We start from the raw sequence: 136,705 nt of genomic DNA on the forward strand, positions 1-136,705 counted from the left end.
CAGGGAGATAACCACCCTCCCTGGCCTGGGCTCTGAAATTCCAGCCTCTGGCCACGAATTAAAAGCAAAGAGCCCCTTTGGCAGGGTTTTACAGAGCCTCACGTGCTGCTGAGTCTGCTGAGGCTGCCCTGACACAGACACAGGCCTGAGGAAAACCCTCCCTGGGGAAGGATCCCCTGGAAACCCACCCTGGAGAAGAATCCCTGTGAAAATCCCCTCTGGAGAAGGATCCCCCTGAAAATCCTTCCTGGAGAAGGATCCCCCTGAAAATCCTCCCTTGAGAAAGATCCCCAATGAAAACCCTCCCTGGAGAAGGATCCCTGTGGAAAATCCCCCCTGGAGAAGGATCCCCTGAAAACCTACCCTGGAGAAGAATCCCTCTGAAAATCCCCTCTGGAGAAGGATCCCCCCTTGGAAAATCCCCCCTGGAAAAGGATCCCTCAAAAACCCTCCCTGGAGAAGGATCCTTGTGAAATCCTCCCTGGAGAAGGATCCTTTGGAAAACCCTCCCTTGAGAAGGATCCCCTGGAAAACCCTCCCTGGAGAAGAATCCTCTTGGAAAATCATCCCTGGAGAAGTATCCTGCTGAAAATCCTCCATGGAGAAGGATCCCTCTGAAAATCCCCTCTGGAGAAGGATCCCCCCTTGGAAAACCCTCCCTGGAGAAGGATCCTTTGGAAAATCCTCCCTGGAGAAGTATCCTGCTGAAAATCCCCTCTGGAGAAGGATCCCCCTAAAAATCCTCCCTTGAGAAAGATCCCCAGTGAAAACCCTCCCTGGAGAAGGATCCCTGTGGAAAATCCCCCCTGGAAAAGGATCCCCTGAAAACCCTCCCTGGAGAAGGATCCCCCCTTTAAAACCCTCCCTGAAGAAGGATGCCCTGAAAACCCTTCCTGGAGAAGAATCCCTCTGAAAATCCCCTCGGGAGAAGGATCCCCCCTTGGAAAATCCTCCCTGGAGAAGTGTCCTGCTGAAAATCCTCCCTGGAGAAGGATCCCTCTGAAAATCCCCTCTGGAGAAGGATCCCCCTAAAAACCCTCCCTGGAGAAGGATCCACCTGGAAAACCCTCCCTGGAGAAGGATCCCTGTGGAAAATCCTCCCTGGAGAAGGATGCCCTGAAAACCCCCTCTGGAGATGGATCCTCCTGAAAATCCCACCTGGAGAGGGATCTCCTGAAATCCCCCCTGCCCTTGGAGCATCCCCTGCCCTTTGCAGGGCTGGGGGCAGCAGGAGGGGGCCGTGGGTCCCTGGGCAGCTCCCACGGTGGTTCCTGAGCCTCTGGAGCCTCCATCCTCTGCAGCAGCAGGAGCAGAGCTGGGCCCGGGCCCGTTTCCATGGCAATGCTGAGCTCTGCCTTCTTCTGGAAGTTTTCCTGGCAGGGGAGATGGATGGAGCAGGAGAGGGAGGGCAGGGGGATGAGATCCACGCTCCTGAGGGGCAGATGGGATCTGGGGAATGAGGAATTGTTCCTTGGCAGGGGCTGGGCTGGAATCCCAGAGCATTCCCAGCTGTGGCTGCCCCTGGATCCCTGGCCAGGTTGGGCACTGGGGGTTGGATCCCCCTGGGATCATGGGAGGTGTCCCTGCCCCTCTGGATGGGGTTTAATGTCCCTTGCCACACAAACCACGCTGGAATTCCCTGCTCCAGTGTCCCTGAGCTCGCTGTGCCCATCCCAGCAGGAATCACTGCTGTCACCCTGTGCCACCCAGCCCCTGGGGATCCATGGCTGCTCCCAGAGCTTGGCACGCTGCTCCTTCCCCTCTGCACCTGAGCCCTGGCACGGGGAGCTCTGGGCTGGCCCCTCAGGGCTCTGGGGCTGCCTTTGCTGTGGCTTTGATGGGGGTGGCACAAAGGGGACGTGGGAAGGGAATGCCAGCCTCGGGTGCAGCACCCAAACAGCAGCTGCAGGGCCCTGGGTGCTGCAGGGCCCTCTGGGTGCCCTCCCCTGCCCCGGCCCTTCATGCATGAGGGGAATCAGCAGCATTCCCCTCTAGAATACCTTTAAAAATCAAATCAAATCCCTTTAAAATCAAATAAAATTTCTTTAAAATAAAATAAAATTCCTTTAGAATAAAATAAAATCCCTTTAAAATCCCATGGGCTGCTTTGTCCCCTCTGCAGAGCAGACCTTGGCAGAGCAGAGACTCCGAGGGATGGACATGCTGAGCAGCTGGGAGGTGCTGGGGCTTGAGTCTTTCCCTCAGCTTCCAGGGCCAAAATCCACTCTGGAGTTCCAGAAACACCCTCTGGAATATTGAGGAGCAGCAGCTTGGAGCCCACAGGGCTTATCCTGTCCATGGGAGAAGCCTTGGAAGGGCCCAGTGTCCAACAGGGAATTCCCAGCCCTGCCCAGCAGCACAGGGGGCTCTGGTGCCCCACAGAGGGCACTGAGAACACTGAGGGCACTGAGGGCATTAAGCACCCAGCACTGGGAATTCCCAGCCCTGCCCAGGGGCACTGAGGGCACTGAGCACCCAGCACACACCCAGGCTCTGAACCTGCAGGGGTGGAAACGCTGCGAAGGCTCCAAAGGCACAGAAACAGGGATTGGTTTCTTCACAGCCAAGACTTGCATCATCCCCCAGCACAGGAAATGGAGAGGGCTCCAAGAGGAATGAGCAGGAAAATCCCCTGGGGAGGGCTGGGTGTAGGGCATGGGGTGCTGCAGAGGTGCACACCCACAGCCTGGGGCACACACCTGGCGTTTGCACCTTTCCCCAGCTGCCTGAGGGCTCTGGGCACGCAGCCCTGGCTTGGTGGCCATGAGCCAACCCTCAGCCCATCCCTTTGGAAAAATGAATTCCAGCCTCACATCAGCGCTGCCCATCTCTGCCCTTGCCCCTCCCTGGGGCTCCTGTTCCACAGGGAAGCTCAGTCCCATTCCCAGAGCTCCCCCAGCCCCTCTCTGACTGTGGCAGGGCAGGAGGAAGAGGATGGTTCTCCTCCCTTTAGCAGGGCAGGAGGAAGAGGATGGTTCTCCCCCTTTCCATGGCAGCTTCTCCCTCAAACAGGGCTGGGAGTGCCAGAGCACCAACCCCTGCCAGTGATGGGGCAGGGCACACCAGGGATGAGAACCAGGGGGGAAAGCAGCCAGAGCCAGGAGCCGAGCCTGGTTTCCGTGCTCTAATCCTGGCTGGGAGCTGGGATGGGATCAGGGATGGGATCAGGGATGGGAGCTGGGATGGGAGCAGAGATGGGAGCAGGGATGGGAGCTGGGATGGGAGCTGGGATGGGAGCTGGGATGGGAGCTGGGATGGGAGCAGGGATGGGAGCTGGGATGGAGCTGGGATGGGAGCAGGGATGGGAGCTGGGATGGGAGCAGAGATGGGAGCAGAGATGGGAGCAGAGATGGGAAGGAGCTGCTGGGGAGGAGAGTGCCTGGAATGGGGAACTGGGACTGGGAGGGAAGGAGGGTGCTGGGCCATTGCACTGGGCTGGTGGCAGCACAAAGGTGACCCAGCAGGGCCAGCAGGAGCAGCGAGGAGCTGGCCAGGCAGGAACTGGGGGTGGCAGGAGTCCAGGGTGAGGATCTGGGGGTGAGCAGGAGCCCAGGGTGAGGATCTGGGGAGGGACAGGAGCCCAGGATGAGGAGCTGGAGATGGGCAGGAGCCCAGGGCAGGAGCTGGAGGTGGCAGGAGCCCTGGGCAGGAGCCCAGGCAGGAGCCCTGGGCAGGAACTGAGGGTGGGCAGGAGCCCAGGGTGAGGATCTGCAGCACGGCAGGAGCCCAGGCAGGAGCCCAGGGAGGAGCCCAGGCAGGAGCCCAGCACGGACGGGCAGTTCCAGCCAGGACAGATCAGGTGTCCGGACCGGGGGAGCCCTCGGTGCATTCAGGGGGGGCTGGAGCCGCCCGAGCCCCTCAGGTGCATGCGGGGCACAGCCAGCCCTGCTTTGGGGCGTTCTGCTGCCCCGAGGCTGCTCCCGGCTCATGGAGGGAGCCCAAATCCCTCTGCCCAGCTGGGCCTGGGCTGGGCACTGCTCCATGGACACCGGGGAGCCTCCAGACACAAACAGCCCTTGGAACAGCTCCTGCAGCATCTCCGGGGCCGGGGAATGACCCCAAAGAGAGCCCCAAAAGCGGGGCAGCACCAACCGGCGAGGGCAGCAGGACACGGCTCGGATCACGGATTTCCTTCTGCTCCTGGTGACGACAGAATTCCCCCCAGGACGGCAATCCCGCCTCCTCGGCAGCCAGGAGCCCCTTCTGGCCCGGGAGATGCGGTGCCAGCGCCTGAGCCAGCCTTGGCACAGCCACGGTCACGCTGCCATTACCTCATGTGTGCTGTCACCTGCACTCGGCTCCGTCCTGGGTCACTCCAAAGGGCTGCCACCTGCAGAGCACACAGCTCCATCCCAGAGGGTCACTCCAAAGTGCTGCCACCTGCACAGCACACAGCTCTGTCCTGGTCACTCCAAAGGGCTGCCACCTGCACACGGCTCCATCCCAGAGGGTCACTCCAAAGTGCTGCCACCTGCACAGCACACAGCTCCATCCCAGAGGGTCACTCCAAAGTGCTGTCACCTGTTACAGGGCTTGCAAGGGTCTTCAGGGTGAGAGAGAGACGAGAATGTTGGTTCCATGTTCAGAAGGCTTGATTTATTATTTTATGATATATATAACATTATAACTATACTAAAAAGAATAGAAGGGAAAGTTCTCAGAAGCTAGCTAAGCTAAGAATAGAAAAAGAATGAATAACAAAGGTCTGTGTCCAGGCAGAAAGCAAGAACAGCTCTGCCGTGAGTGGTCAGTAAATCCAAACATCCACCTGAGACCAATCACAGATCCACCTGTTGCATTTCACAGCAGCAGATAACCATTGTTTACATTTTGTTGCTGAGGCCACAGCTTCAGAAGGGAGAAAAATCCTAAAGAAAGGATTTTAATGAAAAGATGTCTGTGACAGTCACCTGCACAGCACACAGCTCCATCCTGGGTCGCTCCACACTGCCTCGGTTTGTCACATAAAAACAGAACAGAAAGAGCTTTAAAATAGCAATCTCTATTTCTATCGGGGTTAAAGGATGAAGGCATTCATCCAGGGGAGGTGGGACATTTGGCAGGACCCTGCAGCCACTCCTGCACGGGTTTATAACCCACACAAGGTTGATTTTCTCCCCTGGGAGCTGAACCATTGCCACTATTCCAGGTTTGTGAGACCGTGGCTGTGGCAGGGAGGCTCCCGTGGTGCTGTCCCAAAGCAGGGACAGTGTTTGCCATGGGAGGGAAGGGAAGCTGCTGTGCTGGCAGCAGAGCTGTCCCAGGGTGTGCATGGCAGGGACCCAGCCTGGAGATCCTGCACATCCTCTGGTGACAGCCCTGACAGCAAAACGGGCACAGCCAAATAGCCCAGAGTGACCAAAGCCTGGTGGCCCCAGTGAGGCAGCCAGGGAGAGGTGGAGAGGAGATGCAGGAGCCCCAGGTCCATCCCTGGCTGGATCCAGCACATCCCTCACAGCAGGCTGGGCTTGTCTTCAGTGCCACAGGGGAATATTTCCAACCTGGTCACCACCCTTGTCCCCACAATGTCCTGAAGCTCCAGATTCCAGGGTCACTGAGCACTGCAGGGTGAAGTTTGCCTTTGATTTACTGAACTCCATTGCCCTGGGCTCTCCTCGTCTCCTGTGAGGGGACAAATGGGGAATAATGGGAGAAAAATGGGGATTAATGGGATACAAACACTGAACATTTCCACACTCTGGGCACTGCCTGCACCTCTCCATATCATCTTTTATTTGCAGCCCAACCTCAGGGCTCATTCCCTGAGTGCCCAGGGGGTTGTTGCCCCCTTGCCCCCGGGCTCTGGATGTGCAGAGGCAGCAGCTGCCCCCAGTGAGGGGAGGTGCTGCCAGACACCAATCCTGGGGATCTGCCCAAGGTGAGGCTGTGACTCATCCTGGAGCCAGGAATAGCTCGGGATCGGGGCTTTCACCTGCTGCTGCCAGCTGGGCACAGCCTGGCACGGCCCTGGGCACGGGCACGGCACATTTGGGACACAGCCCCAGCACATCTGAGGCACATCTGGCCTGCCAGCAGGGCTGTAAGCGCTTGCAGGCAGGGAAACAGGAATTTAGGGAGTGGCCCCTCCTCTATTCCAGCCCCTTGCATGCCCAGCCTCCCTCCTGCACACCCAGCTCACCTGGGCTGCCGTGTGCTCTGTGAACAGGGGTTTGTGTGCTCTGTGAACAGGGGTTACACCCCTCTGTGTGCTCTGTGAACAGGGGTTTGTGTGCTCTACGAACAGGGGTTACACCCCTCTGTGTGCTCTACAAACAGGGGTTTGTACCCCTGCTGAGTTGCTGGATGAACAGGGGGTTACATCCCCCTGTGTGCTCTGTGAACTGGGGTTCATCCTCTATGGACAGGGATTTACACCCCAAATATTTTTCTGAACATCTTTCACGGCAGGTGTGGGCCCAGCAGCCACAATGCCCCGAGCAAATCCTCCCTCCCCACCCCCGAGCGTGCTGGAAGCTGCTGACAATGCCCTGCCCAGAGCATCCCTGACCATCCAGGATCAGCTGGAGATTCCTGCCTCTTCATGGTCAGCTGGAGATCCCTGACCATCCAGGATGGAGATCCCTGCCTGTTCAGGATCAGCTGGAGATCCCTGCCTGTTCAGGGTCGGCTGGAGATCCCTGCCTGTTCATGGTCAGCTGAAGATGATCCCTGCCTGTTCAGGATCAGCTGGAGATGATCACTGCCTGTCCAGGGTCAGCTGGCGATCCCTGCCTGTTCAGGGTCAGCTCCAGATCAGTGCTGGAGCTCTGGGAGCAGCCGAGCAGCACGGGTGGGCAGCACGGCCCAGGCTGGCAGAGCCTTCACCCTGCGCGGCTGAGGATGCTCGGGGTGGGGGCGCTGCCAGGATCCCTCCGATCCCGCTGAGCCCGATCTGAAAGCTTCCCCTGGACACGGTGGGGTTTGCAGGAGGATGGATCTGCCTTCCCCAGCGCAGCTCTGAGCCAGGGGCTGCCATGGCTGAGCTTCGGCAGGCTGTGCCTGCTCCTCCTGTCCCTGCTCCTCTGCCCCTGCTCCTCCTGTCCCTGCTCCTCTGTTCCTCCTGTCCCTGCTCCTTTGTCCCTTCTCCTCTGTCCCTGCTCCTCGGGGCCGCTCGGATGCCGCAGGAGCAGCTGGCATCACCTCCCGTTCCCATCCAAGAGCCGCCGCATCCAAAATCCGGCTGGGAAGGAGAGGAGGGCAGGGCAGGGGGGGAGGAAGAGCAAACCCGACACCTTTGGCGCTTCTAGAAGGAGCAAGAGCAACAAAAGGCATTCACGGGGAAAAAATAGCGCGGGGAGAAGGAGAGCCTGGGGAGATGCAAATCCGGGAGCGCAGCAGCCAGCCCACGGTGGGACGGGAGCCAAGGCTGCGGAGCAGGGCCCGGAGCCGCGGGGATGCCCCAAAGGCCGGGGGAGCGAAGGCTGCGAGCCCGGGCTCGCTCTGCACACCCGGGGCTTGCACACGCGTGTGCACGCCCGCGGCCGCGGGAGGGGATGCTGGGCACACGCGCGCACCGAGCGGCAGAGATCTGTTAAAAATATCGCGATTATTAGTTAAAAAGAGAGAAGGAAGGGGGGGGAAAAAATGAAAAACAGAGCGAGAGAAAAGGGGGAGGGGAGGGGGGAGGGAAGGGCATCGCGTCACGGGAGAGATTTCCTTATTGGGACTCCCTAGCCTACATCCTGAGTCCATATATGGGCATTTACGTCACGGCAGCCTCACTGGGGACTCCAGAAATGGCTGCGGCGGAAGGTCGGAGCAGCCCCGCTCCCGCTATAAAGGGGGCGGCGGGGAGGGAGCTCCGGGTGTCCGCTCGGGCTGCGCCGCCGCCGCCGCCGGGCCCTGCCTGCGCCCCCCGCCCGGGCCCTGCCCCCGCAGCGCCCCCGCAGCGCCCGGGCCCCCCGCCCCTGCACCCCCCGCACCCCCCAGCGTCACCCGCACGGTCCCCGGCACCTGACCCGGGCATCCCCCGCACCGGCCCGGGCTCCCCGAGCGTGGCCCGGCTCATCCCCGAGCATCCCTGGCATCGGTGCGGGCGCTCCGAGCGCTCCCAGCTCAACCCAGGCTCGCCCCGAGCATCCCCGGGCTCGCCCGCAGCACCTCCCGCCTCGCCCCCGAGCACCCAGCGGCTCATCCCGGGCACTCCCCGGCTCATCCCGGGCTCCTCCCGGCCCTCCCCGAGCATCCCCGGCTCGTCCCAGCCCGGCCCCCCCGCTCCGGCCGCGTCTCCAGGGAAGATGCTCAACGTTATGGATTTCTCCTGCCCGGATCCGCTCTACTCCAAGTACGAGGAGAGCTGCGAGATGAAAACCGGAGACCTGCAGGGCTTGGGGCAGCCTGAGCAGCAACTTCTGGCAGAGGCCGATTTCCTTGGAGGTAAGGGCGGGCAGGGATGAGGGACCCCGCGGGGAATGCTCGCTGGATGATCCAGGAGCCGGGAACCTGCCCCTCCTCCGCCCTCAGCCCTGCCCGGGGGTGCAGCGAGCTCGGGGCGGGGGTCCTGGGGGTCCCGCTGGGGGAGGGGGCGAGCCCAGGGCTCCCTGTGGGTTCGGGGACGGAGACCTCGCCGTGACGCAACAGCTCCCGCTGCTCCCGCATCCCGCCCCCGGCCCCGCAGCCCCGCAGCCCGCTCACCGCCGTCCCCTCTGTTCCCAGGTGAGCTGCTGGGCGTCCCCGGCAGCGGCGGGGCCGTGGATTACTCGCTGCTGGGCAGCCAGCCCTCGCCTTCCCTCAGCTACACCGGCAGCTTCTTCATCAAGGCGGTCCCGGAGCACCCGCAGGACCAGGAATCCCTCTTCAACCTGATGTCGGGCATCCTGGGCATCTCCCCCTTCGCCTCCTCCGAGGGCCACCAGCGGCACCTGGACGCTCTTTACCCCTGTCCCGAGGTGGCTCCGAGCCAGCTGGACCTGTACCCGTCGTGCCAGCCCGAGATGAGCGGGTCCAGCCCGGCCCCGTTCACCGAGCCGGGCTACGGCGCCTTCCCCGCGGCCGAGGGCGCGCAGCCCCTGCCGGGAAACACCTCGCAGTGCTTCTTCCAGCCCAAGCTGCTGGACAGCAAGCAGGACATCAAGCTGTCCTCCGGCTCCCCGCCCCTGGACAAGTTCAAAGGCGCCTGTGCCCAGTGGGAGCCGCTCTCGCAGCAGCACCAGGCCTACCTGCCCGCCGCCTTCCCCTCCGCCGAGGGCTTCCCGGCCCCCGAGAGCAGCCAGGGGCTGTTCCCCGCGCTGGGCTCCAAGATGGAGAGCGTCTTGTCCGTCAGCTGCCAGCCGGAGCTCGGCAGCCTGGCCGAGGACGCCGCCTGCTTCGGAGCCCATCTGGGCTTCGGCTGCGAGCCAGAGAACTTCCCGGCCCGCGGGGACTTCGCCGACAGCAAGATCCACGCCCTGCCCGCGCCGTTAATGCCGGACTTCGAGGCCTCCTTGGCCCAGCCCGAGGTGCTGCCGGGCCTGCTGGGCTCCGCCGAGCTGCTCCATCCCCACCCGTCTCCGTCCGTGCCTCCCCCGGAGTTCCTGGGCCCGGCCCCGCCGCTGCCCTCGCTGCTGCCCGCCGGCCCCGCCGCGCTGGCCGAGCCCAAGAAGAAGGCTCGGCGCAGCAAGTGCTCCTCCAAGTGCTTCTGCCCCAAGCCCCACGAGAAGGCGTTCGCCTGCCCGGTGGAGAACTGCGTCCGCAGCTTCGCCCGCTCCGACGAGCTCAACCGGCACCTGCGCATCCACACGGGCCACAAGCCCTTCCAGTGCCGCATCTGCCTGCGCAACTTCAGCCGCAGCGACCACCTCACCACGCACATCCGCACCCACACCGGCGAGAAGCCCTTCTCGTGCGACACCTGCGGCCGCCGCTTCGCCCGCTCGGACGAGAAGAAGCGGCACAGCAAGGTGCACCTCAAGCAGAAGGCGCGGAGCGAGGAGAAGCTCAAGGGCTTGGGTTTCTTCTCGGTGGGGCTGTCCTTCGGCCCGCTCTGAGCCCCAGCGCGGCCAGCGGCGTTCCCGAGGTTCCCGAGCTCTCGCCGAGAGCCGGAATGGGCTGGGCTGGGCTGGGGGTCCCTCCCGGGCGGCCCCGAGAGGCGGCAGAGCCGGGCCGGGCCCAGGGCGGATGCGGGAGGCGAGCGGAGCTCCCGGCGGGGATGGCGTCGGAGCCAGCCCGGAGCGCGGCACTGAGCCATCCCACAGCTCCCGCTCCGAGCAGGGGAGCGGAGAGCCCTGTACAGACAGACAGACAGACAGACGGACACACATCACCACCGACGGGTGGACGCAGCAGCGCTCGGAGCGCCCCGCTGTGATTGCCCAAGGCAGCGCTTCCCAAGATGCTCCTGCCTGGAGATTGTCCGGCCGACAGACGGACAGACGGACAGACATCACCACCGACGGGGTGCGCTGGACACTCAGCGCTGGGAGCGCCCCGCTGTGATTTCCCGAGGCGGCACTTCCCAGGATCCTGGCATGGATTCCAGCGCTTCCCAGGATGCTCCTGCCTGGAGATTTCCCGTCCGACAGACAGACGGACGGACAGACATCACCACCGACGGGGTGGACACTCAGCGCTGGGAGCGCCCCGCTGTGATTTCCCAAGGCAGCGCTTCCCAGGATCCTGGCATGGATTCCAGCGCTTCCCGACAGGGGTAAAGAGCTCCAGGTCCTGCCTGGAGATTTTCCAGCCGGCACGGTCGGGGCTGCGGCTGCTCCCGTCCCTTCTCCCCAGGGAGAGAGACCCCGCCGGGCTCTGGCAAGCGGTGCTAACAAGCCCTTGGGAAAGGTGATTTAAGTACTATTATTATTATTATTATTATTATTATTATTATTATTATTATTATTATTATTATTATTATTATTATTATGTTTGTAAAAAGAAAAGGCCTCTATCAGGAATATTTCAAATTTGTGTCTATTTTTCTAATTAAAGATCTGAGCTGATCCAAGCCCTCGCTGAGGTTGCTCTCTGCCTTTCCATCCTGTCTTTCCGTTGGGGTTTTGACCTCTGCTGCTGCATTTTGGGAAAGAAAAAAAAAAAAAAAAAAGGAAAAAAGGTGCTTCCATAATTAGCCGGGAGAAAAAGATTCATCAGTGCAGAGAGCTCCTGAGCGCCCCAGAGCCCAGGTGGGGTCATCCCCAGGTGGGGAGGAGGGCTCCATCCCGGGAGGAGCAGGAATCCTTGCTCCCTGTGCTGAGTCTCCCTCCAGACACAGGACGTGGCTCTGGGATGCTCTGTTGAGGCTGGTCCTGCAGGAATCTGCCCCTCTCCCCTGGGGCCCCCAAAGCCCAGCCCAGAGCCCCCATTCCGGGATCCTGGCTCCCAGTGGGATGTGGATGTCCCACACTTCACCCCCAGGAAATAGGATGAGGTTCCCATTCCCCATTTCCAGCCTGGCTCAGCCCCAGGGTTGGAGAGATCCAGGCAGGCAGGATGGGGAGCCCTGCACAAGGAGAGGCTGTTTGTCCCTCCCTTTGGGGGTTTTAGATGGTAGAGGGATGCTGGTTCCCCTCTCCGGGAATGGCACAGGAGACGCCGCTGCAGCCGGGAATGTCCCTCCCATGAAGAACCTCCCTCCTGTGGTGGTAAAAAATCAGTGACAATCCCGAAATCCCACAGTCCCGCCCTTCAGGGGAGGTGCTCGACGGGGCACGCCGAGCTTTGGTTAATCTCGTTAATCAGGAGAAGGTGCCGTGGGATGGAGGCAGCAGGGCCAGGCCATTGTCATGGATGCTCAGGTGATTTAGGGGTGATGCTCCTTTGCTGGCAGAGGGAGGGGCACAGCTCGGTCTGCTCTTTCCTTTCCTGATGGATTTTGTCCCCTCCTGCAGCCCTGGAGAGCAGGATCTACCCCCTAGCCATATCATGAAGGAGACAGGGGTAACCCTGTTTTATTCCTTCATGCCCCTCATCCCTTTGTCAACATGTGGGCTGCAGCATTCTGGGGCTAAACACCTGTAATCCTAGAAAATCCAGGAACCCTAGGCGTTCCAGAAAATGCAGTGTCCCAGGCCTCCCAGAAAATGCAGTGTCCCAGGTGTCCCAGAAGTTCCAGTGTCCCAGGTGTCCCAGAAAATCCAGGGTCCCAGGTGTCCCAGAAAATCCAGTGTCCCAGGCATCCCAGAAAATCGAGGGTCCCAGGTGTCCCAGCAGAATCCGAGCTCCCATGGGCTGTGGAGGCCCTGTGGAGCTGGGGTGGGAAGCTGGGCAGGCCATGGGGTGTTGGTAGCAGAGATGGGATGTGGGAAGGGGCCAAGAGGAAAGCTGGATAAGAGGGAAATCTCGAATTTCCCCTCAGATGTGTCCCTGAATTCTCAATCCCCCATGGCACCCAAGGGTGCTGGTGACCCTCGGGTGAGCCCTCCCAGGGTGTGGGAGCCCAATCCTGAGCCAGGACCACTCCAAGGGGTGCAGGTGTCCCCAGAAGCCCGGGAAAACCTTTTCTGGGGGTACAGCCCAGCTTTATGGTCAATAAGGAGCCCAGGTTTCCTTTGGGAAGGGCTGGGCCGGCCCCTCCCTGGGGATGCAGAATCCTGCTGGACAGCAGAGCCGAGCTCTCCCTGCACCTCTGGCCATCAATGATGCACGAGGCCTTGATTAATACCCCTCAGGAGACCATCCATAATTGATGGGAGCCTGGAGCTCTGCAGAGGCACCGCTCCAGCCTTGGCCCTCTGCTCCTCTGGCAGCGCTGCCAGGAGGTGAGAGGGATGGGGCACACCCCAGAGCCATTCCACAGCCACCTCACACACCCCACACACCCCAGAGCCATTCCACAGCCACCTCACACACCCCACACACCCCAGAGCCATTCCACAGCCACCTCACACACCCCAGAGCCACTCCAGAGTCTCCCCACAGCCAACCCACAGCTTCCATAGCCACCCCACAGCCACCCCAGAATCACCCCACAGCCACCCCACACCGCCCACAGCTACCCCACAACTACCCCACACACCCCACAGCCTACCCAGAGCCACCCCACAGCCTCTGGGGCAGGTGCTCCAGGCTGGGCTGGCACTGGGCACACATGCAGGGGGGACAGAGGCGGCACCCCATGTCCCAGGGGAATGGGGACACCCTCCTGCCCCCGTGTCAGCACCACCCTGGGCCTGGCACTGCCATCCCCTGCACCCACAACCCGTGCCCACCCCAGAGAGGGAACATGGCAGTGCCAGATCCCTTTGGCACGGGCACCAGGCTGAGGGGCTCAGGAGCTGGATCAGGATCAAGGCAGGCTTAAACCAGAGTGCTCAGGGACCAGCTGGGGATGGAGCCAAAAGGGGATGCTCAGGACTGAGCCAGGACCAGGGCAGGGATTAAGCAGGGCAGCCTCGGAGCCAACAGGAGCAAGCTGGGAACCAGCCCAGGGTACTCGGGGACTGCACCAGGACCAAGGGAGGGATTAAGCCAGGATGGTCAGGGACACAATCAGGACCAAGGCAGGGACAAAAGCAGGGTGCTCAGGGACACAATCAGGACCAAGGCAGGGATTAATCCAGGATGATCAGGAACCAGCTCAGGACCCAGCCAGGGACCAAGCCAGGATGTCAAGGACTGGAGCAGGACTGAGGCAGGGACCAAGCCAGGGAGCTCAGGGACAAAATCAGGGCCAAGGCAGATTACTCGGGGACTCAATGGGGATGAAGCCAGGGATAAAGACAGGATGATCAGGGACTGTCCTGGGACCCAGCCGTGTCTTGGCACCTGTGCTCAGCCCGGGATGGGGCAGGAGCAGCTCAGGTGCCCAGGCTGGCCCCACACCTGCCACTGCAATCCCGGAAGGATGCTCAGGGGGATCCCGGCCGGGGGCTGCCAGGGCCAGTGGGCACAGGGGGTCTGAGCCAGGGGCGACGGGCACAGGGGTTCTGGGGGCTGCCAGGGGCGATGGGCACAGGGGGTCCGGGCCGGGGGCTGCCATGGCAGCCGGGCCCGCCGTGTTCGTGGGGAGACAGGCAGAGGGAGCTGTGCGGGAGGAACCGGCAGCGAGCAGCCCCGGCTCCGGCTGCAGGGGCGGAGGCGCTGCCGGCGCTCGCCCTCCGCCTCCCTCCATCCCTGCATCCTCCCCTGCTCGCCGTGCTGAGCCCCCAGCGCCCCGGGGAGCCGCCATCCCCAGGGTGCCCAGAATCCTCCCAGCACCCCGCCGGGGCCTTCAGCCTCGGCTTCGTGCCTTCCTCCTCCTCCTCCTCCTCCGCCTCCTCCTCCTCCCCCCACCCCGCAGCCACCACCCTCTCTCCCTCCCTCGCTCCCTCCCTCCCTCCTTCCCCGGGGCCTGCCTGGCATGGAGCTGCTGGCCGCGGGGAGCATCCCCGGTGCCCCGCACCCCGGTGCCCGCACCCCCCGTGCCCCGCATCCCCCGGCGCAGCCCTGAGCCGCCTCCTTTGTGCGGCGGAGCGGCTGTGCGGGCTCCGGCCCCCACCCCGCACCCCCGGCTCGGGGGCGGCCCGCGGGCGAACGGGAGGGATGCTGCCCTGGCCGGAGGAGCCCAGCGCCGGAGCTCGGCGGCCAGAAGCAGGTACGGGGCGATAAGGGATGGGATGGAGCGGCGATGGTGCCCTGGGAGGCGGCGGCTCGTCCCCAGGATGCTCCTCACCCAGGGCCCCCGGGAGCAGTGGGACGCGGCGGGGACAAAGCCGCTGCCAGGCTGTGAGGACGGACCGGCCGCTCCCTGCTCCGGGGGCTGGGGGGGCAAAGAAACCATCCGGATTTTCATGCCCACCTTCCCCGGGCCCTCTGTGTGCCGTCCTCGGCCACCACAGTGCTCCCACCCCGCTGGAGCGCGGGGAAGGATGGGGACTGGCGGGGCGGGCAGCATCCTCCATCCAGCCCGGCATCTCCATCCATCCATCCCGGTATCCCCCTCCAGCTCGGCATCACCCTCCATCCACCCCGGCATCCCCCCCATCCATCCCGGCATCGCTCTCCATCCACCCCGGCATCACCCACCCTCCATCCATCCCGGGCATCGCCCCCACCCGCAGTATCCCCACACCTCTCCTGTCCATCCCTCCCTCTCCAGCCGGGCAGGGAGCTGCCTGCGGTGATATTTCGGGGCTGGGTGGGCAGAGGAGCGTTGAACAATGCCCAGGAAGGCAGGCAGGCTCCCTGATGGAGGGCAGGTAGCGGGGATGCTGCAATCCCGGCGGCGTTTCCCGGCTCCGGATGCCCGTGAGGTTTCTTAGCGTGGTAACGACTGCAAGAACATCCCCTCAAATCCCGGCTGTTGCCGTGGAGATGGGAGCCAGGCGAGGTTTGCGGCCGGGGTAGGACCTGCCCAGCACCAGGAGCGCTTCCCGATCCACCTGGGCCGATCCTGCCGTGGATTTGGGCCGGGAAATCCGGGCTGGGGCTGCTCGGGTGGCCCGGGAGAGGCGGGCAGGGACCCAGGCCCGAGGCAGCGCGGCCCGATTCCCCATCCCTGCGCTGGAAAAGCGCTTTCTCATCCCCCGGCAGCGGCTGGAGAGTCCGGCCGTGCTTTGTGCTGGCCGCGGTTCGGGTTCCGGCCGGGCCGGGCCGGTGCTGCCCGGCTGGGGCTGGTGCGGGAGGGTGTGTTTGGTCACGGCCCCAAAGCGCAGCCAAGCGGGTCACACACCCTCCCGCCTCAGCCCGGGTTTATTTCTGGTGTGGATTTCTCGCCTTTGCTGATTTTTCCCTTGAAAAATGGTTTCCTAGCCTCGTGGCCTGGTTGTCCCTCCGAGGGGATGCTGAGCCACCAGGGATGCTGCCCTGGGACCAGCAGGGATGGATGGAGGTGCTGTGCCAGCTCAGGGCTCACCAGCTGGTGGCTGTGGGATGCAGGGGGGCTCTGAGGGCTTTTAGGGATGGGATGCTGGGATAAATCCCCCTGTATGGGATATTGCAGAGGGATGAGCAGGGGATACTCCCACCCACAGGTGCCCTGGGTGTTCTGGGGTGAAAGCATCACAGTTTTCATGTTTGAATGACAAATGAATGAAAATTGTTGTGCCCTGAGGGGTGTTTGTGCCCTCCAGCCTGGAGGGGACCTCAGCAACCTCCTGGGGTGGATTTTCATGGTTTATCCCATTTCTCAGGGGTGGGATTCTCCCCACTGATGTCATGGAGGATTTTGTGAGTGGGGGGGTGAACCAGGTCCCACAGAGACCCTCACCCACCAGGCAGGAGAGGCCACCATGTCCCCTGGGCAGCCCAGGGATGGATGAGAGCTCTTGGGATGGATCCCATTTCAGCCTTCATGGGCTGATCCAGCAGGAGAGGGTGGATTGGCCTTCTCTTGGAGAAGGGGGATCCCAGCAGCTGCTCCTGGTGTTGGACACAGGGATGGTCCTGGCTCTTGGGGACCCCTGATGCTGCAGGTGCTCGTTGGGCAGTTGTTGGGCAAGAGGGCAAAAGGGTCACCCCTGTCACCTCCTGTGACAAGCTGGGGGTGGATGGAGCGAGATTCCCATGCTCTGTGCCCCTTCCTGGTGGCTGTGCTCCCCTAGATGGTTGTGAACCTTCCCAAGGGCTGGGAGGCCTTCCCAGTCATTACAGATCTTCCCAAGGCTTTGTAGAACCACAGGGTCATTCAGGTTGGAAAACACTCTAAGATCGTTCAGTCCAGGAGCTGTGGAACTTCCCAAGGACTGTGGAGCTTCTCAAAAGCTGTGGAGCTTCCCAAAAGGGCTGTGGAGTTCCTCAAAAGCTGTGGAGATTCCCAAAAGCTGTGGAGTTTCCCAAAAGGTGTGGGTCTTCACAAGGGTTGTGGAGCTTCCCAATGGCTCTGAATATTCCCAGGGTTCTGCACATTCCCAAGGGCTCTGCACATTCCCAAGGGCTCTGCACATTCCCAGGACTCTCCACATTCCCAGGGCTCTGCACCCTCTTTAGCACCATGCGCCCTCCCAAGGGCTGTACGTGGGTGGGAGGAACATGGGAAGCTGGGATGGAGGCACAGGGGGCACCCAGAACAAGGGCCAAGGTGGGATTTTTGGCATCTTCTTTAGCACCATGTGCTCTCTCAAGGGATGCACACGGCTGGGAGGAACACGGGAGGCTGGGATGGAGGCACAGAGGGCACCCAGAAGAAGGGCCAAGGAGGGATTTTCAGGGACACCCACCCCAGTATGACTGACCCCCATCTCTTCCAGCGCCCGGCACCGCTCGATGCTGACTCCCCCTTCGGACTGCCACATCCCCCTGTCTCCACGCCATGTCCCAGCGGAGCCGCCGTCCCTGTCCCTCTGGCAGCCCCACGTGTCCCCGCAGCCCCAGGCCATGAGCGGGCCCCGGCGGCGGGGAGCAGAGCTGCGGGATGGCCTCGCTGGACCTGCCCTACCGCTGCCCGCGCTGCGGCGAGCACAAGCGCTTCCGCAGCCTGTCCTCGCTGCGCGCCCACCTGGAGTACAACCACACCTACGAGACCCTCTACGTGCTCTCCAAGACCAACAGCATCTGCGACGCCGCCGTCTTCCCGCTGGCCGCCGACGCGGCCCTGCTGGCCCCGGCCGCCCGCAGGGACTACTTTGAGAGCACGTCCTTCCAGGGCAAGGACCAGCGCTTCTCCTGCGACCTGGTCCCCGCCGACGAGCTGGAGCCGGCGCCGCCGTCGTCGCCGCGCTATGTGCACGAGATCGAGATCCCGCTGAGCGAGATCTTCAGCCGCGGCAAGGCCGTGGCGCCCGCGCCCGGCCCGCCCGCCGCCGCCGACGCGGCCTACGAGGAGGGCCTGGCCCGCCTCAAGATCCGCGCCTTCGAGAAGCTGGAGGTGGACAAGAGGCTGGAGAAGCTGACGGAGGAGGTGGAGCAGAAAATCGCCTCGCAGGTGGGCCGGCTGCAGGTGGAGCTGGACCGCAAGAGCTCGGAGCTGGAGAAGGCCAAGCAGGAGAGCCTGCGGCTGAGCCGGGAGAAGCAGGAGCTGGAGGACCGCGCCTCAGAGCTGTCCCGCCAGGTGGACGTCAGCGTGGAGATGCTGGCCTCCCTCAAGCAGGACCTGGTGCAGAAGGAGCAGGAGCTCACCCGGAAGCAGCAGTGAGTCCTTTGTCCCTGTCGCCAACATGGGGCGGGAGGAAAGGGGTGTCTGGCAGAGAGTCCCACAGAACTTGAGGCTGTCCCATCCCTGGAGGGGTTCAAGGCCAGGTTGGACAGGGTTTGGAGCAGTGGGGAATAGTGGAAGTTGTCCTTGCCCATGGTAGGGCTGGAATGAGATGAGCTTTGGGGTCCCTTCCAATCCAAACAATTCCCTAAGTCCAGAGGAGCCCAGTACCACCACCCCAGGGCCAGGGCTCAGGGACAGCCCTTTGGTGATGCCCATCAGCATCCTCCCTTATCGGGTTCTGCATCTTCTCCCACCACTCAGTGCCCACACAGACCTGGGCCCCTCCATGGCTGGGTCATGGTGAGCCACACGCTGTCCCAGTGCCACCAGTGCTCCCAGGACATGGCCAGGCTGGGAATCAGTGAGCCACACACTGGTTTGGGTTGAGGGAACCTTAAATCCCCACCCCCTGCCATGGCCATGCCAAATTCCAGGTTTTTCTCCCAGAGGGAGGGTGGGGCAGCCCAAGCAGTGCCATGTCCATTTGCTGCTCAGCCTGTGGCACTGCCATCCTCATTTTCACCCTGTATTCCCCTCCCAACACCCCCTGCCCACCCCAAGGCTGCTCCTGAGCTTCCCTCCAGTCCAGCACTGGGTCATTCTGCCCCTTGGTGCTGTCCAAACCAACCAGACCTCGCAAATCAGGAGCTGGAGCAAATCTGGAGGGGCCCAAATCAGTGAGGAGTTTGTGGGGGACAGGCACGGCTGCGCTGGGCTGGGAGCACTGCTGGGATTCCTGAAGGAATTGCTTTGAATCCCATCATCCTCTGCACATTTGTGAATGACTTTGACTCCAAAATAATGACCTGGCTCAGGCACAGGGCTCCCAGGGTGGGGGGATGGCCTGGGTGAGGAGCGGGGTGACCCTGGGGCTGGATAAGGACACCTCCAGGTTTGGGGGCACGGCTGTGGGACAGGTACTGAGGGGTTTGGGGGCTGCCTTGTTCAGGAGCGGGGTGACCCTGGGGTTGGATGAGGACACCTCCAGGTTTGGGGGCATGGTTAGTGGACAGGCACTGAGGGGTTTGGGGACATGGCTGTGGGACAGGCACTGAGGGCTTTGGGGGCTGCCTCGTGGGTCTGGGGGCACTTTGGGGATGTGTGGTGAGGGAATTAAGGACACCAGCATGGATGAGTCTGGGGCAGGGCCTGGAGACAGCTAGACAGGGTAAATAGAGGGTCAAATGTCTCTTGGTGGAACCTGACAATGTTACCCCTTATAACCCTGGGTTTATGCCCCAAAACTACCTCCTGGATCTCTCATTCCTCAGAGAAACCCTCCTGCCCCTCACCTGTCCCCAAAGTCCTCTACCCCAAGGGACAAAATCCCTTGAGAGGCTGCAGGAGAGCATGGGAAGCGCTGGTGGTGGGAGGAGGTTTTCTCCTGGACGCGAGGAAGTCATCAGAAATCATTTTAATCAGCAAAGCCTTCCCTGGAAACACTGTGGGGACATTTCCCAGCTCCCAGACACCATGAAGCCGATGTCCTCCTGGGAGACCTTTGGCTCTGGGCTCCGTTTCCTCTGCCAGGAGTGTTTTTCCACCCAGTCCATGGGAATGAGAGAGAGGCAGGTGATAACCATCAGCATCACCTTACAGCTGCTGCCCAGCTCCACATTTGCCTTCCAAATCCCCTGGGGCCCCTTCCAGGATCCTTCCCAGAGCACCCCCAGAGCTCCCAGGCTCTGCCTGCAAGCAGCAGGTTGAGGAGAAATTATTCGATAATTAATTGGTGATTAATTGGTAATTGAGAGCCAGCAGTGGGAATTGTGTCACTAAAGAGCTGCCCCCTCCTTTCCCTTCGTGCTTCTGGGCAGATCATTGTGTCCAGGTGTCCAAGGTCAGCTGTGTGTGATCAGGTTTGGTGTCCAGGTGTGCACAGGCAGGGCTCTGGGGTCACCTGTGTGTGATCAGGTGTCCGAGGCCAGCTGAGTGCTTGGGTTTCTGTGCCCAGGTATGAGCTAGGTGTGCCTGGTCAGGTGTGTGTGCTTGAGTTTCTGTGCTCAGGTTGGTGTGCCCAGGTGTGCCTGTCCAAGGCCAGGTGTGTGCTTGGGTTTCTGTGCCCATGTTGGTGTGCCTGGTCAGGTGTGTGCTTGGGTTTCTGTGCTCAAGTGTGAGCTAGGTGTGCCTGGTCAGGTGTCTGAGGTCAGGTGTGTGCTTGGGTTTCTGTGCTCAGGTTGATGTGTCTAAGTGGGCTTGTCCAAGGCCAGGTGTGCCCCAGACAGGTGTGCAAAGCTGGGTTTGTGCCTCTTCGGGGCTTCCTGGATGCTGTGGGTGTGTGTGTGCATCACCAGCTGTGCAGGTGTGAGCAGCTGTGCCTGGGGTGTGTTCATGTGGGTGCTCGTGGGATGGTTGGGTGGGAAGGGACCTCAGAGCCCACCCAGTGCCACCCCTGCCGTGGCAGGGACACCTCCCACTGTCCCAGGTGCTCCCAGCCCCAGTGTCCAGCCTGGCCTGGGCACTGCCAGGGATCCAGGAGCAGCCACAGCAAATCTGGGCACCCCATGCCAGGGCCTGCCCACCCTCCCCATGCTGCCTGGCTCTGTGTGTGTGTGTCTGTGTGTGCCATGCTGAGTGCTGGATCTGTGCTCTCCTGGGGCTGTGTGGGGCACTCAGGTGTGCAGGACAGGGCTCTGTGTGTGTGTGCCTATCCATGTGTCCCTGTCTGTGTGTGTGCCTGTCCCTGTGTGTTGTGTGTGTGTGTGTTGTGTGTACCTGGTGCACATCTGGCTGTTCCTGGAGCACATCCATGTGCAGGACTGTGGTGGCCACGTGTGTTTGGGCTGTGTGGCCTCACTGGTGTGTCTGTGCCCATGCTCCTGTGTGCTTCCCTGGTGTTTGGGGAGCAGATGAGGACAGAGGGTGTTTGTGCCTCACTGGTGTGTCTGTGCCCATGCCCTCGTGTGCCCCCCTGGTGTTTGGGGAGCAGATGAGGACAGAGGGTGTCTGTGTCTCACTGGTGTGTCTGTGCCCTCGTGTGCCCCCATGTGCTTCTCTGGTTTTTGGGGAGCAGATGAGGACAGAGGGTGTTTGTGCCTCACTGGTGTGTCTGTGTCCATGCCCTCGTGTGCCTCCCTGGTTTTTGGGGAGCAGATGGGGACAGTGGGTGTTTGTGCAGGGTGGGGTCAGCTGGGGTCACAGAGCTGCTGTCACACATTTTGGGGCAAACAGCACTGCTGCAGGCTCAGAGCTCCCGAGTACCTGCTAATTAATGTGTTAATGAGGGAGCCGGGCCCTGCAACCACCGGGCTGAGCAGGGTTTAAGGGTGTCACTGCCATCCTCCTCCCTCACCCTGTCACACCATCATCATCCTCTTCCCTCTGCTCCATCGTGCTCAGGAGCCTGATTCCAGTCCTGGGGGTGATGGATGAGGATGGGGATATCACCTCGCCCCTAAAACAACAACATCCCCCTGCATGATGGGAGCATCCCTTCATCCCTGTCCTGCCCCAGCCCATCCCAGGGCTGGCACAGACCCGGACCAGGCTGGGGATGGAGCAGCCCAGGTGTGCCCAGGTGTGTCCCAGCTGCACACAGGGCTGGAGGGACTGAGCGGGGTGGGGATGGAACAGCCCAGGTGTGCCCAGGTGTGCTCAGGTGTGTCCCAGCTGCACACAGGGCTGGAGGCGCTGAGCAGGGTGGGGATGGAGCTGCGGGGACCCGTGGGCAGCCCCGGTGTCACCGATGGTCCCCGTGCCAGGGAGGTGCTGCAGATCGATCAGTTCCTGAAGGAGACGGCGGCGCGGGAGGCCAACGCCAAGGTGCGGCTGCAGCACTTCATCGAGGAGCTGCTGGACCGCGCCGACCGCGCCGAGAAGCAGCTGCAGATCATCAGCAGCAGCTGCGGCACCACCCCCAATGGCAGCCTGGGCCGCTGCGGCACCCCGGCCAGCAAGGCCATCGCCCGAGCGGGACCTCTGCGGGCACAGGCACGGCACGGCCACGGGAGCGCGCCCGGGGGATTCGGGAATGTGCTCGGGGGATTCGGGAATGTGCTCGGGGGATTCGGGAATGTGCTCGGGGTATTCGGGGATGCGCCCGGGAGATTCGGGAATGCGCCCGGGGGATTCGGGAATGTGCTCGGGGTATTCGGGAATGCGCCCGGGGGATTCGGGAGTGCGCCCGGGGGATTCGGGAATGTGCTCGGGGTATTCGGGAGTGCGCCCGGGGGATTCGGGAATGTGCCTGAGGGATTCGGGAGTGCACCCGGGGGATTCGGGAATGAGCCCGGGGGATTCGGGAGTGAGCCGGGGGCTTCGTGAGCGCGCCCAGAGCATCGGGAAAGCGCCCGGGGCATCGGGAATGCGCCCAGGATTCGGGGATGTGCCCGGGGAATTCGGGAATTCACCGTCTGCATTGGAAATTCACCCTCTGCTACGGGAATGCGCCCGGGGACTTGGGGAATTCACGTGAGGGCTTCGGAAATGCACCCGGGACCTTCGGGAATTCACCCTCTGCTTCGGGAATGTGCCCTGGGCTTCCATAAGCAACCTTGGCCTCAGGAGTGCACCCCTGGGTCTCCCGTGCCAGGGGCCAAGCAGGGCTCTGCAGGGACCCCATCCCCTTCCCGTGGGGAATGGATAATCCTGGGGGCCCCAAAGAGAAGCTGTTCCTTCATGGGTCGGTCGGTGTTCCCGTGGCGCTGGGCAGTGCTGGAGGGGCCGCTGGGTGAGGAGGGGCCCCCAAAGGCAGCTGGCACCGGTGGGTGAGCGGGGTACCCTCCCTCACTGGGATGTGCCACGTTGTCCCCTCTTGTCCCCTGTCCCCGCAGAGAGAGCGGCACCCGGGCTCGGCGGTGGCCGTGCACGGTCCCTACGGCGGCGTGGCCAACCAGCGCTCCTCCTCCAGCACCGGGTGAGTGCCAGCTCTGCCCTCCGGGATTTTAAGGGGATTTTAGCGGGATTTTAACAGGATGGTGGGAAGGGGGTGCACGCCCGGCGAGCACTGTGCTGGGACATCCCCTACTGCAATAATTGCCAATATAGCCGGGCAGGATGTGCCTGAGCTTGTCTGGCCATTGCTGCTTGACCAAATAGCAGCACTGCAGTGCTTTTACCCCAGAGACACTTTTGGCCAGCTGGATGTGTGGTGTTTCACCCCAGAGACACTTTTGGCCAGCTGGGTGTTAGAGACAAGTCCAGGCTTGCAGGAGCTCAGGTTTCCCTCTGTGGAGAAGCTTTAAGGTGATGGTGAAGGAAAGGAGTCGGTTCTGATGGAGGGTTTGGATCCAGAGCTTTATTTTGGCCCACAGGCCTCTGAATCCAGCAACAGCTCCAACAGAACTCCCTGAGCCCGTGGTTGCTGTTCCTTTTAGCCCCGGGGAGAGGGGCAGGGAAGGGGTAGGGAGCCACCAAGCAGGTACAAGAGGGGAGGGACAAAGGGACAAAGGACACCTGGATTGTCCAATGCCCCCCAGGGGTAGGGGATATCTTTTGAATTCTGCCAGTCGCTTTGGAATGCCAGGATTGACAAACAGTGCTGGGCAGGGGTCAGGGAGGGGAAAGGAGGGATGATTGATGCACCTGGGGAAGGAATCTTCAGGGAGAAACCCGGGGTGTCTGAGGCAAACCCCGACATCACCGCACAACAATCCCGTCCGCAGGGCCTCGAGCCGGGCCAAGGCGGTGTCACAGAGCTCGGGCTGCTACGACAGTGACAGTGCAGAGCCGTGTCCCACGGATGACACGGCCGAGGGCCCCCCGTACCCGGCCCGGGAGGCGCGGGGCTCGGGGCTGCGGCGCCAGGCCATCCAGAACTGGCACCGCCGGCCCTACCGCAACAGCACCGAGGGCGAGGAGGGCGACGTGTCCGACGTGGGCTCCCGCACCACCGAGTCCGAGGCTGAGGCCTGGGAGCCCGAGGGACCGGGATCCGCCGCGGCCCGACCGCCCGGAGGCTGCCGCCTGACCGGTGAGAGAGCAGCGGGCCCTGGGGCCGGGAGGTGAAGGGGGTGAGGGCACTGAGGGTCTTTGGGGCTGGGAGGGGAAGGGAGTGAGAGCACTGAGGGTTCTTGGGGCCGGGAGGTGAAGGGGGTGAGAGCACTGAGGGTCTTTGGGGCTGGGAGGTGAAGGGTGAGAGCACTGAGGGTTCTTGGGGCCGGGAGGTGAAGGCCGGGGTAGCTGGAAGCCGTGGGACGGGGATGGAGCTTCCCTCACCCGGGGATGGAGCTTCCCTCACCCGGGGATGGAGCTTCCCTCACCCGGGGATGGAGCTTCCTTCACCCGGGGATGGAGCTTCCCTCACCCAGGGATGGAGTTTCCCTCACTTGGGGATGGAGCTTCCCTCACCCGAGGATGGAACTTCCCTCACCTGCTGCTCTCCCCAGTGGCCACGGATGCCGTGTGTCCCACGGGCAGGCCCGAGGGCGCCGGGGGCAAGGTGTGCCGGCTGGAGCGGGGCAGCCCGGGCCACTGCAGCGAGGTGATCAGCCCCGAGATCCTCAAGATGAGGGCAGCTCTCTTCTGCATCTTCACCTACCTGGACACCAAGACGCTGCTGCGCGCGGCCGAGGTGTGCAAGGACTGGAAGTTCGTGGCCCGGCACCCGGCCGTGTGGACACGGGTGCTGCTGGAGAACGCCAGGGTCTCCTCCAAGGTACTGGGGAGGGGGTGACACCCCCTGGGTCACGGCCTTTCTTCCAGAAGGGTAGAGCTGGGTGAGCATCTCCCTGGTGGCCGGGATGGTTGTGCCATTGTGGTCATGGGGGACACAGGTGGGTGCTTACTCCAATGGTGGAGGTGTTGCAGGTGAATGCTGGAGGACAGGAGCTCACACCAGCACAGGTTTGCATGTGCTTTTGTGGTCATGCCCATGAGTTTGTGGTCACGCCCATGAGTTTGTGGTCATGCCCATGAATTTGTGATCACACCCATGAGTTTGTGGTCACACCCATGAATTCGTGGCACATGTTCTGCCATGGCCTCGTGTGTACACCTCCACCTGTTTCTGCCACATGTGTGCACAGCCAGGGTGGGTGGTGTGGGATGTGCTGGGGTGTCCCTGGCAGTGACTGCCACCCTGTGCCCCAGTTCCTGGCCATGCTGTCCCAGTGGTGCACCCAGATGCATTCCCTCACCCTCCAAAACCTGAAGCCGCGACAGCGGGGCAAGAAGGAGAGCAAGGAGGATTACATGAAGAGCACACGGTGAGTCCCTGTGTCCCCCTGTCCCCGTGTTCCCTGTCCCCGTGTCCCCCTCCCACAGCCAGAGCTGCCGCTCCTTAGGGCTGCTCCCTGAGCCCAAACATTTCCACGACAAATCCGCTGCGGGATTGGGTGTCCTGGAGCCAGGGGTGCCCGTGGGCCGTGTCCCCCTCCTGGGCCGGTCACAGGAGGGTGGGCAGGGCTCCTGATGCTGGCTCTGTGCTGGCAGGGGCTGCCTGGAAGCGGGGCTGGAGTCACTGCTCAAGGCCACGGGCAGCAACCTGCTGATCCTGCGCATCTCGCACTGCCCCAACGTGCTGACCGACCGCTCGCTCTGGCTGGCCAGCTGCTACTGCCGCGCCCTGCAGGCCGTCACCTACCGGTGAGCATAGCCCCAGGGCCACCACAGCGTGGGACAGGGCTGGGGACACCATGGGGATGGGGCTGGGGGCACCAGGGGACAGCGCTGCTACTGCCGCGCCCTGCAGGTCATCACTCACCGGTGAGCGTGGCCTCAGTGCCACCACAGTGTGGGACAGGGCTGGGGACAAGGCTGGGACAGGGCTGGGGGTACCAGGGGACAGGGCTGGGGACACCGCAGGGACAGGGCTGGGATCACCCCATTCCCTGCAGACCATGAGGACAGGGCTGGGGACACCAATGGAGTGTGCTGAGATCACCCCCATTCCCTGGCAGAACATGGGGACAGGGCTGGGGACACCAATGGAGTGTGCTGAGATCACCCCTATTCCCTGGCAGAGCATGGGGACAGGGCTGGGGACATCCCACGGGGTGTGCTGAGATCACCCCCCTTCCCTGGCAGAGCATGGCCCACCTGCCCAGGGACAAAGGACCTGCCTGTCCATGGCAGCCCCAGTGTTCCCAGTGTCCCCAGTGGCAGCTGTCCCTGCAGCTCCCATCCCTTCCAGGCTGCTCCCATGCAGGTGTTTCACTTCCAGCTCCATTCCCACCCTCTCCTTACTGATCTCTTCCTGGCTGGAGGCATGACTAGGGTCTTGGCAAGGAGGCAGCATGTTGTGGCAGAGAAGGGTGAGGAGGAGGTGCCCAGTGAGATTCCAGCTGGCTGTCACCCCTGATGAAGGATCCTAGTGGAGAGAAGAGGCTCAGGGTCCCTCTCTCCTGGGAGGCAGGAGCAGCTCTGCCAAGGGAGAGCTGAGATTCAGCTTGGACACCTGCCTGAGGTCAAGGACACAAGACATGGTGACCCTGGAGGAGGTCACAGGTCCTGGAGGGCATCACTGGCCACTCTTTGGTTTTGGCCACCTGTGGAGACAGGATTGGCCTTCCCTCCACCCTCCAGAGGCCGATCCTGGCTCTGCTGCACCTGCAGACAACCACCTCAGCCTCGGTGTCTGTTCCTCAGGCAGCCAGGACGGAGAATCCCCCAGTGGGAAAGCACATCCAGGCACTCCCCTGGCGTGACCCCCAGCAGCCCAGAGCCGGCTCTGACCCACACCACGAGACAGGAGAGAGCCCAGAGCTGCCAGGCTGGGCTCCAGTGCTGCTCCTTTGGCTGTTCCAAGGGCAGCAGAGCGAGCCTGAGCTCTCCTGGCACATCCTGAGCTGTGCCTGTGACTCACGCTCTGATTAACCTGCTGCTCTTGGCACCTGCTCCAGCACAGAGGTGTGAGGCACCCAAGATAACACCCAGCCTTATTTTTAGTTCTGAAGTGGGACATTGAGACTTGGGAAGCACAGCCTCGGTCCCTGGGAGGCTCCTGGTGTGGTGGCACAGCCTGGGGACTGTTTGGGCTGGTGGCATCAGGGTGGTGCTCTCTGGCACGTCTCCCCAGAGCTGGGCTCCCCCCCAGCTCATGACAAACCCACACCTCCCCTGTCCTGCTCAGCACCCAGGGGGCTTCTCCTGGTACCTCCAAAGACACCAAGGAGGAGCCACAGCAAAGCCCTGCAGAGATATTTGGCCAAGAGCCATCTACAGCCACGGTGTCACAGCCACAGAGCAGGGACAGAGGCCACAGAGCAGCCTATGTCCCTGGTTGGGGTGTCCTTCCACCCTGGCACTGTCCCCATCCTGGCCAGGAGGTGGCAAGGGACACCAAAGCAGTGTGACTGCAGGGACAGGGACAGGCTCTGTCCCCTGCAGGGACACACGGCCTGGCAGCCTCAGCCAGTCACTTGTCACCTTGGCATGTGGGAGGTGCATCTGCTGAACCTTCCATGTTCAACCTCTCCTTCATCTCTCATCCCCCTCTTCACCTCCCGCACCTCCCATGTTCAACCTCCCCTTCATCCTTCATCCCCCTCTTCACCTCCAGAACCTCCCATGTTCAACCTCCCCTTCATCCTTCATCCCCCTCTTCACTTCCAGAACCTTCCATGTTCAACCTCTCCTTCATCCTTCATCCCCCTCTTCACTTCCAGAACCTCCCATGTTCAACCTCCCCTTCATCTCTCATCCCCCTCTTCACTTCCAGAACCTTCCATGTTCAACCTCCCCTTCATCCTTCATCCCCCTCTTCACCTCCAGAACCTTCCATGTTCAACCTCCCCTTCATCCTTCATCCCCCTCTTCACCTCCAGAGCCTTCCATGTTCAACTTCCCTTTCCTCCTCTCCCCCCCAGCCCTCTCCTGCCCTGCACCATTCCAGGTGGGAATGCTCCAGCCCTCCTGCTCAGGGTCCTGCTGGGCTGGCTGCTCCAGGGGCAGCTCCTGGGCTGTAAATACTGACCAGCATGGTACCTGTGTGTGCTCCAGGGCTGTAAATGATGCCCAGACTGGTACCCCTGGCTGCTCCTGGGGGATGCAGCCCCAGCCCAGGGTGGCACTGTTGCTCCTGAGGCCATCATGTGTCCCCTGTGTTGTTTTAGGAGCTCCACGGACCCTGTGGGCCATGAGGTGATCTGGGCCCTGGGAGCAGGCTGCAGGGACATCATCTCCCTGCAGGTCGCGCCTCTGCATCCCTGGTAAGGCCTGGGAATGGGCTGGGTGGGGAGGGACACACCCTGGGCCACCCCTGCCATGGCAGGGACACCTCCCACTGTTCCAGGCTGCTCCCAGCCCTGTCCAACCTGGCCTGGGACACTGCCAGGGCTGGAATTGGGTTGGGGGAGGCCATGCTGAGTGTGAGGGGCACCACTGAGCTGGAAAGGATTTGGGTGCCAGAACCTGATTTGCCAAGGGGGGATCTCCAGGGGATAAGCAGCAGTCCTGGAGCCCAGCCCGTGGTTCAGGAGCTCAGCCCACCCCTCTCTGTGCAAACTGGGAGTGCTGGGTGTCTGCACCTGCCTGCTGAGCTGGAATGTTCCAGGGAGGCTGCTGACATCCAGATGAGAGGGATGTGTGCTGGGTTTGGGAGGTGGCACTGAGCATCAAAGGCTGGCTGAGCTCTCCCTGCTCAGCAGCAGCAGCAAGGTGGAATCACAGAACCCTGGAATGGTTTGGGTTGGACGAAACCTTAAACACTGTCCAGTGCCACCCCTGCCATGGCAGGGACACCTCCCCCTGTCCCAGGGTGCCCCAAGCCACTCCAGCCTGGCCTGGGCACTGCCAGGGCTCCAGGGGCAGCCACAGCTGCTCTGGGCAATGTTTGGGTGCTGGGCACGTGGAGCTGCCTTGTCCCCGTGGCAGTGCCCATGTGGGGACACCCAGGGTGACCCCCGAGTGCTGGGGTGGGTGAGCTCCGGGTGCAGCCCCTCTGGGCAGTGCCTGGGGGTGTGGGTGGGTGGCCGTGCCACCTCAGATGTTGTCCGTGTGTCCCCAGCCAGCAGCCCACCCGCTTCAGCAACCGCTGCCTGCAGATGATCGGGCGCTGCTGGCCCCACCTGCGCGCGCTCGGCGTCGGCGGCGCCGGCTGCGGCCTGCAGGGACTGGCATCCCTAGGTAGGAGTGGTGGGACTGTGGGTCACTGGGCTGGGGAGGGGCACTGGGGGCATGGGTCAGTAGGCACTGCTGCCATCATGGGTCACTGGGCTGGGGAGGGGCACTGGGGGCATGGGTCAGTAGGCACTGCTGCCATCATGGGTCACTGGGCTGGGGTGGGGCTCTGGGGTCATCAACACACCCTGTGCCCCATGCCCAGCCTGTCCCCACACCAGCACTTGGGATCATGTGTCACACAGTGCGTCACTGGGCTTGGGGAGGATCCAAGGGCCACCAACCCACCCTGTGCCCAGTGTCCACCTTGCCCCAGCCCAGCACTCAGGATCGTGGGTCACACAATGGGTCACTGGGCTTGAGAAGGGTCTCTGGAATCACCAACCCGCCCCATGCCCAATACCCACCCTGTCACCAGCCTAGGGCACCTCCAGGCATTCCCTGGGCACCTCCAAGAGTGGGGACTCCAACCCTCCCCGGGCACCACCCCCTCCTGCTCTGAAGGGACAGGGCAGGGAGCTGCTCCTGGGGTCCCTGTGCAGAAGCCCACCCATCCCAAGCTCCATGGGTGCTTCTGGTGCCCCTGTCCCTGGGCTGTCCTGCTCCCTCCCCGTGGTGCTGATGATGGCTGTGTGTGTCCCCAGCCCGGAACTGCATGAGGCTGCAGGTGCTGGAGCTGGACCACGTGGCCGAGATCAACCAGGAGGTGGCAGCTGAGGTGTGCCGGGAGGGGCTCAAGGGGCTGGAGATGCTGGTGCTCACCTCCACGCCGGTGACCCCCAAGGCCCTGCTGCACTTCAACAGTGAGTAGCACTGCCAGGGCGTGGCCTGGCACCAGATCCACCCACGGCAGCTGCTGGCACTGGGGCCTGCTGGGAGCTCTCTGGGCATCCAGCATCCCCCACCAGGGATGGGCCAGGAAGAGCTGATCTTGCCTTGGGCCACGGGGAGGATGGAGATGCTCCCTCCATGGCCCCAGGGTAACCAGTCCTCGATGTTTGTGACACACCTGAAGGCATTGGCCAGGCCAGGAGGTGCAGAGCCCCAGGAGGGCCTGTCCTGGTGGTCACAGCTTGGGTGGCCATGGCTGGGATCCCTGTGGGTGGCAGAGACAGGGATGCCCAGGGGAGAGGGAGGACACCAGTTTGGGATGGTGTGGTGTTGGGAGATCCTCAGGATGAGGTGAGAGATGAGAATTTGACTCCATGTCCTCAGAAGGCTGATTTATTATGATATGATATTATATGATATATATAATGTTATATCTTACATATATTATTATATATTATTATAGTATATTATACTATAATATACTATAATATACTATAATATACTATATTATAATATTGTATATTATATTTACGAAAACTATACTAAAGAAATAGAAAGGATACATCAGAAGGCTAGAAAAGAATGAATAATAAAACTGACTGGACTGATCAGAGAGTCCAACACAGCTGGACTGGTATTGGTCATTAATTAAAAACAAGTTACATGGAACCAATCAAAGATGCACCTGTTGGTGAGCAACCTCCAGAGCACATTCCAAGCAATCACATAGTTTTTGTTTACATTTATTTTCTGAGACCTCTCAGCTTCTCAGGAGAAAAATCCTGGGCAAAGAAGATTTTTCAAAAAATATCACAGTGACAGGGCAGGGCAGCCAGGGACCATCTCACAGCCCATGGTCCCCCTACCCAGACCCTGGCCAGGCCTCCTCCATCCTCAGGGAGAGTAGTCCCCGCACACAGGGGGGGATCTGGGCTCCCTGCTGGCCCAGGTGAGGAGATCCAGGTGCTGTCTGTGCCCCCAGGTGTGTGCAGGAACCTCAAGTCCATCGTGGTGCAGGTGGGCATTGTGGACTACTTCAAGGAGCCCCACAGCCCCGAGGCCAGGAAGATGTTTGAGGAGATGGTGAACAAACTGCAGGTAAAGGAGCCCAGTCCCAGCTCTCAGGGTGGCACCAGCCCTGTGTCCTGCCCAAGGCAGGGGCAGAAATGTCCCCCCTCTCCCTCCCTCCCCTCTTTCCTTCCCAAGGCAGGGATTCCCTTCTCCCTCCCTCACCCCATGCCCTTCCCATGGCAGGGATTTGAGGTGTTCCTCTCTCTCCTTCCCTTGTTCTGTGTCCTTCCCATGGCAGGGATTCTTCTGTTCTTCGCTTGCCCCTTTCTTCCCCATGGCAATTTTGGAGAATTGGCAAATTCATGGAGAATTCGGGGCATTCTCCCTTTTCCCCCCCTCACCCCATGGCAGGATTTGGGGCATTCGCCTCATCCCATGGCAGGATTTGGGGGGTTCCTTTCCCTCCCTCACCCCATGACAGGATTTGGGGGGTTCCTTTCCCTTCCCTCACCCCATGGCAGGATTTAGGGGGTTCCTTTCCCTTCCCTCACCCCATGACAGGATTTGGGGGGTTCCTTTCCCTCCCTCACCCCATGGCAGGATTTGGGGGGTTCCTTTCCCTCCCTCACCCCATGGCAGGATTTGGGGCATTCCCCTGTCCCTCCCTCACCCCATGGCAGGATTTGGGGCATTCCCCTGTCCCTCCCTCATCCCATGGCAGGATTTGGGCAGGATTTGGGCAGGATTTGGGGTGTTCCTTTCCCCTCCCCATGGATCAGTGGCTCTGTTGCCTCCCCCCAACCCCTCTGTGTGCTCCTCCTGTTGCAGGCCCTGAGGAAAAGGCCCGGCTTCTCCAAGATCTTACACATCAAGGTGGAAGGAGGCTGTTAGCCCTTCAGGGAGCCCAAAGCACATTCCCTGCTCTGCCCAGAGCCCCGAGGGGCCAGACGGGGACCCCCGATCGGGCACCAGGAACCCCAAACTCGCAGCCTTTGGGGCCACCCCGGGTGACAAGGTGCTACTCAAGGACAAGTTTTGGCTGTCCCCAGAGCCAGGGCCGTGCTCTTTGCCAGGAGGAGGATGGTTTTGCAGCCCTGCAGCTGCTCCTCACCAAGGATCCGTGTTTGGGGACGGCTTTTCTGCTGAACTCTGCTTTGGGGATCCCTGACCCCATTCTGGGGCTGGGCTGGCCACTGCAGCCCCGGGTGCTGGAGCTGGGCTGGGAAGGGGCTGCTCCTCCCCCAGCATTCCCCAGGGTTTCTGCTCCTTTTCCTTTGGGATTTGGCACAGGGGCACCTGAACCCAGGAAATGCTCCCAGGAGCCAGCAGAGCACAAGGCCAGGAGCAGAGCTGCACCTCGAGCAGCCACAGGGCACAGGAGAGATGGGTGCTCCTCCAGAGGGCTCCAGCCTCACCTCCTCTCCTCCAAAACCCTCCTGCCAAGGCAATAAACCATCTCCAGATCCTCATCCACCAGGAAACACGGGTCACACTCCTGTCCCACACCCAGACTCCCATCTGGGGTCAGGGTCCCGTGTGGAGAGAGGGACTGTCACAGGACACCCATGTTTGCCTTCCCCAGCAGCCTGAAGGAGAAACCCTGGCCAGAATATCCTGATATGATCCTGGGAAAGGCACCAACCAACAGCCCTGGCTGATCCTTACCTACAGCCACCATTTTCTAATTCTGATTTTTCTTCTGAGTGCCCTCAGCCTGCAAGGACATCATCATCACCCCCAAAATATCCTTTTTCCATGGGAAAAGGCTTTGGAAAGGCATCCAGCAGGGTCAGGCATCTCCATGCCCCACCCTGGGGAGAAGGTACCAGGAGGTGGCCCTGGGGCTGGGGACACCACCAGAGCACTGCCAGCAGTGGGGACAGCCCAGCCTTACCCACAGCCCCAGCCCTCTGTCCTTGGGCTGAGCAGAGAAGAGACTGGGACAGTGGATCTGGGGCTTTGCCCTCTTCTCTGGAGCAGCCCTGCAGGTTTTGGTGCCTGCTGGCCAGCGTGGCTGGGAGGGGACACTCCCAGAGCCTGTCCCCTGGCCAGCCCTCACATGGAGCATCCCCCAGCAGGGACTGGCTGCAGATCCAGCACCACGTCCCTCAGCCATGGCACAAGAGCTGCTGACCTCAGCTGGGGCTGCCACACAGCCCGTGGGGATCCCCAGAGCAAGGAGAATCACCCCAAATCACCGAGGCTGGTGGGGCTGGAGGCAGCTCATCCACCTCCATCCCACCTGTGCTCTCTGCTCTGAAGCAGGGTGGGGTTTTATGGCCACAGCCCCGTGGGAATCAGCCCTGCTCCCCCTCCTATGCAGCTTTCCAGGAGAAGGCTGTCCCTGAATGCACAAAATGTGGGAGCCCAAAAACACCTGTGAGAAGCTGCTGCCCCCCCAGATCCCAGGGATGAGCTCCCAGCTCCCTGCCATGCCCACCATGGGTTTACCTCCACCCCAGGGAGCCTGGCACACTCCTAACCCCGGGGCAAGGGGTGCTCCAACCAGCAAAAACCACCCAGCAGAGCTACAACCCCCAGGGGCAGGAGCATGGCCCAGTGGAGATGGCAGCACCACAGCACAGGGACTCGTGGAATTCCCTTAAAAACAAAACAAAGTACCTATTTATTTCTATAAAGAGAAGAAGGAAAAAAAATTTTAAAGGAAAATTATATACTCAGCATGTTTATACACTCTATGCTTAAAGACTCTCATGGCCCAGAGGGGTGCCCAAGCTTGGAGGTGGCTGCTCTGGTGTGCCTGGAGCCTCTCCTGGCTCCTGGGAGGGCGAGGATGAGGAGACGGAGAGAGGGGAGCTGTGAAGACTCTCAGAGAAACCTTCTGTGCCAGAAGAAGGGGTCAGTGGCTGTGTGTGTGGTGGCATTGGTGACCCTGTGACATCCCCATCCCTGCGCTGCCCACGGGGCTTTGGAGGCATGGCAGGAGCCTCTCCTGGATTCCTGGTGCATCCATCCCTAGGAGCCTCTCCTGGATTCCTGGTGCATCCCCAGGAGCTCTCCTGGATTCCTGGTGCATCCATCCATCCCCAGGAGCCTCTCCTGGATTCCTGGTGCATCCATCCCCAGGAGCCTCTCCTGGATTCCTGGTGCATCCATCCATCCCCAGGAGCCTCTCCTGGATTCCTGATGCATCCATCCCCAGGAGCTCTCCTGGATCCTTGGTGCATCCATCCCCAGGAGCCTCTCCTGGATTCCTGGTGGATCCATCCCCAGGAGCCTCTCCTGGATTCCTGGTGCATCCATCCCCACGAGCCTCTCCTGGATTCCTGGTGCATCCATCCCCACGAGCCTCTCCTGGATTCCTGGTGCATCCATCCATCCCCAGGAGCTCTCCTGGATCCTTTGTGCACCCCCAGGAGCTCTCCTGGATCCTTTGTGCACCCCCAGGAGCTCTCCTGGATTCCTGGTGCATCCATCCATCCCCAGGAGCCTCTCCTGGATTCCTGGTGCATCCATCCATCCCCAGGAGTCTCTCCTGGATTCCTGGTGGATCCATCCCCAGGAGCAGATCAAACCCTCACCTCTGCTCGGGGCATTCCCGAACAACCCAGCTCAGCAAAGCCACGTTTTTACACAAATCCTCGGATGACACGAGACCTTGAGCGGGTTCAAGGATGAGAAGATGGAAAGTGGGGGTTTCTCCCTGTTTTACTTGGGCTCGAGTGGATCTCTTCCTCCTCCTCCTCCTCGTGGGCTGGGGATGAAGGCGGCTGGCACAGTGACGGGAGCGGTGGGAAGGAGGGCCCTCCTGGTGGCTCCTAATTGCCCAGCTTGTTAACGAGCTCATTAACAGCTCTGAAATGTCAGACGGATCCTGCCCCTGCTGCTTCCCCTGCCCTGTCCCGCAGGGTTCCTTGCGGGGGGCTCTGGCCACGCTGGCCCTGGTCCTGGATTCACCCTGGATTCAGCCCTGGATTCACCCCTGGATTCATCCCTGGATTCAGCCCTGGATTCACCCTGGATTCACCAGAGCCTCAGCCCCATTTCCTCTGGAAGCGATGGGAACACCAGAAATGCCGAATTTCCTGGGAAAGCCTTCAAGGCACACAGCACGTTCAGCTCAGCCCCTGAGAAGAGCCAGAGGGGCTCTGTGATGACAATCCCAGTGAAATCCAGGGATCTGGGGACAGGACTGGGGTCACAGCCATGGCCAGAGCTGGCAGGAGCTGGATGGACTGTGGTTCTGAGCCTGGCTCCTGCAGGACCAGTTCTGGGGAGATTTATTCCTTTTCTAATGGTTTTCCCAAAGTTTCCCCATGGCTGACATTGCCAGCATTCCCCTTCCCCTGAATTTGAGCGCTGGTCAGGGATTTCAGGAGGAACAACATCACCAAAGGCAGCTCGGGGGCCAAAGCCACCCCAAATCCCAGGGTTTGTGTCCCCCTGGGTTGGATTTCACTCGTTCCCATCGCTCCCAGCCACAGGGATGCTCTGGGGACCAGGGGCCTCCCCTGCCTTGTCCCTGTGCCTTGGGGCTCCAGGGTGTCAGGGAATGGGGGAAAAGGGACCCCCAGGCTGGCTCTGGCCCACCAGGGTTTTAAACTTCCCTTGTCTGGATCCCCCAGAAGAGCCTGGATTTAGGGAAAACAGAACAAAAACAAAACAGGAGAAGTGTTGGTAATGGCTCCTGAAGTGGTTAACAGATGTTTTCCTTCAGCTTTTAGGGGAGGCCCCAGCCCAGGAGCTGGAACATTGCTTCAGCCTCATTTTGGGGTGACAAACAGCAGGTTGGGGTGGAGCAAAAGCATTTGGGAATTGGTGCCAAATGAGAAAGTGCTTTAAAAGGGAACAAATCCCAGGGAGCAGGGAGATGCTGGGAAGCAGAGATGGTTTCTTGTGAAGCATTACAGGGTATTGTGAGGTGGTGATGGACCTTCCCCAATCAGTGGGAGGCAAAATAATCCCTGGGGAGGGTGGGAGAGCACTGAGGGAAAGCTGCTGCAGCAGCAAGGAGGGAAAACTGCCCAAAAGCAAGGAAAAAAAGGGATTTTCTAATGCAGCCTCGGGATTGAGCCCATGGAGGCCAACGAGGCAGGTTGGGGCCGGGGACAAGTGGGTGCAATGGTGTGGGGCAGTTTGTGGGAAGCAAGGGGGTGATGCACAGTTGCTTCGAGATAATCAGAGGAGATAATCAGTGCAGAGAACAGAGCTATAGAATTCAGGAACTGGAATCATTCCCTACAGCCCTGGACGGCAGCAGTGTACAGCGACCTCCCCTCCCCAGAGCTTCCCCTGGCCTCCCTCCCAAGTTATTTTTTTAACTCTCTATAAATTTAGGTCTATTTTAGTCTTTCTGCAGCGATGTGCCAGTGTCTGGAGAACCAAACATCCCTTGCTGCCCCCACCCCGTGGTCCCTGGATGCTAACCCGGGCGTGGTGGGAGCTGTGCCAGGGCAGGGCAGGGCTGGGCAGCAGGGCCAGCTCCGGCCGGCAGCCCGCGGGTTTAGCACTTTGGTTGGAACTCTCACCTGTAGACGCACTTTGATGTTGTTGCTTTGAAACTTTGGCAAGTGTAAACAATGTGTATTTAAAGAATTACAGAGAAACGACCCCCAGCCAAGCGTGTAAAGAGCTATTTTATGACTCGGTGTTGAATAAAGACTCTGGAGATCGAGCTGGGTTTTCACTCTCCCGGGGCTCACACTGGACCCACACCAGTGACACCAGTTGCAGTTTGGGGCCTACTGGAAGTGTCCTCCTGACTCTCTCTGCAGGTCCATGGGCTGCACTGGTCTGGCATCACAGGGCACAGGGACAAAGTGGGATACAGCATGGGGGGAGCACTGAGGAGGGAAGCCCTGGCACAGGGTGCCCAGAGCAGCTGTGGCTGCCCCTGTGTTCTTCAAGTGTCCAAGGCCAGGCTGGACATCGGGGCTTGGAGCACCCTGGGACAGTGGGAGGTGTCCCTGGATGATCTTCATAGTCCCTTCTAACCCAAACCAGCCCATAATTCTGTATTTCTTTCACTGTCCTCCTTTAACACCTGTAACCCAGCAGACCCAAGTCTCCCCTCATTCTCCCAGCACCATTTTCCTGTTTGAGTCCCCCCAAATGCCTGGATCCATCCTTGGAGCAGTCACACAGCGGCTGCCCAAACCTCCTTCCATGAAGCAAAGTGGAAAATGGAAATGCCCCATTGAGCAGAGCCAATTAAAATGTCACTGAGCAATATCTGAGAGCACACACAGGGGTGCTCCACCCTAGAAGCACTCCTGGGCTGTGCCTGGAGTGTGCCCTGCTCTGCAGCACAGCATCTGCTTTGAAACAAGGCCAAAACCAGCCTGAAAGGTTCATTTCTAACCCCAGTCCTGAGGCCTCCCCGTGTGGAATGAAGCAGAGAAGAGGCCAAGACCAAGTGCCACTGAGACCAACTCGTTTTATTGTGCTGGAGCCTGGCTTCAAACTGCCCAGCAGAACAAAACACAAACCAGTATAAATAGGCCCCAGAGCCTGCCTGTGCTGGCTCCAGCCCGGGGGAGGGAATGCTCCTGAGGAGGGAAGGGTCCCCAGGAGAGAAGGAGCCTGGGGAAGGAAGGGTCCTGAGGAGGGAAGGCTCCCGAGGGAATGCCCAGGCCAGTGAGGCAGCGCCAGGCAGGGCAGCTCCAGGGCTGCAGCTGCCAGTGCCAGGAGCTGCCTGTGACTGCCCCCAGCCCAGGGCTGGCAGCTCTCTGCAGGGGCAGAGCAGCCACCGATCCCCGCAGGTTTCCAGGAGCTCTCAGTGGCTGTGGGGCTGGCAGCTCTCTGCAGGGGCAGAGCAGCTGCTGATCCCCGTGGGTTTCCAGCTCTCAGTGGCTGTGGGGCTGTCACCCTTGGCCAGGGGAAGGAGCAGCTGCTCAGTGCCCATGGGGCTGCCAGCCCTGGCCAGGGAAGGAGCAGCTGCTCATCCCAGTGGGTTTCTTGGGGCCCTCAGTGGCTGTGGGGCCGGGCTCTCTGCAGGGGCAGAGCAGCAGCTGGTTCCCCCAGGTTTCCAGGAGCTCTCAGTGGCTGTGGGGCTGTCACCCTTGGCCAGGGAAGGAGCAGCTGCCAATCCCCGTGGGTTTCCAGGAGCTTTCGGTGGCTGCGGGGCCGCCAGCCCCGGGAAGGGGAAGGAGCAGCTGCCGATGCCCGTGGGTTTCCAGGAGCTCTCAGTGGTTGTGGGGCCGGGCACGGGCACGGCCGCGGGCCCCGGCAGCCCCGGCAGGCTCCACGCTGGAGCGCGGGTTGCGGATGGTCTCGTCCACGGACACGATGAGGCACGCGGCCTCCGAGGCGGCCGTCAGAGCGTTGATGCGCACCACGGCCGGCTCCCACACGCACGCCTGGAAATTGTCAGCGATGTCCTCGTTGGTCACGTCCACGCCGTACCACATCCCGCCCTGGGGACAGACAGACAGAGGGACAGGTCAGTGCCACATCCCGCTCTGGGGGCAGACAGACAGAGGGACAGGTCAGTGCCACATCCTGCTCTGGGGGCAGACAGACAGAGGGACAGGTCAGTGCCACATCCCGCCCTGGGGACAGACAGACAGACAGAGGGACAGATCAGTGCCACATCCCGCCCTGGGGACAGACAGACAGACAGAGGGACAGGTCAGTGCCACATCCCGCTCTGGGGACAGACAGACAGACAGAGGGACAGGTCAGTGCCACATCCCGCTCTGGGGACAGACAGACAGACAGAGGGACAGGTCAGTGCCACATCCCGCTCTGGGGACAGACAGACAGACAGAGAGACAGGTCAGTGCCACATCCCGCTCTGGGGACAGAGGGACAGATCAGTGCCACAGGCTGCTCTGGGGACAGACAGAGGGACAGATCAGTGACAAAGGCTGCTCTGAGGGACAGAGGGGACAGGGATCAGTGCCACATCCTGTCCTGAGCGACAGAGGGACAGGTCAGTGCCACATCCCGCTCTGGGGACAGACAGAGGGACAGGTCAGTGCCACATCCCGCTCTGGGGACAGACAGAGGGACAGGTCAGTGCCACAAGCTGCTCTGGGGACAGACAGAGGGACAGGGATCAGTGCCACATCCTGCCCTGGGGACAGATCAGTGCCACAGCCTGTCCTGAGGAACAGAGGGACAGAGATCAGTGCCACATCCCACCCTGGGGGACAGAGAGACAGGATCAGTGCCACATCCTGCTCTGAGAGACAGAGGGACAGGGATTGGTGCCAGATTCCACTCTGAGGGACAGCCATCAGTGCCACATCCTGCTGAGGGACAGAGGGAACAGGGATCAGTGCCATATCCTGCCCTGAGGGACAGAGGGACACAGTGTCCCATCCCTCTCTGAGAGGGCAGAGGGGACAAAGGGGATAGGGACTGGTCATGGGGCTGGGTGGGACTTGGGCCAGGCAAAGGTGAAGGGAGAGGCTGGAGCCTCCCTCATGTTCCACTGTGAGGAAAACACAAGAAATCCAAGCTGAGCAGCCTTTGCTTTCAGCCACCAGTGCCAGCAGTGCCTCATGAAGAGGAGGCTCCTTCCAGTTTGGGATCACAGAGTCACCGAGGCTGGAAAAGCCCTCCCAGACCATCCAGTCCCAGCTGTGCCCCATCCCCACCTTGTCCCCAGCCCAGAGCCCTGAGTGCCACCTCCAGCTCTCCCCTGGACACCTCCAGGGATGGGGACTCCAAACCTCCCTGGGCAGCCCTGCCATGAAGCTGCAGGAGCCTCCCAGGCCTGACTCCCCTCTGCTGCTGCCTCACTGCCTGCTTCTGCACCCTCATTTTGGGGCATCCTCCAAGCCCCACACCAGCAGCAGGCTGAAACTGCTGGGAGTGACAGAACCCAAGGGACAACCTCCAAGCCCTGGAGCTGTGACCTCCACAAGACCTTCAGCCTGCAGCTCCTCTGTAAAATGCTCAGCTCAGCCAGCTCCTGCACTCTGCTTCCTTAAATGTTTAACACAGCAGCTCCTTCCTGACAAATGATGAGTTTTTAAGAAGCAAATCAGAACTCCCAGCTCAGGAAGTCACCTGACAGCTGGGATCAAAGGGAAATCAGCTCCTTTCCATTTATAGCCACCTGTGCCAGGCCCACACCTGATGTGAAACAAACATGATGCTTAATCAAAGGGGACACGGCTCCAACACAGGCTCAGCTGAGCTACACCAGCTCTGACAGGCTCCAGGAGGGAACTGGGGAGAAAGGAACCACACACACACACACACTCTGCCTCTGGGATGCCTGCCTGTCTGAGGCTGAAAGATGCAGCTGAGGGTGTGTATTCTATTGCACCTGTCAGAGGTGGGGCAGTTATCTGCTGTTCATTGGGCAATTTTCTTTATCTCTTCCACAACCAACCCTCCCTCCAGGAAATAATGTCTGTTAATGGGGCATTAATTATTAATTATCTGCTGTGAGTGTCCCTGCAGGGCTGATCCAATTCCATCATCCCATGGGGAGATGCTCCACCCAGGGGAGGAGCCAAGCATTCCTACCTGGATCCAATCTGAGCTTTGGGACACCCCAGCAGCCTTTGCCCCCTGCATTGCCAGAGGAGCAGCTTTCTGCTGCCCTGCATTGCCAGAGGGAGCCCAGGCCCATCTGCAGCAGCCCTGGAGCTGCAGAGGAAAACTCCCCCCTTGTGCAGGATCCCTGCTGCAGCAGAGCCACAGCTGGCACTGCAGGAGGGCTGAGCCCCCATGGATGGGGCTGGGACACCTCCCTGACACACAGGGGGCCAGGTCCATTTCTAATTCTGTCAGGGTTGTTTTGTACTATTGCACTTGTATTTTTAATTTTCCTAGTAAAGAACCGTTATTCCTATTGGCATATCTTCACCTGAGAACCCTTTAATTTCAAAAATACAATAATTTGGAGGGAGGGGGTTTGCATTTTCCATTCAGGGCAAGTCCCTGCCGTCCCCAGCAGCCACCTGTCTGTTCAGGCAGACCCCAGCCGTACCTGGGCGTGCTTGGCGCGCAGCTTGTTGAGGATGTTGGTGGCGTCGAAGCCGGCGTTGTCGCACAGCTGCCGGGGGATGATCTCCAGGGCCTTGGCGTAGGCGCCGATCAGCAGCTGCTGCTTGCCCGGGATGGTGCGCGAGTAATCCCGCAGGAACTTGGAGAGCTCCATCTCGATGGCGCCGCCGCCCGCCACCACCGAGTCGTTCTGCAGGGAGGGACAGGCACAGCACAGGGCTCTGTCAGGGCTCTGCAGGCTCCTGGCAATGCACAGCCCGTGGCAATGCACAGCCCTGCCAGATCAGAGCAATCCACAGCCCGTGGCAATGCACAGCCCTGCCACCTCAGAGCAATGCACAGCCCGTGGCAATGCACAGCCCTTCCAGATCAGAGCAATCCACAGCCCGTGGCAATGCACAGCCCTGCCAGATCAGAGCAATCCACAGCCCATGGCAATGCACAGCCCTGCCAGATCAGAGCAATCCACAGCCCGTGGCAATGCACAGCCCTGAAGGTTCCTGGCAATGCAGAGCCCTGCCAGCTCAGAGCAATGCACAGCCCTTCCAGATCAGAGCAATCCACAGCCCGTGGCAATGCACAGCCCTTCCAGATCAGAGCAATCCACAGCCCATGGCAATGCACAGCCCTGAAGGCTCCTGGCAATGCACAGCCCTGTCAGCTCAGAGCAATGCACAGCTCCTAGCAATGCACAGCCCTGCCAGCCCATGGCAAGGCACAGCCCTGCCAGCCCATGGCAAGGCACAGCCCTGCCAGCCCATGGCAAGGCACAGCCCTGCCAGCCCATGGCAATGCACAGCCCTGCCAGCCCACGGCAATGCACTGCCCTGCCAGCTCAGAGCAATCCACAGCAGATGGCAATGCACAGCCCTGCAGGTTCCTAACAATACACAGCCCTGCAGGCTCCTGGCAATGCACAGCCCTGCCAGCCCACAGCAATGCACTGCCCTGCCAGCCTATGGCAATGCACAGCCCTGCAGGCTCCTGGCAATGCGCAGTCCATGGCAGGCAATGCACAGCCCTGCCAGATCCTAGCAATGCACAGCCCTGCAGGCTCTGGACAATGCACAGCCCTGCAGGCTCCTGGCAATGCACAGCTCTGACTGCCCATGGCAAGGCACAGCCCTGCCAGCCCACAGCCCTGCCAGCCCACAGCCCTGGTGCTGCTGTCCCTGAGACAGTCTGACAGCAGCAGCAGGGACACACCAAGAACCTCCAGTGGCAGCTCCAGCAGCTCAGCCCAGCTGTGCACAGGAAAAGGGGGGTTTGGGGACACTACACCCAAAGGGAGGGATGGCAGCTCACTCAGGCCAGGGAAGCTTCCTCACTCTCATAAAGTGTCCAAAACTAAAGATAATGGCAGTAGCACCTTGCAGCTCAGTTCTGTTTTTTCAAGAGGAAGATCAGGACGTTCTTTCTAGAAGCAACAGCTCCAAAACTCCTGACATGCTTCTCCCCAGCCCTTCAGGACATGCAGCCTCAGAGATGCTTTTAACCAGAAACCCTTCCTACAGCAACACATTTTTGTGTAACCCAGAAACATCCACAGCTTGGCAGTGTGACCCAGGATCAAACACACATCCAGAGAGACCTTGGACTTCTCTTGGTGCCCCCAGCCTGCCCTCAGAGCCAGGGGACTGTCATGCCCTCAGACTGGGCACCGAGAGAGGGGCAAGGGGCTCTATGGGCATGGACACACATGTTCCATCAATCTGCTGTTCCAGCTCCTGAAGCTCCACCCAGTACAGCCAGAAACTTGCTCCCTTTAAGGTGGAGAATGGAGCAAGCACAAGGCACAGCTGCACAGAAGTGCAGGCAGAACCCAGGCATGCCTGGAGAGCAGCTGCAAACACTGCCAGAGCCATGGTGAGCCAGCCAAGGAACTGCACTCGAGTGACTCCACGGGATGTGCTCCCTGTGCAGAGCCCTCAGCCAAGCTCTGGTGTGTGAGGTGTGCAGGGAGGGCAGGGCAGGGGCCAGGCTCACCTTGATGGCCCTCCTGACGATCATGATGGCGTCGTGCAGGGAGCGCTCGGTCTCCTCCATGAACTGCTCGGCGCCCCCGCGCAGGATGATGGTGCACGTCTTGGCCTTGGGGCAGCCCGTGAAAAAGTTGTACCTGCCACAGGGAGGGTGGGCATGGAGAGGCTGCTGCACTGTGGGACAGAGCCAGCCCTGCAGCCATGTCCCTCTCACAGCCCCTAGGGACCAAGGAGGAGCAGGGCCAGGGAACGCAGAAGTGACGTTCCAGATAATCCAGGAAAATCCGTTCTCTTCCTGCTGCCAGGGGCTCACACTGAACTGGTGCTCCCAGTTTGCACTTGGCAGGAGCACAGAGGGCAGCAGCCAGCCCCAAACAGAACTGGAAAGACCCCAGGGTACCATCCCTAGCTTCTCCCGCACTAACAGGGAAGGGTCAAGCTGGAACATCACAGAAGAGCCACAATCAACCCCAAAATATGGCGGTTTTCCATTACAAATGTGACAGTACCACTGTGCTTTTTACAAGGCACTGCAGAATAAACACGTGTTTTTAAAAGCTTTTAGAAGAGGTAGGATCTCAATGAAATCTTGCTCCTGCCCACTCCCCCAGCCTCAAAAAGCAGCTTCTGGCTACAATAAAATATACATTTTCTAACAACCTTCTTTTCATCTCAACAGCTTGAGAGATGTTGACTCTGCCAATGCTTTGACCCCAACTTTTCCACCTGCTATGAGTGGGCTTGCACAGCACCACAGGTTTGCAGCTGGTGTTTTTACCTCTCTCCCCCAATTTGGGTCTCCTCAAAGAGCTCACAGCGGCCCAGCACATCATCTGACAGGGCATTGACACTGGTCTGGATGGATCCCCCACAGGCCTGCAGGGAATGGGGACAAACATGGAATTAGCACTGCTGACAGCCCACACCAACCTCCCAGCAGGCTCCACTCTCCAGGGACAGCCCAGATGCTGAGCTGGTGCAAACCCATCCTGCAGATTCAGGAAAACACTGCTCCCTCCTTCCCTTCTCATGGATCCAGGCCAACCCTCAACAGCAAAATAAATTTATGCAGCTTCAAGGTGCTGACTCACAGGCTCCAGAGTCCAGGAGATACACAAAGAAAGCTCAGGAAAAAACCCACTCATGAGGGAATAGGGAAGAACTCGGGAAAATAAATCTCTACTGATGCACTGATCAGATCTTTATATGTAACACCAGGCTGCCAGGGTGTGAGTGCTCACCCCACGAGGAACAGCCTTGTCCTTTCAAACCCTTGTGAGGAGCAGTGAGAGCACTTTGGGAATGCCCAGCCTGGGGTGCCAGAACTTTCCAAAGGCTTTCCTCAAGACAGGGGAGCTCACCATCATGGTCCTCTTGAGATCCTCCTCGGGGACACGGCCGGCACAGAACATGTCCCTGTCTGCGAAGTACTGCGTGGCCACGTCCCCAATGGGCAGCTTGGACAGCACCACCTTGGCCCCTGACTTGTGGATTTTGTCCAGTTTGTCATACAGGATGTTCCACTCTGCATCCACGATGGCCTGGTAGTCCTGGAGGAGGACAGGGGACGGGTGTTCCTGTGCCAGGGGATGCCCCACGCGCAGCCCTGGCACAGAGTCACGAGGGAGGGCCCTGTCCCGTGGCACTGCCCAATGGCTGCTGCAGCCCCAGGAGCTCCTGCAGCTCTCCAGGCATGCTGGGTCAGCTGGCCTTGCAAGGCCCAAGGCAATCACCCAGAGCTGGTGGCCCAGCACAGCTGGGGCACAGGGACAGCTCACCAACGTGTCCTGACCCTGCTGTGCCTCCCAGCCTGCTGGAGCCCGGGCAGCACAGCCCACCAGGTGTTTGCAAAGGTGAAGGACGGGCAAAGGCAAACTCATTTATCATGGAATGGTTTGGGTGGGAAAGAATGGCTTAAAGCCCCTCCAGTGCCAACACCTGCCAGGGCAGGGACACCTTCCACTATCCCAGGTGGCTCCAAGCCCCATCTAAACTCACCTTGACACTCCCAGTGATGGGGCAGCCACAGCAAATCTGGGAATTCCAGCCCAGCCCCTGCCCACCCTCCCAGCCAGCAATTCCTTGCCAAGATCCCAGCCCAATCTCCCCTTTCCCAGTGGGAGCCATTCCCTGGCTCCTGTCCCTGCAGGCCTTGTCCCCAGTCCCTCTGCAGCTCTCCTGGAGCCCCTTCAGGGACTCTGAGGATTCCCTGGAGTTTTCCCTTCTCCAGGGGAGCATTCCCAGCTCTCCAGCCTGGCTCCAGCCCTCCCATCTCACCCCTCCCAGGGGATGAGCAGCCCCAGGTGTGACAGGAGAAGGAAGCAGGCCAGGGGAGCTCTTACCTCCACCGTGTTGACCCTGACCTCGGCGTTGTCCTTCTCAGCCTTGAGCTCCAGCTCCACGTTGAGCAGGGCGATTTTGGGGGACTGGTACTTCTTGGGCTGCATCTCAAAGCCAGCGTAGGAGAAGGTTTTCTTAAAGGCAACTCCAGCCACCAGCTGTGAGTCCTAGAACACAGGGATTTGCCTCAGGCTCAGCCCCCAAGGCTTCCTGCACAGGGTTAATAACAACTCCCACAGGACACTCCCTGCTCCAGAGGCCTCATTTACAAAGCCTTCCCTGCACTGTCTCCTTTGATTAACCCACTTTTAGAGGAAATAAGCAACAAGCACTTCTTTCAGCTCACAAAAGCAGCTTCCTCTCCACCCCTCAAAACTCCACAGCCAAAACCTCCTCACACAACCTGAAGATCAAGGAACAGAGCCCTCAGTTCTCCCCCTGATCTCTCTCCCATTCCTCCCCTTTGAACTTTTGGATATTTCTCATCCACAGCCCCACTGGGGGCTGGTTTTTGCTCTGGTTTGTCTTTCCAAGCTCCACCACCACCTCCTGGATTTTCTGCAGCAGGACAGCCCTGTCCAACACCATTCCCTGGCATGAGCTCCTTGATTTCCTGGGTGAAGAAATCAGGATCTGAATCTCCCTCCAAACAGGGGTTGTGTACAATCCCCTACCACATATCCAGGTGCAGTCCCAGACACAACAGGTTCTCCAGCACTGAAGCATAAACCACACATCCCACCTGCCCTGCCCACCACTGAATCAGCTTCATGAGGTTTGCCTTGCATTTTTCCCATCCCAGTAATCCTACATGCAACCAGGGTTTTGGATCCAGAAGTAACAAAGACTTCTCACAAAAAAAAAAAAAAATTGTAGAGAGAAAGATGGAATTTCATCAGTAACAACTTTTGCTGCAGTGAGGTGAGGAGTGTATTTAGCTCAAAAACCAGAAATCCTACCTATGGAAAAGAAACCCTGCTGAGCTTCCTTCTCACACCAGCAGCTTTGCTCCACTCTGGGAATTCCCCAGCAGGCACTGTCAAGCTAGGCTGCACTTCTGCTAGAGGCAAGGCACCACCAGAGCTGGGATCTCTGTCTCCCACCCCTTCAGCAAGGCTCCAGCACTTACTTCCAGAGCTCCTCCTTGCACTTTCTTTATCCCGATCATCTTGAGCTGCAACAAGTCATCCAACATCATCACAGCATCTACAACCATCTTGGAGAAAAACTCCTTGCTCTGGGAGATGAGCTTGGAGCTCAGGGCTGTGGCTGCACACTTTTCCAGGAGACTCCTCTGCTCACTGCAGGAAGGGAAGGGAAGGAAAAACAAAGGTTTGGTCACCTGCCAGACCTTTTCACAAGCCCCAAACACCGTATGTGGCTTTGTCAATCACAGCTTTGGTTGGAAAATAACTTTAAGATAATTCAGTCCAGCACTGCCAAGGCCACCAGTGCCCCATGTCCCCAGGTGCCACAGCCACAGGGCTCTGAAATCCCTGCAGGGATGGGGACTCCAGCTCTGCCCTTTCCATGAGCAATTTCCCCACTGCCCACCCAGACCCTCCCCTGAGGCCGTTCCCTCTGCTCCTGTCCCTGTTCCCTGGAGCAGAGCCCGACCCCCCGGCTGTGCCCTCCTGGCAGGAGCTGTGCAGAGCCACAAGGGCCCCCTGAGCCTCCTTTGCTCCAGGCTGAGCCCCTGCCCAGCTCCCTCAGGGATTGTGCAGCCCCTGCCCAGCTCCCTCAGGGATTGTGCAGCCCCTGCCCAGCTCCTTCAGGGATTGTGCAGCCCCTTCCCAGCTCCCTCAGGGATTCTGCAGCCCCTTCCCAGCTCCCTCAGGGATTGTGCAGCCCCTGCCCAGCTCCCTCAGGGATTGTGCAGCCCCTTCCCAGCTCCCTCAGGGATTGTGCAGCCCCTGCCCAGCTCCCTCAGGGATTGTGCAGCCCCTTCCCAGCTCCGTTCCCTGCCCTGGCCACACTCCAGTCCCTCAGGGTCTGTCTTGTCATGAGGGGCCCAAAATCCCCTCTGACACAGGCAAAGATCAGCTCCCTCCTGTCCATGGGGAGAACGAGGCACAAATCCCAGACTGACAAATCCCAATCTCCTTTCTAGAGCTCAAGCATCAGCCCAGCACTGACAAAGCTGACTGACTTTCATGCACCTAAAATCAGAAAAGAGCAGGTGCTTTCCTTTATCACAAGGCAGGAAGATGTTCCTGAAACCCTCCAAAGGCAGGGTTCACATTCCCTGAAGTACTAACTCAGGTAATACACGTGCAGCAGTGGGTGACACAGAGACACCAGGGAGATGTGGATCCAGCTGCCAGGCTCTGTCTGTCCCCCATGGGAACCACTCTATTTCCAATCACAGGACCACATTTGGTTTGTTTTTTTTTTCCAGAATCTTTTAAGAATTTGGTTTCGACAACCCATTTTGGTTTACTCAAGATGCTTATGCAATTGAAATATTTCTAATTAACTGCAGGTATCAGCAAGGTCAAGTGGACAAGAGCTTAAAATCCAGGGAGAAAAGGAACTCCAGTATTCTCAGCTCAGCTGAAGGGATCACTGCTATGAGCTATCTGCCTTGGTGTGTGACAGCTAAAAGGGGATCTTATCCTCAGGGAATGCTGAGATTTAACACTGCCACTGACTGCAGCAAGAGCTCCAAGAGTCCACAGCAGCAAAAAAGAAATCAGGCCACTTATTTTGGTGCCCAGCTTCCTCCATGAGCACTGGGAAGCACTGCCCTACATCATCCCTGCAGCCAGGTGGGAGCACAGCACTGCCCCTGCAGGAGCAGGGAATTCCAGGGGAACTGGGAATAACCCCTGGTGGGGCTGCAGGTCCCAGGAAATGTCAGCCAGAGCCACAGAATGCAGGAGCACCCTCACAGCAGTCAGAGCCCAGAGCACAACCAGGTCACCTCTAAGGAGAACTTACTCTTTATCCTCCTTCTTCACAGAGACAGCAATGTCTTTGATCTTGTTCACAGCCTGGCAAAAAGGCAACAGCTGGATTAATGATTTATGCTCCAACCTCTCTCTTTTTGTGTTTTATCTTTTGTTCTCGGCACCAACGTCACTGAAGCTCCAAGTGTTTAATTATTCCACCCCTGCCAGTACAATAGTTCCAAGGAATACACCAATATCTGAGGAGGGGGAGGAGGCTCAGAGCTGCTCTGCTGCTTCTGCTTTCAGCAGAGACCCTGGGAATCAAAGGGCTCTTGAGGAGTGAACCTCCAAAAATCAGCTTAATGGGACCAAGAGGCTCCAGGAAACACACAGGTTACTACGAAGCAGCAGAGAACAGGAGGAGCAGGGGAATGGGAAATGAGTTTTGACATTTATTCCTTGGGAGAAAACCCAAAGGAAGAGAGAGCACTCCAGAGGCAGGGACTGCTAACAGCAGGCCTGGCACAGGAGGGGCAGTGCTGCTGGCAGGGGGCAGCAGAGATGGCTGCTGGCACTCCCCACGCTGTCACAGACATTTTATGAAAAATCCTTTCCTTAGGATTTTTACTCCTGAGAAGCTGGGAGGCCTCAGGAACAAAATGTAAACAATGGTTATCTGCTGCTGTGGGATGCAACAGGCGCATCTGAGATTGGTCTCATGTGGTTGTTTCTAATTAATGGCCAATCACAATCAGCTGGCTCAGACTCTGTCCAAGACACAAGCTTTTGTTATCACTCTTGGCTATTCTATTCTTAGCCAGCCTTCTGATGAAATCCTTTCTTCTATTCTTTTAGTATAGTTTTAATGTAATATATATAATAAAATAATAAATCAGCCTTCTGAAACGTGGAGTGAGATCCTCGTCTCTTCCCTCATCCTAAGACCCCTGTGAACACGGTCACACCCATTCCCCAGTGGGCTGGCCCTGGCCCTGGCAGGGTGTCCCTGGCCCTGGCAGGGTGTCCCTGGCCCTAGGGCTGCCACACCTGTCCCCAGGGAGCCGTGTCCCTGTGCCTCACCAGCTGGGTGGCCGTGCGGAAGGCGCGGATGATGATCTGGGGATGGAGCCCCTCCTCCACGTAGGGCTTCACCTGCTTCAGGAACTCAGCTGCCAGCAGGGTCACAGACGTGGTGCCATCACCCACCTGCAGGGACAGGGGACACTGTGTCACACCCATGCTGTGACATCCTCATGCTGTGTCACCCCCACGCTGTGTCAATCTCACACTGTGCCACCCCCACGCCGTGCCACCACCTGAGAGCCGCTGCAAAACCACTCCAGAGCTTCCAGGGAAACCAGAGCTCAGGATTTTCTCTGCTCACAGATTTGTGGCTGAAATCCTCAGTGATTCAGAGTGGTCTGGGTGGGAAGAGACCTCAAAGCTCATCCAGTGCCACTCTTTGCCATGGGCAGGGACACCTTCTGCCATCCAACATTGCTCCAAACCCCGCTGAACCTGGTCTTGGGCACTGCCAGCGGTCCAGGGGCAGCCACAGCAAATCTGGGAATTCCAGCCCAGCCCCTGCCCACCCTCCCAGCCAGCAATTCCTTGCCAAGATCCCAGCCCAATCTGCCCTTTCGCAGTGGGAGCCATTCCCTGGCTCCTGTCCCTGCAGGCCTTGTCCCCAGTCCCTCTGCAGCTCTCCTGGAGCCCCTTCAGGGACTCTGAGGATCCCCTGGAGTTTTCCCTTCTCCAGGGGCACATTCCCAGCTCTGCCAGCCTAGCTCCAGAGCAGGCAGAACAAACCCCAGCACTCCCAGAGCAATTCCCAGAGCTGACACTGAGCCAGGACAGCAGTGGCACTCAGGCTGCTCCCTGTTCACCCCCAGGCCCAGCCAGGCTCCCCTCCCACCTCGGCATCCTGGGACTTGGCAATGTCCACCAAGGTCTTGGCGGCCGGGTGCACGACGTCCAGCAGCTTCAGGATGGTGGCCCCGTCGTTGGAGATGGTGGCTTTGCCTGGGGTTCATGGAGAAAAGGAAGTTAAAGGCAGCTTTATACCAACAGGGGCAAGCCCTGTCTCTGGGGGCTCTCAGGAGATCCCAGCAGGTTCCTCTGCTCCACCGGAACTGAGTCCTGTCAGCCCATTTCTGGAGCAGGTTCAGTGAAGTCAGTCTGAGAGCAGAACAACTTTCCACACCAACAAAGGTTTGGAATTCACTTCCCTCTTCTCAAAGGCCTCCCCAGACAGATAAAACCATATTCTAGTCTGAGACTCTCATGAACAAAGAGCCTAGAAATCATATTAGTTATCATAGGAGAAATTTAAATCAAATTATCCTTTTGAACAAGGATTTATTACAGTTCCTATCTGTAAAAACTATTTAAAGACAATACTAAGCCTTTTCACTCCACCCTTCAGCAACAAAAATAATAAATAATGAGTTTGGTGACTTCATACAAGTCTTTTCAGAGTGATGGCAAAGCTCATCTCTTAAATCACTCTCCAAAAAAAAATGTTTAAAAATCAACCCAGGAACATCCACTGACCTCACACTCAGTCACAACTGCTGAGTAACTCCACAGGTGTCATGAGCCTCATTTAAAAATAGAGATGACCAAAAATGCCTGAAGCAAGGTTCAAGCCTTTCTGCTTCTCCTGTCTGGCACAGACTTACACTGGATGCATTCAGCTGATGCCTCAAGTTTGAGCTTTTCTATTTTTCAGATTCTGTGCTGCTTCAGTGTGTGAGTCTGGAGTTCACATACGGGGATGGAGAGCTCTGTGCACAGAGCAGGGAGACAAAACAATTCCTGCTCCAGCTGGGCACCAAGGACAAATGACCCAAATCTCAAGAGCACAAACACCATGGGCTGAGAGAGAAAAACAAGCAGGGTGGGACTGCATGGGCTAAAGCTGCAATGGGACAATGAACTGCAAGATGCAAATGGAGCAGAACTGATCACAGTGACAGATCCCCGGAGCGCTCGTGCATTTTGGGACCGTTTTGGGTCATCCTGGGTTCATTTTGGGACCATTTTGGTTCATCTTGGATGCAGCCCTGGCTGGGCTCTTGTGCTGCCCAAGGTGGATCCATTGAGGAGATCCTTTTAATAAATTCCTGCTTTATTCTTTAACTCTGGTCTCTGTCCTATGGCAGCCTTCACAAGGCACCACATCCCCTGACTCTGCATCTCCCCAGGGGAGCAATCAGGGAATTCTCAGGCTGGACTGGCAATCCTCCTGCCTCCTACAGGGCACAATGAGGTGTTGTAGTGACACTGAGAGTCACAGTCTCACTCTGCTGTGAGAGCCGAGCCTGGCAGGGGCTGGGGCTGCCCCAGATGGGTTTGAGTGCCCCAGACGGCCCAGCCAGGCTCAGTGCTGCCCCAGATGGGTTTGAGTGCCCCAGACGGCCCAGCCAGGCTCAGTGCTGCCCCAGATGGGTTTGAGTGCCCCAGACGGCCCAGCCAGGCTCAGTGCTGCCCCAGATGGCCCAGCCAGGCTCAGTGGTGCCCAGCACACACACCATACCCACCCCTGTCATCCACGATGAGCTTGTCCATGCCGCGTGGGCCCAGCGTGGTGCGCACGGCCTCGGCGATCACCTGGCAGGCGTTGATGTTGCTGACCAGCTGCGGGATGCCCTGCGAGGTGTCCGTGCCCTCCTTCAGCAGGATAACCGGTGTTGGCTGCAGGGGAGCACAGCACAGCTGTTAGCCTGAGCCCAGGGACCCACAGAGAACTCCTGACAGCCCACAAGACAGGAGAGTGCAGGAACAAGGCCAAAAATACAGACTCGGTGTAATTGCTCTGCCCCACACCACCCTGCTGCTTTCCACTGCTCTCACAGCACTGGGAATTCAAAACTGCTCCACCACAGGCTCAGGGATACACAGGGACTGTCCCAAAACCAGCGGGGGTTCTTTGGGGCAGAACCACTGAGGTTGTGGCCTGGATGAGACAGAGCGTGCAGGAACTACAGAGACACTGAGGAACCAAACAAGTCTGGCTGGTGGAAGCACCAGAGCAGCTGTGGCCGCCCCTGCATCCCTGGCAGTGCCCAAGGCCAGGTTGGACATTGGGGCTGGAGCAGCCTGGACAGCGGGAGGTGTCCTTGCCATGGCACGGGTGGCACTGGATGGGATTTAAGGTCCCTTCCAACCCAAACGATCCCATGAGTGCTGCACCCATCTCACAGGCAGAGCTCAGGCAAAGCCCAAACACTGCCCAAATTTGGGATGCACTGGCACAGAACAGCTGCTGGGAGGCACAGAGCAGAACTGAGCTGTGCTTGGCGCACTGAGGGGCACAGGCACAATAAAAGGAGCTACTGCACAGGTTCAGTGATGGGCACAAAGAACATCCTTGGGATCTGCAGCATCCCTCCTAGGAGGAGCTGGGCCTGCTTAGGCTGCAGAAGGGAAGGCTGAGAGGGATCCCATCAATCCATACACATCTCTCCGAGGCAGTGCCAAGAGGTTGGTGCCAGACTCTTTTTGGTGATGCCCAGTAACAGGACATCAATTAAAACACAGGAAGTTCCACCTCAACACGAGGAAGAACTTCTTGCCATGGAGGGTGACAGAGCCCTGGGACAGCTGCACAGGGAGGGCCTGGAGTGTCCCCCTAGAGACATCCCAAACCCACCTGGAGACATTCCTGTGTCACCTGCTCCAGGTGACCCTGCCTGGGCAGGGGGTAGAGCCGAATAATCTCCAGCCCTGACTATTCTGTCACCCTTGAAACTCGGAAAGATTCTGTGGAATAAACCGCACAGCTTTCCTCCACACCCAGCAGAGCAGGAACCCCAAGGGAAAAGGACCCGTTTGTCCCCGGGGAAACCAGGCTGGACACACCTCCCGCATCACCGCGGGGCCGGAGCCGGAGGGGGCTGCGGGGGCAGGACCGGGCCGGGGGGAGACTCCGGAGCGGGACGGAGCTCGGGGCTGCCCGCTGCCCGCTGCCGTCCCTGCAGCCAGCGCAGCCCAGCTCCGGCTCCGGCTCCAGCGGGCGCGGCACTGCCCGGGTACCGCCAGGCCTGCGCGCCGGGGCGGCTCCATCCGCGCGGCCCGGCCCGCCGTGACCCCACCACAGGCGCTCCCTAGGGCCCGGGGGGAGCGCCCCGGCCCGGGCAGAGCGGCGGGACGCGGGGACAGCGGCGGATGGCGGCGGATGGCGCGGGTCACTCACCATCATCGCGGCGGCTGCTCGCTCCCGGCCCCCCACAATGCACCGCGCACGCCCAGAACCTTCCCGGGGGCGGGCCGGGGAGGGATCACAATGTGGCAGGGAGGGAAGAGGGCGCGCAGCGTGCGGAAATGTTATGGATCACTGTTTGGCAGCGAGCTCCGCGGTGACAGCGAGCTGCCCGCGCAGTCTCGCGCGTGATTGATGGCAGCACAGACCAATAGAAAGGAGCGCGGTAAGCTCCTCCGCCAATGGGGGGCGCGGGGCGGGCCGGTGGGCGGGGCGTGGCGCAGCCATGCTGCTCTGGCTCTGGCTCTGGCTCTGCGTCTGCTGCTGGCCGGCCCGCGGTGAGTGAGGGACGGAGGGAGGCACGGAGCGGAGACAGCGCCCGGGCCGGGCTGCCACCACCCGCACCCCGCACCCGAACCGCGAACACACCCCGGGCATCCCGGCCCGGCCGCCTCCCCGCTCGGCGCACCGCCATCCCGGTGTATTTCCCTTCCCGGCAGACCGGCCCTGTTGCGGTTCCCTTGCGGTGTCTGTATCCCGGTGTATTTCCCCTGCTGTGTCTGTATCCCCGTGGATTTCCCCTCCCGTGTCGGTATCCCGGTGTATTTCCCCTCCCGGCAGCCCGGCCCCGCTGCAGTTCATCTCCTGTGTCTGTATCCCAGTGTATTTCCTTTCCTGTGTCTGCATCGCAGTGTATTTCGCCTCCCGTCTCTGCATCCCGGTGTATTTCCCCTGCCGTGTCCGTATCCCGGTGTATTTCCCCTCCCGGCAGCCCGGTCCCATTGCGGTTCCTCTCCTGTACCCGTTTCCGAGTACGGGGACATTTCCCCTCGCTATGCCCCCACACCATCGCATTTCTCCTCCCACATCCCAATCTGGGTGCATTTCACATCCTACATCCCAATCCAGATGCATTTCTCCTCCTGCATCGCAATGTGGGTGCATTTCCCCCCCTGCATCCTGCTGCAATTCCCTCGGTGCAGCTCGACCTGGTTGCATTTCCCCTCCTGCACCCCAATCCGGATGCATTTCCCCACCCAGCACCCCAATCCAGATGCATTTCCTCTCGCTGGGGTCTGAGCCCCTTGCATTTCCCCTCTGATCCAGGTACATTTCCCATCACTGCTCCCCAGCTCCATTGTATTTCCTGCTGGATCCTCATCCAAGTGCATTTTCCCTCCCATTTGTCATCCTGGTGGGTTTCCCTGTGTTCCCCACAGTCTGCGTGCCTATCACCCCTCTCCCCTCCATGGTCCAGCAGCATGTTCCCCTTGAGCACCCCAGTCCCTGTGCTTTTCTCATACCAATCCACTCTCACCCCCTGGGAACTGCCACATCTGCCCTTGGAACACCCCAAAACCTTTGGGGCATTTGGGTCCTGAGCCCAGCCAGGATTTGGCATTGCTGGAGGGCCTGTTCTCTCCCCCATGGTTCAGGAGTGACAACTGACAAAAGTCAGAGACTTTTCCCCTTTTTTCAGGGGTTTTGCCTCTAGTTTCCCTTGCCTCAGCTCTGTTCTTTCCCCCCCAGGATTACGCATCCATGAGTATTTGTACTTCCAAGTGCTGAGCCCCGGGGACATCCGCTACATCTTCACTGCCACCCCGGCCAAGGATTTCGGTGGCGTGTTTGTAAGTATTAAAAACTGAATTTGCCACTTTGGGTCCCTCCATCCCAATATTGCTCCTGGGTGGGACTCAGTGATTTGGGGTTTTGATTAAAATGGAGCTCATTGCTCTTCCACAAGCATCCCTCAGCAGGATTCCAGAGGTAGGGATTGGCCCTGGGGCTGGCTCTGAGTGTCCCTGAACCTGGGAGCCCAGAATCCCCCCAGAAGGATGAGCAGGGTGTGGGACAGCCCAGGTGGGCAGGGTGGGGAGGGGGAGCAGCTCCATGGCCCGGCTCACCCCTCCTGTCTCCTCGGAGAACACAAGGTACGACCAGATCCACCTGGTGCCCGCGGATCCTCCCGAGGCCTGTGGAGAGCTCAACAATGGCGTCTTCATCCAGGACCAGATCGCCTTGGTGGAGAGGGGGTAGGTCTGGCACCAGGGCACCGGCTGGGGGACCCTGCTGGGCAGGAAGGCTGCCCTGGCCACATCCCCCTGTCACCTCCAGATTCATCCTGTGGCTTCCCCCACTTAGAGAAACCAGGAAAATGCGAGGGTGTTCCTGCCCTGGAGAATTGCATCTTGTGGGTTTTAGCCTGTGACAAGGTAGAAAAAACGCTGTCTGGGTTCAGATTGAAAGAGAGTAGGTTTATATTAGACAGTAGCAAAGAACTCTTCTCTGTGACAGGTTGCCCAAAAACATTCTGGATGCCTCATATCCCTGGAGGTGTCCAAGGCCAGGTTGGACACTGGGACTTGGAGTAGCCTGGGACAGTGGAAGGTGTCCCTGCCATGGCAGGGGGTTGAACTGGATGAGCTTTAAGATCTCTTCCAAGTTAAACCATTCCAAGATTTTATTTCATGGGTTTTTTTTTAGGAATGTGGGTGGCTTGTACCTAAAATCAGACTCAGAGGAGCAGGGTTTGGAGGGGGTGTGGAATCAGGGAGACAATCCCTAGTTTGGCTGTCTCCAGGCCAGCTCTGGCAGGTGCAGGCTCTGGAGCCACCCGTGGCCACCCCACGTTGGTGACACTGTGGTCCCTCTGTGCCACAGGGGCTGCTCGTTCCTGTCCAAGACACGAGTGATCCAGGAGCACGGCGGGCGGGCCGTCATCATCGCCGACAACGCCTACGACAACGACAGCTTCTACATCGAGATGATCCAGGACAGCTCCCGGCGCACGGCCGACATCCCCGCGCTCTTCCTGCTGGGCAGGGACGGGTACGTGACAGGGTGGGACAGCTCTCCCTGCTGGGCAGGGACGGGTACGTGACAGGGTGGGACAGCTCTCTCTGCTGGGCAGGGACGGGTACGTGCCGGGGTGGGACAGCTCTCTCTGCTGGGCAAGGATAGGTACATGCTGAGCTGCTTTCCCGGGTGGTACAGCTCTCCCTGCTGGGCAGGGACAGATATGTGCCCAGCTGCTTTCCCGGGTGGGACAGCTCACAAACAGCCGAGTGATGACAGCCTTGCCCCACACAGCAGGGAGATTTAGTTCTGTTAATTTAGGGTGCTCAAGGGGAAGGGGAAAATAGTGCTGGATGGACCATGGAGGGGAGAGGGGTGATAGGCACGCAGACCAAGGGGAACACAGGGGAAACGCACCAGGATCACAAATGGGAGGGAAAATGCACTTGGATTAGGATGCAGCAGGAAATGCAATGGAGCTGGGGCACAGTGATGGGAAATTTACCTGGATCAGAGGGGAAATGCAAGGGGCTCAGACCCCAGCGAGAGGAAATGCTGAAATGTAATAATTAATCAAGTTGGGTTCAGTCCTGGTTCCTGGGCAGAGTTGGAGCTGGGCTGTGGTTTGTGCTGGGGTCTGGCTGTACCCTCCCAGCCCTGGCAGCCTGGGAACAGCTGTCACCCCTCCATCCCCCAGGTACATGATCAGGCGCTCCCTGGAGCAGCACGGGCTCCCCTGGGCCGTCATCTCCATTCCTGTCAACGTCACCAGCATTCCCACCTACGAGATGATGCAGCCCCCCTGGACCTTCTGGTAGCAGCAGAAGGCTGTGATGGATCAAGGACTTCCTGGTGCATCCCAGGGTTTGCCCTAAGGACCAGGTCTGAGGAAAGGATCCCAACATGCTCCAGAGATCCTGCTGGACTCGGCCACAGGGAGATCTTTCTGCTGGCACCGGTGTGTGGCAAGGGCAAACACCAATGCCAGGAGGAACCTTGAGCCTGGCACCGAGCTGGGACTGTGTGGGAGGGAGGTGAGGGCCCAGAGCACTTCCCTGGAAATATTTGACCTTGTGCTGCTGATCTGGAGGGATGCAGGACTGGCAGGGATGGGGGGAGAGCGATACAGGCTTGGTCTGTACCAGCAGGGCTCACCTGATGTCTGTATATTTTTGTCTGAGCTAATGAAGTCTGAGTAAGTTTTAGAGAAAGGGAAGTTTCTGTTTTATTTCCAGCAATCAGCAGATGAAGGGATAAATTTAATCCTTAGATTTCTTCCTAGTAAAATTCTCCAAGTACCTCCTGCAGCTGGGGCAGGGCTCAGTCAGAGCCTCATGGGACAGCACAGCCTCTAGCAGGGGTGGGCTGGTCACAAATCCAGAGCCCACACTTGCACAGGTGTCTGTTCCTTCAGCCCCATGTCCCCACAGCACCAGCCCCTGGCTCACAGCCCTCTCTGCACCCAGCAATACAAAGCACAGGTCCCAGCTGTCACCAGTCTCGGTTTATTAGGAACACTGAAGGGGATGTGGCCCAGGACGGATGGGGACAAGCAGCAGGAGGCAGGGCTGGCAGTGATGGCAGTGCCACAGGTGTGCCACCCTCGGTCCCACAGTCCAGCTGCCACGGACACGGCAGCAGGAACACAGCTCCCCAAAATCCATGGAGGGAGGAAAAAACCCTGGGTGCATCCCTGACCTGCTGCCTGTCTGTCACTTGGAGCCACTGTCCCTCCAGCCACATGATCTGCACACAGGGACAACACTGTGTGGCCTTGAGGGTGGCACATGGGATGGATGACAAGGGGACATCCAGGGGGGCCACTCTGCACTGGCACATCTCCATGTGGGAGCACTGGGTGCAGGGAAGCACCCAGCACATGCTGCACACCCGGGCACATCGTCGTCCCACGGCCAAAATGTCTTCTGGGTTTGGGATGACACCCAGCCCACGTCAGCTCACGGCCATTCTCCATCCCCACACGCTCCTGCAGTCGCTGCCCGGGGCTCTGTGATACGGGAAGGATGGGCCGAGCTGGGAAGGAGGTGTCTGCAGGGTCAGCTCTGCTCCCCCTGCTGGACTGGAGCTCCGGGCCACCCTCCAAGGCATCCCCTGTGAGATCCTGCTGCCCCTCACTGCTGGCCAAGGCATGGGATGGAGGATATAGAAGGGCCCCAGCTCCACAGTGTGTAGATAGTGCTAATATAGACATTAAATAGTACCCTCGTGCACAGACACACGGACACACACACACACACATTGCCCTCGTCCCTGCAGGGTGGGAAGGACAAGCTCCTCCACATCACAGCCTGCACAGACACAGCAGAGCCACCTCACAGGTGACCAGCTGGTGTCCCAGGGGCTGGCTGGACCCCACTCTCCTCCAGCCTCCCCTGCAAGCACCAGCCAGCCCCACCGGGCACTGGGATGTACTGGAGGGCCACTGGCTCACAGCTTGTCCTGGCAGGGAGGACAGGGACAGCCTGACACACACACACAGGCACAGGGACAACACGGACAGGCGGGAGCAGGGCCTGCCTCCGGCTCCCGGCCGCCCCGCTCCAGCACCTGGGCACGCGGCCCCGCCCGACCCCACAACACAACCCTGTTCTAAATTAAAGCTGCTGCCTCCTGAAGGAGCCTCCAGGTCCTTCCCTTCCCATCCCATCCCTTCCCTCTCCTCTGGCCCGGGGCCAGGATCACACATCAGTCATCTCATCCTCCAGCTCCGCATCGTCCGTCTCTCCTTCGCCTTCCTCCTCTTCATCAGACGTCACGTCGGCGTCGTCGGCTTGTGCGAGGCACTTGGGACACGAGCAGGTGAACAGGTAGTTCTCCCTGCAGGGGGCAGGCAGGAGACAGAGGCGTGGTGTGCACACAGCCACACTCCCACACTGCTGCTGGCCAGGGGTGGGGGACACAACAGCCAGGGAGGGCTCAATGTGTCACACCCAGAGCAGTCCGGGGGTCCCATCCTGCTGGCTCGGGCAGGGCAAAGGTACCCCAGGTGGAGAGGAGGATTTCTCAGCCCCACAGGGGTGATGGGACAGGGGGACAGTGACCCCAGCAGGAACCCCTACCCTTGAGGGACAGAGCATGAAAAGGAAGGGTCTGCAGGTGTAAGCCTGCACAGAGAGGGGGGAACCCAAATCCTACAACACATTACAAGGAGCTCAAAGCACCAGAAGCACCACGTGCTGCACACACCCCATGCCATGAGCCCACTGAAGTTCACAGCAGCCCATGCACAGCCACATCCCAAGACACACACAGCCCTGGGGTGGAGATGCCGCCCTGATGGATGTTTGGGGTGTCAAGGGGTGTGAGGTCCCCCAGGGAGCCCCAGGCAGCCCCTACCTGAGTATCTTGTTGCGGCTGTGTCTGCTCCGCTCCCTCTGACAGCAGTCTAAGTAACTGATGCAGATTTCCTGGCAGCAAACAGAAATGGGCTGGGCTCAGAATCGCTCTCCATGACCCCAAAGCAGCAGGATTTGCCCCAGTCCCTCTCAGAATCAGGCAGAAACAGGGGCTCTGGCAGCCCCTACATGGGATGGGGATTGAATTCCTCTGCCAAGATGATGCAGGACACAGGTTTTGGGGCTGGGTCCATGGAAGATGTAGGGGACACAGGGATGATGCCAAGGTGTGATGTCACCTCAGGGCCACCCAGGCCCTGCTGTCTCACCTCTCCTGCTTCGATGTCCTCCAGAGCAGTGAGATGCAGGAGGAAGTTGTTTTCTGGGAAGGATGTCTCAGCATTGGGGATGCAGCTGTGGTTACCTACGGGCAATACAACCTCTGCTAAATGCCTCAGTGGCTCCGGGACCCACATCACATCTGAGTGCATCCAAGGCAGGACTGGCCATTCCACAGCTGGGCAAAGTGCCAGGGAACACCGAGAGCAGTACCCTCCCCATCCCACAGATGGCAAGCACAAACCCCTTTCTCCCAGCCTAGCACGGGCCATTTCCCTCGCAGTCCTTGTGTTACTTACAGCAGCTCTGCAGCACGTAGAGCCCTGACCCCTCGCAGTTGAGGAACTCTCCCGACTCTGCAGCACAGAGAGAGGGGTTAGAGCTCTGCATGGGCCCTTCCAGCTCTTCCACACACAAGCACAAGGAACGTCCATCAACACAATCACCCACAGCCAGCAGGGCCTGGGTGCTGCAGGGGGATCTCCCAAGAGCCTTTCCCTCCCCCAGGGAGGGGATGGAGGACAAGGATTCCCATCCTGGTGCCTGCCCTGTCCCTGCCCCCCCAGAGGCTCACCCTTCTCAATGTCCTTGTAGAGCTGGTCGATGAAGGCGTCCAGCTCCTCCCGCTCCAGCATGGGCAGGTCCAGAGCATCGCACGCGTGCACCCACTGGCTCAGGGAGCTGGGGGAACAGGGGACATGGCACAGTGCCACAGGGCCCGGGGAACAGGGGACATGGCACAGTGCCACAGGGCCCGGGGAACAGGGGACAAGGCACAGTGCCACAGGGCCTGGGGAGCAGTGGGACACTGACACAGGGCCTGGGGAGCAGTGGGACAGTGACACAGTGCCACAGTGCTTAGCGAGCAATGGGGCAGTGACACAGTGGCACAGTGCCTGGGGAGCAGTGGGACACTGACACAATGCCTGGGGAGCAGTGGGACACTGACACAGTGCCACAGGGCTTGGGGAGCAGTGGGACACTGTCACAATCCCAGGGGAGCAGTGGGACAGTGCCACAGGGCTTGGGGAGCAGTGGGACGCTGTCACAGTGCCACAGGGCTTGGGGAGCAGTGGGACAGTGCCACAGTGCTGTCAGAAACAGTAGGACATTTCTACAGTCCCACAATGCTCTCAGCACCTGGTGGGACCTTACAGAGGGGATCCAAGGTAGCCAAGAGCAGCCAAGGTCTGACACAGGGATGTGAAAGGATTTGACACAGCCAAGATGAAGTCATTTTTAAGTGTGCCCCTCTCTCCCCATGTCTAAACCCAGCCACTGACATTGCACACCTGCACTGCCAGGCAAGGAGCACCCACAAAGCCCCATTACCTGGTTCCTATGCCTTGGCCATTGGTCCCGACGAGGGCAAAGAGGGATCGAAAGCCCTCAGGAGTGAACCACTGCAGGAGGGACAGACAGAGGAGCTGAGGAGCCTGCAGGAGCACCTCGCTCTGCAATGCTTCAGGGAGCTTTGGGGGAAGCAAGGGACCAGCAGAGTCCCAGGGAAGCCCTGGCCAATGCTCCTGGGCTGTCTGGGAGGCAGATCCACTCACCCTGCTGAGATATTCATCATAAAGAGCCTCAGTGAAGAGCAGGCGCAGCAGCTCCAGCTGGCCCTGGCAGGACACAGAGCACGGTCAGGGTGGGGGTGCTGTGGGTGCCAGCCCTGGGGTGAGGCTGAGCCCAGCCCAGGCCAGAGGCTCTGGAAGGATTCAGGCTCCCCAGCCTGCCCTGCATGGCTGGAGGCTGCTGGACTCACAGCCATGAAATCCACCCATCTTAGCAGCAAAAGCCACCCACTCAGCAGCTAAATATCACACTGTCCCAGCCCACAGCAGGAACATCTCCCCCACAGGAAGGAGCAGCATATCCCATGAAAGCATCACAAGGCCAAAACCCTCTAAGCAACCACTTCCTCACTGTCAGGGCCCTCCCTTTTAGCCTGGAGTTCCCAGTGTTTCCTATCCCTGCTCTAATGAGGCTTTTGCATCTGTGGGCTCACAAACACAGGCAGGAGAAGGAAGGCTCCAGGACTGAAGAGCTGCTGGATCTTACCTTAAATTTGTCCCCCAGCAGCTTGTGCACAATCTCCTCTTCTTCATTTGCTGTCTTGTTGCAGAACTGGGAGAAGGTCTTGATCCACCACTCCTTGTCTTTAGCCTGACAAAAGAATCAAGCAGAGGCATTGCACCAACACCACTTTCCTCCCCAGCCCAGAGAGAGGGAGGATTGTCACGATAAATGCTGAGAAAGCCAGGCCAAGGAAACCTTGGGAATAACAACCACAGTGGGATAACAAAACCACCCAGTGTACCTGTTTGATGGTGGCGACCATCCTGGCCATCAGCATGATGCTGGAGGTCTCTGGAGGGTAATGCATGTTTCTGTGGGATTAAAATGGAGAAGAGATGAGCAGATTGGGGCTGGCATGGGAATGAAAAGCTGAGAGAGGCAGAAACAGCTGCCATAGGTCAGCTGGCCAGGCCTGCACTGATCCAGCACACCAAAGTGCTCAGTGCAGCATTGCTGTGTGGGGACCCCGTGGAGAGAAACCTGCACCCACCTTCCTGCCCCACCCATACAAACAACCCCCCTCCATCCTGCTCACTCTGCTGGGGCTTGGGACAAGATTTCAGTCAGGGATGTTGCTTATCCCCTTGGGAACCATTTCTTTTGAAAGCAGGGACAGAAACGGGCCCATGGGATGCTACAAGAAGGATCTCCCAGAGGCTGGAGATCTGCAGGAGCACCATAAACCTGCAGGAGTGAGGGATGTGCATAGCTCAGTGCTTTGTAGCTCTTCAGTGGGAGAAAGATAAGGAGTGCTCAGCTGTGTGTCCAAACCCTTGGGCTGCCAACATCACAACACCCCACCAGGAGAAAGAGCTGGGCAGTGTCCCACAGCCACCCCCACCCTCCAGCACAGCAAGGAGCCAGCCCAGGAGAGCCACCTCCCTTGCCCATGGAGCCACAGGCAGGTCAGGCCCTACCTCCATGCCTCCTGCAGCTTGTTGAGGGGGTGTGTGGGGTCATCCCGGGACGGGCCGAGGCACAGGACCTGGTGGTACTGCTCCAGAGCTGCCTGCCTGCACTCTGCACTGCAATATGTCACCTAGAGCAAGGGGACAGCGCTGGCATTGTGGCAGCAGGAAAGGGGCTCCTAGATCTGTGCCCCCTCCCTGACCAGCAGAGCCCTGGCTCTGGAAAGGCAGACAGCACAAGAGCCCAGCTGGATGGGAAGGAGTCAAGGATCCCAAGGAGAGCACGGTCCCTCGTGGCAGAGCCGTACCTGGCAGCGGGGACACTGCTGGTGCAGGTCCTTCCTGATGCTGCACTGCTCCGGGTGAGGCAGCACCAGGGAGCTCTTCCCCAGCAGGCGCTGGGCATTCTCCTCCGCCGTCTCCAGAGCCCGCAGGCAGTGATCACAGGCTGTGGGGACACGAGGGGTGGGTGGAGGGATGGAGGGATGGATGGATGGATGGATGGATGGATGGATGGATGGATGGATGGATGGATGGATGGATGGATGGATGGATGGATGGATGGATGGACCCATGGATGGAGGGATGGATGCCACAGGACAGCCTTCGGAAAGCAGAGTGACCAGAACCCAGGGCAAGGGCTTGGAGCAACCTGGGTTAGGGCAAGATGTCCCTGCCCATGCTAGTAGTGGAACATGATCTTTAAGGTCCTTTCCAACCCAACCCATTCCAAGATTCTATGGGGGCACCTAGCACATTCCTCCAGAGTGATGGAAGTCACCATCCCTCATACGACACCCGAACTTGTCAACAGTTTAGTGCAAAGGCAGAAAAGGCAGCAGGACCACCTTTACAGAGGCACTACGACAAACCCATACCCTTCCCTTGGTACCCCTGCGGTCCCGCGGTCACCCCACCGGACAGGTGCCAGGGATGGGGACACGCCACCAGCGCCGGCCGCTCACCTCGGTAGTTGTACAGGGCATTCCAAAGGAACTGCGATGACACCACCGGCCTCTCCACGAACACTGTTTCCCCTTTGCGGATGTTTCTGGTGGCGAACAAGCCCTTTCCCTGCCGAGGGACAACCGCGGGTCAGGGACGCGCCCGAAGCCGAGTCATACCCGGGAGCTGAGCTGAGGGAATCCCTCCATTCCCTCCATCCCCGCGGGATTTTACTCGCTGTGCCCCCAGGCTGGGCGGGAAGGGAAGGGAGGGACCCTCACGGAGGGCACACCGCGGGCTGCTCACCTTGGCGCTGCTGATGAACCGCGCCTCCGCCGCAGCCCCGGCGTGTGGCCCCGCCGCGGCCGCCATCTTCGGGCGGCGACTTCCCCGCCCTGACCCGCCGGGCAGCGCCTCTTCCTCTTCCTCCTCCTCCTCCTCCTCTTCCTCCTCCTCCGCCCCCTGCGCCCCTCAGAGGTCCGCGCTCGCCATCGCCCCCCTCAGCCGCGGGGCGCGGGGCCGGCGGCCATCTTAGCCCCCCTTCCACAGCCCCCGGCCAGCGTCTGAAAACAGCGCCAAAACACCCCAAAACAGCGCCAAAACACCCCAAAACAGCGCCAAAACACCCCAAAACGGCGCCAAAACACCCCAAAACGGGGCCGGGGCGCTGCCGCTGCCACCCCAAACCGTGCAGGAGTTTGCGGTCTCTCCTCAGTCAGTTATTATTATTTAATGGTAGAGGAATAGCTGTCACAGTCCTGTCAGGCACAAGTTCCCCCCTCACCTTGAGGTCTCCCCTCGGGGAGTGAGGAGGCATCGCCCACTGTCCTGCGCACCCAAAACTGGCCCGACTTTTCCCAAAAAAGCCTTCAAAATACACTACTGTGGCCATTCTGTCCTCGCTACCTCCTGCTTGGGGGTCTGCAAAGCCTTAGAGTCCACGGAAACGCGTGTTTGGTTGTATTTACTAATTCACAGCGCCGCGGCTCAGCCCCGCTCGTCGCTGGCCAGGCGGCGGGAGCAGGGCTGGGAATTCGGGACGATTCCGTGTGCGAGGCTTTGGGCAGTGATTTGGTGTCACTAGATGTCACTGTTGGCTCGTGGCGGAGACACGACACGGGGTGACAAGGCGGGAGCTGCCACCTCCATCCCCGGGCCAGCAGCTGCAGCATGGCCTCAGGATTGGCCACTGAGCCACGGCATGGGCCACAAGGGCTGGCCACTGCTCTGGCCACCCGGCCGGGGGACAAGGGACAAACAGGCTGCCAGGGCCATGTCCCCTGGCCGTGCTGTGGGATGCAGAGCCCGTGGAGCCAGCGCAGGCTGTGCCCATGGCAGGGACCATGAGGACAAGGCACAGTGTGGGAATGCTGCTGTCACTCACCATTACATCCTCAGCGGTTCATGGAATGTTTATGTGGGAAAAGCCCTCTAAGACTAACGAGTCCAATGTTCCCTGGCACTGCCAAGGCCACAACTGAGCCATGTCCCCAAGTGCCACATCCACATGGCTTTTAAATCCCTCCAGGGATGGGGTTTCCACCAGTGCAGCTGTGCCAGGGCTGGACATCCCTTCCTGTGAATGAATTTTCCCCAACATCCAATACAAACCTCCCCTGTCATAACCAGAGGCCATATCCTCAGAGATTTCTTTATGGAAAGAGGCAGAATGGGCATTGGCAGGGGCTGCCCAGGGAGGTTTGGAGACCCCTGAGATGTCCAAGGAAGGTCTGGACGTGGCACAGAGCTCTGAGCTGGGGACAAGGTGGGGACCAAGCACAGCTTGGACTCAGTGACCTTGGAGGGATTTTCCAGCCTCAGTGATCCTGTGATTCCTCTGCTCCTGTCCCTGTTCCTTGGAGCAGAGCCCGACCCCCCCGGCTGTGCCCTCCTGGCAGGAGCTGTGCAGAGCCACAAGGGCCCCCTGAGCCTCCTTTGCTCCAGGCTGAGCCCCTGCCCAGCTCCCTCAGGGATTGTGCAGCCCCTTCCCAGCTCCCTCAGGGATTCTGTAGCCCCTTCCCAGCTCCCTCAGGGATTGTGCAGCCCCTTCCCAGCTCCCTCAGGGATTGTGCAGCCCCTGCCCAGCTCCCTCAGGGATTGTGCAGCCCCTTCCCAGTCCCTCAGAGATTGTGCAGCCCCTGCCCAGCTCCCTCAGGGATTTTGCAGCCCCTTCCCAGCTCCCTCAGGGATTGTGCAGCCCCTTCCCAGCTCCCTCAGGGATTGTGCAGCCCCTTCCCGGCTCTGTTCCCTTCCCTGACCATGCTGCTCAGACTGGCAGAGCAGGATCTGCAGAAAAGGCTTGGTCACATCCACCTGCAGACACAAATTCTTGTTCTCCAGGAGCCTGAGCACCCCATACTCACCAGGCATGACTGCTCTTCTTGAAAATGTAGTTTCCAGCCCTGAGACAGTAATTCCCTCCATCTGCTTTGATATGGGGTCATCAATCAATTGAAAAAAAGATCTTTCGTATATATTTTGTCCAAAATAGTTTATTAAGGATAAAAACCTCAAACTCTTTTGAGAAAGATGAAAATATATTTGGTTTGATTTTTTGGTGTGGGTTGTTTGGTTTTTTTGTTGGTTTTTTTTTTTTTTTTTTTTTTTTTGTGTGTGTGTTTTAATTTTTTTTGGTACTAATTTCAATTGAAAATTTAAGTGAGTACTTGGAAATTTTTCCTTTTTTTTGTTTTTTACACTCATTCCATCTCTTTTTAAAATTAACTTGATTTTCATCAAGAGACAAAGCAAATAAATAAGTGACACATATTAAGGCAAAAAAAAAAAAAAGGTATTTCTATAAATAACAATGTAAGAGTAAAGTGATATACAGTGTTCTAGGTCAGAAAGAGATAGAATAAATTATCCTGAGCTGATGGGCCGTGGTCACTGCCATAGGAAGGCAAGGTGACAGCCTGAGTCCTTAGTCGTGGCCCCCCAAAGCCCTCCCTACCCCCAAAAATCCAGCTGTTATCCCCATCAGGCTGCTCCAGATGTGCTCAGAGAGCTCCAGGTGCTGTGTCCCAGGGCACCTGCAGGGATAATGAGGAGAGAACAGAGCAGCTGCCTGTGTCTGGGCCACAGTGGCACATCTGGCTGCGGGGCAGGGGGTGTCTGCTGCAGCTGCTGAGTGTTGGGGGGCTGGGTTTTACTGCAGCCTCCAGCCCTGCACCTCGGCCAGCCCTGGGGCCAGCAACACACACACAGACACACACACACACACACACACACACACCCTGGGCAAGGACAGCAGGGCCAGGGAACACACACTGCTGGGGCTGGATCCATGGAAAAGGCACAGGTACAGCAAGGCACTGACACTGACAGAGGAGGCACTTCTGCTCCAGGGCAGGGGCAGACCCTGCTCCTTGCAGCCAGGAGTCTGAGCCTGGCAGCAAAGGGCATCCCTGTTTGGGGTATTGTGGTTGTGAGTGATCTGAACATCAAACATGGGAGTCAAGCTGAGAGAAGGAAGTGATCAGGGAGATTCTCCTTCTTCCTCCTTGGAGCACACAGCCACACAGGACATGAGTGTCCCTGGTTTGAAATGCCCTTGTGCTCAGGGGCATCAGAGACAGCATCCCATTGCCTGCCCAGCATCACAGACTTTGATTGTCACCCCGACATCAAAGTCACCCTCTGATTGTCACTCCAGCAACAGAGACACTCTGATTGTCACCCCAGTACCAGAGACACCCTCTGATTGTCACCCCAGTACCAGAGACACTCTGTCACCCCCACACCAGAGAAACCAGCAGATTGTCACCCCAACATCAGAATCACCCTCTGATTGTCACCCCAGCACCAGAGACACCCTGATTGTCACCCCAGGCTCTCTGCTGGAAACTGTTTGTGTGTCCTGGTGCTCCATGAGCTAACAGGAGGTCACCTGCCATCGAGTGATGATGAAGCCCCAGGAATTACAGCACCTGGCTACCGAACAGCAGCCAAAGAAATTCGGGGGGTTCCTTCCAGCCAGCTGCAGTTTAGTCCTGTGGCTCCAGCTCTCAGATCAGCCTCATTTGGACCAAAGCAGCCCAGACACGTCCCCAGGCACCAAAAAGCAGCCCAGTCTCGTGGGCTGTTCAAAGCTCCACGTCCACGGGGTCCTCCTCGTGCTCCTTGCTGTCAGTGGAGTCGGCGCTCGCAGGCTGGATCACCCCGAACTGAGACAGCTTTGCTGCCTTCTGCTCCATGCTCTGCTTCCTCCACTTGATCCTCCGGTTCTGGAACCACACTTTGACCTGGATGGGAATGGCACAGCAGCTTAACCCAAGGGCTCCAGGAACCCTTTTCCAATCCATGTGCTTCTGAGGCGGGTATCCCCAAAAAGTGGAGTTCCTTAAATGGGGACGTGCATCATTCCCTCAGGAAATGGTGAGTGAGAACAGGAGGAGGTGAAACTACAGAGGGCAGAGCAGTGATGGGAAAGGATCAGGGGACTACAGATGCACTGAGAAGGCTCTGGCCAGGGAAGTGAAGGAGGCAGCTCCCTAAGGAGCCCGTGAACCCATCCCCAGGACTGCAGCTGCCATGATGAGACCCCCAATAATTATCCATTGTCCCCCCAGAACTGGCCTTGTTTTGCTCTCCCTTCTCCCCAGCTGAATTTAGAGCCCACTGTGGAAGAACCCCTGACTCCTTCTTTCCACACTAAACAAGCAGCTTACTGTGGGAGGAGCAGGAACTCACAGGGCAGAGCAGGGAAATAATTATATCCAGTGTCATACAAGGACACTTGAAACAGTCTCCAGAGGATCATGACAATGCAGACACAGCAACCAACCCAGCTTAAACTCTAAAGCACAGCAAGGCTGAGCTCCTGAATGATTTTTGTTCCACTTCATGGATTCAGAAATCTTATCCAGGAACCATCCAAACTCCAGGCACACCTCTCCAATGTCACCTGGCAGCAGGGTGTCCCACAGGTCACTTTGCACCAGGTCCTCCTTCCACACTTCCCAGTGGGAAGATCAGCACAGAGCAGTGGGACCATCAGCACAGAGCACCCCAGGATCAGTCCTAGAGCTCAGCTCCCCCATCCCTTACCTGGGTCTCTGTGAGATGCAGAGTTGCAGCCAGGTCCACCCTCTCTGTGCCCACCATGTACTGCTGCTTGAGGAACTCCTGCTCCAGCCTCTCCAGCTGCTCTGGTTTGAACACCGTGCGCACTCTCTTCATCTTGCAGGGTCCCCCTGACCTCCAAGGCCCAGCAGGACCCAGCGGGGTGGTCCCCACACAGTGAGACAATTCCAGACCTGCAAGAAAGCAGCAAAAATTTAAGGGGTCTGCACTAAAGAAGCTGGGAGAAAGTAGCACCGAACCCAGCAGGGATGTCCCTGCCCTGTCCCTACCCAGATAATCTCATCCAGGCTCCTTTTCCCATGAAAAGCTGGAGTAGAAGAACTTTTGAGGGCCTGTTCTGTGGTTTTACCCTCAGGGTACACCAAGGACAGTCCTGGACATGCAGCCAGACCCGGAGAAATCAGCACTCAGTGAGGTGGGCAGGACTTGACCTTTGCCTGCACAGCACCTTTGTAACAGGACAATAAATTGCATACAGAGCTGCAGAACACAAAAATCCCACCTCTGTCTCAAAAACCCCCAAAACACAAATGTTCAAAGTTTGGGGGAGTTGACCCCAGACTGGCCCCTGATCTTCCCCTTCCTGTGGCACACGGGCTCAGTGTCCAGGATCCAGCTTTCATGCAGGACCACATCCTGCACCTCTGCTCCCCACAAAGTTCCCAGGGGTGCTGATGATTCAGCAGGACTAACAAGTGTATCTGACCTGTCTGGTCTCCAGCTGTGGCCTGAGGATAGCCGTAATTAGCATAAATTAACATACAATCCAACACCAGCACTGCCACTGGCACCTGACTGAGAGCAGGTCTCGCCTTCCCCAGCCCCTCATTCTCCCTGCTCCAGCTGATGTCTCTGCTCACTGCAGGGCAGGTCCTTGAAAATCCCTTCCAAGCCCAGCCACCGTGACTCCAGGCCCAGGTGATTGCGCTGCAGAGCTCCCTGCACAGCCTGGAGGGTTTAGGAGCCATAGGAGCCACGAAAAGCCAGCACCGATGGCACCACGGCTTCTCCAGCACCAGATTCACTTTAACACAACCCACGAATTACAGCCAGTAGGATTTTCCCTGTGGAAAGCACCGAACAGCACTGGCAGGATCAGAACAATAATGGTCCCCATCCCTGCTGTTCCTAAATATTGTGGCAAGCCAGGTTTCTCTAGGTTTTATGGAAATACTGCACATAATGATCCCCATTCACACCTGCTACTTATCTCTCCTTTAATGACTGATCTTGTCACGTTCTCCAGGCACAAATCTGCACCTTGACCTACTTATTTTCATTAATTGGGTGCAAGTTCTGCGTGTGTTTAAGGATTTGTGGGACGGAGACCTGACAGCTTAACAGCCGTAATTGCACTTTAAACTATTTTCATCATTAAAATCTTTTCACCCATCACTTTTTGTTTCTATTTTAACACTGGAATAATAGCAAGTGTAATTTCCAACATGGAACGCTGAGTGGAAATCTCTCTGCAAATTGTTTAACTGTGTTTTCATACCTGGAAGATTGATATAATACAAAGATTAACACAATTCTGCAGATGCTGTCTCGTGAAAGAAATAATATATTCAATAGTTGTGCTAAGTACTTAATAAAAAATCAGCAAATGCTTTTGGTGCCTAAATATTGTAGCATCAGGATCAAATCTGGATTTCTTTATATACAGGGAAACCTGGCTGCAGGTTTTGCCTGGACAACAGCAAGATCACTCTCTCACTGCTAAAAAGAAATACTTCAAGAAAAATACTCTGAATAGAGATACTTTGTTAAAATCACTTGGTCGTTGTCCTGATAAAGTTCCAGTGAAAATAGATCCTGACAGATCAGGCAGTATCATCCATCACCACGGTGCAAATTTTACCCACAGATCAACAAAAAACATTTTCCTGAGATAATTTTCCTGAGATAATTCTGCACTAAAAACATGCAGTTTTGAGGGCCAAGTGCTGCAAAACACTTGGCAGTTTCACTTCTGTGAGTGAAAAATTGCAGGGAAAGCAAAATTAGAGAGAGATGATAGCAAATTTGGGAGAAGAGGGACCCACACAGCAGAAGAGGTGAAGAAATTAATTTTGGGAGCGAGGCTTTGGGAAATTACAGCAGGTTTTTTGATTAAAACTCTGGCAGTGAAGTGCCTTCCTGCTATATGAAAGGAGAAATAAGTGCCAGCGTGTGTAAAGTCACCCGTAAAATCTCATGGAATCACAGACTGCTTTGGGTTGGAAAGCTCCTTAAAGATCATCCAGTTCCCCCTCCAACACCTTCCACTAGCCCAGGCACTGCAATCCTGGTTTTAGCTCTGCCCTTTACTATTAAACCTATTCCAAGTTTCTGGCTCCATCTCAAATGCAAACAGTGGGTTTGGATGTTCTGCACCCGGTTCTGGACAGGGGACTGAATCAGGGATTAGTAAAATCCTGCAGCATCTTCAGGAATCAACCACAGGCTCTTTCTTTGCCAAACTGTTCAGAGACATCAGGTGTGTTGGAAACTGCCTCGCAAAATAAATAAACAAAACCCCCTAAATAAACCGGTAATTTTTGGTCTGGCTATATCGATCACCTACAGAGGGGAAAAAAGTCCAAGGAAAGTTTTCCCTCTGCCTCGTCCCTGTCCCTGTCCCGCAGCCGCAGCCCAGCGCTTCAGCTCGGGGCCGCTCCAGAGGCTGCAGGAATGAAACCACAGCGGCAGCGAGGATCGAAGTGCTTTGAGGTGACTCCGACCCCGTTATTTCCCCGCTCGGGTGCCGGCCCAGCGCCCGGCATTCCTATCCCTCATCCCGTCCCTGTGCACGGCATCCCCGCCCGGCATTCCTATCCCTCATCCCGTCCCTGTGCACGGCATCCCCGCCCGGCATTCCTATCCCTCATCCCGTCCCTGTGCACGGCATCCCCGCCCGGCATTCCTATCCCTCATCCCGTCCCTGTGAACGGCATCCCCGTCCGGCATTCCTATCCCTCATCCCGTCCCTGTGAACGGCATCCCCGCTCCGCACCCCGGCCCCGCATCCCGTCCCGGTGTGCGGCATCCCTGCCCGGCGCTCCTGTCCCGCATCCCGTCCCGGTGTGCGGCATCCCCGCCTGCTGCTCTGGTCCCGCATCCCGACCCTGTGCGCAGCATCCCCGCTCCGCGCCCCGGCCCCGCTCCCGCCCACGGACCCCACTCACCTGCACCGGGCCAGGGCCAGGGCCAGCCCCACGCTGCGGGCAGCGGTCCCAGCCCCGCTGCCGCCACCGGGCCCGGTCCGGCTGCGGGTCCCACTGGGGGCCAGCGCGGGGCGGGCGGCGCGGGGCTCACGGGGGCGGCGGGGCCGCGGCGCGGCGGCTCCCGGGCCAGCAGCGCTTCGATGTGGAACGGGGTCTTGGAGGGCGGCGGCCCGGGCCGGGGGCACGCCGGGCTCTGCAGCATGGCCGGGACGGTGCGGCCGCCGCCGTCCCGGCCGCTTATATGGAGGGCGGGGGCCGGGGACAGCCGTGCTCCTATGCAAAGCGGCGGCGGGGGGGCGGCGGGGGCTGCACACACCCCGCTGGCCGCCAGCAACACCGCTACCGACACCCTTGCTTCCCTACCAATATCCCACCGACACCCCTGCTTCCTTATCGACACTCCTGCTTCCCCACCGACACCCCACAGACACCCCTGCTTCTTTACTAACACCCCTGCTTCCCCCCCAACACCCCTACCGACACCCCTGCTTCTTTACTAACACCCCACTGACGCCCCAATACCCACACAGACACCTCTTCCTCCCCACCGACGCTCCCTTGGAAACCCTCCTTACACTCAAGCTCCTTCATGGACACCCCTCCTTCCACACCAGCACCTCCATGGAGAACCCTGCTTCCACAGTGACAGCCCCACGGATCCTCTGTTCCCATGGACAGCCCCACAGTCACCCCACATTCCATGAGCACTCCCACAGACACTGCTCCTTTCGCCCTGGCACCCCATGGACACCCTTCTTTCTGAGCTGTCACCTGCTCTGCATTTTCCCCTACAGTGACCTGTGCTCTTTGCCCATGGATCACCACACTGGCAGTCCCTCCTTCCCCAAGGATGCCCTATGGATAATGGTTCCTTCCTCATGGAACCTCAAACCAACACCTGTTCCTTCCTCAGACATCCAGAACAGCGCCTAAACCCCTTCCTGATGGACACCTCTCACCAGCACCAATCCCTTCCCCAAAGACACCCACAGGGACACAAACAATCCCTCAGTCCTATTCCCAAACAATCCCTCAGTCCCATTCCCAAACTCCCCCTGAGATCCCCAGGCCTCACAGGAGCCTTCTCAGGGCACAGCCTATGGACCCCAGGCTGTGCCAGCACATCACATTGTGCCCGTGTGCCAAGGGAATGTGTCTGTACCTGCCCAGGTGTGCCACAGTGAGTGGGAATATCTGGGATACAGGACAAGCACCTCAGGAGCTCACACAGGATCCGAGGTGACCGTGCCCTGGGAATGGGACTGGTGCCATCCCTGTGTGACACCCTTGGAACTGGGCACAGCCACATGGCTGATGGGGAGCTGTGGATGGCACAGACACCCCTCCCAGGTGGGATTCCTTCTCAAATCCCACCAAATTCTCACTGGAAATTCACTCTGGTGTGTACAAACACAGAGGAATCCCGGAGTCTCCAGGTTAATAAACACAGAGCAAAAATCCCCTGTGGTTTAATAACCTGGCATTAGCCATCCCTGCATGCACAGGCTCACAGGCCATATCCAGTAAATCCGGCCTTAAACAGGCATTCATGCCATTTTAAGTTTCTTTTCCCTGCACAATGCATAGAAATAATTACAAACATCTCTGTATTTTTGAGCATTTCAAAGCAGATGGGAATACACAGGCAGGATTATCCTGCTCATGAGGAAGCACCCTGGTGATGGCTACAAGATCCTCAGGGAGGAGGATGCCCACAGGAGACAAAAGAGTCCCTGAAGTTTGCCTTTAAAACACGTTTTTTTTTTTCCTGCCTTTTAGCATCCTGTCTTCCCCAGCAGCTTCCAAATAAGTGAATAAATACAGCTGCTGCTTTATTGCTCCTTATCCAAACAGGCAGCTCTGATCCTGCTGCGGTGGAGCCACGGCCTTAATTGGAATCACACGTTCAAAGCTGGGTGAGTGCTGAAGCCTCTCCCAAAAAAAGTCACCTTGGGAAAATAAAACATCCTCAGAGATTCACAGCTCCCGGCTTTGCTGGCACAGAGGATGTGTGGGACTGAACACGGGTGTCATTAGATGAGGTTTGGGTTAAAAGGTTATTAAATCAGTTATTTAAATTTATTAAAAGGTTATTAAATCAGTTCATGATTTTTGCTCTTTTTAAGTCCTGACTGGTGCTGTGATTCCCAGGGAAAGCAATGTCAGAGTTGCTGCAGTTATCAAAGGATCTGTGTTGGAGCTGGATGGGCGAGCTGCAGGCAGGGCAGGGACACTGATGGATCCCCCTGGCAGGATGGGAGGACAGACAGATAGACAGGGAGCTGCTGGGATGGACAGGGAGACTCTGGAATGGACAGGGAGCTGCAGGGATGGACGGGGAGCTGCCGGGATGGACAGGGAGCCACTGGGATGAACCGAGGGATGCCCCAGCAGCCAAAGCCCAGCTGACTTTTCCCTTCCCTCCTCGTGCTCACCCACAGCCGGTGCCTAATGACGTGTCCTGTTTCCCATTAGTGCTGTGTGCTCAGCTAATGCATTTTGGTGGGAAAGCTGGAAATTTTCACCCGCTGGTAATGACTTGGGAAATGTAGCACCCAGAAGCCAGGCAGGGCGGGGGGCTCTGGCCAGGACCCCCCACCTCCCCTGCCCACACCTGCTCCAAGCACCAGCCCCAGACCCTCCAGAGAGGGGACATGAAAGTGTGGGATCTGATCCTCTTTGGTTTTCTGGTGGTGGTTATTTTATTTATTTTATTCTATTCACTTTATTCTATTCATTATATTTTATTCCTGTTTTGTTTTTCAAGAGTGTAGAAAATAAAAGGGGAAGGGGGGGGGAATCTCTTAGGGGGAGTTTCTTAGAGAAGGGGTAAAAAAAATCCCAACAACAAAACAACAACCCAAAAAGCCCCCCAAAAAGCCCCCAGCCCTTTGTAAACATCCCCCCTGAGCAAAGGGAAGGAGGTGAAAAGCATTTCCTGATAACTCCATTAAAGAATGAGGCTGCATTAACATTCCAAGTCCCTCGACAAGAGATGAAAGTGGGGAACTCAGTTCAGCCTCTCCTGCTCCAGATGTTATTATGGGCTCCCTGAAAGGTTTTTTTATTTCTTTTTTTGCAAAGAGACAAAGATGTTGCCTACTTCAAACGGGGCTAATTGATGCTAATGACTATCAGATAGAGGGGGGGCCCTTTTTCCCCCTGCCAAGGGGAAAGAGAGAGCGCATTTTACAATCCCCCCATAGAAAACGCCCCACTCTTCAATCCAGGTTGGTGCTTTAGGGATTTTTGTTCCTCCCTGGCTGCTGCTTTCTCTCCTCCTCCTCCTCATTCCCCCCCTCCCCGCTTCATCTTTTCTGTCCCCCTTCTTCTGGGCACCCCGCAGCTCTCACTTGTTTGCCCATGAGAAATTTCACACCTCGCCTCTCGGTGAGGAGAGCCCGGCTCCATTTCCATCCCTCTCCCAGCCCCAAACCCATCCCAGCGGGGCGAGAGGGGCGGCGGAAATTTCCCCAACCGCGCAGCAAGCACACGCGAAAACGTGACGGGGATTTGGTGCATCTGTAATCCCAGGCGTGAGTGCTCCTGAGTGCTCCTGCCAGCGGGGCACAGCGCCGGGAGGGAGCGATCCATCCATCGGGAGCACCCCTGCGGGCAGGGGAGAATGGATCCCAGGCTCCCTGCAATCAGGAGAGGATGGATCCCAGGTTCCCAGTGCTCCTGCAGTCAGGGGGAGAGGATGGATCCCAGACTGCCCATGCTGCTGAGCCAGGAGGGTGCTCCTGCTCATTGGAATAAATGGCCCAGCACTGCCAACCTGATGAGGCTGAAATCCTGAGCTCGTGTCTTTTAATGAAAATTGCCTTAAAAATGGGATTCTGAGCACCTGGTTTTGCCCTTACATCAGATTTTTGCAAAGTTTTCTCCTGTGCTAATCCAAAGTGCCAGTAAATGATAATCCATGAACGAGCAATGGGAAATTAGGAATGTTCTCAGCCCCATGGCTCCTTGAGCTGGTGCTTTGCCCCTGTCCAAATCAGATCCCACTGAGTCCTCTAGGAGAGGGGAATGGGGATCCCTCTCTGCAGTGGGAAGAGGAGCATCAGTTCTCTTCGAGGAGGAGAATGGATGTGTTCCTATTCCTCCAACATAACGCCTAAAAAGATAAATTCCTCTGGCTCACAGCAACAGCTGTGGGTGCTCTGTGCATTGGGAGCATCTGGAGGTGGGTGCCAAGGAGCCACCCTGCCTCAGCTCTGTCCCCCTGAAACCACCCTGCCTCAGCTCTGTCCCCCTGAAACCACCCTGCCCCAGCTCTGTCCCCCTGAAACCACCCTGCCCCAGCTCTGTCCCCTTCCTGTGACAGGGAGCCAAGGAGCGCCCCTGCCTCAGCTCTGTCCCCCTGAAACCACCCTGCCCCAGCTCTGTCCCCCTGAAACCACCCTGCCCCAGCTCTGTCCCCTTCCCGTGACAGGGAGCCAAGGAGCGCCCCTGCCTCAGCTCTGGCACCCTCAGGCAGGCCCTGGGGAACTGCAGACCACAGTGCTGGGGCTGACTGCTCCTGGTGAATGCTGTCTCTCCTTTTGCAGGAGGATCCAAGTCTCCTTCTGGATCCTCAGCACCTCACAGGGTCCCACCAGCAGCCCCAGACTGGGTGAGGACAGGAGCAAGGGGAGCCTGGGTTCCAGGTGACAAGGGCAAGGTCACCCCTCAAAGACCCTGCCAGAGCCAGGTGTCAGTGGAGCATGGGATGGACAGGACAATCTGGGGACATGCCAGTGTCATAGGACAGTTTGGGGACATGCCAGTGCCATAGGTCATCCCAAACGCTGGCCTGGAGAGGAGTCCCTGCCAGTTCTCTCCATCCTTGTCACCTCATTTTGTCTTCTGCCTGTCAAACCCCCCCAGGCTGACCCAACATGTCCCAGGCCAGGCTGGATGGGGTTTGGGACAGCCTGGGACAGTGGCACGTGTCCCTGCCATGGCAGGGGTGGATGGAGATGGTCCCCAAGGTCCCTCTAGCCCCAGCCATTCCGTGATTTCCATGCAATGGAAGATTCCCTGCAGTCCCCAAGCCCTGGGTATGTGCTGGGGGAGGCAGAGGACAGCAGCCCCCAGCCCAGACAGCCAATACACACCCGGGCCGCCCCTCAGACACCGCTGCCCGGCCTCATTGTCAGGTTAATTTGGGATAATGGCCTGCAAAGCACCTCAGCCCCATCCAGCCTCATTAGCACTTGATAATATCGAGCATCCTGAGGAATTAGGGCTTTTCCCCCTCCTCCTCCCCAGCCGGGGCTGATTCATCACCCAGGCACCCGGGCATGTCCAGGCAGCCCCCGCAGCCAGGCGGGCCAGGATCGGATTCTGCCTTTCCTGGGGACAAACCCCCGATCCCGGCGGGCTCCTCCCTGCGGGTCGCGCTCCTCCGTGCACATCTGGCCCCATAACTCAGCCAGATGTGCAGTGAGGGAGCGGGACGTGCTGCACCCCTGCCCTCTCCCGGCGGCTCCCCGGGGTCCCTCCCAGCACCGCGTGAGTTGTGCTCGGGCTGGATGAACTTTAAAAATCTCTTCCAAGGCTGGAATTCCGTGATTCCATGGGGTTCATCCAGCTGACAGCAAAGCCTGGGAGAACCCCCAAAAATCAATTAACACTCAAAACGCTCCGTGCTCCTCCCGTCACGCACAGCCCCGGAGCCCCTGCTCACAGGGGCTGCAATTCCAGGTGTCGAGAGCATCCCAAACCTGCGCATTTCAAATTAATTGGGAATTATCAACCAACTAAGCATTGAGGCAGAGCTGGGCCGGGCCTGAGTGCGCCATCAGCCCGCTACTCCCTTCAATTATCTTTTTTTTCCCACATTGTTCTCCCCTAATGAGGAGACTAATGACCAAAGGATGGTTCATAAGTGGTTCCCAGACTCTCCTTGCCCAGGGCAAACACCGTCCACAATAGGATCACAAATTGTAGGGAGAAGCCCCGGCTGATCACATCAGAAACGGTGCAGGGATTTATCTCTCGGCCTTAACAATAACAGTATGTTCTTAATCGCCACTCCAAAGGGACAACTGGCGGGGGATCTGCCCGGCCTCATCATTAAAAGCTGGCAGCATCTTTGCTAGCGCTGCCCCTTTGTTCATCTTGCATTATTCCAATGCTCCGGCCCCGTTAATTCCTCTCCATCTTATTAAATCAATAGAGATGGGGCGGGGGGGGGAGGACGGGGCCGATCCCGGCTCGGATCCGGCTCTGCTCCCCGCGGGGTGCGGGGTCACCCCCGGCCCGGCCCCGGGGCTCTGCTCACCCCGCTCCTGCCGCGGGGAAACTGAGGCACGGCGGCTGCACAGCCGAAACCAGCCCCAGGACGAGGCTTTAGCAGGGTTGGGAAGCTAAATCTGCCCTGCCAGTCCCCCACCTTCGTCAGGATCCCCGTGTTCATCTCGCAGCATCAGCGCTAGCCTATTTAACGATTTAATCGGTTTTTACAATAAAATCAAACAAATTTTATGCAAAGATAGTGCCAAACTCACCCAAATTCATTCCAGAGCAGAGAGCAGCAGGCATCACTTGATTGAACTATTTGTTCAGTTTTTACAATAAAATCCCACCAGGCAGGGGGTTCTGGTGCCAGGTTCCCCCCAGGAAATCCTGGTTTATCCATGCTGGGATGGCAGTGCCACAGGGAAATGGATTTTGGTTTTTTGGGGGTTTTTTGGGGTTTTTTTTTTTTTTTTTTTTGGTTTTTTTTTTTTTTGCGACAAAACGTTTGCAAAGAGGGAGATGGTGAAATTTCCTTTTAAAAATTTTTTTTAAAATTTCTTTTCTCTTTTTCATAACAGCTCATTTCACCAGAACTGGTCTAAAGCCAGGATTTTTAAACTCGAAGGTTTTGGTCACTGCAATGCTCAGTCCATAAAGGGGAATGAATCCTCAGTTTACCAGTTCTCCTGCTGCATCTCCAAGCAGGTCACTCCAATTCATCCTTATTTTCATGTATCCAGGAATCCAGGAGAGTTTAATTTAAAATGTGATGCCTTTGCTCCCTGTGCAAGGCGGCTTGGGGTGAATTCATCCCAGCCAGTCTGGAAAATAGGGGCTGCAGTGGGATTTCCTCCCACTGCTCATGATGTCTCTTTTACATTCCCACTGGAGCCGGGCAGAGCCGCCCCGCAGCCTCGGGAAACTCATTTGATGTTTCACTCGGGCATTAACGGGGAGGGGGAGGCAGGGGAAATGCTCCCTGACCATTTAACAAGATTACACGAGGGGATGGGGCCCGCAGCACGCACGGCCGCCCCCGGCCCGGCTCGGGCTTTGCTTGAACCCCCCGGTCCCCCCCGGCACCCGGGCCCGGCTCGGGACGCGCTAATCCCATCGAGAGACCCCTCCAAAGGGGAACGGCGCTCCCAGCCCGGGCAAGGTGCCCGCAGAGCAGCCGGGGCACAGCACGGGGGTCCCGTCCTGCAAACACCGACCGTGCACAGGGGGAACCACCCCGGCAGGAACGGGGGCACCCCGAGAGCCTGAGGCTCGGCTCCGCCTGGTTATCCTCTCTGCGATCTCTCCAGCCCGGACCCATCCCGTTTAGCCAGGCCGTTTGCACCTCCTCAGCAGCGCCCTGCATTCATCCCAATCATCCTCCTGTCCGTCCGTCCCACTGCTGTCCCTCGGGGAAACCTCGGGAAACGCCTTTCCCTGATCCATCACCCATCCCTGCCTGCCCCACTGCAATCCCTCGGGGAAACCTCGGGAAAAACCTCTCCCTGATCCATCACCCATCCCTGCCTGCCCCACAGTGCTCCCTCGGGAAAAACCTCTCCCTGATCCACCACCCATCCCTGCCTGCCCCACACTGCTCCGTCGGGAAAAACCTCTCCCTGATCCGTCACCCATCCCTGCCTGCCCCACTGCTGTCCCTCGGGGAAAAACCTCTCCCTGATCCATCACCCATCCCTGCCTGCCCCACTGTGCTCCCTCGGGAAACGCCTCTCCCTGGTCAGCTTCACTCACCCCTCCGACCGTGTTCACAGGGGTCCCAGGATGAGGGAAGAGATGAGGATCTGACTCCGTGTTTCAGAAGGCTGATTTATTGTTTTATCATATATATTATATTAAAACTATATTAAAAGAATAGAAGAAAAGGTTTCATCAGAAGGTAAGCTAAGAATAGAATGGGAAAGAATGATAACAAAGGTTTGTGGCTCGGCTCTCTGTCCGAGCCAGCTGGGCTGTGATTGACCATTAATTAGAAACAACAACATGAGACCAATCACAGATGCACCTGTTGCATTCCACAGCAGCACATAACCATTGTTTACATTTTGTTCCTGAGGCCTCCCAGCTTCTCAGGAGGAAAAATCCTAAGGAAAAATCCCACTGCAATCCCTCGGAAAACTCAACTCCTCTCCCAGATCCATCACCCATCCCTGCCTGCCCCACTGTGCTCCCGCTTATCACCGAGAGGAGATTTGCCGGGAAGGGCTCAGCGCTGCATCTTCGGCAGATAACCCTTATCCCCTTAATAAAGCTGCTTAATTCTCACTTGCTTTTAATTATCTGTCGCTGAAAGCCACCTCGGGTTTTGCAGACAGGTGAAAAAGCAGCGTCTTTCTGAGAGCCATGGATGGGGAAGGGGCTGGCAGGGAATTTGGGATGTGGGGGGATTTGGACACACAGCTCTTATTCTTTCTTTATTCTAACTCTTTTATACATGGATTTCTGGGGGATGAGAGGACCAAGGCTGTGCCCCAAGTGGATCGATGCAGCCCGAGACCTTCCCAAGCATCTCTCTCCCTTATTTTCCACAGTGCCAAATCAGTGCCCAGACTTGATCCCAATCCTGGTGCCCCGGTAGAGCTGCCAGGAGATGGGCTGAGCTGCAGACAGCAGGATTGGAGAGGAAGGAAAGTGCATTCCTACCCCCTGCCCAGCCTGGCAGGGCTCAGCAGGACAGAAGATGGCCAGGATGAATCCAGCTTTTCTGCGAGCCTGTGAGAGTCTGTCCAAATATTCCCTCATCTGCCTCATGATCGTCATTTGGGGACCACTGAAGAGAAGACCTTCCCCATCTGAAAATCTGTTCCTCCCCCCTCACAATTTCCAATAGAGTTATCATAATAAAAACCTCTGAGTTAGATAGAGACTTTGAGATCTCCCCGATGTAACAGGCGGGTCCTCAACTGGACTGGACCGAAGGACTTCGTCTCTACGTTTGGTAGCTCTATCCCCTTCTTTCACTCTCTCTTTTCTCTCTCTTTCTCTTTTTCTCTCCCTTAATCTCTATCACATTTTGCTGTGATCATTCAATAAAGGTGCATTTGTTTTATCACTGCAAACACCCCCGTGCCGTGTCGGTTGTTTTTGCACCCTGAGATCAATCCACGAACCATCACGAACCCCGTTCGTAAGGACGGATCGTGACAAGGCCATCAAATCCATCCCATAACGGGGGCAGACCTGGGGCCTGGCTCTCCTCGTCCCCTGCTTTGTCCCTCACAGTCCCTTCCCCACCCCAAGGAACCTGAAAACAGGACAGGTCACTCGCTGAAGAGGCAGACGAGGGACGGCATTCCCCGTGACTCAGCTGTCCCGAGGGGACAGAGCCCTCCCGAGCCCTCAGGGGTTATCACCCCCCATGACAAAACCCTCCCGCTCCACTCCCGAGGTGCCAGAGGAATGTGATTTAATCCGTCTCATACACAAGTACATTTTAAGCACCCGACCAAGCCCAGCGGTTTTAATTAAATCACTCCCGGCTCGGGCATTCCCCGCAGCGGGGGCCGAGCCGGGCAGAGCCTGCGGGAGCATCCCCGGAGCGGGGTCGGGTTCCCCGCTGCTGCCGGGAGGAGCCGGGTCCGAGCCCCTCCAGCTCCCGGGGATTAACGGGGTCCCGAGAACAACGAGAGTGCCGCAATCGGCTCAGCCCCCGGCCGGGCGGGATTGAAGCGGCCCCGAGAGCCCTCTTGTCTCGGGCCGATTGTAATGAACCGCCGGCATGCCAGATTAGCGCCTTAACCCCGGCCCAGCCCGCGCTCCCGGCACACATGGCAGGGCATCAGCACAGTTTGGGCTCTTTGAGATGTGCCGGCTAATCCCTGCCAGGGCCGGGACAAAGGGCAGCTTCCGTCACTGCGTCCCCTCTTCTTGTGCTGTCCCTCTGTCCTTGCGCTGTCCCCTCTCCTTGTGCTGTCCCTCAGTCCTGGCACTGTCCCCCTCTCCTTGCACTGTCCCTCTGTCCTTGCGCTGTCCCCTCTCCTTGTGCTGTCCCTCTGTCCTTGCGCTGTCCCCTTTTTGCATTGTCCCCCTTTCTCTGTATCATCCCCCTTGCACTGCCCCTTCTTATATTGTCCCCTTCTCCTGCAGCATCCCCATTTCCAGGTGTCATTCCCCCTTCCCCTGCAGCATCTCCTCCTGATATTGTCCTCAGCTCCCTGCACCACCCCCTTTTCCCTGCACCACCCCCTTTTCCCTGCACCACCCCCTTTTCTCCCCTGTAGGAACTCAGCACATCCCTCTGGGTGTCCAGAGTTGCCGAGACCCCTGCCAGGGGGCTCAGAAACCCTGGCACACAGCCCAGAGCACCTGTGGGTTTGATTATGACACCTGGAGCAAATTGTCAGCTTTGTATGAAAACATGAAAGCCACAGAAGTTTAGGTAAAGTAATAGTAAAATTATCACTAGGTGAAAAAGTAGATTTTGGGGTTTTTAGAATAGGGCTTTTGGGGACAAGATGGAGGCACTTGGGCATGCCCAGCCTTTCTTCTTTTCTACCTCCATCTTCTGCTGTGATGTTGGCACTTTGGGATTGGTTTAGAGTAGAAGCTCATTGTCTAACATAGTTGACAGGTATTGGAAAGTTATTGTAAACATGTTATATGTAGTTTGTAGTATAAAGACATAACACCACCCCGGGGGGCAGGCAGAATGCCTGAAATTGTCCTGCTGGACAGATCTCAGCAGGGCAGGAGAAAAATTTTTATAGATAAGATACAATAAACAACCTTGAGACCAAAAACTGAAGAGCTCTGACTCATTCTTGGAGCATGCCTGCCGAAACAGAGGCTGTTCATGTATCTCGGGGCTGCAATAAACTGCAGCCTCCCGAGACTCCCCCACATCATCCCCTGTCCCCACATCCTCCCCCTTCTCCTTGCACTGATCCCTTCTCTCTGCACCATCCCCTGGACTGCCCCCCCTGTCCTTGCCCCACATTTCACACCTGCCCAAACAAATCCTGCACCTGAGGCTCTTCCTGCCCAAGCTCCAAACCCAGACAGGGACAAAGCCCAGCTCCAGGACTGGCACTGCCATCTGAGCACCCCATGTCCCACTGCTGCTTTCCTCTGGGACACCCCAGGTGCTCCCTTGCTTTGCACCCTTCAAGGAGCTGCTCAGCCTCCCGTGGATCCCACCTTGGGATCATCCCCTGCTCAGTGTGCACCCCAAAACTGCTGCATTTGAAACCACCACCTGTGCCTAAGCAGAGCCAAGCAACGAGAATCAAAGCCTGGCTAATCCTTGCCCAGCTGAGATGTCACCCCTGGAGCCCAGGTCACAGAGCTCCCTCCAGCTCTTTCTCCAGGTGCATTTCCCTGCTGCCCTGGCTCTGAGTCCTGGAGAGGAAGGCAGCACTGGCATTTATGAGCTGTGGGCAGAGCAGGGTGTTGTGGTGAACAGATCCTGTCCAGGATCCAGGGGCTCTGTGAAGCTCCTGAGCTGGGAGATTTCCAAGCTCCCAACACCTCTGGGATGAACTGAGGCTGCAGTGGCTCCCACTCCCCCAGGAAGAAGCCCTGCAGGATGGGGGCTATTCCTGCCCAAGAGTTGCATAAATAATTTATTTCACCCCCAAGCCCCAGGGGTGCCCCATATATCCTGTATATATATTGGATATTTCCAGCTATGGTACATCGATAACACACACAAAGGGTCTGTGGTGGCTCAGCAGCTCTTTGTCACAGTCTGTGCAGGGGCTGTCCCTGAGCCTGGGGACAAGGACGTGTCCTCCTGGCTGTCCCCTGGCTCTGCTGGGCAGTCCTTGTCCTCCTCGAGGTGGCTCTGTGGGTCTGGGCTCCTCTGTGGGGTGCCCAAACCCGTTTTGGCCACTTTGGCTTGTTGCTGTTCCAGGCTCTGTTTCCTCCACTTGATCCTGTGGTTTTGGAACCAGACTTTCACCTGGGATCACAGAATCATGGAATTACTGAGGGTGGAAAGGTCACTGAGTCCAGCCATGAACCCAGCGCCACCACCCTCCCCACTGACCCGTGTCCCCAAGTGCCACCCGAGTGTGTTTGAGCACAGAATCATGGAATCATTGAATGTGGAAGGTCAGAGTCCAGCCAAGAACCCAGCGCCACCACCCTTCCCACTGACCCGTGTCCCCAGGTGCCACCCTGGTGTGTTTAAGCACTTCCAAGGATGGAGATCCCAGAATTCCCCCTTGGGAAAGGGCCGAGCTCGGCTCTCCAGCCTGGCTGCTCCACGGCCCCCTGTGCTCAGGCAGTGTCCAATCTGTCCCCACCAAGATGGAAAACTGCTCCCTGCATCCCAGGAGCTGCACCTGCCTGAGCTGGAGCCCAGCCTGAAGAGGGACACAAGTTCCTGGCTCTGGGACAGCCGTGCCGTGCCTCAGTTTCCCCACCTGCCATCAACCACCCTTTTAACTGGAACTGTGCTGTCAGCACCCTGGGGGTCTGTGCCAGGCTGAGAGACACGTCCCAGCTCCCTGGGGACACGTCTCAGCTCCCCAAGGGACACATCCCAATGTCCCAGTTCCCCAAGGGACATGTCCCAGTGTCCCAGCTCCCTGGGGACACATCCCAGCTCCTTTAGGGACACACCCCAGCTCTCTGAGGGACACGTCCCAGCTCCTTTAGGGACATGTCCCATCTCCTCAAGGGACACATCCCAGCTCCTTTAGGGACACATCCCAATGTCCCGGTTCCCCAAGGGACACGTCCCAGTGTCCCAGCTCCCTGGGGACACATCTCAGCTCCTCTAGGGACACATCCCAGCTCCCTGAGGGACAGGTCACACATCCCAGCTCTCTGAGGGACACATCCCAGCTCCCTGAGCGACACATCCCAGTGTCCCAGCTCCGTGGGGACACATCCTGGAGCTGCTGGTGGCACAGGAGGACAGGAGGCGGATCGAGGCAGGGGGCTCACCTGCTCCTGGCTGAACTGCAGGTTCCAGGCCAGCAGGCAGCGCTCCTGCCCCACCAGGCACTGCTGCCAGCTGAACTCCTGCTCCAGCTGTGCCAGCTGCTCGCTGCTGAAGGTGGTGCGGGTGAACTGCTGCTCCAGCTGTGCCAGCTGTGCCAGCTGCTCGCTGCTGAAGGTGGTGCGGGTGAACTGCTGCTCCAGCTGTGCCAGCTGTGCCAGCTGTGCCAGCTGCTCGCTGCTGAAGGTGGTCCGGGCTCACTTGGCTTTGCCAGGCTTGGCTTTGAGCAGGGGGAAGCAGCACTCGGAGATCAGGAAGCCTGGAGTGACACAGAGCGGGTGGAGAGGAGCTCTTGGAGGGGTCCCCTCTGGAGTGTCCTGGGTCCTTCTTTCCTGCAGAGGCAGAAGGAATCTTCCCATTGGAGGCTTCCCCTTTAAAGAGATTTTTTCCAAGAGGGCCCCTGTAGCCACGATATTTTCTGAAAAACCCTTTCCTTAGGATTTTTCCTCCTGACAAGCTGAGAGGCCCCAGGAACAAAATGTAAACAATGGTTATCTGCTGCTGTGGAATGCAACAGGTGCATCTGTGATTGGTCTCATGTGGATGTTTCTAATTAATGGCCAATCACAGTCAGCTGGCTCGGACTCTCTGTCTGAGACACAAACCTTTTTCATCATTCTTTCCTAACCTTAGCTAGCTTCCTGATGAAATCCTTTCTTCTTTTAGTATAGTTTTAATATAATATATATGATAAAACAATAAATTAGCTTTCTGAAACATGGAGTCAGATCCTCATCTCTTCCCTCATCCTCAGACCCCTGTGAACACCGTCACAGGCCCCACATTTCCTGAGGATCTCCTGGGAGAGGTGGACACAGGTCCCTCATGGAGAAACATCCCTGTGAGGGAATTTCCCATGTGGAGGTGGAAGGAGCTCCCCTATACTTCTCCCTTTTGGGGGTATCCCAGTAGAGATGGGAATGGGTTCTCCTGGAAGAGATCCCTCTCCTTGGAGAGGTGAAAGGGGATCCCCATTGCAGAGGGCCCCACAGGAGAGGTGGGTTCAGGCCCCGTTTGGAGCCATTCCCTGGGAGAGGTGGGCAGGACCCTCCTGGGAGAACTCCCCTGAGAGGGGTCCCTGAGGGGCAGGCAAGGGTCTCCCCTTGGGGATTGAAGGGGGTCCCCATTTGGGGGTATCCCTGCTGGAGAGGGGGCTGGGGATCCCTCTGGAAGAGATCCCTGTGAATGATGGGATCCCCTGTTCAGAGAGGGGGCCAAAGGTCCTCCTTGGAGTGCTGGAAGGGAGTCCCCATTTGGGGGTGAAGGTCCCCATTTGGGGGTGTCCCCTAGGGAGGAAGGTCCCCATTTGGGGGTGTCCCTGGGGAGGAAGGTGTCTATTGTGGGGTGCTCCTGGGGAGGAAGGTTCCCATTGTGGGGTGTCCCCTGGGGAGGAAGTTTCCCGTTTGAGGGTGCCCCTTGGGGAGGAAGGTCTCCATTGTGGGTGGGGAGGAAGGTCCCCGTTTGGGGGTGTCCCCCTGGGGAGGAAGGTCCCCATCATGGGGTGTCCCCATGGGAGGAAGGTCCCCATTGGAGGTGTCCTTAAGGAGGAAGGTCCCCATCATGGGGTGTCCCCATGGGAGGAAGGCCCCTGTTTGGGGGTGTCCCCTGGGGAGGAAGGTCCCGGTTTGAGGGTGTCCCCTGGGGAGGAAGGTCCCCATCACAGGGTGTCCCCTGGGGAGGAAGGTCCCCATTGCAGGATGTCCCCTGGGAAGGAAGGTCCCGGTTTGGGGGTGTCCCCTGGGGAGGAAGGTCCCCATCACAGGGTGTCCCCTGGGGAGGAAGGTCCCCGTTTGGGGGTGTCCCTGGCAGAGGAGGATGCAGGTCCCCGTGGGGAGAGGGGGTGTCCCCTGTGGGGGCCGGGAGGGGTCCCCATGGAGGGGTATCCCCAGGAGAGGTGCTCCTTGTCCCTGTGCCCGCCCGGATGTCCCCTGCCTGCCCGCTGCTCCCACACAGTGTCCCCTCCAGCCCCCAGCCCTCAGCAGGGGTGTCCTGCTGCAGTGTCCCCTGATCTCCATGGCAATGTCACCCCGTGTACCCCTGCCCTCGGCTGGGTGTCCCCCCGTGTCACCTTACCCTCGATGGGAATTTACCCCGCCATGTCCCCTGTCCCCATTTGAGATGCTGTCCCATGTCCCGCTACCCTTGACTGAGTGTCCCCCATGTTCTCCTGTCCCCCATTTGGATGTCCCCCCATGTGCCCTGTCCCTGGGGCAGGGACCCCTCATGTCCTCCCACAGGGTGACACTGGCCCTGAATTACTCAGTGGGACCACACAGGAGCTCAGTGTCACCCCAAGGCCACCAAATTCCCGGGGCAGGCACTTGGGGACCCCCTTGGCCCCCTGAGCCCTGCATCCCCCTCCCCACAGGTGATTTTTGGGGGTCAGCACAGCCCGGGCCAGCGAGGGATGTGCCGGGGCTCTCCCTGCAGCCCCAGCTCGGCTGATGGGATTCAGATGGTCATTAGGGGCTGAGATTCCTAAAAACCCCGCAGCTCGTCCTAATGAGCTGGGAAAAGTCACACCTGGGCCGGCCACGGCCTCCCCGGGGCCCGGGGCTTTGTCGGGGAGGAAACGGGGCAGGGGGAGCGGCCCGGGGCCACATCTGCACCGCAGCAGCCCCTGCAGCCCCCGGGCCGGCCCTCCCCAGGGCCAAACCCCGACTGGTCTGGGCTGGGAACAGCCCTGAACTGGGAACAGCCCTGAACTGGGAGCAAACCCCGAACTGGGAACAGCCCTGAACTGGGAACAAACCCCGAAATGGGAACAGCCCTGAACTGGGAACAAACCCCGAACTGGGAACAGCCCTGAACTGGGAGCAAACCCCGAACTGGGAACAGCCCTGAACTGGGAGCAAACCCTGAACTGGGAACAGCCCTGAACTGGGAGCAAACCCCGAACTGGGAACAAACCCTGAACTGGGAACAAACCCCGAAATGGGAACAAACCCCGAACTGGGAACAGCCCTGAACTGGGAACAAACCCCGAAATGGGAACAAACCCCGAACTGGGAACAGCCCTGAACTGGGAACAGCCCTGAACTGGGAACAAACCCTGAACTGGGAACAAACCCCGAAATGGGAACAGCCCTGAACTGGGAACAGCCCTGAACTGGGAACAGCCCTGAACTGGGAACAAACCCCGAACTGGGAACAAACCCTGAACTGGGAACAAACCCCGAAATGGGAACAGCCCTGAACTGGGAACAAACCCCAAAATGGGAACAAACCCTGAACTGGGAACAAACCCTGAACTGGGAACAAACCCCAAACTGCTCCAGGATGGGAACAAACACCAAAATGGGAACAAACCCCGAACTGGGAACAGCCCTGAACTGGGAACAAACCCCAAAATGGGAACAAACCCCGAACTGGGAACAAACCCTGAACTGGGAACCAACCCCGACCTTCTCTGGACTGGGAACAAACCCCGAACTGGGAACAAACCCCAAACTGCTCCAGGCTGGGAATGACCCCGAGCATTGCTGGAAAAGTCATCAGGGGCTGTGCCCTGGCCAGGGCAGCCTCTGCTCTGCTCCCCCCACACCCAAGGGACCCCCAGAGCTGCAGTGCTGGGGCACCCCCACGGAGGGCTGCAGGGGGAACCTCCCCAGGGGGGTCTGTACCCCAAAAAAATCCAAATTATCCCTAAAATCCTGCAGTGGACATGGCATTCATTCCCTGGAGCAGCACAGGGACTTGTCCTACTGCTCCTGCCACTGCCCTGGGGCAGATAAAGGCCCTGGGAAGGGGGCAGAGAGAATGGGGGGCAGGTTTGGGGTTGCTGGGGGCAGATAAAGGCTCTGGGGAGGGGGCACAGGTGAGAGGGGGACAGGTTTGGGGTTACTGGGGGCAGATGAAGGCCCTGAGGAAGGGGCACAGATGAAAGGGGGCAGGTTTGGTGTTGCTGAGCCTTAATGAGGGAAGATAACAAGGCAGGAGGCCCTTGGTGGGCCCGGCTGTGTTTGGATAGGAGGTGCTTTCCCTTTTTTTATTCCCTTTTTCCTCTCCCCTGTTTGATGGAGCTCAGCAAACACCCCTGGAGCCCTCACAGAGCTGGGTGGTCCCTGGATGGGGGTGCTCAGGGTCCCTGAGCTGGGTGGGACATTGGTGGCACCTGTGGGATTGGGATCCAGGTGATCTGGGGCCAGAATGGGGACACTGGGGCCCAGTGGGGCTTTGGGGTCCCTGTGCTCTGGGGCTGAATGGGGGTTCTGGTGTCCCAAACTGGTGTTTGGGGTCCATGGGGATGGGGTCCCTGTGCTCTGGGGCTGAATGGGGGTTCTGGTGTCCCAAACTGGTGTTTGGGGTCCATGGGGATGGGGTCCCAGTGATTTGGGGCTGAATGGGGGTTCTGGTGTCCCAAACTGGTGTTTGGGGTCCATGGGGATGGGGTCCCAGTGATGTTTGGGATCCAAGTGAAATGGAGACAGAGGAACCCAGCAGTTTTCTGGCTCAGTTCTTTTGCAGGTGGGAGAATCCTGTCCTGGAGAGAGGTGTCAGGAATCTGGGGGGGTGCTGCTGTGCAGACAGGGAGCAGGGAGAGCTGGAACTGGGGTCACTGCCCACAAACCCAGGGTCTCCTTGGGATCCAGGAGTGGGATGTGAACCAGGGATGGCTGTGCCTGATTTTGAGGATTAATTGCTGAAGCTCCTGAGCTAATTAGTGACAAAGGTGCTCATTAGCCCTAGGTGGGGTGTGCAGTGCAGGGGGATGGAGCTCCAGGGTCCCTGGATGGGCTCAGATGATCCCAGAGTCTCAGGACCCACCTGCAGCATCCCTCTGTCCATCTGTCCCTGCGTCCATGTGTGCATCCCAGCTGCCAGCCCTGCACTGTGGGGCCAGGAACACCCCCAGTCTGGGGGAAAAGGGACATTTTCTACCAATTCAGCTGAAATTACTGGAAAAGAGGGAAGTGTTTGGATACCCACTGCCATCAAGTGGCTGAGGAGGGTCCAGAGCTGACCCCAGCCCTTTGTGGGATCATTTTATCACAGTTCCCCAAGAAAATCCTCTCTTTTTTCCAGTTATTAAAGGTCTCCCACCTGCATTTGGGATGCAGAGCAAAGCCCTCCTTAAGCATCCTAAGATATGCAGCTCCACTTCTCCTCTCCAAAGACCTGACCCAGCTCCAGGGAGGTTTTCCCAAGCAGGACTTGGACGTGCACAGGTCACCTCGGCTGTTTGAGGCTGGAAATGCAGGAAAAATGAAGGAAAAAAAAAATATTTTTAAACCCTAGTAGATTTGCCTGACCTGAGAAACTCCTTGCACAGGAGATTGTAGAAGTTGGGAGCTCCAACAGAGGAATTTCTGCAAATAATGACATCCACAGCTGAATGATGTGGGGTTGAATGTGCCCAAAATCCCAAAGTGGGGGTCCTGCAGCAGGGCTGGGTGCTGGGAGGGGACCCTTGGGACTGGGACAGGGCCCCCCAGACTGGGTTTGATCACCCCAGGAATGGGATGGATCCTTCAGGAACTGAAGCAGCAGAACAGGGTATGTAATGTTCAATTTCAGGGTATGTTTCTTTCTTTCCCTGCACCAGAAGGAAAAAATGATGATTTGGTTTTCTCTCCACATCTTCCTCATTTCTATTCTGGGGCTTTTGGAACTGTGGGGGTTCCTGCCCTTCCCTGCCCTTCCCACTCTGCTCTGGTCCTGCTCCCTACCCAAACTCCTTTGGATGCTGATGGTGCCATAGGAGCCGCCTCCAGAAAAAAAATAAAATAAAATCTCTTTTTGGGGCATCTGGGCTGGATTCCCAAAGGCTTCTGGAGTGCTGAGCATCTCTGATCCACAGGGACCCCAGTGAGCAGGGATCCCAGTCAGTGACAATAGCAGCTAGTGACAATCCCAGTTAGTGACAATCCCAGTTAGTGACAATCTCAGTTAGCAGGGACCCCCGTTAGTGACAATCCCAGTGAGCAGGGATCCCAGTTAGTGACAATCCCAGTTAGGGACAATCCCAGTGAGCAGGGATCCCAGTTAGTGACAATCCCAGCTGGCAGAGCCGCAGTCAGCTGCCAGCTCCCATCACCAGGCACCCCAATTAACAGACTGCTAATTACTGCGGATGCCGGTCAGGGCCGATCCCGGTGAGTGCATCCAGAGACCCCGGGTATCGTTACCGGGATCCCAGAGAATCCCGGGCGGGAGGGGCTGCAGGGCAGGGTCCCGGTGGGGTCCCGGTGGGGTCCCGGGAAGGTCCCGTGAGGTCTCTCTGGAGCCGTTCCCGCCGTGACCGCCAGAGGGCGATCCCAGACCGCGCTGGGGCCCGGCAGGACCCGGAGGGGACGGCGGGATGGGGACAGTGACAGGGACAGTGACACGGGACAGTGACACGGGACAGTGGGATGGGGACAGTGACACGGGACAGTGACAGGGACAGTGGGATGGGGACAGTGACACGGGACAGTGACATTGGACAGTGACACGGGACAGTGACATGGGACAGTGACATGGGACAGTGGCAGGGGACAGTGACACGGGACAGTGACACGGGAAAGTGACACGGGACAGTGACAGGGACAGTGACATGGGACAATGGGATGGAGACAGTGACACGGGACAGTGGCAGGGGACAGTGACATGGGACAGTGGGATGGGGACAGTGACATGGGACAGTGGCAGGGGACAGTGACAGGGACAGTGACAGGGACAGCGGGATGGAGACAGTGACAGGGACAGTGACAGAGGGATGGGAACAGCGACACGGGACAGAGGGATGGTTACAGTGACAGGGACAGAGGGATGGGGACAGTGACATGGGACAGTGACAGGGGACAGTGACATGGGACAGTGGGATGGGGACAGTGACACGGGACAGTGACAGGGACAGTGACACGGGACAGTGACAGGGACAGTGACAGGGACAGTGACACGGGACAGTGACAGGGACAGTGACATGGGACAGTGGGATAGAGACAGCAGGATGGGGCAGCAGGATGGGGACAGTGGGATGGGGACACACCAGAATAGGGCACATCAGAGTGGGACACACTGGGCTGGCACGGTGGGCTGGGACACACCAGGATGGGACACACAGTGCCAGGATGTTTGTCACAGAGGTTTATCCCCATGGATAAAGGGGGGCTCTGAGCTGTCCCCTCTCTGTGCTTTGGGTGCCACTGTCCCACACGGGCTCTGGCTTTGCCTTTGGGTGCCACTGTCCCACACGGGCTCTGGCTGAGCCTTTGGGTGCCACTGTCCCACACGGGCTCTGGCTGAGCCTTTGGGCGCCACTGACCCACACGGGCTGTGGCTGAGCCTTTGGGTGCCACTGTCCCACAGGAACTCTGGCTTTGCCTTTGGGTGCCACTGTCCCACACGGGCTCTGGCTTTGCCTTTGGGTGCCACTGTCCCACACGGGCTCTGGCTTTGCCTTTGGGTGCCACTGTCCCACACGGGCTGTGGCTTTGCCTTTGGGTGCCACTGACCCACAGGAGCTCTGGCTGAGCCTTTGGGTGCCACTGTCCCACACGGGCTCTGGCTGAGCCTTTGGGTGCCACTGTCCCACACGGGCTCTGGCTGAGCCTTTGGGTGCCACTGTCCCACACAGGCTCTGGCTGAGCCTTTGGTGCCGAGGTGGGACACGTTCCCCCCACCCCGAGGCACAGCAGCAATGGGGACATGGCAAGGGGGACGTTTGTCCTTCACGTGCCGATTTTGGGACAGCAGAACCAAACTGCTGTGACTTCCCCCGGGGGTTTGCAGCATCCCCAGGGCCAGCAGCCCCTCGGTGTGTCCCCCTCGTGTCACCATCTGCCCCCAGACGTGGGGGGGTCAGCGCCCGTCCATCTGCCAGCGGGAATGTCACCCGCGGTGTCATTGCCAAATCCAGAGGCGCCCGTGGAATTGATGGCGCCGGATTTCCAGCGCCGAGTGTCAACAAGGCTCCGTGGCCTCCCGGGACCCCCTTAATCCCGCACACAATTGCAGTTTGCTGTGCAAACAGCGCGGGGGGCTTTGCATGACAAGCGCGTCCTTCGGGGGTGCGGCGGGGCCGGGAGCGGATCCCGGCATCGCTCACGGGGATTGAGGCGCTCGGAGCGGCAACCCCGGCTCACCCCAGCCCCGCCGGGACCGGGGGAGGCTGTTATCCCTCCCTGCTATCCATTGATTGACTCCTGGGAAGGGTAATAACAGCCCGAGACTGATGCTCTGAATCCCGGCCGCAGATCAAATGGAGCAAATTTTCCATGTGGGATCCGCTGGATAAAGCCCAGAGCGTCGATTCTGCCCCCTGGAAGGGCGGGTGAAGGGGACAGGGGGGGCAAGGAGGAGCCTGCAGCCCTCTCCGCTCCGCCAAACAATCAGAATAAAAGCAAATTATTTCTCCCATTTCCCTTCCCGAGATGAGCGATAAAGTGTCCATCCCCAAAAGCGCCTGATAACGCTTTAATTTCACTGCCAGCCCTAAAAATGCCATTTCTACGCAAAGCAGGGCCCGCTCTCCTCCCCGGCCGGCTCTTGATAAATGTTGGGGGATTTTTCCTCCCCTTTTTTTGCCCATTCCCGTGTGCTCGGCGCAGGGGAAATGCCCCCGGAGCTACGAGCGCCGCTCAATAAAGCAAAATCATATTTTAGTCAAAATAGGCAGACGGCGCTCGCAGCCAACTTTCAAATTAGCATTTTGAGGGCAAATATGCAGCAATTTGAGATAATGAGGCCTGATTATTCAATCCAATGAATGTTAAATAGGCAGCGAGGGCGCCCGCGCCTTATCTCCCCCGCTTTCCATTTATGTGACTTTAGTTTAGTTTTAATCGTTTCCCATTTGAACTCTTTATTTGTCTTGGCTCAGGCCCCTTCCCCCACAGCTCCCCTCCATTCCCGGGCATCCCTGCACTGCCAGCTGGGAATTCTGCACTGCCTGCCCCTTCCCAATGGGTTGGAATGAGTTTTGCTGCTTCTATTCCAAGGAATTGGGGCTGGGGGAGCTTTGGGTGATGCTGTCGGTCCCGGTCTGTGTGTCTGGGTTTGGGGGTGTTTTGATGGTTTGGGAATATTTGCGGGGATGTGCTTCCTTGGGAAGAGATGCCATGGAACCATGGAGTGTTTTGAGTTGGAAGGGAACAAAAGCTCATCCAGTTCCATGGCAGGGACACCTTCTATGATCCCAGGTGGATCCAAGTGTCCATCCTGGCCTTGGGCACTGCCAGGGATCCAGGGGCAGCCACAGCAAATCTGGCAATTCCATTCCAGCCAGCAATTCCTCGCCAAGATCCCAGCCCAATCTCCCCTTTCCCAGTGGGAGCCATTCCCTGGCTCCTGTCCCTCTGTCCCTTGTCCCCAGTCCCTCTGCAGCTCTCCTGGAGCCCCTGCAGGCCCTGCCAGGGGCTCTGAGCTCTGCCTGGAGCCTTCCCTTCTCCAGGGGAACATTCCCAGCCCTGCCAGCCTGGCTCCAGAGCAGAGGGGCTCCAGCCCTGCAGCAGCTCCGGGGCCTCCTCTGGGCTCTCTGCAGCAGCTCCACGTCCTCCTGCTGTTGGCCCCAGGGCTGGGGCAGCTCTGCAGGTGGGCTCTCACCTGAGGGAGGGGCACAGGGACACAATTCCCACCTTGCCTTTGCCATCAGCCCAGGGCTGGGGGGTTTTGGGTCGTTTCCAGCCTCTCCCACCTTAGAGGTGCTGCATTCCCAGCCCTGGCTCCTCCTTCACCCCTTCCCTTCCCTGCAGGGCTGGTGCTGCTCTCACTCCCACCCTGGCGCTTGGCTCCACCACACAATGGATCCAAACACCCAACGAGCCCTGGGAATGGGATCTCAGCGTTGGAAATAGAATCCCAGGCATGGGAATGGGATCTGAACACTGGGAATGTGATCTGAGCCTTGGGAATGGGATCTGAGCCTTGGGAATGGGATCTGAGCCTTGGGAATGGGATCTGAGCCCTGGGAATGAGATCTGAGCCCGGGAAATGGAATCCCAGCCATGGGAATGAGATCCGAACCTTGGGAATGGGATCCGAGCCTTCTCAAGCAAAGCCTGGCTTGGCATCCCCAGTCTCAATCCCAATCCCATCCCCAATCCCAATCCCATCCCCAATCCCAATCCCAATCTCAATCCCATCGTGCAGCTCCCACTGTTCCTGCAGCACTTTCCTTGTCTCCCATGAAAATCCCATTTCTCTACAGCCCCAACCAGGAACTTCTCCCATCCCCAGGGAGGGGCAGCTCCAGGCTGGGAAGCTCTTGGGATGGGCTTGGGATGGAGATGTCCTTCTCCATTGGGATGGAGAGAGGGATTTTTGACCAAATATATATGGGAAGAGAGAAAAAAAGTCATTGCATTGGTGTTGTTTTCCAGCTTCTTCCCAGGATGGGAGCTGGGTTTGTTGGGAGTCCACACCCAGTGTTTCAGGGGAGCACCAGGGTGAGCCGGGGGAGGGAGATTCCATGGAGCAGGAGGAGGAAGAAAAAATTAAGTTAATCAAAAATTGAAGGAAAAGTTACAGTTGAGGGAGAAAGTAAAGGAAAAAAATTAAATTATTCAGAAATTGAAGGACTGGTTAAAGTTGAAGGAGAAATGAGAGGAAAAAAATAAATTAAAATTGAGGGGCGAAATGAAATTACAGCAGGAATTAAAGGCAAATAAAAAAATGATGTTAAAACAAAAATTAAATGTGAAGGAAAATTTAAAGCAAAAAAATTAAAGTTGGAGCAAGAATTAAAGGAAAATTTCACTCAGCCCAGGCTCGCTGAGGATGCTGCAAAGGATCCCGGTGTTCCCTTTGATTCCAGAGTGGAATAAAAAATACAGAAATTGATTTAGGGGTAATTAAAAACCCTCCTTATGCAACAAATGCAAAGGTGAGCGAGAAATCAAAGAGATGAATAAATATGAGATAAATAAATCGGAGCAGGGCAGGGAAGGTGAAGGGAGATGGAAAAAAATCCCAATTATGGAGGTAAAAGATGGGAAGTGGCGGAGAGGAGGAGATGTGCTGAGAGTAGAGATAATCAGAGCATAAAAAACTGGGCAAAAACAATCAAAAGAAGGGAAAATCAAAAGCAGATGCTGAGGAGGGATAAGGGGCAGCCGGGGGAGTGGGAGCAGGCCCTGGACTGGAGGGATAATTGGATTTGAGTTCATCTCGGGGTGATAAGCAGTTCCTGGGGAGGGTTTTATTCCCTATGAAGCAAATTTTAATGGGGGATTTGAATATGGCCGGGGCAGCACATCCCAACAGGAAAATATGGGATTTTCTGCAGCTCTCGGGTTGGCCTGGGGGCTTTTTGGGGTGAAATGGGGCTCCTCCTGCCCTCCTCCTCCTGCCCTGGGCAGCTTCAGCCCTGCCTGCTGCGTTTGGGGCGAGTGGAGACCCCAAGGGAAGGGAAGGGACACGGGAAGGGACACGGGAATCACGGAATGATGGGGTTGGAAGGGACCTCAGAGCCTTCTCAGTGTCACTTCTCAGTTCCCCCAGTCTGTGTCCCCTCTCAGTGTCTCCTCTTGGTGTCCCTACTCAGTGTCCCCTCTCAGTGTCCCCTCCTGGTGGTTCTCTCTCATGTCCCCTCTCGGTGTCCCCCCTCAGTGTCCCCACTCAGTGTCCCCTCTCTTTGTCCCCACTCAGTGTCCCTGCTTGTGTCCCTGTTCTGTGTCCCCTCTGTGTCCCCTCTTGGTGTCCCCACTCAGTGTCCCCCCTCCGTGTTGTCTCTCAGCGTCCCCACTCAGTGTCCCTGCTCATGTTCCTGCTCGGTGTCCCCTCTCAGTCTCCCTTCTCAATGTCCCTGCTCAGTGCCCCCTCTCGTGTCCCCTCTCAGTGTCCCCTCTTGGTGTCTCCACCCCTCTCTGTGTCCCCCCTCAGTGTCCCTGCTCAGTGACCCCCTCCCCTCCCGCTGTCCCCTCTCAGTGTCCCCCTCCCCCCTCGGCGTCCCCTCTCTGTGTCCCCTCTCGGTGTCCCCCTCCCCTCTCTGTGTCCCGCTGGTGTCCCCGCGCTGGAGCGGAACGGTCTCGCCGGGAGGGTGGCAGCGGTGGCCGATGGCAGCGATAGGGCAGGGCTGGCACGGCCCCGCTGCCCCGGTCGCCCCTTATCGCGGCGGGATCGGCATCGGCATCGGGATCGCCGCCCCGCTGGCCTGACCTTGCCCCGGGCACGGAACGGCGGCGGGGCCGGGCTGGGGTTTAACGGGACATTAGGGACATTAGGGACACTGAGAGGGGACATTGGGATTGGGGCCCCGGCCTGGGAAACGCTCACGGCTGGGAGGGGTGAGCGGTGGTGCGTGGGGCTCGGGCCACCGGGGATCAGCTGTGGGGACACGGGGGATCAGCCGTGGGGACACCGGGAATCAGCCATGGGGGCACCGGGGCCAGCAGTGGGGACATTAGGGATCAGCTGTGGGACACCGGCGAGCTGCTCCTGGTGTGCCTGGCCACAGCAGAACGGCCCGGGGCGGGCTCCGGCAGCCGGGGGGGCACACACAGGTGTGGGGTGTGGGCACACCTGGGAATGGACACAGCTGGGAATGAGCATAGCTGGGAATGGACACACACAGGTATGGGCACGCCTGGACACGGACACACTTGGGCCCGGACATACCTGTGTGCTTGTATGTACATGGCACACCTGTGCAAGGACACACCTGGGCAGGGACACACGTGCACAGGGACACACCTGTGCTCTCATTCATGTGGGTCTGGGACACAGACAGGCAGAGCCGTGCCCGGGATGCGGTGCCAGGGGTGACCCGGGCCCTGGCGATGTGTGTGCCCCGGGTGTGACAGTAGGGGTGCGGCCGCAGGGGTGTGGCCGCAGGGGACGTGGCCGCAGGCGTGCGACAGTAGGGGAGTGACCGCCCCGGGTGTGACCGCAGGGGTGTGGCCGCAGGGGTGTGACCGTAGCAGGCTGGGCGTCACCCAGGCCCCGCCCCCGCCCCCGCCCCCTGCCCGCGCCCCGAGCCCCGCCCTCTCCAGCCGCCAGGCGGGGCGGGGCGGGGCAAAGCGGTTGGGGGCGGAGTCAACGCGGGTGGGGCGGGGCAAGGGCTGATGTGGGGCGTGGTTAAGAGCCAGGGGCAGGGCAAGCGCTGCCGTGGGGCGTGGTTAAGAGCCAGGGGCGGGGCAAGGGCGGCCGTGGGGCGTGGTTAAGAGCCAGGGGCGGGGCCAGCGCGCGGCGGGGCCGTTTGGGGCGGAGCTAAATTTGAGCGGGGCGGAGGCAGAGCGCGTTATGGGCGTGGTCAGAGCGGCTGGGGGCGTGGCCTGCGCCGTTGAGGGCGGGGCCGGCCCGCCGGTGTCGCTCGCGCTGCGGCAGCGGCGGCTCCGGAGCGGGGCCCGGCCCGGCCCGGCCGCTTCTCCCGGCCTCGCCCCGCCCGGCCCGGCCCGGCCATGGCGCTGCTGCGGGCGGCCGCGCTGCCCGCCGAGGGCTGCCCGGCCTGGCTGCCCACGCACGTCCAGGTGACGGTGGTGCGGGCCCGCGGGCTGCGCTGCAAGGGCGGCGGCAAAGGCAAAGCGGGCGGCAGCGACGCGTACACCGTGATCCAGCTGGGCCGCGAGAAGTACAGCACCTCAGTGGCTGAGAAGAGCGGCGGCAGCCCCGAGTGGAGGGAGGAATGTGCCTTCGAGCTGCCCCCCGAGCCCGGGGCCTGCGCCGAGCTGGTGCTCACGGTGATGCACCGGGCGCTCGTGGGCATGGACCGGTTCCTGGGCCAGGCCCTGGTGCCCCTGGAGCCCGCCCGGCAGCGCGGCCGCGGGCCCGACGAGCGGTGAGTGCGGGGCGGCCGCGGGAGCGGGGCCGGGGCTGGGGCTGGGGCCGGGGTTGCACTGAGTGGCCCCGAGTGGGCAGCACGGGGTCCCAGGCTGGGCACACGGACCCCCACAGTACCCTGCCATGGCTGTCACTGTGCCCCAAGGTGGGCACATGGACCCCCCGTGTGCCCGGGGACTGGTGTCCTGGGATCCTCATGTGTCCCACGGTGGTGTCACGGCGTGCCTGGGTATGCCTGGAGGGGGACACGGAATCCCCCAGTGCCCTGGCACGGCTGTCACTGTGTCAGTGTGCCCCACGGTGGGCACATGGACCCTCCCAGTGTCCTGCCATGGCTGTCACTGTGTCACTGTGTGCCCCAGGGTTGGCACATGGAATCCCCCATTGCCCTGACATGGCTGTCACTGTGTCACTGTGTGCCCCAGAGTGGGCACACGGACCCCCCCAGTGCCTGGAATGGCTGTCACTGTGCCACTGTGTATTCCAGGGTGGGCACTTGGAATGCCCCAGTGCCCTGGCATGGCTGTCACTGTGCCCCAGGGTGGGCAGCGCATGGTCCCTGGGTCCCCAGGACGGCTGCTGGAGGAGGAAGGGCATCACAGCTTCCATGGGCACCCTCGGGACGTGCCTCGAGGGTTGGGGTGTGGCTCATCCGGGCGTGCCCGTCTGGGCTTTGCGGGGCTCCGACTCCATCCATGGCTGTGCCCGCCGCAGGAGAGTGGCCCTGGGGAGGGGTTCCCAGGCCGGGCTGGCTGTGTCACCCCCCCGGAAGGACTCGGGGCATGGCAAGACCTGGGGATGCCCGGGAAGGACATGCGGGAGGGGTGGGACATCCCGGCTGTGCCAGGAAGGGGATGTGGGACGGTGGTCCCTGCATCCCCTTGGAGGGAATCGTGCTGGACAGGGCACAGCATCCATCCCCTGGGCAGGGACAGCATGGCCTGAGGTCCCTGCATCCCCCTGGGAGGGAATCGTGCTGGACAGGGCACCAGAGCACCCATCCCCCGGGCAGGGCACCGGGGCATCCATTCCCCGGACAGGCACAGCATGGCCCGCGGTCCCTCTGCATCCCCAGGGCTCTGTCCCTCCTGCACCTCGTGGTTTGTCCCCTGGTGGTTTGTCCCACCAGGTGTCCCCTGTTGGCTGCGGTGGCTTTGCAGCCCCCGCGTTGTCACCTGGTTTGTGATGGAGGGTCCCCAGTTTGGGGTGCAGACCCCAACCCCGTGCTGCACCCTGTGCGTGGAGGGAATTGCTCCTCCTCCTCCCTGCCCAGAAGGGTTTACAACAACCAGACTGTTTTCCAGCACAGAGGGGCGGGAATGGGGCTGGGATTCCAGCAGGGAAGGAGTTTTGGGGGCGTTGTTGGGGCAGGGCTGGCAGTGCCCCCCTGGCCCCCCGAACCCGGCAGCTGTGCTGGATCGCTGCCCGGAGCTGCGGCCTCGCAGGGAGCCTCCTTCCCTCCCTCCTTCCCTCCCCTCACAGCCACAAAAATCAGCAGCAGAACGGGCTGGGGGAACTTTCCCTGTGGAGCAAACGCATTTCCCCAGCCCCGAGGCTCCCGGCGGGCCCACAGGGGAGCGTGGGCCGGGAGAGGCGTGAGGAGCCCCGGGGACACGGCTGGCAGCTCCCCCGCGCTTATCCTGCTTTATTCTGCTTTTCTTAGCAAAACGCCGGAGCTGGGCGGGCTCAGAGGCTGGGCCGGCATTCCTGGGGCCTGCTGGAACCGGGGATGTGGGAAAACCCCCTGGTTGGGGACAGCCCTGCCCTAGGAGAGGTTTTTGTGGAGCCCCCCAGGGTCTGCTCCTGGCCAGGGCCTGCTCCTGGCTCCTGGAGTCCCAAAGGTCCCGTCAGGGGCTGTTAATCCCACGGGAGCAATGTCCAGCCTGTGTCACCCCGTGACACCAACCCTGCAGCCTGGAGAGACCCAGGGGCCTGGAGAAGGCTCCAGGGAGACCTTCCAGCACCTTCCAGGGCCTGGAGAGAATAAGGTCCCTCCTAGCCCAAACCATTCCAGGGTTCTGGAGCCCCCTCTGCTCTGGAGCCAGGCTGACAGAGCTGGGAATGTTCCCTGGAGAAGGGAAAAATCCAGGGAATCCTCAGAGTCCCTGAAGGAGCTCCAGGAGAGCTGCAGAGGGACTGGGGACAAGGCCTGCAGGGACAGGAGCCAGGGAATGGCTCCCACTGGGAAAGGAGAGATTGGGCTGGGATCTTGGCAAGGAATTCCTGGCTGGAATGGAATTGCCAGATTTGCTGTGGCTGCCCCTGGATCCCTGGCAGTGCCCAAGGCCAGGTTGGGCATTGGGGCTTGGATCCACCTGGGACAGAGGAAGGGATGGACTGGGATGAGCTTTGAGGTCCCTTGGAGCCCAACCCATTCCATGAGTCTCTCATTTGCTGTTTCCCTCCCTTCCTGTAGCTTTGCTTGCATAAGGAAAATTCACTTCCCTTTGAGGCATTCAGGATCGCAGGAGCTTTTAAAACTCTGTTTTCACCCGTGGCCCTGAGGATGGAAATGAGCACGGAAAACATGAGGGAAGCTCTTACCCTGTGCCCCTCTGCAGCCTGGAGGGGCCACACTGGGTTTTGGGGGAGAATCCCAGGGGCTGGAGCTTGCCCAGCTGGGTGGGAGAAGGATCATAGGGAGCTTAGGGGATTCTGACTCTTTGGGAGCTCCCAGCCAGCTCCAATGTCTGGAAACAACTTTGTTCAGGAGGAAACTTCGAGTCCCAAATTAGAAAGAGCAAAACAAACAGAGGCTCCCACCCTGGGGCTGGCCCTGCAGGGTCCAGGCAGGGCTGTGCTGAAGTGATAACAAGGTTGTGGGGCTGAGCCCTGCCCTCTGCCAGGGCAGGGGGAGCCTGATCCAGCAGAGCATCCCTTGTCGGCGTGCTGACCTTGCTCTTGTTTCCCTGCAGGTTTTTATTGCACAGGAACTCGAGCAGTGATAATTGTTATCCTTGTTTTCGGCTGCTGGAAAATGTTCCGTCAAGCTTGGACTCTTCCCCGGGAAGGGGGGCCGGGGTGTTTACGAGCTGCTCAGCCTGGGCCATTTCAGTGCTTTGCCAGGGGAAAAGCAACTCCTGGAGTTGCACAAGAGCAGCCTCAGAGCTCTTATGGCCTTTTTGGGTGTCCCAGGGTTTGTCCCACGCTCAGGCAGCTCCGGGGATCGGGCTTGGCAGGCAAAGCAAGCTCTGAGCATCATTTCCCCCTTTGCATGGAGCCTTTGGGCATCCAGAGAGCCCTGGGAGGTTCTCCTGGTCCTCACCTCCCTCCCCTGAGCTGATCCTGCAGCTCCCTGTGCTGTGCAAAGCCAGGCTCCAGCCCAGGAAAAGAGGGATTTTTGGGAATTCACAAGGCAGGTGTTGCTTGTGCTTCCCAACATCCAGGAAATGCCCTTGGAGTCCCCCGTGGGGCTCATCCTGTGGTGTGGCAGTGAGCCAGGGACTGTCCCCTGCACACCCAGCCCATCAGCTGAGAGCCCTGGAGTGCTTTGGGTTGGAAGGGGCTGTAAAGTCACCCAGTGCCGCCCCTGCCATGGCAGGGACACCTCCCACTGTCCCAGGCTGCTCCAGCCCCAGTGTCCAACCTGGCCTTGGGGAATGCCAGGGATCCAGGGGCAGCCACAACTGGGAATGCTCTGGGAATTCCAGCCCAGCCCCTGCTCACCCTGCCAGGGAACAATTCCCAATTCCCAAGATCCCATCCAGCCCTGCCCTCTGGGATCCATCCCCTGTGCCCTATCCCTCTAGCCCTTGTCCCCAGTCCCTCTCCAGAGGGACCTTTCCCTTGGCACAGGATGAGCAGCAGGGGAGGGGACACTGAGGGGACAGGAGGGAACACCTGCAGGGCTGGGCCCTGGATCTCCCTGCCTGGGAACCCAAAATTCCCTGATTTGCAGGGTGAGGCTGATGGCAGGAGGAAGGTCCAAGGTGTCCTGGGCTGGCTAAAGCCCTTAGTGGCCATTCCCTGGTCCCTCCCTCTCTGCAGAACCATTTCCATTTGTCCCTGTCCCAAAGATCTCCCATGGGCATGGGACAGGGTGAAGGTGCAGGCAGGGAGCCCCAGGGCTCAACCCCCAGGGTTTGGGCTCTGTGTGTGAGGGTGCAGCAGGAGTCAGGATTCCTGATCTGCTCTTCCTGCAGTGCCTTGCACTTGCTTCTGACAGGGAACTCGTCTGGGGGAGTTGTTCCCTGTGCAGAATTAGCTCAGCTCTGACTTCCCCAAAGCCCTTCCGTGCTGCACTTCCCTGTTCTGGTTCCCCTTCCTGCCCAGCTGTGGGGCAGCTGCTGTTGGGGGGGCTCTGGGGCTCCCCTCCCTCCCTCTCCCCCAGTGCAGGGCCCTGACCCTCTCCTTTGGCTGCCAAACTTGGCCAGCTCAGCTCCCTGGGGCCACCAGGGCTTCTCTGCTCCATGTGGGGATGGAGGAGCTTCCCTGGGGGAGGAACAGGGAATTCCTGGGTTGGGGGAATGCCATGGAGGCAGAGAGAGTGGAGAAGGAGCCCCAGCATGGGCAGGAGGCTGGGAGAAGGTGAGGGCTGACCCAGAGGGGCCCATCCTGCCCAGTGATGGGTGCTGCCCGTGTGCTCCGTGTGTTGCAGGGCTGAGAGGCTCCCTCAGAGCCAAGGATGGTCCCAAACCCCTGCCAGCAGCCCCACACCAGGCACTTGTCCCTTGCTGGCCTGGTGGGACCCATCCTGTCCCCTCCTTGCTTCCCTGGCACTGTCCTGGTGCTCCCCCTGGCACGGACCCGCTCCCATCTCCTCCCCAGCCCCTCTGGAGCTGTGCCAGCCCACGCTGTGCCCGTGGGGTCTCCCTCCCTCCCTGGTTTAATGAAGATCAGGAGATCATTAGCAGTGGAATGGGGCTGTGGCAGCCTCGGGGCTGTGCCATCTCCCTGGGACCTGGTGCTGCTTTCCATTCCCAGCCTGGCCTTGGCTCCTGGTGCCAGGGGACACTGTCACACCCAGGCTGGAGCTCTGTCTGCTCCCCGGGGAGCTGAGCCCAGGCCAAATCCCTGCAGCTCTGTCCTTGGCATGCCTGTCCTTAGCCCAAGGGGAGAGAGAGACCTTGCACTGGGGTGGGGAGGAAACTGCTGCTCTGGGGTGGGTTTGGGGTGGCAGCTCTGCACCCAAGGGCAGGCAGAGTGCCCAGCAGGGCTGGTGAGGGTCTGTGGGGGGGCAGGAGCACCGGGGAGCTCCTGGTGTGCCCTGAGCTGGGATGGTTCAGGCTGAAAATGCAGCTCTGAGGCAGGAAACGCCCTGGAGTGTGGAAATGCTGCAGGGGAGGAGGGGCTGCTGCTGCCAAAAACTGGGGCAGGATGCTCTGCTGTGGGGGCAGGGGGACAGCCAGAGCTGGGGTGGCATCTGTGGGGATCAGGGTGGGGTGACACCCGTGGGGACCAGGGTGGGATGGATCTGTGGTGATCAGGGTGGGATAACATCCGTGGTGACCAGGGTGTGATAACACCCGTGGAGACCAGAGCTGGGACAGCACCCATGGTGACCAGAACTGGGCTAACACCCTTGGTGACCAGAACTAGGATAACACATTTGGTGACCAGCTGACCCCAGGCAAGTGTTTGCCCCAGCTGGGAGCCCAGGGCAGAGGCCCCAGGTGCCCCACAGGGTGTAATTTTGGGTGTAATTTTGAGTGTGATTTTGGGTGTAATTTTGCTCCTACCTGCGCAGCTAACCCCATTTCCACCCAGCTGCCATTGCTGGTTTAAGGAGTTTAAGGCCCTTGCTCTGCTCTCCTGCAGGAAAATCTGCTTTTCTCATTTTTTTAGATGTTTGAGTGGTCTGCTCCCAGCTTAGCTAACCTGGCACATCGGTGTGTTGGTGGCTGTGAGCACTGGCCCATCACCCTCCATCATCTTCCAGCCCAAAAAGCTGCAGACTCAGGCTTCTCACTGTGTCACGTGGATTTTCCAGGGCCCCGAGTGCCTCCAGCTGCAGAAAAACCTGCAGCACAAACCTGGGCAAAGCCCTCAGTGCTGTTGGTGCAGAGCTGCAGGCCTGGGGCAGCTGGAGCTGCTGCCTGTGCTGAGCCCAGCTGTGCTCAGTCCCTGCTCCCTCCATCCCTCCAGAGCCTGGTGCAGGGGGGGCTCTGCTCCCCTCCTTCTGGGGAATGCTCCTTGTGGCTCCTGGAGGAATCTGCTCAGTGCTGGAGGAGCCCAAGGGAAAGCTGGCATCCTCTGCAGTGCCAGGTGGGCACTGAGCCCCTCTCCGTGCCTGGGGCCTGTCAGAGCCTGTGCCTGCCTGAGTTGTGCTCAGACCTACCCTGGAATGCTCCTGCTCCATCAGGGCCTGCCCAGGACGTGGCCTTTGGGAATTCCATCCCTGGAGCAGCAGCCTGGGGCTCCTCCCCAGCTCTGCATTGCCAGGGGGCTCTTCCCTGAGCAGCCCAGCCGGGATGAGGGAGTGGGGCTGCTGCTGGGCTCAGCATTCCTTCCTTCCCTTTTCCCTTTCCTCGTGTTTGACTCGCTCCTGAGCAGGGGCTGTCGTGGTGGATGAGCCATCCCTGTGTGACCTGTTCCCAGAGGGGCTGCAGCTGCTGCTTTAGGCTGTGTGGAGCCATGGGGCTGGTGTCCCTATGCTGGCATTGCTGTCCCTTTGCTAGCATCGGTGTCACTTCTGGTGTCCCTGCCCTGGCATTGGTGTCCCTGCCCTGGAGTTGGTGTCCCTACCCCAGGCTTGGTGTCCCTGCCCTGGCATTGGTGTCCCTGCCCTGGGGTTAGTGTCCCTGTGCTGGTGTTGATGTCCCTGTGCTGGCATTGGTGACCTGTTCCCAGAGCAGCTGTAGCTGGTGCTTTAGGCTGTGTGGAGCCATGGGGCTGGTGTGCCTTCCCCTGTCATTGGTGTCCCTGCCCCAGGGCTGGTGTTCCTTCCTTGTCATTGGTGTCCCTGCCCTGTCATTGGTGTCCCTGCCCTGGCACTGGTGTCCCTGCCCTGGCATTGGTATCCCTACCCTATCATTGGTGTCCCTTCCCCGGGGCTGGTGTCCCTTCCCCAGCATTGGTGTCCCTTCCCCAGTATTGGTGTCCCTTCCCCTGGGGTTGGTGTCCCTACCCTGTCATTGGTGTCCCTGCCCCAGGGTTGGTGTCCCTTCCTTGTCATTGATGTCCCTGCCCTGGCGTTGGTGTCCCTTCCCCTGGGGTTTGTGTCCCTGCCCTGGCACTGGTGTCCTTTGGAGAACAGGCACTCCCAAGCCCCTGGGTGCTGTTTCTGTGTGTTCACCTGCCCTGGTGCCTCTCTCAGCCTGAAGTGGGAAGGATTCTCAGCAGAGAGTGTTTCTCCTGTGCCCCCAGGATCCACAGCAGAGGGTGTCTCTCTTGTGCCCCCAGGATCCACAGCAGAGGGTGTTTCTCCTGTGCCCCCAGGATCCACAGCAGAGGGTGTCTCTCCTGTGCCCCCAGGATCCACAGCAGAGGGTGTCTCTCCTGTGTCCCCCGTGCCCTGGAGGGGCTGCCAGGAGCAGCTGCCCCCATGGGGCCTGTGCAGCAGCCCCTGGTGCTCTGCAGTCTCACAGAGTCAGCTCAGTTGGTTTCACTTTGGGCTCTCGTGGGCAGGGCAGGGATCAGCAGCACTGCCAGTGTCACCTTGTCCCCTGGGTTGTGTGTCAGGGCAGCTCAGGTCACTGGGTGCCCACTGGGTGCTTTATTGGGAGGCAGCTGGGGGACACAAACTGTGGGTGCTGAGCAGATAAATCCAGCTGGGCTGGTCACATCCTGACTCCTGCTCTTGCTGTCCCAATCTGTTTTACAGCTCCTGAAATCTTCCCTCCTTCCATCTTCCCACCTGTCCATCCTGTGCTAGAGAAAAGCCTCAGATCCCCAAAAAAGTGATTTGGGATGGAGCTGCTGCCTGTGCTCCCATGCCAGCCCCATCCTGGTGCCTCAGAGCTCTTTTCTATGCCGTCCTCTGCTTGCCTGTGACTGTGCCAGGCCTTGTCCCATCCCTGGGCACAGCCAGCAGCTGGCACACCAGGAGGGCTGGCTTTTCCCTGCTTTTCAGGCTGTTCCTGCCACTGAGTCCCACTGGAGTGACACCACCTCTGTTGCTGGCCTGTCAGTGCTGGGATGAGCCCTTTGGCAAGTGCCAGTCCATGCTGGAATTTTCTCCCCTGGGTTCCTGGTGTTCCAGAGGAGCACCAGCACCATGCCCAGGGCTCCCTGCCCCTCCACACAGCTCCTGCTGTGCCTGTTGGAGGAGCAGGGCTGGGCTCTGGCTGTGTGAGCAGCTGGGGCTGGTTCCTTTCAGCCTTGTTTGTGAGCACTTCTGGGAAGAGCATTTGGAGAGATGAACTTCCCACCTCTGCTGCTCCATCCTCAGGGAATCAGCCTGTGTTTATTTTCCATCTGTGCTTTCAGCAGCTCGCAGGGATCACCTGCAGCATCAGCCATCCAAAACCAGCTCTGGCAGGGGAAGCTGGGGCAGGAACACAAACCAGACAGAAAAGCACAGAATTCCCCTGGGCTGCCTTGTTTTCCACCCTGTGCTTCCCCTCTGGGCTAGGGGAGCTTCCTCCTGCCCAGCTGCCTCTCTGCAGGGAGATGTGCCTGTGCTGGGCTCTCAGGGGGCTGTGCCAGCAGGGGCTGGGTTCTCTGTTTGCCCTGGGTTGGTTCTCCATGCCCTGCCCTGCTCTGACTCTGTGGCAGCCCAGCTGAATCCTTAATTGAAGGCTGGGGGCTCTCCTGGCCAGGCAGGCTGACCTTGCCTTGCTGCAGGGATGAATCAGCAGGAAATGCCAGCCTGGAGCAGGCTGGGAAGAGCCTCTGGGATGTGCCTGTGCCTGGCTGCAGCTCTGAGCTGGGCAGGGCAGGAGGATTTCTGCTGCTTTAGGTGAGCCTGGCCTGCCCTGACAGTGCTCAGTGCTTCGGGGAGCCTTTGGGGGAGCACCTGAAGTGGGAGTGCCCCAGAAATGCTCCAGCTGTGCCTCCTCCCCTGGTGCATCCCTGAACCCCAGGAGTCACCAAGGGACTTCACTCCCTCAGGAAACTCCTCTGGACTCTCTGCTGGCAAAGCACTGGGACCAGTCTGAGAGGGGAACTGGAGCTCCTGGTGCCCAGGGTGTGCTGAGCAGGGAGGTACAGCTGAGCTGGGGCACTGGAGGTGCAGCTCAGCTGGAGCTTGGAGGGAAATCTTGGGGAGCCCAGCCAGAGCCATCAGAGGGCAAAGGTGGTTCTCCTTGGGAATAACCTTCTCCTTCTGGAATAACCCATGTCCTCCTGGAATAACCCCTGTCCTCCCTGGGATAACCCCTATCTTCCTTGGGAATAACCTTGTCCTCCTGGAATAACCCATGTGCTCCTTGGGATAACCCATGTTCTCCTGGAATAATCCATGTTCTCCAGGGAATAACCCATGTTCTCCTGGAATAACCCACGTTCTCCTGGAATAATCCATGTTCTCCTGGAATAACCCACGTTCTCCTGGAATAATCCATGTTCTCCATGGGAATAACCCATGTCCTCCTTGGGAATAACCCATGTTCTCCTGGAATAATCCATGTTCTCCATGGGAATAACCTATGTTCTCCTGGAATAACCCATGTTCTCCTGAATAACCCATATCCTTATGGGAATAACCCATGTCCTCTGGAATAACCCATGTGCTCCTGGAATAAACCATGTGCTCATGGAATAACCCATGTGCTCCTTGGGAATAACCCATGTTCTCCTGGAATAATCCATGTTTTCCATGGGAATAAGCCATGTCCTCTCTGGAATAACCCATGTGCTCCTGGACTAACCCATGTGCCCCTCGAATAACCCATGTCCTCTCTGGAATAACCCATATGTTCATGGAATAACCCATGTTCTCCTGGAATAACCCATGTGCTCCTTGGGATAACCCATGTGCTCCTGGAATAACCCATATCCTCATGGGAATAACCCATCTCCTTCTTGGGAATAGCCCATGTTCTCCTGGAATAATCCGTGTTCTCCATGGGAATAACCCATGTCCTCTCTGGAATAACCCACGTTCTCCTGTAATAACCCATGTGCTCATGGAATAACCCATATCCTCCCTGGGAATAACCTGCTCATGCCATTGGTGCTGGCTGTGTCCTGCTCATGCCATGTCCTGCTCATGGCCAGCCCAGAGATCCTGGCTGTGTCCTGCTCATGCCATGTCCTGCTCATGCCATGTCCTGCTCATGGCCAGCCCAGCACTCCCAAACCCTGAGAGGTTTCTCACTGGTGGGGAGAGAGCAGTGCCCAAGCATTCCCCTGTAGCCCCATGAATGTTTATGGGCCAGGGGTGTCCCCATGCCCCCCCTGGACTCCCCTGCCCAGGGGAGGATGAAGCACAGAGAAGAAGGGAAGGTGTTTTCCCTGAGCAAATCCCCCCCATCCTCATCCTCTGTGGGGTCTTTTTCCCCCATAACCACATTCCTGTGCTCCTGTTGCCCCTGGCTCAGGCAGGGATGCTGCAGGACGAGGGCAGCTGTGGGTTTGGGAGCTCTGTGTCTGCTCCTGGCAACAGCAGATGTAAAACCAGAGCTGGGTTTGTCTCCCCGGGCTGTCCCTGGCTCTGCTCCTCTCCTCACAGGGGGAGCAGGAGGAGCAGAGCCATTCAGGGCTGGGCTGGGCTGTGCCATTACCCACCCTGACCTAGGTGAGTGTGCACAGCCCCACCGTGGGGGCTGGGGAGCTTCTGCCACATGGGGCTGCTCCTGATCCAGGGACAGCCCAGGAATGGGGGCTCAGAGCCTCCCAACTCCCCAGAGCCTCCCCAGAGCCCCCCCAGCTCCCCAGAGCCTCCCCAGAGCCTGCGGCAGCTTCCCCTTGCCAGGCTCTCCTGGCTGAGTTTGCTCTGCTTCCTCCCCCTCAGCCTCCCTGGGCTGCTCTCCAGGCCCTGCCCTCATGGAGCACAGCTCTGGGGTCCCTCCCTCTGGGGGTGCACCCCAGCAGTGCTGCCTCTGTGCAGGGTCACAGGGACAATGCACATTTGGCAGCAAAGACAATGTCCCAGCCTGTGGCTTGTGCCTTCCAAATGGCTGCGGCTGCTCTGCCTGGGGGTGGCACCCTGCAGGTGTCCCATGGATGTGACACCCTGCAGGTGTCCCTGGGCTCTCCATGTGTCACCCTGGATGTGTCCCTGGGTGCTCCATGCCCTGGAGGTGTCACCCTGGAGGTGTCCCCACACCCTGGAGGTGTCCCTGCATGTGTCACCTTAGATGTGTCACCATGGAGGTGTCCCTGGGCTCTCCATTCCCTGGAGGTGTCCCTGGGTTCTCCATTCCCCAGAGATGTCCCATGGAGGTGTCACTCTGGAGGTGTCCCTGGGCTCTCCATGCCCTGGAGGTGTCACCCTGGAGGTGTCCCCATTCCCTGCAGGTGTCCCATAGATGTGTCACCCTGGAGGTGTCTCTGAGCTCTCCATGTGTCACGCTGGAGGTGTCCCTGGGCCCTCCATGCCCTGGAGGTGTCACCCTGGAGGTGTCCCATGGATGTGTCACCCTGGAGGTGTCCCCATTCCCTGGGGATGTCCCATGGATATGACACCCTGGAGGTGTCCCTGGGCTCTCCATTCCCTGGAGGTGTCACCCTGGAGGTGTCTCTGAGCTCTCCATTCCCTGGAGGTGTCACCTTGGATGTGTCACCCTGGAGATGTCCCTGGGCTCTCCATGTGTCACCCTGGAGGTGTCTCTGAGCTCTCCATTCCCTGCAGGTGTCACCCTGCAGGTGTCACCCTGGAGATGTCCCATGGATGTGTCACCCTGGAGGTGTCCCCAGGCTCTCGGTGTGTCAGCAGGACATCCCCTGGCAGGGCAGGGGGCAGGAGCTGAGGGAGAAGGAGCAAAAGGAGCAGCTCCCCATGGAGCAGGGGATGGTGATCAGGAGGTTCCCTCCTCTGGAAGCACATCCCAGCTGTCGGGAGCAAGGAAGCAGCACAGACTGGGACACATCTGGAAGCACATCCCAGCTGTGGGGAGCAGGGAAGGAGCAGGACACATCTGGAAGCACATCCCAGCTGTCGGGAGCAAGGAAGCAGCACAGACAGGACACATCTGGAAGCACATCCCAGCTGTGGGGAGCAGGGAAGGAGCAGGACACATCTGGAAGCACATCCCAGCTGTGGGGAGCAGGGAAGCAGCACAGACTGGGACACATCTGGAAGCACATCCCAGCTGTGGGGAGCAGGGAAGCAGCACAGACCAGGCCACATCTCACCTGCAGCAATGCTGCTCCTGCTCCCCACCAGCTCTGGCTCTGGACAGGGTTTCACTGCATTTTAACTGAAATTTTGTGACCTGCAAAGGCTCTGTGGGGCTGGGACCCCTCCAGACCTTGGGAGGTCCCCCAGAGCAGGTGGCTGGGGGTGAGTGGCTTGTCCTGGGTGTGCTGTGCAGCGAGGGGCTGGTCCCAGCTGTGGCCTCCCAGCCCCCCAGGCAGCAGATCCTGGTGGATCCCTGGGGCTGGATGTGCTTGGCACAGCTCCCTCCCTCCCCTGCTCCAGAGCTGGCTGAGGTAACCCAATTCTGCTCCCTCAGACCTGGAAAAGGGAGCTCGTGGTTGTTTCCCAGGTGTGTTGTGTTGCCTATTCCCATAAAAAACATCGTGTTCCTGTCCAAGATGTGACCTTGGGTGGCCCCAGCCCAGAAACCCCTCCCAGCTTCCCCCCAGGGCAGCTCCTATAAGGAATTTGGGAAACCCGGGGCTGTGGGAGGGGGTTCCTGCTGGAAAGGTGCTGTGGGAGTTTGTGAGTTGCTGCCTGGCACTTGCTCCCTCCCTGATCCCACTGTCCTGCTGCTTCCCAGCAGTTTGCACCTCCTGTTTCCTCTGGGGCTGATTCACAAAAATCCCAAGCACTGGACATGGAGCAGCTGGATCCTCCCAAACCCTCATCCTGTGCCACAAACTGAGAGCTCAGCCTAAAAATAGCCCTGTGCCTGTTAGAGGTGTAGCCCCGACTGCTGATGAGGTCTTGGGAACCAGAAATAGCTCCAGAGTGCCAGCAGGAGCAGAGGATTTGCCTTGAACAGCTGCTTTTTGGAGCAGCTCAGGCTCAGCCCCCAAATCCCCTTGGATGCTCACGGGGCTGGGGGTGCTGGGGGCACATCCAGGCTGTTCCAGGGGAGCTCCTGCCTTTCCCTGTGTTAATCCCCTCAGGTCCTCCCTGTTTTTTTCCATGGGATGATGTAAGGCACACAAACTCCTTTCAGGAGCTCTTTGTCTTTCCTGAGCAGTGACTCAGCCCCCCAGGCTGTCCCTGCCCAGCTGCTGCAGCCCTTCCCTCCTGAGCTGCTTCCAGCTCCTCCTTTAAATGGAAAATGCACTGGGGATGTTCCAGGCAGCCTTTTCCCCTCCAGTCCCTTGGGAAGTGTTCTCCTGATGCACCTGCTGCTGCTCCCATCCCATCCCATCCCATTATCCCATCCCATCCCATCCCATTATCCCATCCCATCCCATTATCCCATCCCATTATCCCATCCCAATCCATTCCAATCCCAATCCCATCCCATTATCCCATCCCATTATCCCATCCCATTATCCCATCCCAATCCCAATCCCATCCCATTATCCCATCCCATTATCCCAATCCCATCCCATCCCATTATCCCATCCCAGGGGCTCAGCCTCTTCTGGGCTGCCTTGCTCTAAGGGGTCAATGCTGCCTTTTTCCATGGATTTTATTTTTTTTCCTGCCTAGATATATTCAAGCTGGCAACCTGAGCACTGAAAGTTTTGCAGTGGATGGGGTGGGATAAGTCAGTGGTGGGAATGGGAGTGGATTCACTGGGATTGAATTCTGTGTCTGTACCCAGCAAAGTCCTAGGCTCTGTCCCTCCTGTCCTTGTGTGCTGAGGGACCTGGGTGCTGCCAGCTGTGCCCCTGGGATATTTACCAGGGCATGAGGGCATTTTGTGCCCCCTTCATGGCATCCCAGACTTGTTTGGGTCGGAAGGGACCTTAAAAAGCATCCAGTCCCATGGGCAGGGACACCTCCCCCTGTCCCAGTTCCTCCAAGCCCTGTCCAGCCTGGCCTGGGGCACTTCCAGGCTGAGCTGTGCCATTCCCAGGCTTCCCAGCTCCTCCCTTCATCCAGCCTGTGATAACTGCCCTGGCAGAAATTCAGCAACTCCTGGAGTTGTTTTTTCCTGAAAAAACAACTCCAGTTTTTTCCTCACCCTGGTGATTCCAGCATGGTCACACCTGCTCCCATCCCATCCCATCCCATCCCATCCCATCCCATCCCATCCCATCCCATCCCATCCCATCCCATCCCATCCCATCCCATCCCATCCCATCCCATCCCATCCCATCCCATCCCACTCCATCCCATTTTCCTTCCCTATTTTTCTCCTTCTCAGTGACTTCAGGTGGATCCAAGACACCCCTGGGATTTTTATTTTCTGGGAAATTGTTAATGCATGTCAGAAGTGTCTTCACCTGCCATTGCTCCCAGAAGCTCAACATTGGAGAAACAGGATCTGTCCTGAGCTGCAGCTTTCCTTGGGCCTTGTTAAGGGGAATTTTAATCAGAAATTCATTTAATACTTGGATCTGGGTGGGATCAGGGCTGTGGCTGTGCTGGGTTCCTGCTCATCCTGCTGCACCCCTGGGAGTGGTGCTGGACTGGCAGAGATGGGGCATCCCATGGGGATGAAGTGATGTTTGGGGAGGAACAGATTTTTGGGAAGGAACAGTTGCCTGGAGGCCTGTGTTTGGTGCTGCCCCATTGGAATGTGGGAGTGGAGAGCCAGGGGGTGGCTCTGGGTGTGTCTCTGCTTTGGTGTCCCCTGTCCCACCGTTCCTCCCCTCTGGAAGGAGTCCACACCCCTCTGCCATCCCATTCTAGGGCTGCTCCATGCCCTGCCAGCTCCCAGCCATTCCTGAGGACCACCAGCACCTAAAGGGAGGCTGGGGGTGGTTTTGCCTTGTGCAGGGAATGGTTTGGAGCCTTTTCCAGTGTTCCCCATTTCCACAGGCAGCTTTAGAGCAAAGTCTGTGTCAGGGGTTTTGTGACGGTGTTCACAGGGTCTTAGGATGAGGAAAGAGATGAGGATCTGTCTCCATGTTTCAGGAGGCTGATTTATTATTTTATGATATGTATTACATTAAAACTATACTAAAAGAATAGAAGAAAGGATTTCATCAGAAGGCTGGCTAAGAATAGAATAGGAAAGAATGATAACAAAGGTTTGTGATTGGCCATTAATTAGAAACAACCACATGAGACCAATCACAGATGCACCTGTTGCATTCCACAGCAGCAGATAACCATTGTTTGATTATCTGATAAACATTTTGTTCTTGAGGCCTCTCAGCTTCTCGGGAGGCAAAATCTTAAGGAAAGAATTTTTCATAAAAGATGTTTGTGTCAGGGGTTTTGTGTGGGGTGGGACAGTGGGAAGCATTCCCAGGAATCCTCAGGAATCAGTGGGAGCTTTGTGCTGGGCATGGCCAATAGCTCCTTCTGGAGCCTGCTGTGGGAATGTGGGAATTGCCCCCAGATTAGCAGCCTGGGAAGGGTGGGCTTGTGTTGGGTGGGGCATCACCCTTTAAAGCATTGATCCAAGGACACTTCCAGGCAGCTCTGAGCATCTTTGCTGCTGTGAGACACAGCAGGTCTGGCAGGAAGCTGATTTAATGGATGCTCTTGAGCTCCTTTGCCACTCTGGGTCAGTCTCTGCTGAGAGGATCCCTGAGTCACCGGCTCTGGGACATTCCAATCACGAGCACAAAACGCTGGTGGCTTTGTCTCCTTCCAAACACAGCTCCCAGCTTTGCCTGCAGAGTCACAGAGCTGCCTGGAGGGCTCAGTGAGCTGCTGGTTCCCAGGCTGTTCAGTGGAAGGGCAGGGTTTGGGGTGAGGGCAGGGATGGACATGGGGCTGCAGGTGCACCATGGAGGGCTCAGGTCCTGTGTGCCACCTCCCAAATGTACCAGGGAGGGCTCAGGTCCTGTGTGCCATGTGCCAGGTGCAGCAGGGAGGGCTCAGGTCCTGTGTGCCACAACCCAGGTGCACCAGGGAGGGCTCAGGTCATTTGTGCCACCTCCCAGGTGCACCAGGGAGGGCTCAGGTCCTGTGTGCCACCTCCCTAATGTACCAGGGAGGGCTCAGGTCCTGTGTGCCATGTGCCAGGTGCACCAGGGAAGGCTCAGGTTCTGTGTGCCATGTGCCAGGTGCACCATGGAGGGGTGAGGTCCCATGTGCCACCTCCCAAATGTACCAGGGAGGGCTCAGGTCCTGTGTGCCACCTCTGTGTGGGGTGTTTGTGTCTCTGACTTGGGGTTTAGGTGCTATCTGGGACACTTGGGTTAGAATTCCAGCATCACTGAGGTTGGGAACGCCCTCCTGGATCATTGAGTCCAATGCCCAAAGCACTGAGTGCCACATCCAGGCATTCCTTGGACACCTCCAGGGATGGGGACTCCAAACCTCCTGCGTATTTCCAACGTTTTCCAAACTTTTCCCTGGAGAAACTCGTGCTGGATGTCCCTGGTGTGTGATGGTGTTTGCAGGGGTCTTAAGATGAGGGAAGAGATGAGAATGTTGACTCCATGTTTCAGAAGGCTTGATTTATTATTTTATGATATATATTACATTAAAACTATACTAAAAGAATAGAAAGGATTTCATCAGAAGGCTGGCTAAGAATAGAATGGGAAAGAATGATAACAAAGGTTTGTGGCTCGGACAGAGAGTCCAAGCCAGCTGGGCCATTAATTAGAAACAGCCATGAGACCAATCAAAGATTTACCTGTTGCATTCCACAGCAGCAGATAATCAATGTTTACATTTTGTTCCTGAGGCCTCTCAGCTTCTCAGGAGAAAAAATCCTAAGGAAAGGATTTTTCAGAAAGTATCATGGCTACACTGGTGCTTTCTCTCCTCAAAGTTCTGCTGGCTTGTGGCTCTGAGAGGTGACAGAGGCCCTTCCCTTGTGTGTCCCTGTGGCTGCAGGTGGTACAAGCTGCACTCCAAGGCTGGGAAGAAAGAGAAGGAGCGTGGTGAGATCCTGGTGAGCCTGCAGTTCACCAGGCACAGCCTGACCGCCAGCATGTTCGACCTGTCCATGAAGGACAAGGCGCGCTCGCCCTTCGGCAAGCTCAAGGACAAGGTGACGGGCAAGAAGAAATACGACCTGGAGTCGGCCTCTGCCATCATCCCCAGCAGCATGGCAGCCCTGGACATGGAGGATGACCTGGAGCTGGGGGGCAAGAAGTCCAAGCTGAAGGGTTTCTTCCTGAAGAACAAGCTGCGGCGGTCGTCGCTGACGCAGTCCAGCACGTCCCTGGGCTCAGACAGCACCATCTCCTCTGCCAGCCTGAGCCTGGCAGTGCCCATGCCCGAGGTGCCCAGGTCCCCCAGCAGGCAGGGCAGCCTGTCCAGCGAGCGCTCTGGTAAGAGGATCAGGGATAATCCCCCCTGCTCCCCTTCCTTTCCCTGCAAGGGGCTGCTGAGAGTTCCTTGCAGCTCTGTTAACTGATTGCTGACCCAGCACAGAGCCAGGGAGTGGGGAATTGGTGGTTCCAGTTCCAGGAATGTGGAATGTGGAACCAGCAATGTGGAATTGGTCAGGTTGGGAAAGCCCTCCAGGATCATGGAGTCCAACTGTTCTGTCAGCACTGCCAAGGCCACCACTCACTGTGTCCCCAAGTGCCACAGCCACAGGGCTGTGAAATCCCTGCAGGGATGGGGACTGCATCCCTGCCCTTTCCATGAGGAATGTCCCCAGTGCCTACCCTGAGGCTCCCCTGAGGCCGTTCCCTCTGCTCCTGTCCCTGTTCCCTGGAGCAGAGCCTGACCCCCCGGCTGTGCCCTCCTGGCAGGAGCTGTGCAGAGCCACAAGGGCCCCCTGAGCCTCCTTTGCTCCAGGATGTCACTAAGAGGTGACAAACCCCCCAAGACCTGTGTGCTGGCACTGAGGTGTTTGCCAGAATGGGAGGAACGTCCCAGATTTTGCTTTTCCATCCTGCACCACGAGCTCCCAGGATTTGGGGGTTCCTCAGGGCTGTTCCTTTCAGCTCCTTGGGGCAGTCCCTGCCAGGAGGGCCCGGCTGGGCTGGGCTGGGCTGAGATGAGCTAGGCTGGGCTGGGCTGGGCTGGGCTGAGATGAGCTAGGCTGGGCTGGGCTGGGCTGGGCTGAACCTGGCTGGGCTGGGCTGGGCTGGGCTGGGTCTGGCTGCTGGCCCTGCCCTGGGTCACTGCTCTCTCGCTCTCTAATGAGCCGCCTCTGCTCGCAGGCAAAGCCCAAGCAGGGCCAGCTCCGGTGATTAAAACAATCTGAGCTCTTGGCACTCCCAGGGCAGTCATTTACAAACAAAAAAGGCCCTTGTAGGGAATTAATTCTCCCTTGGAAACAAATACATCATTCAATGGCTCAGTTGGCTGAGACAGCACATTGCCAGGTCGGGTGGGAGTCCTCGGGGAGGCCCTGTGGCTTCTGCTGGTGACATTCCTGTGCTGGTTCCATCCTCCTTGGGCTGAGCCTTCCAGCTACTGGGAGCTTCCCTTCCCATGGCAGGGACTGGAACTGGGTGGTCTTTAAGGTCACTTCCAGCCCAAACCATTCCACAATTCTGTGAAGGAAGCAGCATCTCCAGCTGGGAGAGTGAGCAGCTGTCAGTTGTTTTCCTTGGGTTCTCCATGCAAAAATTGGCAGTAGCCATGAGATCATAGAATCACAGATTTGTTAAGGTTGGAAAAGATGTTTAAGATGATCAAGTCCAACCTTCAAGGCAGTGGGAGGGAGAGGCAAGCACTGCACCCTCCTGGCTCATCACACCAAGCAGTGGCCTGGAGCCCATGGCCCCATCATCTCTTGTTCAGTACAAACTCATACATCAAATGGAAGCTTAAAAACCCTTTAAGGAGCTTCTGAGGAGTTCCTTGCATTTATTACCAAGCTCAGATCCTGTCAGACAATGGGTTTGTCATCTTGCAGAGACTCCTCTGGGGTCCTCCCTTGCAGTTTTGTGTCCCCAGTGTGGCCACACACAGTGAGCTGTGTTTGCATTTCCAAGGGTTCAATCACAATCCCGTGGCAGGGAGAAGGTTGGGGTGGTTCCCAGCTCTCTTTGGCATGTCCAGGTAGAAGACAAGGATCATCTTGTGAAAAGTGCACATTATGTGGTTCTACACAGATATTTACAGTATGTATTTTGATGTATTGATCAGTAGTGCTGTATTAACATTTTAATAATATAATAAATGTAGTCTTGTAATTTCAGGGTAACTTTTGTAGTTAAAATAAGAACTATGTCAGTGGGATTTTTTTAAGAAAGGAATGAGGCACTCACACCAGATAGCAGCCCCAGGACACCTGAATCTTTCAGAGAAAAAGAATTTATTGCCCCATTATCAGAAGAAACGAACTTCTTCTTGCCTTGAAGGCGCTGTTAGGATTAGAAGGAAGAAGTTGAGGATGCCCAGACAGAATCCTGTGTTTGATTGGAATTTATGCATCATGTATGAGGTGTATGAATATGCAACGGGCTGTTGTTTTTAAGGGTTAATCCTTTGTTAACGGGGGTCCTTTCTTGGGCTCCTGCTGCCCAGAAAAAGGTACCCGGACGTCTGTAACTCTTTGTCTTTATTGTCTCATATTGTCCTAATTCAATTTGTCCTAATTATTATTACTCTAATTGTAATAATATTACTATTATTATTACTATTTTATTTATATTTTTATTATTATTACTATTATTTGTATTACTATTTTAAATAATTTTATAATTATTTGTATATATTTATATATATTTCTATATAATTATATCTATTATATAATTATACATATTATACATACATAATATTTGTATATAATTATTTTAGTTTTATAATTATTTTTGATAATTATTTGTATCACTATTTTTAGTTTTTATAATTTTTAGTAAATTTTTTATTATATCAATATTTGTATTACTATTTTAAATAATTTTTAGAATTATTTGTATATAATTATTTCAGTTTTATAATTATTGTTTAAAAATTATTGGTATTACTATTTTATAATTTTTAGTAAATTTTTAAAATTATTATTACTATTTTAAATATTTTTTAATTTTCATATCATTAAATATAATATATAAGTATATATATTATATATACATAATTATTTTTATATAATTATTTTATTTTTAGAATTATTTTTAGAATTATTTGTATTACTATTTTAATTTTTTAATATTTTAGTAATTTTTTATTATTATTGTTATTATTTGTAGTACTATTTTTATAATTTTAATAATTATTTGCATATAATGATATATATTATATATAATTGTATCTATATAATTATTTGTAAATAATTATTTTAATTTTATAATTATTTTTAATAATTATTTGTAGCACTATTTTAGTTTTTATAATTTTTAGTAATTTTTTATTATTAATATTTGTACTAGTTTTTATAATTTTTATAATTATTTGTATATAATGATATAGGATATAGATTATATATAATTCTATATATTATATATTATATATTATATATTATATATATTATATATTATATATTATATATATTATATATAGTTATTTGTATATAATTTTATTTTTATAATTATTTCTAATAATTATTGGTGTTGCTATTTTTATTTTTTAATAATCTTTAGTAAATTTATTATTATTATTATTATTATTTGTATTACTATTTTTATAACCATTTTATTACTACTAAACTTTTAACATTTTCAAACGGAGCGATTGGCGTTTTTCACACTCCGTTGTGTTGTGTGTTTGCTCCCCGCAGTGAAGGAGCCGCCGGCCTCGCCCAAGCTGAGCCACAAGCGAGCGTTCAGCGATGATGTGTCCCAGTGCGGCCCCGCAGAGGTCCCGCAGAGCCCCCAGGCCCGGAGGGACCCCGGCCCCCGCTCGTCCCTCTGCATCAACGGCAGCCACGTGTACGGGGAGGAGGCGGCAGTGCCCAGGAACCCGCCCGCCTCCGCGCCCCTGCCCGTGCCCCGCAGGCAGGACGAGCCCCTGGGCTTCACCCCCCTGCACGCCGAGCCCCACTGGGGGCTGGGCAGCCTGGAGAGGGCCCAGCAGAGGGACGAGCCCCGCTTCATCCCGTCCCCTCCCAGCCTGGCTCTGCAGGAGGAGCTCAAGGTGTCCACCAAGGCCGTGACCCTCAGCAACCACCTGGGCAGGGCCAGGATGGAGGAGAGCGCCCGCATGGAGGGCAAACCCAGCCAGGGTGCGGCTGCTCCGGGCTTCCCCACCGAGCCGGCCAAGGACAGAGCAACCGAGGACACCAGGAAGGAGGACAAGAAAGCCAAGGGAGGCTTCTTCCACCACGGGGGCAAAGGCCAGGGGGACAGAGGGACCCCCGTCCACACCTCGGCCGCGGGGGATGAGAGGAGTAAGAGCAGCGGCTGGTTTGGCTCCAAGGAGCCCAAAGAGTCCCCTCAGAAACCCAGGTCAGTGCCAGGGGGTGTGGAGGTCCAGGCTGGTGATTCCTGCCCCAAATTCCTGTCTCCAGCAGCTCCTGGGTGCTCCTGAGAGCGCTCAGGCAAGGGCAGAGCAGGGAAATGCTTCCTTGCTCTTAAATGTCTCAAAGGGAAGGGGATTTTCCTGGATCCTCTCCTGGTTTCTGCCAGAAACCACCTCTGCTGGATGTGGGATGTGTTTTACTCTCAAGGAAGGGAGGGATCCCTTCCATGGAGAGGGGAGGCTCAGTGTGGTCACACCAAGTGGTTCTATGGCCTCAAAATACAGATTCATTATCCTTTAATGAACTAAAAAAGCTTCCCTGGCAGTCAGGCTAGGATGTGGGGTAGTGGGATTTGTAATCACATTCCTGTTATGAACCCCACACCCCCTATAGGCTCTGGCCAGGGTGCAGCACTTTGGGTATATGAGATATCATTAATATTCCCAATGTAACTAATCCCAACCCTGCTCCTTCCTCTTCCCGTCCCACCCAGCCTTCCCTTCTCCCAGTTATGAATCTCTGACTGTTTTCTTGCTTTGTGTGCTGATTCATCCCTCCCAGTCCTCAGGGTTTGTGGTGTTTGTGCTGTTCCTGTGAGGAATTCATCACCCGTGTCCCCCCTGGAGCTGAGCTGGCAGTCCAGAGGTCGAGGGTGGTGTCAGTAAAGGGCAGGAAATGGGGTTAAAATCAGCCAGAGAAAACAAGCAGCACTCAGAGCAGAGCTGCTTCAGTCTGCAGGCTTGTTTATTGGAGGGATTTTCTAATCTGGGCTGACTTTAACCTCATTTATTAAGCAGAAGGATTTTGGTTCAGTCTGAGCCTCATTTAATGAAGAGGGCACTCCTGGTTTGTTCCACATAACCTGGCTCCCACAGGGTTAAACTTGTGAGGGGATGAGCATCCCTCAGCCTGGCTCCAGCCCCAAAATTCCTCCTTTCCCATGCTTGTGGTGGCCTTGAGGCTGCACAGGCAGAGATGGGACACTGGGACAGGCAGGAGCTGCTCCCTGAGGCAGGAATATCAGCAATATCCCATCCCACTGGAGCTCAGAACCACAAAGTCCAGCAGTGGGAAGGATGTGAGACAGGTGTGAGGTCTGAGGGCTGCTGTGCTGCACCTCTGGCATTCCCTGTGCCTGGCAGTGCCCAAGGATGGGGCTTGGAGCACCCTGGGCTGGTGGAAGGTCCCTGTCCATGGCAGGGCTGGAATGGGATGGGCTGTAAGGTCCCTTCCAACCCTCACCATGCTGTGATTCTGGGATTTCCTGGAGACTCAAAGCCCTGGAGTGGTTTGGGGTCACATCCCAGGGCAGGGTTTGTGCATGAAGGACTCTGGTCTCTGCACCCTGTCCTTGAGGAAGGACAGAGCATTCCCACTCAAGATTGTTCTTTTGATTTTTCTTTCTAATTTTGGGATAAGAAACCTGCTGGTTAAGGCCTAGAGTAAAAAATCAAGGTTTAAAAATCCTGCTGTATCCAGGCAGTGCCTCCACAAGTGCCTGAGGCAGCCAGGGAAGCATCAATGGGATGGGATGGGATGGGATGGGATGGGATGGGATGGGATGGGATGGGATGGGATGGGATGGGATGGGATGGGATGGGATGGGATGGGATGGGATGGGATGGGATGGGATGGGACGGAGCTGCCCTCAGCATCTCTCTCTGGGGCCTTTTCCTTGGGAAATGGGTGAGAAGCCAGCAGGTTTCCCCCTTTTCCTTGGGAAATGGGTGAGAAGCCAGCAGGTTTTCCCCTTTTCCTTGGGAAATGGGTGAGAAACCAGCAGGTTTTCCCCTCTTGGCAGTCTGGGAAGGAGGCAGGCAGGGCCACGATGCTCTGATTTCAAGGCAGGGATGTCAGGTCCAGCTCCTTGTCCATCCAGCCCAGTGAATAATCACCAGGAGTGCCCCTAAACACTGCAGCTTCCTGACAGCTCCCTGCACTCATCCCCAGCCTTGCTCCTTTCCCACAGAGTTCCACTCCATGGCTTTGTTTAAATCCCCTTCAGTGCTCACAGTTTAAGCTCAGGCTCAGCCAAAGCTGAGCTTTGCTCAGAGCTGCCTTGCCAAGGACTTTGTCCCTGAGGAGAGGCTTGGGTGAGCTGTGGCAGCAGCTCCTCTGGCTGGGTTTTCTCTCCCAAAACCAGGAATGGATCCCAAGCAGCACAAATGGCAGGGAAGGAATTCACAGAACCCCTTTGGGGTGTTTAGGAACATCTGAGTGGGCTTTAGGTGCAGTTTGCAATTGAGAATGGGAAATAAGGATCTTGAACTGGAGCAGGGGGGATTGAGAGGGGGAGCTGGGAGGAATGGCTCCTGGAGGATGGGGAAATGCTGGGGATGCCTGGCTGGGAAGGGATTCTCCCTCCCAGTGTCCAGGGATTGGGCTGAGCTGAGAACCAGGGATTGGGACAGCTGAGAACCTCTGGGGAGCATTGCAGGGATCATTTGGTGACTGAGGCTGATTTGCTGCAGAAGGGCCCTGTCCATCCTCACAGGGACAGGGTTGGTCTCTGCCCTGCTCTTCCCAGTGCTCCAGTTGTCCTGGCCATTCATTAGGACATCATTACTTGTTTTAATTACACACAGCTGACTTCTCTGATTTCATTTTGCTTCCTTACACTGAACGATCTCATGGCCCAGGCTGGTGGCTCAGGTCAAAGCTGTGGAAGAGCTTTTAGGTCTTGGTGACTTCCAAGTGCCAGAGGGCATTTCAGATGGGATCTTGGCATGGAATTCCTGGCTGGGAGGGTGGGCAGGGGCTGGGCTGGAATTCCCAGATTTGCTGTGGCTGCCCCTGAATCCCTGGCAGTGTCCAAGGCCAGGCTGGACACTGGGGCTGGAGCAGCCTGGGACAGTGGGAGGTGTCCCTGCCATGGCAAGGGTGGGATGGGGTGGGATTTGAGGTCCCTTCCAGCCCAAACCATTCCAGATTCTGTGATCTCTGGAGTTCTCTGATGTCCATCTGTGGCTGTTCAGTAGCAGTGTCACTCCTACAGCTGGTCTAACCCTTGCTCTGGAGAGAAGCAGCCTCTGAACTGAGCAGTTTTAAGTCTTGACTTATTTGCAGAAAGGATTTTACCCCTCCTTCTCTCCTGACTCTGGAAACTTCTGCCAGCAGCACCCTCTCACCTGTTTGGCCGCCTTGGATAGGCCAAGCGTAACCCAGGGCTGAAGGTGGTGAGAAAGCATCAAAATCAGTCATTTGCAAGCCCAGAAGCCTCAGCCTGTAATTAGTTAAAAGGTCTGTAATTAGAGGGATGGTTTGAGATTGCCTGCAGCAAAGCCCAGCCTGGCACAGCTCATCTTTACCCACTTGCTCTGCCAAACACACCCTTCCCAAAATAAGGAGCTGCTGCTTTGGGCTGGGTTTAACTGGAGCTGTATAAAGAGGGTTTTGTTGTGTGCTGGAGGGGTTTGCTGAGCCCTCAGTGTGGGAGCTGGCTCTGCAAACCTGCCTGTGCTCTCCCTGGGCACAGAACTGGGCATTTCTGCCTTCAGCCCTTATTTACACCCCGTTTTCCCTGATCCTTCTCAGGGAAGCTCTGCTCATCATCCCTGGCTTTGCTAATCCCTGGAGCTCCAGGCTTTGATCCTGGAGGGGATGGAGCAGTAGGAAGATGCTGTTTGCTCTTTGGAGGCTGAATAAAAGCCTGGTTGGGGGTTGTTGCTTTGAATGTCAGTGGTTAAGGGCTGTGTGTAAGGAAGAAGCTCAGCAGGTTTATTTGAGGCAAAGCCTGGGGCTGAAACAATCCTTTACATGTTTCCAGGGTTTCCTCCAATGTTATCAGAGCTCTGCAGCTCCTGCTTCCTGTGGAGAATCCTGATGATAAAATGGGGCTGCATCTTAGGCCTGGCAGCAGGAGAAAGAGGAAATTGTGGCCTGTCCTATAAAAACATGGGCATTTTCAGAATCAAGCCCCTTCCCAGAGCCCATACCCTTGGATCCAGCAGTGAGGCCAAACATTGACTCAGTTCCTCCCTGTTCCTCATGTCCTAAAAATTGCCTTTCCTAAGGGCTGGGAATGGGAGCAGGGCTTGGGATGGCTGGAGCAGAGTCCTTGGCCAGGCTGGCAGTGCTGAGATGGAGCATGGAGCCTGTGACAGCCCCTCCAAAGCCAGCAGCACCCCCAGAGCAGAGCCTGGGAGGCTGCAGAGGTTGAGGAAGAGGGAATGAAGGCCATGATGTGAAAGCAGAGTGTTGTGGCTAACAGGGATGAATCCATGGGAGCCATCAGGTCACAGCTGTGGCACAGGAATTGTGCAGCTCTGCCCCTGCCTTGGAGCAGCCCCAGGGATGGAGTGGGGTCAGTGTGAGGATGGAAAATGGCTCTTGGTGCTGCTGAGCCTGCCCTTCCCAGGGATAGACAGGAGGCAGGATGGGGAGCTGGACCCAGAGCTGGCACCAGCTCAGCCCTGATGTGCTTTGGAACCATCCAGGAAAAGCACAGCCCCACTCCCACTCCTAAAAGTGGGAATTGGGGGTTGATGTTGGCATCTCTCTGGGTTCCTACTGCCCAGATTTCTCCTGTTTTTTAAAATTCCTGTGGTTTTGAGGGCAAATGTCTGTAAAGGAAGATCTGTCCATTTGAATGGGGATGATGGACAGGTGAGGCCCAAGGGAAGAGCAAAGTGGTTATTGCACAGATAATTATTATAGATTATTTATGGATTATTATAGGTGATTTATTATAGAGAAACCAAATCCTTCCACCTCTGGATTTCCTATTTAAAACACATTCCCTGACTCCTTCCCTCTGGTGCTCCCGCCCTGTACAAAAATGTCCTGGGCTGTTGTTGCCATCTCTTCAGCACAATTCCTGCTCCTGCTGGTGGGAGGAGGATCCTGATCCCTGCAAGGTCTGGAGCAGCTGCAGGATGCTCCAGCCCCTCCATGCTGTGCTTTTCCACCCAGGGGAGCCCTGTCTGCTGAAAAATGGGGCCAAAAGCAGTTCAGGAGTGGCACCTGCGGGTCCAGCCCTCCTGGAGGGATTCCCTGGGGCTGCAGCACAGCTCTGCCCTCAGCACAGCAGGGCTGGGTCCCTCCCTGCCCTTCCCATGCGCTTCTTTCTGCTGCTGGTGCAGAGCCCTGCCCAGCCTGAGAGCAGCCTGGGATCCGGAGGGAGAAATTTCCCTGCACTGAACAAGCCGTTTCCAATAGACTTTTTCCATCAGGGGGTTGCTCAGCAATATTTTATTTCCTTTTTTTTTTTTTTTTTATTGCTGCGAGGCTCAAAGGCGTCTGTGAAGTGCTGCCAAACAAATAAATGAGAGCAGGGAGGTACCCGAGATTTATTTTGGCTGGCGGAGCCGTGTGCTGGGAATGGGAGGGGAAGGAGGAGCGGCAGGAGGAGGAGGAGGAGGAGGGTGAGTCAGCGTTTCACAGAGCTGCTGCCATCAGACAAGTGTAGGTTTCCCTCTAGAGGAATCTGCCGTGCTCCACTCCAGCTCTCACCCAGCACTTCCAGCATCCTCCCTCAGGGGGGTGGGAAAAGGGGATTTTGGGCTTAGGGCAAGGAATGGGGGCGGACAGGGATGTCCATCCCAAGGAATGGGGAGGAACAGGGATGTCCATCCCAAGGAATGGGGAGGAACAGGGATGTCCATCCCAAGGAATGGGGTGGAACAGGGATGTCCATCCCAAGGAATGGGGTGGAACAGGGATGTCCATCCCAAGGAATGGGGGCGGACAGGGATGTCCATCCCAAGGAATGGGGAGGAACAGGGATGTCCATCCCAAGGAATAGAGTGGAACAGGGATGTCCATCCCAAGGAATGGGGAGGAACAGGGATGTCCATCCCAAGGAATAGAGTGGAACAGGGATGTCCATCCCAAGGAATGGAGGGTCAGGCAGGGATGTCCATCCCAAGGAATAGAGTGGAACAGGGATGTCCATCCCAAGGAATGGGGAGGAACAGGGATGTCCATCCCAAGGAGTGGGGTGGAACAGGGATGTCCATCCCAAGGAATGGGGTGGAACAGGGATGTCCATCCCAAGGAATGGAGGGTCAGGCAGGGATGTCCATCCCAAGGAATGGAGGGTCAGGCAGGGATGTCCATCCCAAGGAATGGGGTGGAACAGGGATGTCCATCCCAAGGAATGGGGTGGAACAGGGATGTCCATCCCAAGGAATGGGGTCGAACAGTGATGCTGCAATTTGAAATCCCAGTGGAAAGTCACAGATTCTCAAACGGCCTCAGGCTGTGCCAGGGGAGGGTCAGGCTGGATATTGGGAAAATTTCTTCCTGTAAAGGTTTGTCCAGCCCTGGCACAGCTTCCCAAGGCAGGGGTGGAGTTCCCATCCCTGGAGGGCTTTAAAAGCCCGGTGGATGTGACATTTGGGGACAGGGGTCAGTGGTGGCCTTGGCAGTGCTGAGGATGCTTGGACTTGATGGTCTTAGAGGGCTTTTCCAACCTAAACATTCCATGATTCTTCTGCCTGGAACTCGCAGCCAAGAGCCCCTGAACAAACCCCAGTGGGTCCCAGCAGGAATGGGGTTGAGGAGCAGAAAGGAAATTTCCACAGTGGAGCTGCAGGGGAAAATGAGAATCCAACAAATGGATTCAAGTTCTGTCTTTACAGATTTAGCCAATATCAGCAGGTCCAGCACCCCATGAGCCCCATCAGGACTTTACAAGGCCTGCAGGGACAGGAGCCAGGGAATGGCTCCCACTGGGAAAGGGGAGATTGGGCTGGGATCTTGGCAAGGAATTGATGGCTGGGAGGGTGGGCAGGGGCTGGGCTGGAATTCCCAGATTTGCTGTGGCTGCCCCTGGATCCCTGGCAGTGCCCAAGGCCAGGTTGGGCATTGGGGCTTGGATCCACCTGGGAGAGTGGGAGGTGTCCCTGCCATGGCAGGGGTGGAATGGGATGATCCTTAAGGCCCCTTCCCACCCAGACCATTCCATGGTGACCTGGGGAATGAAGACAGGATCATCTCAGGGGTTTGAGGAGGCCTTGAAGCTGTTCCTGCACCTGTGCAGGTGGGGATTGGTGCAGTCCAGGTGCCTGGAATTGCTGCTCTGGCATCAGCCCCCCCTGAGGAGGGAACTTCACCCACTCAGCTCCTGGCAGCTGGCACGGTCATTAGCAGCCAGTGCTCGTTAATCAGTGCAGCTGATTAATGCTCTGCAGCCTTTTAGAGCTGGAGCCCAGCAGAGCTGGATCAGGCCCTGGCTGCTCTTGCTCAGCACAAAGGATGGATCTCAGTCTGGAGCAAAACATGGAAGCAGTGCCAGCAGGACAGGCAGAGGTGGGGCAGGGCTGTGTGCCCCTTGCAGCCACCCTGGCATCCTGGTGGTTGGACATTGTCACCTTCCCTTGTCACCTTCCCTTGTCACCTTCCCTTTCCAGCTGGGAAGGAAAATTTGCCCTGTTAAAATCTATCTGTGGATGTTGTGAACTCATCCAGCTGAGTGGTCAGGTGTTGAGCAGCTGCTCCCCTCTTCTGGGGAGCTCAGATTCGAGGGGGATTGGGGAAAAATGTCCAACTTTCTGCTGATCTCCAGGCTGGCAGTGCCAGGAGAGGTTTCCCCCCATGCAGAGAGTGGCTGCCAGTCTGGGGTGCTCTGTGCCTCAGGGTCCATCAGCTTCTCCCAAAACTTCTGGAGGCTTTGTGTGCTCACCCAGAGCTCAAAACCTCTGGGAGGAACTGGGCTGCAGCTGTGGGGTTGTTCCTGGCTGCTCCTGCCTGGGCCAAGCAGAAGAGCACACGGAGCAGGGCAGGGCTGCCTGGGGACCAGGCTGGGCACTGCCACCACGGCTGCTGTGTGGCAGCAGGAGAGGGCACCCACGAGCTGTCTGTGCCCCAGAGGATGATCTCAGTCAGGATGAAGGGCTCCAGGGTTTTCTTTGGCCTTGGGTTACCAGGTCCCTTCAGTGGAGTCCCATGTGTGCTGGAGCAGAGCCAGGAGTGTTCCTGCCCCCAGACTGGCACGGGGGACTTTGGTGGCATGGATGGCTTCAATGGGCACCTTTCCAAGGAGCTGCTGAGAGCAGGATGTGGGAAGGGGCTGTGCAGCTGTCAAGAGTGGGAGCAGGAGGTGCCCATGGTGGGGGCATCACTCCTGGGCCAGGTGCTGCCAGCCCAATGCCCTCCCTGCTTTGGGACCGACCAGCTGCACATCACCAGCATCAGCTCTTGCCTCAAGGTGGCATTTTGTGCTTTAAAATGTGTCTGAGGAGTTTGGTGGATGCACAATAACATGGAAATAGTTGTCCAAGCAACTTTGTGATCCTGCAGTGCCACCTGCAATCCCTCCCAGCAGCGGGACAGGGAGATCCCAGGGTGGAGCCCCAGGGATTGACATGCCCTGGGGCACCTTGGCAAAGTAATTCAGTTATTCCTTTCTCCTAAACCTTGGTGTGCCCAGAGCTGGCTGATCCACACCCATATCTCTCCCCAGCCAAGAGGGGACCTCTCTGGAGCTCTCTGGTGCAGGAGGCATCAATCCCATGGGATCTGTTATGGAGCAGGGCCAGGTGCCCTGTCCTGGGGATGGGATTGCTCCTCCCAAGGGTGATGCAAGGGGATGGGCCCAGAGGAGGGAGTGTGGCAGTCAGAGCACCAGATGGATGTGGGGTGTCCACGCCACACCCTGCTTTGTGATGTGAAAACCTCTGAGCCTGCTGAGCCTCCTTGGTGGTGACTCCACATTGCTGCAGTTGTTCCCAAAGGAAGATCAATGAAATCCCACAGAAAGGTCCCTCAGTCCTGCTTGAGCAGGCAGCAGGGCGCTGTCAGCCTCACTTGGGGTGAGACTCTGAATTCCAGGTGTGCTGAACCCCTTCCACCTTGGGATCCCCCTGGGGTTTCAGGCATCTCGGGATCTCGGGCAAAGGGATGTGACAAGGGGCATATGGGAGGTGGGACAGTGTCCAGAGTGGGGACAGGGCCCTGTCCTGGCCAGGTGCTCCTTCCTGCTGGGCTCTGGTCCCTCTGCCCTGTCCCTCCCTCCCATGCAGGCGTGAGCTCCGTGTGTGCTCCCATGCTGGTCATGTTGGCAAACCAGTAAGGAGGCACTGGGGTGAACTGGGAAAGGCTCCTCTGTGTGCCTGCACTGGTTCAGGTAACCCTGATCCAAGAGCCCGGGCTGCTCCTGGTGCTGCACCTGCCCCGGGTGCCACCAGCACCAGGACAAACTCACCTTGGGCTGCAGGAGAAAGTGGGGAACCCTCTCTGGCTCCTGGGCAGAAGGGGAATGTGGAGGAGTGTCCTGGGAGCAGGGCTGCCCCTCGCTGGGTGTCGTGCATGCCCCTTCCACGCCGTGACTCCATAATCATTGCTGTGCCTAACAAGAGCCAGGCATGGATCGGTCATTGCGCTGCTTGGAGCGTCTGTGGTGTGTGTGGTGTGTGCTTCCAGCCCTGTCACAGCATTAACCAGGAGGACTGTTCTGTCTTCCCTCCACAGCCTGGAAGTGTCTCCTCAGGTAGAAACCAGCTCAGATGCTCCTTCTCATTGTGCTCCCCGCTCCCCTGCCCTGTGCCCCGCTGCCCTTGCTGCTAGCATGCCGAGCTCTAACCTCCCTCCTGCTCCTGGAGACAGACAGGCCGGATGCTTGGCCCCCACCAACCCATTCCTCAACTCCCTGCAGAGCAATCCCTTCTTTGAGGAGCTCCTCGCTGACCAGGTACTAAATTCTCCTTCACCTACTCACTTTCTCTCTAGTTTCCCGCCTGGGCCGCGTGCTGCACCCGAGGTCGCTGGGAGCTTTTATTCCTCTGAGGATTGCAGTCCCTCTGGCTCCCCAAGGCGCACAGAGCCCCAGAGGGAGTCTCCAGCCCAGAGCGTTGGTGTCCCCGTGCCTGAAACCAGTCCCCCAGCACCGGGAGAGCTCCCTCCTGCCGACACCGACACCGAGCCCGCCGTCCCCTCGGAGTGGGACGATACCTTCGATGCCTTTGCCACCAGCAGGCTCAAACCAGAGCGGAACAAGGAGAACTTTTTTGCCTCGGTGGCAGCAGAGGGCATGGCTTTCATCGATGACCCCAGAGCCAGCCCGACTGAGAGCTCAGCGGGGCCGCCCTGCCAGAAGGGCTCCCAAGTGTTCGAAAAGGCGGCTGAAATCCCTGCGGCTCTCCGCTCCTGGACAAATTTCTCCGCCTTAGACGTGGGGGCCAATCTGGTGAGCACCACCCAGGAGGCCACGGTGATCGAGGACGTGCTGAGCCCCGTGTCCGCGGGCTCCATGGCCAGGAGGAGGAAAAGCAGCACGCCCATGGTCTGGACAGCCGCCTTTGCCTCGGGCAACCCTGGGGACAAAGAGGCGTCAGCAGCACTGAGCACTGAAAATAGCGCTAGGGAGGAGGGGGACAGCGGTGAGGAGGAGTCCTGCAGCACGGGGACGAACGGCTGGATGACCATAGCCACGGAGAGCGCCGCCGAGCCCTCAGAGAGCGCCGGGGAGCACCCGGCTCCTCAGGGCCCCTTCGGCCCGCGCCCGCCCTTCCTGGGCGAGGGCACCTTTGAGGCCCAGAGCTCGTCCCGTGCCACCACCGCCACCTGTGTGCTACCCATGAGCTCCTTCCCCCCCGAGCCGATCCCCGAGGCCCCGCCGGGCAGCACCGTGGTGGCGGCCGTGCCCCCGCGGGTGCCGGGGGACGCGGCGGGGCGGAGGTTCCCCGAGGCGGGCGCGGAGCCCGGGGAGGGCGCCTTGGACATCCGCAGCTCGGTGTTCCGGCTACAGGCCAGCATGCGGCTGGAGGCCAGCGAGGGCCTGCTGCACTTCAGCTCCGACATCCGCGAGAGGCGCGTGGTGCTGGCGCCGTGGGCAGGGCCCCAGGGCTGCCCGGAGCTGCCGCCCGGGCCGCCCCCCAAACCACCCCGGCGGTTCGCGGCCGCGGGCCCCGTGGGGGACGGCGAGGACGAGGAGCCTGGTGGCACCCAGCGAGGCAAGCAGGAGCCGTGGGAAGAGTCAAAGGGCCCAGGAGCAGAGATGGGATTGCCGAGGAGCCGTGCGAGCAGCGAGCCCTCCGTGCCGGCGCCTCCCAGCCTGCCCGCACCCGGAGCGGCCGCCGCTGAAGCCGGGAGAGAGTTCGCAGCGTCTGAGGGTGCCAGAGCTGCTGCTATGGACCCAGCAGCTGGCTTGGGGACAGGAGCCGACACCTCTGTGGGCGAACACCCATCAGAGATGAACGAGACAGATGTGGCCGAACAGTTTGAGACTTGCATGTCCAACTTCTCCGTGGATGGACTGGACCGGTCGGGTGCTGAGGAGAGCTGGAGCCAGCCCCGTTTATCCCCTCAGGGGGCCACAGTCAGTGCCAAGTGGGAAATGGCCTCCAAGCAGGAGCTGTTCCCTGAGGAGCTCAGTATTTCAGGACTAAACCCACCTTCCAAGCTAGACCTGGGCCAGCCCACCAGCTGGACAGCTCTGGGAGAGCAGGAGGCAGCCGGGCATCCACACCCGCCGCCCCAAAGGTTAGAACACAGGCAGAGGCCATGCCAGCTGGAGCTGGCGTGCCAGGATGGCGAGGGGCGAGCAGGAGAGCAGCCCAGGCCCCGTGCCCCTCCCCGGGAGGCAGAGCAGGGCAGGACCCCCGCCAGCGAGGAGCCCCAGGGGCGCTGGGCAGAGAGCAGGATAGACTTCAAGAAAGCCGATTTCTGGAAGCCAGATAAGATAGAGAGGCACACACAGGGAGCTTCAGCCCCGAGAAACCCCTTCACCCTGGCGCTGAGCCCCAATTCCCCGAGCAACCCCTTCGTGGAGAGACCCCCAGCCCCTGTCCCTGTCCAGGCTGTGCTGCCCGAAAAGCTTGAGCAGGGCGACTTCAGCTTCCGCAGCCCGCAGGAGGAGCCCCCCGGGCACGGCTTGCAGCCCACTAACGCTACCCCCCTGCATGTCAGCCCGCCCCTGGCCTTCTCCACCCCTTTCCCCGCGGCTGCCACTAACCCCGAGCCGTGTGGCCGCCCCCGGGCCCCCGCGGGGGTCCCCGCCCGCCGCGCCGCCGCCCGGCCCTGCCCGTGCCCGCAGCCCGGGGAAGCTTCGGCGCTCCTGGTTCTGCCCAGGGAGACACGGCCGGCTGAGAAGCCCCTTGGCCAGCAGACGACCAGGTGAGCACTGCGGGGAAGGCGAAGGGCGTGTGTGCGTGTGGGAGAGGTGAGCCCTTGGCCCCTCCTGCTGCTGGCCCCCTCTGCTGCTGGCAGGGCTGGCTCCGAGGAGGCTGCTCCACATCTGCTGCAGCTCCTGTTCCCTCACCTTCCCCTGGTCCCAGAGAGCCCAGCCCGAGCTGCTGGGAGCCTTGGCTCTCTGGGATGCTGAGGGAAGTGGCCACTGGTGTCTGGTGTGGCCGGGGCAAAGGGTTCCATGCAACCCAGCTGGAAATCCAGAGCTGCACCCACATTGCACCCAGTGCTGATTTTGGTTCCATCATCCCCCACCCCGTGCTTGCAGAAGAAATGCCTTTCCCGTGCCTGCCAGGAGAGCTTGTGGCTGTTTGTGCTCTCCTGAGCTCCCTCATGGCATGTGCACAGCTGCTGCCCCTGCCCTTGCCATCCATCCAGCTTTGGCTGCTTTCCTCTCCAGTACCCATTGGGTACTGAAAACCTTCTGTCCATAGCCAAAAAAAGAGTTTTTTCACCAGGGCGAAATGCCCCTCTGCCCTCCCTCCTGCAGAGATGCCCATTGGTGATGAAGCACCTGGGATTTAGCCTTGAGGCTGATGGGAATGGGAAGGGTGGAATGAAGGGGCTGTTCCTCCTCCCAGGTCAATCCTGGATCTGTACAAATGCCACAAAGCAAAGCTGGTGAGTTCAGGGCATGGAGTCTTGCTCTGTGTCCTTCAGTTCATCTCAATTTCCTGGTTCTCCTTCCCCTGGTCTGCTTGGGCTCTGCCTGCCCAGGGGATTTACTGAGCTCCAGCAGGGGTTTATTGATCAGCCTCACTGATCGTGAGGCAAATGGAGCTTCCTGGGGGCACCAAAATGGTAAAATCCCACCTGAACAAGACTGATTGTGGCCCTGGGGAGAGGAAGAGGGGGAGGATGGGGCCAGCAGAACTCACTGAGCTCCAGCCCTTCCACCAGGGTTGAGCGTGAGGTGCAAAGTGATCTCGGGAGCCAAGACAGCATCTGGCTGGGTCTGTCAGATGATATTTTTTTCTTCTTATTTAAGCCAGACCCTCCAATCATTTTTAATTGGATTATTCATCCACCAACAGATAGGCTTCTTCAAAATTTGCAGGGCTGCTGCCCAGAAACGTGGATTTTGTTATGTTTCATGGAAAGAGAAGTGTCCTGTGGTCCCAAAGGGATCACTGAGGCAGTGAGGGAAGCACAGGGGTCTCTGTGTTGGTGGTACCTGCTTCTGGCCATCCCTGTGCATCCATCCAGGCCTGGCTGGCTCCTGGGATGGAACGGGCTGGGATCCAAGAGCTGCATATCCTGGATATCAGGGCTGGCTTCTGTCGTGACACGTGGCCAGGAGCTCCTGAACGTCCCTGCTCGGGTTCCTCCGGCACAGTTTGGGTCCTTGCTGTGACTGAGGAAGCTCTGAAGAGCTCCCGAGGCCTCTGGGAAGGCTCTGAGGCTCTGAACTGCTTTAATGCACTGGGGAGATGTGAGAACTGAGGCAGGTGAGGGAGGAAGGCTGGAAGGAATCCTTTTCCAATCTCCATGGCCATGCTTCCCTTCCCAGGATCATTTCCTGTTGGAATCACCAAAGGCACATGGATGAGGAAAAGATGGTAGAAAAAAGTGGAAGGGAAAAGGAAATACTTCAGATTTGGAATGGGCAGTAAGCCCTGGCTGGAACTAAAGGGTGAAGGGGAGAGGGTACCTGGTGTGGGATGGTGAGAGTTTGGGGTGAGGGGCTTCAGTGCCTCCTCAAGAGAGCTGGAAATGGGCAGTGGGGTCCCATGGCCCTTCCTCTTTGGTCATCTTGGGTGGCTGCTGGGGCAGGGCAGCATCAGCTGCAGCTCCCAGGTGTGTGGAGGCTTTGCTGCCCCTGGGGACAGGGCAGGATGGTGCCTGCACTGCTGGGGACATGTCACATCCCGGGGACAGCAGGGACCCCAAGGACAGCCGGGGAGCCCCACTGCCTGGAGGAGCCTGGCAGCTGTGCAGCTCCTGCCTTTCCTTGGGATTCAGCAGCTGTGCAGCTCCTGCTCCTCCATTGGAATCCAGCAGTTGTGCAGCTCCTGCTCCCTTTGATATGGGGCTGGCCCAGCATCCTGTGGCTCGTGCAGGTGGCAGGACTGGTGGTGTCACAGGTACCAAGGTGGTGGCACAGGCTGTCCCTCCCTCGTGTCGAGAGTGCCGAGGATGCTGTGTTCTGAAAATGAGGTGTCAGGTTAGGTCACTCCATCTTGGTGATCCTCGTGGAGCCCCTGGAGGTGGGAGTGTGGCTTGGCCCACCCAGGGCAGACCTGGAGAGCTGATCCCAAGCCCAGCCATTCCCCCTCCTCCTCTGGACCCTTGCTCCATGGAGAGCTGGCCCTTGGGTGCTGAGTAGTACTCCAGGCACACAGCTGGGACAGGGATTCCCTTGGATTCCCTCTCTGTGAGTGAGGAGCATTTTGATGAGCATTTAAAGGCTCCCTTTGGGAGCTGCTGAGGGAAATGCACCCAGTTTTTCCCTGTGCTCTGCAGTGACCTTGGGAGCACCAGTGAAAGCTGGGACAGGGCAAGGCTGGCTCAGAGAGGGGGACGGGGCTGGGCCAGTGTCACCCTGAGATGTTCCACCTTGGCCTTAAGCTCCATCATAACTCAGATCCACTTGGGATGCAGTTCTGGATTAGGAGCTGGTGAGCAGCTGATTCCACGCTCCAGTTGATGTTCATGGACCAGAAGAGGAAACTGGTCCAGCTTCTTGGCAGGTCCACCAGACCTTCAGATCTGATGTGAGGTGTGAAGCTCCCCTGGAGGACCTGGTGCCACCATCCCAGGACAAACCCAGCTCAAGGAACGTCTCCAGCTCTTGGGTCCTCCCAGAGACACATGGAGCAGGCAGAGCCCTGCATGCACCACCCTCAGTGGGGAGCAACAGGATAAAGAATTCTTTTCAAAAGCTCCTTTTCCAGCCCTGCAGCAGTGACTGTTCCCACTGGCCATGGGGCTGGCAGCTGCCTGTCACCACGCTGGGTGGGAATATCTCCCTGTTCCAAACACATCCAAGCATCCCCACTGGCTTCCCAGGGCAGCTCGGTCCCAGGGAGGTTCCCAGCCACACTGTGGTTGTAGCCTCTGTGCTGGCTGCTGTGGGGATGCACAAGGTGACAGTGACATTTGGGGCTCAGGCCTGGCTGGAGGAGCAGCCCTGGTGGCTCCCCCAGTCCTCTCCTCACCCCTGTCCTGCAGTGTCCTGGTGGTTGTAGCTCCTGGTCAGGGTTTAGTGCCAGTGGGCAGTGCTGAGCCTCGTGTGCAGAACAGCAGCTCCTGCAGCCCCTGGCACTGTCAGTGGCTCCCCCTCAGGGATGTGGGATCCCTCTCCATCCTTTGCAGCTGCCCAGGAGTGCTGGGCTCTGTCCTTGTGCCTGGACAGCTCTGCCAGGGGATCAGAGACTTACAGAGTGTGCTGAGCTGGGAGAGACCCACCAGAGTCATCCATCCACCCCTGGCCCTGCTCATACACCCCAAAATCCCACCTGGGCATCCCTGGAGCTCTGTCCCAATGCTCCTGGAGCTCTGGCTGCCTTGGGGCTGTGCCCATTCCCTGGGCAGCCTGGGCAGTGCCAGCACCATCTGGGGAAGAACCTTTCCTGAGCTCCAGCCTGACCTGCCCTGGCCCAGCTCCAGCATTCCCTGCTGCTGTCCGTGGTCACCAGAGGGAAGAGATCAGAGCTGCCCTGTGCTGTCCCTTGGGAGGAGCTGGTCCTTTGGCTTATTGGAGCAGGTTGGTGGCTGCAGTGCTGTCCCCTCCCAGCACAGGGACAGCAGGAGGCATCGTGGTGGTTGAAGAGGATTTCCACATCCTTGGTATGTCCTGATGCCATCACCATGGCCGAGGCACCGCTGGGACACACAGCTGGTGGGGCTGTCACCTGTGAGAGGCTTTGCAGAGCTCCAGGTGGAGGTTTCATCTTTCCATCCCAGTGGATGGATGTTTGGGTGTTTCCATCCCAATGGATGGAAGTTTGGGTGTTTCCATACCCAATGGATGGATGTTTGGATCTTTCCATCCCACAGATGGATGTTTGGGTGTTTCCATCCCAGTGGATGGACTTTTGGATGTTTCCATCCCAACGGATGGATGTTTGGGTGTTTCCATCCCAATGGATGGAAGTTTGGATGTTTCCATCCCCATGGATGGAAGTTTGGGTGTTTCCATCCCAATGGATGGAAGTGTGGATGTTTCCATACCCAATGGATGGATGTTTGGATCTTTCCATCCCACAGATGGATGTTTGGATGTTTCCATCCCAATGGATGGACTTTTGGACGTTTCCATCCCAATGGATGGAGGTTTGGGTGTTTCCATCCCAATGGATGGATGTTTGGGTGTTTCCATCCCAGTGGATGGATGTTTGGGTGTTTCCATCCCAACGGATGGATGTTTGGATGTTTCCATACC

General features: G+C 58.0%; 8 protein-coding genes across 10 annotated transcripts in view; 4 read left to right on the forward strand and 4 right to left on the reverse strand.

Moving 5' to 3' along the window:
* The first annotated feature begins 7,889 nt into the window (after nt 1-7,889).
* EGR4 (early growth response 4) lies at nt 7,890-10,066 on the forward strand. The gene is made up of 2 exons (XM_058024923.1): nt 7,890-8,376; nt 8,656-10,066. Exons 1-2 carry the CDS (start codon nt 8,238-8,240, stop codon nt 9,963-9,965), a joined length of 1,449 nt encoding a protein of 482 aa, XP_057880906.1. The 5' UTR covers nt 7,890-8,237; the 3' UTR covers nt 9,966-10,066.
* A 3,934-nt stretch (nt 10,067-14,000) lies between these two features.
* Nucleotides 14,001-33,106, forward strand: FBXO41 (F-box protein 41). The gene is made up of 13 exons (XM_058024920.1): nt 14,001-14,488; nt 17,082-17,961; nt 21,730-21,958; nt 22,801-22,883; nt 23,632-23,939; nt 24,355-24,623; nt 25,058-25,173; nt 25,400-25,552; nt 28,021-28,116; nt 28,914-29,032; nt 29,671-29,829; nt 30,840-30,955; nt 31,697-33,106. The coding sequence occupies exons 2-13, from the start codon at nt 17,246-17,248 to the stop codon at nt 31,757-31,759; spliced, it is 2,427 nt and encodes an 808-aa protein (XP_057880903.1). The 5' UTR covers nt 14,001-14,488; nt 17,082-17,245; the 3' UTR covers nt 31,760-33,106.
* Nucleotides 33,107-37,248: 4,142 nt separating this feature from the next.
* On the reverse strand, nt 37,249-53,303 carry CCT7 (chaperonin containing TCP1 subunit 7). The gene is made up of 12 exons (XM_058024921.1): nt 53,206-53,303; nt 51,551-51,704; nt 49,924-50,030; nt 49,089-49,214; nt 48,058-48,110; nt 46,247-46,418; nt 45,120-45,284; nt 44,139-44,327; nt 43,556-43,653; nt 42,782-42,914; nt 40,779-40,985; nt 37,249-38,244 (listed from the first exon to the last, which is right to left on the reverse strand). The coding sequence occupies exons 1-12, from the start codon at nt 53,209-53,211 to the stop codon at nt 38,014-38,016; spliced, it is 1,641 nt and encodes a 546-aa protein (XP_057880904.1). The 5' UTR covers nt 53,212-53,303; the 3' UTR covers nt 37,249-38,013.
* Nucleotides 53,304-53,467: 164 nt separating this feature from the next.
* Nucleotides 53,468-57,410, forward strand: PRADC1 (protease associated domain containing 1). 3 transcript variants are annotated; one of them, XM_058024930.1, is made up of 6 exons: nt 54,018-54,233; nt 54,265-54,318; nt 54,742-54,842; nt 55,138-55,247; nt 55,876-56,043; nt 56,708-57,410. In XM_058024930.1, exons 1-6 carry the CDS (start codon nt 54,047-54,049, stop codon nt 56,826-56,828), a joined length of 741 nt encoding a protein of 246 aa, XP_057880913.1. In that variant the 5' UTR covers nt 54,018-54,046; the 3' UTR covers nt 56,829-57,410. The 3 variants fall into 3 exon arrangements, with proteins under 3 accessions (XP_057880912.1, XP_057880911.1, XP_057880913.1); XM_058024929.1 differs by lacking the exons at nt 54,018-54,233; nt 54,265-54,318 and adding an exon at nt 53,468-53,549; XM_058024928.1 differs by lacking the exons at nt 54,018-54,233; nt 54,265-54,318 and adding an exon at nt 53,468-53,549 and having other exon boundaries at nt 55,146-55,247.
* An 89-nt stretch (nt 57,411-57,499) lies between these two features.
* Nucleotides 57,500-64,021, reverse strand: SMYD5 (SMYD family member 5). Its single transcript, XM_058024922.1, has 13 exons — nt 63,941-64,021; nt 63,655-63,763; nt 62,998-63,137; nt 62,699-62,820; nt 62,023-62,092; nt 61,764-61,868; nt 61,262-61,324; nt 61,038-61,108; nt 60,280-60,386; nt 60,005-60,061; nt 59,696-59,790; nt 59,368-59,438; nt 57,500-58,848 (listed from the first exon to the last, which is right to left on the reverse strand). Exons 1-13 carry the CDS (start codon nt 64,004-64,006, stop codon nt 58,710-58,712), a joined length of 1,215 nt encoding a protein of 404 aa, XP_057880905.1. The 5' UTR covers nt 64,007-64,021; the 3' UTR covers nt 57,500-58,709.
* A 3,698-nt stretch (nt 64,022-67,719) lies between these two features.
* LOC131084085 (T-cell leukemia homeobox protein 2-like) lies at nt 67,720-72,516 on the reverse strand. Its single transcript, XM_058025197.1, has 5 exons — nt 72,452-72,516; nt 72,017-72,284; nt 69,580-69,667; nt 68,684-68,892; nt 67,720-67,878 (listed from the first exon to the last, which is right to left on the reverse strand). The coding sequence occupies exons 1-5, from the start codon at nt 72,514-72,516 to the stop codon at nt 67,720-67,722; spliced, it is 789 nt and encodes a 262-aa protein (XP_057881180.1).
* An 11,314-nt stretch (nt 72,517-83,830) lies between these two features.
* Nucleotides 83,831-89,915, reverse strand: LOC131084086 (homeobox protein notochord-like). The gene is given in 4 exon segments (XM_058025198.1): nt 83,831-84,064; nt 85,057-85,159; nt 85,286-85,370; nt 89,879-89,915. Coding segments are annotated over 4 exon segments (459 nt in total).
* An 8,515-nt stretch (nt 89,916-98,430) lies between these two features.
* Nucleotides 98,431-136,705, forward strand: part of RAB11FIP5 (RAB11 family interacting protein 5) — a 42,662-nt gene continuing 4,387 nt past the window's right edge. Inside the window, exons 1-4 of the mRNA XM_058024918.1 lie at nt 98,431-98,807; nt 115,725-116,164; nt 119,515-120,181; nt 129,865-132,249. Coding sequence (XP_057880901.1) covers nt 98,431-98,807; nt 115,725-116,164; nt 119,515-120,181; nt 129,865-132,249 — 3,869 coding nt within the window. The remainder of the gene's footprint in view (nt 98,808-115,724; nt 116,165-119,514; nt 120,182-129,864; nt 132,250-136,705) is intronic.

The sequence above is a fragment of the Melospiza georgiana genome, chromosome 5, assembly GCF_028018845.1.
Source record: "Melospiza georgiana isolate bMelGeo1 chromosome 5, bMelGeo1.pri, whole genome shotgun sequence".
NCBI lineage: Eukaryota > Metazoa > Chordata > Aves > Passeriformes > Passerellidae > Melospiza > Melospiza georgiana.

What these genes read in the sequence shown, in the direction of transcription:
- EGR4 (XM_058024923.1), top strand. Translation starts at nt 8,238, where the DNA reads ATGCTCAACGTTATGGATTTCTCCTGCCCGGATCCGCTCTACTCCAAG. An exon ending in AGAGGCCGATTTCCTTGGAG is followed by an intron (nt 8,377 to 8,655) that starts GTAAGGGCGGGC and finishes CTCTGTTCCCAG; the next exon opens with GTGAGCTGCTGGGCGTCCCC.
- FBXO41 (XM_058024920.1), top strand. Translation starts at nt 17,246, where the DNA reads ATGGCCTCGCTGGACCTGCCCTACCGCTGCCCGCGCTGCGGCGAGCAC. An exon ending in GAGCTCACCCGGAAGCAGCA is followed by an intron (nt 17,962 to 21,729) that starts GTGAGTCCTTTG and finishes TCCCCGTGCCAG; the next exon opens with GGAGGTGCTGCAGATCGATC. An exon ending in GGCCCTGCTGCACTTCAACA is followed by an intron (nt 29,830 to 30,839) that starts GTGAGTAGCACT and finishes CTGTGCCCCCAG; the next exon opens with GTGTGTGCAGGAACCTCAAG.
- CCT7 (XM_058024921.1), bottom strand. An exon ending in TGCAAGGAGGAGCTCTGGAA is followed by an intron (nt 45,285 to 46,246) that starts GTAAGTGCTGGA and finishes CCTGTGTTCTAG; the next exon opens with GACTCACAGCTGGTGGCTGG. An exon ending in TCAGGGTCAACACGGTGGAG is followed by an intron (nt 44,328 to 45,119) that starts GTAAGAGCTCCC and finishes GTCCTCCTCCAG; the next exon opens with GACTACCAGGCCATCGTGGA.
- PRADC1 (XM_058024930.1), top strand. Translation starts at nt 54,047, where the DNA reads ATGCCCCCACACCATCGCATTTCTCCTCCCACATCCCAATCTGGGTGC. An exon ending in CCCTCCTGCACCCCAATCCG is followed by an intron (nt 54,234 to 54,264) that starts GATGCATTTCCC and finishes CACCCCAATCCA; the next exon opens with GATGCATTTCCTCTCGCTGG. An exon ending in ATCGCCTTGGTGGAGAGGGG is followed by an intron (nt 55,248 to 55,875) that starts GTAGGTCTGGCA and finishes TCTGTGCCACAG; the next exon opens with GGGCTGCTCGTTCCTGTCCA.
- SMYD5 (XM_058024922.1), bottom strand. Translation starts at nt 64,006, where the DNA reads ATGGCGGCCGCGGCGGGGCCACACGCCGGGGCTGCGGCGGAGGCGCGG. An exon ending in TGCCCTGTACAACTACCGAG is followed by an intron (nt 63,138 to 63,654) that starts GTGAGCGGCCGG and finishes GTGTCCCCACAG; the next exon opens with CCTGTGATCACTGCCTGCGG. An exon ending in AGCCGCAACAAGATACTCAG is followed by an intron (nt 58,849 to 59,367) that starts GTAGGGGCTGCC and finishes TGCCCCCTGCAG; the next exon opens with GGAGAACTACCTGTTCACCT.
- LOC131084085 (XM_058025197.1), bottom strand. Translation starts at nt 72,516, where the DNA reads ATGAAGGAGCTTGAGTGTAAGGAGGGTTTCCAAGGGAGCGTCGGTGGG. An exon ending in TTTCAAGGACCTGCCCTGCA is followed by an intron (nt 68,893 to 69,579) that starts GTGAGCAGAGAC and finishes GCTTTCTTGCAG; the next exon opens with GTCTGGAATTGTCTCACTGT. An exon ending in TGCATCTCACAGAGACCCAG is followed by an intron (nt 67,879 to 68,683) that starts GTAAGGGATGGG and finishes ATTCCCATCCAG; the next exon opens with GTCAAAGTGTGGTTCCAGAA.